At 48.6% G+C, this 141206-nt stretch overlaps 3 protein-coding genes across 5 annotated transcripts in view; 2 read left to right on the plus strand and 1 right to left on the minus strand.

Annotated features, from left to right (window-relative positions):
* The first annotated feature begins 1827 nt into the window (after positions 1 to 1827).
* Positions 1828 to 15288, plus strand: GLTP (glycolipid transfer protein). Its single transcript, XM_001364000.4, has 5 exons — positions 1828 to 2166; positions 8083 to 8141; positions 10015 to 10148; positions 13631 to 13781; positions 14190 to 15288. Exons 1-5 carry the CDS (start codon positions 2064 to 2066, stop codon positions 14370 to 14372), a joined length of 630 nt encoding a protein of 209 aa, XP_001364037.1. The 5' UTR covers positions 1828 to 2063; the 3' UTR covers positions 14373 to 15288.
* Positions 15289 to 47533: 32245 nt separating this feature from the next.
* On the plus strand, positions 47534 to 115762 carry TRPV4 (transient receptor potential cation channel subfamily V member 4). The gene is made up of 16 exons (XM_056821593.1): positions 47534 to 47653; positions 78007 to 78427; positions 94419 to 94591; positions 95072 to 95224; positions 98549 to 98689; positions 98797 to 99095; positions 102640 to 102819; positions 104578 to 104736; positions 105049 to 105141; positions 107193 to 107266; positions 108232 to 108397; positions 108690 to 108756; positions 109420 to 109736; positions 112592 to 112719; positions 113353 to 113474; positions 114420 to 115762. The coding sequence occupies exons 2-16, from the start codon at positions 78042 to 78044 to the stop codon at positions 114581 to 114583; spliced, it is 2622 nt and encodes an 873-aa protein (XP_056677571.1). The 5' UTR covers positions 47534 to 47653; positions 78007 to 78041; the 3' UTR covers positions 114584 to 115762.
* An 18234-nt stretch (positions 115763 to 133996) lies between these two features.
* The window catches only part of FAM222A (family with sequence similarity 222 member A), a 71524-nt gene continuing 64314 nt past the window's right edge, over positions 133997 to 141206 (minus strand). For all 3 annotated transcript variants that reach the window (XM_007490422.3, XM_056821594.1, XM_056821595.1), the window contains one exon: positions 133997 to 136719. In XM_007490422.3, the coding sequence (XP_007490484.2) occupies positions 135320 to 136719 (1400 nt within the window). In that variant the 3' untranslated portion in view covers positions 133997 to 135319. The remainder of the gene's footprint in view (positions 136720 to 141206) is intronic.

Genomic DNA, 141206 nt, shown 5'->3' on the forward strand with positions numbered 1-141206 from the left:
AGTCATTTTCAATCCTAAGAAGGGCTTGAGAGTTGAAAAACTGTTTTCAGCCCAAGTCACATAGTAGATTGGATCGTGTCAGAGGCAGTTTCAACAAGGTGAAGTTAAGCGATTTGCTCAGGGTCACAAAGTTATAGGTAGAAGTTGGATTTGAACTCAGAGCTCTCCTAATCCCCCTCTTCCCCAATCAATGTGCTTTCTATTTATTACTTCATTTAAAAGGTTAAGTTTTGCTGTCCTCGACTTCAGGCAGAGGGCCACAGGTGGGGAATTACTAGATGAATTTTTACCTGGGCTTTGTGAATAAAAGATAATAAATACATGGACTTGATGGAGCAAACTGTCCCAGTGATCTCTGGGTGGTCTGGCACCCCAGAAAGCTACTGGGATTTTAGAGTGCCTAGAGAGATATATAGGGGCAGACCCAGCCAGTGCTGCCTTCCTCTGCCCAGCTGGGAACACAACAGCTGTGAATTTATATCTGAGGGCTATAGATTAGGAAGGGCTTTGATAAGCTGGGCTGAAGGACCTGGGGATGGATGGGCAGAGCCCTCCTAGCACAGTAAGGAGTTGGCAGCTAATAAATGTAGGTTTTTTTGTAGATGTATTTTAAAAATTGTCCGTGGCAATACAACTTTTAATAATCATTTTCTGACATTTTCCCAGCCATGTTCTCTCTCCCTCCCACCTGGCAGCTAATAAATGTTGCTGATTGAGTGAGCAGATGAAAGGTTTAGGCAGGGCGAGGAAGATCTTCAGGGATGGGTCTTTTGCAAAGCAGAATGGGACTTGTTGGGCAGAATTGATGTTATCTTTGTATCCCCAGGGCCCTGCTAATTAATAGATGTAGGTTGAATCATGGATTAAATTTGTTTTTCTAATACTTTACCACCTATGTTATTACCTATTAATTATTGGGAATTTTCATCTATCTATATAGATTTCACATGTAATCATGCATATATGTTTATATATAAAAAATAAAATAAAAAGACAGACGGATGGATGGATAAGTAGATAGATATCTTGGGAGAGGTCTGCATGGTGAAATGCGATCCCTGGACTTGGAGTCAGAACATTCATTTAAGGCTAGTTGTGTGACCCTAGGTAAGTCATTTAACCTTTGCCTGCCTCAGTTTTCTCATCTGTAAAATGGGGATACTAGCACCTACCTCCCAGGGCTATTGTAAGGATCAAAAGAGAAAATACTTCTATCGCCCTGGGCAAATCACATCGCACGGTGGAAATACAAATAATTCCTACGACTGTTTGCAAGTTGCCCCCCCACATTAGACTGCAAGGTCTTGGGGGGGGAGCGCAGAAACCTGTGTTTTTGTCTTTGTATCCCCAGGACGTAGCACACAGTAGCGGGTTGAGTAACAACTAGTGGAATCAGTTGCTTTATTGAGTGATGGCAGTAGCCAAACAGAAGCTGGACCACTGGCGCGCAAGTGGGGGATTAATAAATGTAGATTGGCTGGTTGTTGCTGGAGAGCGCAGAGCACGGTGCTTGGCACTCAGTAGGTGCTTCATAAGTGCAGGTCGACTGGCAGTAGATGGAGAGGATCGGGGGAGCGAGGCTGGACAGGTTCCAGTTGGGCGAGGTGCACCGGCGTTCTCTAGCCCCGAGAGGTGGGGCCAAGAGGGGCGGGGCCAACGCCCGTGGGCGGGGGCGGGACTCGCTCGAGCCCGATCCCAGCCAATGGGAACTCAGGCTGCGGCGAGGGGGCGTCTCCAGGGCGTCTCCACGGGCGGGCCGGGCGGAGAGCGGCGGCGCCATTGGCGGCGCCTGGCGGGGGGGTGGGGCGGGCCGGATAGCTTAGGCCCAGCCAAGGCCTGCGGGCGGCGCTGCGGCTCGGCGGGAGGCTGAGCTCCGCGGCTGGGCTCCAGGCAGCGTCGCGGTGGCGGAGACTGGCAGCTGCAGCGATGGCGGCGAAGACGCCGCCGCCACGGCGGGCGGGGGAGGAAGCAGCGCAGGCGCAGGCGCAGGCCTTGGCGCCGCTGGGGGGCGCGACCCGGCGGCCGCTGCCGCCTTCCTGCTGGGCCCGAACGCCGACTCGGACATGGCGCTACTGGCCGAACACCTGCTGAAGCCGTTGCCGGCCGACAAGCAGATCGAGACGAGGCCCTTCCTGGACGCCGTGGCCCACCTGCCGCCCTTCTTCGGTGAGTGTGCGCCCGTCCCCGCCGCTGCCAGGCAGCCCTCCGGATTGCACGCCCCTCCCCCAGCCAGCCCGCCTGGGAAGGGAGAGAGACAGGGATCCCCCTCCCTTTTAGAACCCCCACTACCCCCAGAAAGAGATATCTTCCATCCCTGGAAAGAGACAACCCACCTCCTTTAAGAAATCCCCTTCCCCTAGAGATAGCTTTCTCCGACGAGACATCCTCGCCTCTTTAAGAAGCCCCCTCCCCTGGAAAGAGACCCCCCCTTAAAAGGCTCCTTTCTCCTTAAAAGACCCCCCTCTTTTCAAAGACCCCCCCAGAGAGACCACCCCCTGTGGAAGGGCCCCTCCCCCCTCTCAATCCACTAACACAAAAAACCAAAAATAAAGCTAGGTGACTGAGAAGATGTCCTGGAGTGCTTTTCTAAGTCAGCGGAAGATGACACCGGGAGGTGTTTGGGGTCCCTGCGAGCCGCCGGCCTCCGGGCCCCCTTTTCCCTCCGAACGTTTCAGAAGGGTCCACTGTGGGACTCTTGCGGGTCCCGTTGCTTCTTCCTCTCCCAGCTCCCCTCTCCTCTCTACGCTTCCCCTTGGGGGGAGGCCCGGCCCTTTAAGGGGGGCCCCCTTGGAGCCGAAGCTTAGCCGCCCTTCCTGAGTCAGGGGGTCTCAGGAGGAGCTTTAGAGCTGGGGGGCCTCCTGGTCAGCAGCAGGTGGGGCGAGCCCGCGGGGTGCCCAGGTGGCATCTGGTTTGGTGGTGACATTGTTTGGGGAAGTTTTCTTGTTTGGGGCCAAGCAGGTTAGTCTTCTGTCAGCAAGTCTGAAGCCGGGCTCAGGGACCCCCTCCTACGGGGAGCCTTTCCTGATTGCCGGGCCTCCCCCTTGTCCCCCCTGGGGAGACCCTTCCCTCGGGGGCTGCGCCTCCCCCGCCCCTGCCCTGGCACGGCCGCTACGGGGACTGTTCTTTGCTCTCTGGATGCCCAGCTCTTGGCTGGAACTGAGAGGCCAGAGTAAGAGTCCCAGAGCCCCAGCTGTTGTGGGGGAGTCGGGGTGTCTCCTTGGCCTTGGGCCCAGGACGAGGGAAGGACCGGTGTAGATGGCTTCGCCTGCTGCCTCTCCCATGGCCTCTGTCTTTGGAGTTGATAAGCACTGGCGGGAGGCAGGCAGGGAGAGAGCTGGGTTCAAGTCCCGCCCCGATCCTAGCTGGTGGCAGGTGGCAGGCCCTCGCCAGAGGCTCTGAGGCACAGGAAGGCTTTGGGAGGGCCCCAGAGCGCAGGCGGCCAGCCCGGGTTGTACAGAGGAGGCGACCGAGGCCGCTGGACATCCGGCCCTTTGGTTCAGGACCTCAGATGAGAGCAGGAAGGAGGCGCCGAGGGGGCCGAACCCTGGCACTGTAGAGGAGAAAACGGGCCCCGAGGCTGGCGTCGAACCCAGGGCCTGGGATGGCAGTCCGGCCCGCTGTGCCCCTCGGGGCCTTCCTGACTCGGACCCTGACCGCTGGCGAATCCTCCTCTGTGCAACGGGCCAGGCCTGTCCTCGCTCTGGGTCAGCCCGAGAGGCCCTGCACGGTGCTGGGCGCCCTAAACCCGAGGGAACTGCTGGGGGGGCCGTGAGGCCGTGCCCCCCCCCGCCCCGCCTCTCTTGGCTCCTCGTGGGCTCCCGCCATCCTGCGTCACGAGTCTGGTCAGAGCAAAGCTCGGCCCTCTTGGCCGGAACGGTAGCCCGTCCTCCGGTCTCATCCTCTGAGGGCTCCTTGGGCTGGGCCTAGAGACCGGGGAGAGCCCCGCCTTGAAGTGGGTCCTGGGTTCTAGTCTGGCCTCCGACACACCCCAGCCGGGTGACCCTGGGCGAGTCACAGCACCCCTTGCCCAGCCCGGCCTGAGGCGGGGGGCAGGGCTAGAGAGTGGACAAAGGCTGCCTAGCTGAAGGCCTGCAGCCCAGACAGCTCGCTCCCTGGGGGTTCCCCGCCTGGATAAAAGTCCCCCAGCTGGTCCTAAACCAAAGCACAGCCCACTTTTTGGATGGCCCTTTTCTGCCTGTTCTTCCTCTGAGCTCCGGCCTGGGAAAGGATTGGGGGCCTCATTGGGATGGGGGGCCAGTGGGCAGCCCCCCTTCATGGCGTCCTCCTGAGGGCCGAGGCGGGGCTCAGGGAGGGCCTTCAGGTCCTGAGAAGGCGCCTGCGCCGGGCACCCCCTCCCCGAACCTTGGTGAGGCTCCCCACGTGCCGTCCCTCCAGACCCAGGCAAGGGCCGAACTGCTCTCTGGGGTCGAGAGCGGCTGGGGGAGCGCTGGAGGCAGCCCCTTCCCCGTTTTGTGGATGCAGAACGGGGGCCACGCTGCTCCGGCCCCCTCCAGCTCGGGCCCCACCTCCTTGGGGATCCCCTGGGGGGCCCCCTCGCTGCTGCTCGGGTCTGCGACAGCCTCCTTTCTGGGCCCGCTTCTCCCCTTCAGAACTTCCTTCTGACCCTCCGGCCCCCCCAGCCTCCCGCTGCAAGCAAGGCCCAGCCCTGTCCGTCCTGTGTGGCCGGGCGCCCCCCACCTGTCTGTACCTGCCCCCTCCCCTGCGGAGCCCCCCCAGACCCCTGGCCAGCCCCTCCCCCACAGAGGGCCGCCGCCTGCTCCAGCACGTGGGCCTCCGGGAGGTCTCCTGAGGCCGGCGTGGAGATCCTCCTGTCTGCCTCCTCCTCCCGCCATCTCCCTTCTTGGCTCCCGGCCCTCCCCTCGGGCCTGGGGAGAGCCAGCGCTGGGCGGGGCCTTCTGGAGCAGGTGGGGGGTCTCCTGGGAGCCTGTGAGAGGCCCACTGTGTGCCTCGGCCCGGCCGGACGGGATGACCTTCGGGGTCCTGAGTCTGAACTTGGGAACCTGGATTCAGCCCCGCCCTTGTGCCCAAGGTCTGAGTTCAAATCCAGGCCCCTGGACGCTGGGGGCCCGCATGAGTCGCGTCACCTCCGCTTACCTCGATTCCCTGCGGGAGGAGACGGCAAACCGCCCCGGATCCCAGGCCCGGGAGTACAACAGCCCGTCTGAGGGGCAGCTGGGGGGCTCGGGGTGGAGAGCCGGGCCCTGAGTGCGAATGTGGCCTCCGACGCTTCCCAGCGCGGTGACCCTGGGCCGGTCCCTTAACCCCATTGCCCGGCCCGAGGCTAAGAAGGCGAGGCGTCCCCACCCCCACCCCAAGGCCTTGGGCTCAGAGCAGAGCACAGATGAGGAGACTGAGGCCCGGAGAGGGAAGGTGTCCGAGGGGCTGCCGTCCCCGGGGTCCCAGGACGTCGCTGTTAAGGAACCATCCTACAGGCGAGGAAACTGAGTCAGAGAGGCAGGGAGCTGCAGTGATTAGGCCCCCACGAGGCTGACTGTCACCCGGAATTTGGCCTGTCTGTGAATGGAGGGAGACCAGACGGGACCTGAGTCGCCCCTTCAAGGAGGCGTTCCCAGGGGGAGGCACGGCCAGGCTAAAGGCCTGGTGATGGGAGGTCTAGGAAGAACAGTTTGGGTGGACGGCAGAGAGTCACAAGACTGGGAAGACCAAGGCTGGATGCACAGGGCCGAAGGCCAGCGGGCTCAAGCTCTTGCCCTCGGTCAGTCTGAGCCGCTCTGCAGACATTGCCCTGAGCAGGAGTGTCCGCCCTCCCCCTGGGGAAGCCGCCCACTGGGCCAGGGCCAGAGCCTCCGCCTGGATCCGCCCGATCCATGGGCCCCTCACTGACCCGCCCTCCCAGAACCGGTCCAGGCAGTCCTGGCGGGGTGACTCACTGCTCGGCTCCTCCCGGCACCCCTTGTTGCTCCCTGTCTGGAATCCGGGCCGCCCCCTCCCCCCGGGGGCCCTGGCCCGCCCCCCCCCCAGCTGCAGGCCCCCCCCCCCCCCCCGCAGGAGCCCACTAAGGTCACATCCAACTGGGGCTGAGCCGCCACCCACGGCCCCTCCGCCCGGGTGTGCTTCTGTCTGTAACTTGGGGCGCATCCGCCTGTTCCTTGGGTCTCTGCCCCCACAGTGCAGTGGGGGGCGCCGAGGGCAGACCCGGGGGCAGCCCAGCTGCTTCCGGCCTTTGCTGGCTCTTCCCGCCCAGTCGATGGGCCTGTGCAAGCCCCGTCTGGGTCTTCCCCTCCTGCCGTGGCTCAAACCAAGAAAGGGGCCCTCAGGAGGAGCCGATAGAGGAAAGGAGGCCGGAGGGGGAGGGACCCTCAGTGGGGCTCACAACACCCCCAAACAACCCCCCCCCAGCTCTCCTTGACCCACGTGGAGCCCTTCAGCATCAGAGAGCAGATCAGGTCACAGAGTCCCCCATTGCCCTGGACAATGCTCTCCCTCCCCCTCCCTCCTTCCCCCCCCTCCTCTGTCTGTCTGTCTGTCTCTCTCTGTCTCTCTGTCTCTGTCTCTGTCTCTGTCTCTCCTTTTCCTTTCTATGTCACACACCAGGTCTCATAAAGAAAACTGAGGCAAAAATACCGATGAGAAAACTGAGGGTTTAAGCAACTTGCCTAGAGTCACACAGCTAGTAAGTGACTGAGGCTGGATTTGAACTTAGGTCTTCCTGACTATCCACTATGGCGCCATCTGGTGGTCCCGTCACATAGGAGGTGGAGCTCAATGGGATGAGTGCAGGAGGCAGCATGAGACAGCCCAAATGTGGGGGAAGTTTCTCCCACATAGGAAACTAGTGATGTAGCAGCTAGAGGGACCAGACTTGGAGTCAGGATGACCTGAGTTTGGATTCTGCCTCTGTTACTTGCTAGCTGTTTGATCCTGGAAAGTGGATTAATTCCTGTAGCCTTCAGTTTCCTTATCTATAAAACGGGGATAATAATTCCAGGGTTGCTGTTTCATAGGAGACTTTTTGTTAACCCTTAATGTCTGTCTTGGTATTAAACATAAGACAGAAGAACCTCAAGGGCTACGTAATTGAGGTTAAGCGACTTGCCCTCCTTAGACTGGAAACTCCTCGAGGGCAGGCGCTGCCTTTTGTCTTTCTGCATTTCCAGACTTGTCGGGGCCCAGGCTGGGCCCTTCTGGTTTGGGGTTTGAGGCTTTCCTAGAATTTCTGGGCCACTAGAGCTCCCGAGACCTTGGCTGAGGAATCAGATCTCCATGTTTAAATTTAATTATTTACATTTTAATGGCTTGGTTCCAGCACCACAGACCCTTCCCTGGCCCGGGCCCTTTATTTCGGCTAATCCCCTCGCCCTTCCATTTTAGAATGAATACTAGATATCGAAAGCACGGCCGAGGAGCGGTCAGGGCTAGGCAGTGGGCTAAGTGACTTGCCTTGTGGCCAAAGTGTGTGTGCCAAGAACCAACAAAGGGAAAGGGAGCCTCGAAGCCAAAGAGCAGGAGAGTTATTGAGAGGCGGCTCCGGGCTCACAGCAAAGCCGGACTCTGGTCAAGACCAAAGACCCCGCCCACAGGGGCGGCTCCTCAGTCAAGTGAGAGAGCTGGGGGGGGGTTTGGGCCGTAATTTCATAAAGAAAAGTTCCATCAGTATGGGAAGTGTTGGCGGCCGGAGCACTCTCAGCGTGCCAGTGGCGGCGAGCCAGTGCGATGGCAAGAGTGGGGGCCAGCCAGGGACTTCCACTGACGCGCAGCTCGGGTAAATCTAAGCATTCACCTTAAGCTCACATTTGTTCAGCTTGGCTAGAACTGCATCCTGACAGGCAGGGGTAGAGCTGCCTCTGCTAACGTCACAGACATTCACTCCCTGGCAGCTAGCAAGTGTCCAAGGTCACATCTGAACCCAGGACCTCCTGTCTCCTGGCCTGGCTTTCTGTCCCCTCAGCCACCTCCCCCCCTTCTACATTTTTTTTCTGTGTTTTTTGTCCACTAGTTAATGGGTTCAGAGAATGTTGGAGGCAGCAGGGAGCCCAGCCCCCTCCCAGTGCTACCCTCTTTGTCATGGCCCTAAAATCTTGCCTCTTCTCTGTGCCCCAGATTGCTTTGGCTCGCCCATCTTCACGCCCATCAAAGCGGACATCAGCGGGAACATCAAGGTATGTGGACAGGCTTCCAGGTGCTCCTGGCAGGCGCCATTCATCCAAGCTTGGGGGAGTCGTGGGTACTTGGGCCCCGAGGATGGCCGTCCCCACCGCGGTGAAGAGATGACAGAAAATGGAGTCGCTTCTTGGCACCGTTCAGGGCAAGCTGGACGGCCTGGAGTCTGAGCAGCTCTTGTTTCTCTTCCTACCCCGCCGTCCAGGACCAGGGGAACACTGCACCAAACGAGTGTTAGCCTTTCCGTGGCGGGGAGCAGCTGTCTCCCTAGCACTTAGCACGGGGCCTTGCCTAGGAGATACTTAATAAGGCTGTGAGTATGGGCCCTCTGGCTTCTCTTAAAGGCAAAATCTACCTTTAAAAAAGGAGCATATAACCAGGGGAAATACTTAAACATTTAATGAAAGAAGTATCTAGATGGTGCAGTGGATAGAGCACTGCGCCTGGAGTCAGCAAGATTCATCTTCTTGGGTTCAAATCTGGCCTCAGATACTTACTAACTGGGTGACCCTGGACAAGCCACTTAGCCCTGTTTGCCTCAGTTTCCTCATCTGTCATATGAGCTGGAGAAGAGAATGGCCAACCACCTCTGTATCATTGCCAAGAGAATTCTAAATAGTCACAAAGTGCTGGGCATGACTGAAATGACTGAACTTCAACATCTAAAAAAATGGATTCTGTTTATAAAGTAGCTTCTGTTTCCCATTAGACTAAAAATGGGCTGTATTCATTTCATTTGTAATATATAACTTTGAAAGAAAAGGCAGAAGGCCAGCCTTAATAATTCAGTAGCCACTGATTATGTACCTACTATGTGCAAAAAGGAAACACCAATCAATGTCCATGAGTCTGTACCCATACACAATATGTATATCTATGTCCATTCTTGTTTTTAAGCCCTTACCTACTGTCTTCATATCAGCTCTAAGGCAGAAGTGGCAAGGCCTAGGCAGTTGAAGTGAAGTGACTTGCTCAAGGTCACATAGCTAGGAAGTATTTGAGGTCCGATTTGAACCCAGGACTTCCCAACTCCAAGCCTGGCTCTCCATCCATTATGCTCCCTACCTGCCCCTATCAATCCTTTCTTGTGTGTGCATGTACACACCTATACAGATACAATTGTGTATGTATTGTATGTGTGTTTGCATAGACATACAGAAGAAGGGATTGATAGTCTATAAATGTGCATAAAAACATGGTGTTTGTGGTTGATCCTCACGTGTAGCTTAGGCGAGGGAATCACTTGCTAGTATACCATCTTCTTGATTTGTTTCCTTATTAATTACTCAGATTGCAAAATCTCAAATGAATTAGCTCTGAGCCCCCACTCTGGTTAAGTGCTATTTAATAAGCTGAAGAAACCTCCCTTCCCTCAGGCCTTTGCTCATGTCACTGATCTCGTAGGTGTAAATCAGCGTCCAGGCCATTGGCCCGCTGCTTATTGACAGCCCAAGCCGTGAGAAAGCCGTTCGATCCTTCCCACCCTCTGCTCCCCACACAAACACACATCAAAGTGTGTGGGACGTGGGCCATTGTTATCACCCCATTTGGTGGATGACGTGGTTGAGGTTCAGAGGGGGGTGTCAGGCGTCTCTTGGGCATACCCTGACCATGTGGAGAGTCAGGCTGGCCCCCGAGCTGTCTGCTCACGTGGGAACCGTCTGATGGTTTTTCCCGAGATCCTATTTTTGGAGTCCCTGTGGAGGCAGGGGGAAGTCGGGGATCCCCGGGATGGCGTGGAGGGAGGTGCTCGCGGCTCCCATCCCTCCTCCCCTTCTTTTGGGGTGACGTAGTGGCCTTTTGGGCAGTCCTTGCTGTGGATGAGGCTGCCCAGGCTGGAAACAAACTGGCTTCTCCCTTGTCTGGCTTCAGACAATCCGGGCCGTCTACGACACAGACCCCACCAAGTTCCGGACCCTGCAGAACATCCTGGAGGCAGAGAAGGAGATGTACGGGGCCGAGTGGCCCAAGGTTGGGGCCACGCTGGCCCTCATGTGGTTGAAAAGGTGAGAGGAGGTGGGAGTCTGTGTGTGTGTGCGTGCACGGTGTGCATGCGTGTGTGTGCGTGTGCATGCATGTGTGTGCATGCATGGTGTGTGTGTATGTGTGCATGGTGTACGTGCATGTGTGCGTGCGTGTGTGTGTGTGTGCGTGTGTGTGCATGCATATGTGTGCGTGCGTATGTGTGCATGGTGTGTGTGCGTGCATGGTGTGCGTGCGTGTGTGTGCGTGCATGGTGTGCGTGCGTGTGTGTGCGTGTGTGCGTGTGTGTGCGTGCGTATGTGTGCATGGGCGCTTTAAACAAAAGTCCTTTCCTTCTATCTTCCTATCAATTCTAAGAGCATCGAGGATTAGGTGATTGGAGGTCAGTGACGTGTGGCCAATACATGTCTGAGGTTAGATTTACACTCAGTTCTTCCCTCAGACACTGCCTGTGTCACCCTGGACAAGTCACTTCATCCTGCCTGCCTCAGTTTCCTCATCTGTAAAATGAGCTGGAGCAGGAAATGGCAAAATCATCCCGAGGCCTTTGCCAAGAAAACCACAAAAGGGGTCAGAGAGAGTCGAAGTGACGGAAACCACCAAACCAAAAAGGTCTCAGAAGGAGCTTTCTTTAGCGCGTGTCTCCTTCACCCTCTTGGCCTGGGGGTGCTTTTCTTGGTTTCCTAACAGCCCGTGGAGGTTGTGGCCATTCTACAGAGGAGGAAACTGAGGCCCTGAAAAGAGATGGCAGGGGAAGAGGCAGGATTTGAATCCAGGCCAGGCACTCTGCTTCCACACATGCCTCCCTGGGCTGAAACTCTCTGTCGAGGTCTTCTCCTGCCCTCTGCCCAGAACCCAGATCCAGGCACAGGGGGAGCTTTGGAAATGGTTACTGAGTGCTCAGGGGGAGCTTTGGAAATGGTTACTGAGTGCTGGGTAGCGCGTCTGAGAGGCTCCGTGGCTAATCCTAACTCTGGGGAGACAAATGGAGGAAGCAGCTCCCATCCCCCCGGTCTGAGCTCATGGCCACACGGGAGACCAAGGAAAGGGGGACAGCAGGGACCCCCCAGGAGGCAGGAGCCAAGCCTGCAAGCACAGCTGGGGAAGCAGGTGTGCATGGCCTGCCTGGGCTCCCATTTGCATGCGTGCTCACTTTCCCTCTGTCCCTGTCTCTCTGTCTCTGTCTCTGTCTCTCTCTCTGTCTCTGTATCTCTCTGTCTCTGTCTTTGTCTCTGTCTTTCTCTGTCTCTCTCTCCCTCCCTCTCTCTCTCTCTCTCTTTCTCTCTCTCTCTCTCTCTCTCTCTCTCTCTCTCTCTGTCTCTGTCTCTGTCTCTCTCTCTCTGTCTCTGTCTCTCTCTCTCTCTCTCTCTCTGTCTCTGTCTCCCTGGGTGACCCTGGGTGAGTCACTCCCCACAGTTGCCTGGCCCTTAACGCTCTCCTGCCCTGGTACCCACACGCTGTTGCTTTTAGGACAGAATGGAATAGTTAAAAGATAGGAATGTGAGCCTCGAAGTTAGGAGGACCTGGGTACGAATTCTACCTGACACTTTGTCACACCACAAAGAAGTTGCCTTAGTTTTCTCCTCTGTAAAAAGCTGTCCCACTGTCCTTATGGAGCTGTTGTTGGGAAAGGGCCTTGCAAACCTCAGCACTGCTCTCAGGCCTGTCTGCCTCGGTTTACTCCCTTATAAAATGGGTCTAAGAATCCTGGCTCCGGGAAGCTCCTGAGGTGGTTTTCACCTTTAGATATGTGAGCTGCTGTGCCAGAGGGGGTGGAGCGGTGCTTGCAGGTGAGTGGGTCTAGACAGCCTCCTGAGCCCCTGGCATTATAGACGCACCCACACCCAGGCTTGTTCTACCCTGTGGGTAGGGAAGGTGGGATGTAAGGAAGACTTGTGAACCAGGAGAGTTCCTCCCAAACACCCAGTCTCCTTACAGACGTAGTGAGTTGCCCATCAGAGGGGAGATTAGAGCTGGAAGGGGCTTCAGAGGTCTTCTAGGCTGTTTCCTGAGTGGGAGGAAGAGCTGAGCAGAGTCACGTGGGCAGAAGGGACAAGACCAGTGTGACAAGGAAATCACTTTAAAAGACTGATATATATTAATTTAAGGTCGCCAAGGAATTCAGCTATGTAATTCCTAAATGAAAACTCAAGTCAGCCGTCGGCCTTTTATAGAGTTTAATTACAAACAGGAGGAAGAAAGGAATTAGAGATAGAGAGAGAGAGGGAGAGAGAAAGGGGAGAGAAGGGAATAGGGCTTAAATACCCCCTCTGTTTAGGCTGGGCCAAAAGGCCCAAGCCCTTAGATAGCTGGGGCAAAGAAAGGAGATCAGTCCCTATTACTCACGTGACCAAAATGGAGAAACAGTCTCCGGGGCCTCCACCTCCAGCTTCCTTCAGAGCAAGCTTCTCAGAGCACCTCTCCAACCACTCAGAGCCAAAACTCTCCAACCACCCCCTCAGTCCTCAGACCCCTCTATCTTTAAGGAAACCATCCAAGTTCCCTCCCCTCAGTTCTCACATCTACCAATCACTGTCCATCATTTTCCCTGTGCCAATGGTGGCTCTAGCTTAACCCAGGACCGCCCAGAGGTCTGCCCCCTTTGCACATGTCTGTTGAAGGTCATTTTCTCAAATAATTAAATCTTTGATCCTTTGCTACAGCCCTTCCTAAATCCTGTTAGGACTGAGTAGGGTGGAGATTGTAAGTTCCAAGACCTGGTTCTGTCATTCCAAGTATCTCCATTGTATCAATTCTAAAATCAATCATGACTCAAAGAAATTCCTGTTCTATGCTTAAGCATAGGTCAAAGTCCTTTCCATTGTTCAGCAAAAGGTTTCTGTCCTAAAGTAATCTTAAGAAGGGAGGAGGAGGAACCTCCCATGCCAATGGGGTTCACATTCCAATAGACTATCACTAAGAAATTTTCCAAGTATGAAATTTCCCAATGGTGAAATTTCCAACATTTATAAGTCTAAGAAATTTTAAGGTTTACACCAGCATTTGAATCCAGGCCGCGGGATCCTGTCTGGCCTCTGGACATGTCCAGGGATTATGACCTGCAGGTCAGAGGTCATCGGGTATCTGTCCTCATGATGCCCGAGGTCAGTTTGCTGATGGACCCAGGGGGGGGCCCTCCCAGCATCCTCCCGTCCTCCCCACTTGTCTGTGGCTTCACCTTGTTTGTGGATGGGGAGCTGTTCAGCCTCCTTTATCTCTCCAGCTAAGCAAGACCCTGAAGGCCGGCCCTGGGGCTTCCCTCTTGGGGTAGGGAAGGCCTGAGTTCAAATCCTGCCTCAGACACTTACTCGTTAAGTGACCCTGAGCAAGTCACTTCCCCTCTGCCCACCTCAGTTTTCTCCTCTGTGAAACGGAGGTCATTGCCGGCTCCTGGGCTCATCTCGCGGTGCAAAGGAGAAGGCAGGCCATGCCTCCTCCCCAGGCTGGCCCCTTGTCTGAGGGTGCGAGGGTCCTCATGGGCCTCGGGCTCTTCTCTGCCCTGCAGGGGCCTGAGGTTCATCCAGGTGCTGCTCCAGAGCATCTGTGACGGAGAGCGTGACGAGAACCGCCCCAACCTCATCCGTGTCAACGTGACCAAAGCCTACGAGATGGCCCTCAAGAAGTACCACGGCTGGCTGGTGCAGAAGATCTTTCAGGTGAGCCGGCCTCAATTTCTTCATCTGTAAGAGGAGGGCGTTGGGGTCTCCCTCCAGGACTTCCTGCCGCCAGTCCATCCCCCACCGTCCCCATTCCCTAATAACCTCGATGCCGCCCGTCTGTCTCCAACCTTCTCTGGCTCCCTAGTGCTTCCCCTCCCTCTCTCTCTGCCTGGCTGAGCCGAAGGAGCCAGGAAGACGCAGGGGGCAAATACGGGGAGCTTTAGCGTTCTGTCCTTCCTTTCCTCCTCTGTCCTGGTCTGGCCTGCGGGATGGGCCGGCCTTTTTGCTGCTCCCCAGAGTACGCGGGGCAGATCCCTTTGGGCTCATTTCATGGGTGTCCCATGGCCTCTGTCCGTCCTGTCTCTGTCTGTCTGCCCACTGACCGGGCCTCGCTGTCACCTGCAGGGAGCGCTGTATGCCGCCCCATACAAGTCGGACTTCCTGAAGGCTCTCTCCAAAGGGCAGGACATCCCGGAGGAGGAGTGCCTGGAGAAGATCCGCCTCTTTCTGGTCAATTTCACGGCCACCATCGACGTCATTTATGAAATGTACACCAAGATGAACGCCGAGCTCAACTACAAGGTGTAGCCGCCGGCGCCGGCCTGCTGCCTCCAGAGTACCCGAATCACTGTGAAAAGAATTCCTCCTCCACAGCTCCGGAGCCCGCGCCAGCGGCCCGTTTTTAATAGAGAGGGACCTGTTATGTTCAGGTCTAGATAGCATTTTAAGCGTTTTCTATCCGAACAGAGCAATAAGATTTAACGAGCCCATCTCCACTTTGCCTTAGAGTTTCACGGGGGCCCGTGAACACCGTCTTCAGAGCTCCTCTGACTGGGGTTTAGTGATTAACTTTTCTAATCAATCAAGTCCTGAGTCGTTTTGGTTTGATTTTGCCGTTATGACCTGCAGAGTGCGTGACTTTGGAGAAACGGCGCACGCGTGCAGTGGGGGAAGGAACCGCGCAGCCCGCGGGCTCCCTCCCACGCATTTTAGCTACAATAATGAAGTGTGATTTGAGGTGATGTGGGACTTTCTGACGGGTGTGGGGTCCCTCTTGTCCTGGCGTCTGCTGCTGCTGCTGCTGCCTTTCTGCTCACTTCTGGCCAGATGTTTTTAAGGCTCCAGCGAAGCCCGGAAGCCTGACTCTCACCCAGGACACTCTTTGATACTGGCTCCGACTGTCCCAGAGGGCCATGCTCAGCTTCCTCTGGATTGGCTCTTCCCTTCAGGGACAGCGTTTCCAGCTTGCTCTTGTGACCTGTATTATCCCAGAGGGAGTTGGGGGGAGACCTCTGGTGCTGCGGAGACCGAGCCCCCCCGTCAGCCCCCATTTTGCCTTAATCGTGACTCTTGGGAGCTGCTAAGCTGTGATCGAGAATTGTTTTGGTCTCGAGTTGAGTAGCTGTATTGCTCTTGGGGGAAAAGTACGGGGGACTGTGATGCAAAAACCCCAAGAAACAGAAAACAAACCTGAATAACCCTTATTAAAACTATTTTCAAACTACCTTTGGCCTCCTGCTTGGTTTGTTAAAAATCTCAGCTCAGCTTTTCCATCCTTGTCCTCCCGGGCTTGGAGTTCTGATCTCTGGCTAGGTGGGGCCCTGCCCTTCCCTCCCTCCCTCCCCCGAGACCCAGGCCTCTGCGTCCCCTTATCTCACCCGAGTGCTGAGATTTGCTCTGTGGACTGGTGCTTGGTGAGTGGACAGAAAACAGGGTGGACACAACACTGCGAATCGCTGATGACCATCCTGCCGTGAGACCCAGAGAAATCCCAGTTGGGAACCTCCCGCAATGCCAGCGTCCGTGTCATGAATGCTTGGGGAGCCTGTAAAGTACTTGATTGCACAGAATCCCCTGAGCTAGGTACCACAAGTTTTTATTGATTTTCCTTTTCAGTAACTCGCCTTGGGGCAAACTTTTTAAGTATGTGAGGCTGGATTTGAACTCGGGTGTTCCTGACTAGTGCTGTACACTGTGGTGCCTTCTGGAATGGGCCCGTGAGGGGAAGTGAGGGCTCTGTGTATTGTGTTCCCCAACACTGAACCTCCTTGTCCTGGAAAATCAGAGCTAGGAGGGGCCTTTGAGTAATTGCATTCAATACCCCCCCATTCTAATGGCGAAACAGGCAGAAGGGGGGTGACTCCCCCAGGGCGCCTGCGGTGGGGGGGGCAGAGCCCAGACTTTAGAAAGCCAGCATTCTTTTCCTCCCAAGCTACAAAGAAGAACTGGCCGACTCAGTGTGCCCAGCAGGTGGCCTTGTCCACCCTGGCTATGTCAGCTGCCTTTGGGCCCCTTTCAGGATTCTGAGCTAAAAAGGACCTTCATGCTCATCCAGGGCCAACCCACCCCTCAGGGATGAGGAAATGGCTCTAGAGAAGGAGGGGAGGACATAGGGTGCCTTCTTGGCAGAAAGGCAGGGGACTGTGGGTGCAAGAGGGTGCATACATTGCCATGGATGGTTTTCATGGGATCATGGATTTAGAGATCCAAGAGACCTCAGAGATTGCCTCATCCAATTCTGTCACTATACAGATGAGAAGAATAGTGAGGGTCGGACTAAGAATGAGGGACTTGTAAAAGGTTGCATATGATTAGTAACAGAATGAGAATTTGAACCCAAGTCCTCTGACTCCTAGCCTGGTGCACTGTCCATTCCACTGAGTTCCTTAACAGGGCTTTAATTTCTTTGTTGTTAAAAGATGAGACTATGAGTGTGTGTGTGTGCATGAGTGTGTGAAAGATTCAGATACATAGAAGAGAACAAGAGATAAAGGGAGAAATGAGAAGAAAAAAGATGAGAGGAGAGAGAGGGAGGAAGAGAGATGAGGGAAAGAGGAGGGCAAAGGGAGATGGGAGAGAAAGTCAGAGACAGGCACAGAGGAAAAGAGATGGGAGAGAAAAGGGAGGAAAGTGGGGAGAGGGGAAAAGAGAAGAAAAAGAAAAGGGAAGCAAAGACAATGAGACAGTGATCTGGAAATTATATAAAAGTAAAAGATATAAATAAAATTTACTAAGTTGGTAAAACAAAACAAAAACTTCCAAACAGGAAGGAAGAAGCTGATAGGGTGTAAAGAGCCCTGGTCTGGGACTTCAGAAACCTGGGTTTCGTTCCTGTCTCTGCCATCCCTTTTATATTTAGCATCAGGCAAATCATTTTCTTGGCCTCAATTTCCCCTTCTGTTAAATGGGGGTATTGGGCTAGAAGATCCCAAAGGACCCTGCCAGCTCTAGCTGTCTGGATGTGTGATTAAAACAGACTTTTCTTCCTTCCCTTCCCTTCCCTTCCCTTCCCTTCCCTTCCCTTCCCTTCCCTTCCCTTCCCTTCCCTTCCCTTCCCTTCCCTTCCCTTCCCTTCCCTTCCCTTCCCTTCCCTTCCCTTCCCTTCCCTTCCCTTCCCTTCTTCCCTTCCCTTCCCTTCCCTTCTTCCCTTCCCTTCCCTTCCCTTCTTCCCTTCCCTTCCCTTCCCTTCCCTTCCCTTCCCTTCCCTTCCCTTCCCTTCCCTTCCCTTCCCTTCCCTTCCCTTCCCTTCCCTTCCCTTCCCTTCCCTTCCCTTCCCTTCCCTTCTTCCTTCCCTTCCCTTCCCTTCCCTTCCCTTCCCTTCCCTTCCCTTCCCTTCCCTTCCCTTCCCTTCCCTTCCCTTCCCTTCCCTTCCCTTCCCTTCCCTTCCCTTCCCTTCCCTTCCCTTCCCTTCCCTTCCCTTCCCCCTTCCCTTCCCCCTTCCTCCTTCCCTTCCCTTCCCTTCCCCCCTTCCCCCCTTCCTCCCTTCCTTCCTTCTTTCTCTCCCTTTCCTTCTCTCTCTCTCCCTCCCTCTCTCCCTCCCTCCCTCCCTCTCTCTCTCTGTGTCTCTCTCCCTTTCCTTCTCTCTCTCTCTCTCTGTCTCTCTGTCTTTAAGCTTCCAGAGAGTAGGAATTGTTTTCATCTTTGTACTCCTAACCTTAGAGCCTAGCACTGGCCTTGGAACATGATAGGCTCAATAAATTTTATTGACTGACTGTGACAAAATAAAGCAGTCTGTACTCTCCTGAGGCTTATGATCTATATCAAAGAAAATATGAGCGCACTAGTAAATACAGAAGAGTCACAAAACAATTTCCAGGGAGAGGGCACATGTCTGAAGGAAGGACAGTTTGTTAACAATAGAACAGGAGCTTCAGGGGCACCAGGGAAGGGTAAGAAGGAGCTGGAAGGGGTACCTGACTGGGTATGGACTCCACACCATCCTGAAGGATCAGGGTGGGGATCCCGCCTAAGCTTCAGAATCACTGGGATTCCTGGTGAAACTATTGGACAATGGGTTCCCATGCCTTTCATTGTGGTGAAGGCCATGTTGATTGGATGATCAATCACTCTTCTCTGGGACTCAGTTTCTTTCTTGGTAAATTAATGAGGATTAAGGGGCAGCTAGGTGGCTCAGTGGAGAGAGCTCTGGGCTTGGAATCAGGAAGACCTGAGTTCAAATGCGCCTTAGGTATCCAAGCTGTAGGTATCTTAACCTGTGCCACTGAAGAAGGAAATGGCAAACCACTCCTGGATCTTTCCAAAAAAATGTCTTATGTTTCTGGCCATGCCATGAGGAGTTGGATATGCCTGAAACAACCCAATAACAACAAAATCACGAGGAACTGGACCAGATCTGGCCATTTGGAATGTTCCTTCTTGCTTTGAATCTTGGGATTCCAGAGTGTCATTTGAGGTCAGCAAACACCTTTTTGGTTTAAGAAAGAAAGAAAGAAAGAAAGAAAGAAAGAAAGAAAGAAAGAAAGAAAGAAAGGAAGGGAGGGAGGAAGGGAGGAAGGAAGAAAGAAAGAAAGAAAGAAAGAAAGAAAGAAAGAAAGAAAGAAAGAAAGAAAGAAAGAAAGAAAGAAAGGGAGGAAGGGAGGAAGGGAGGAAGGGAGGAAGGGAGGAAGGGAGGAAGGAAGGAAGGAAGACAGAAAGAAAGAAAGAAAGAGAAAGAAAGAAAAGAAAGGGAGGGAGGAAGAAAGAAAGAGAGAAAGAAGGAAAGAAAGAAAAGAAAGGGAGGGAGGAAGAAATAAAGAGAAAGAAAGAAAAGAAAGGGAGGGAGGAAGAAAGAAAGAGAAAGAGAGAAGGAGAGAAAGAGAGAAGGAGAGAAAGAGAGAAAGAAAGGAAGGAAAGAAAGAAAGAAAGAGAGAAAGAAAGAAAGAAAGAAAGAGAGAAAGAAAGGAAGGAAAGAGAGAAAGAAAGAGAGAAAGAAAGAAAGAGAGAAAGAAAGAAAAAGAAAGAAAGAAAGAGAGAGAGAGAGAGAGAGAGAGAAAGAAAGAAAGAAAGAAAGGAAGGAAGGAAGGAAGGAAGGAAGGAAGGAAGGAAGGAAGGAAGGAAGGAAGGAAGGAAGGAAGGAAGGAAGGAAGGAAGGAAGGAAGGAAAGAAAGAAAGAAAGAAAGAAAGAAAGAAAGAAAGAAAGAAAGAAAGAAAGAAAGAAAGAAAGAAATTTTCAGCGAAATGGGCCCAGGGGAGGTGGAGAAGGAGAATGACTTTGTCCCTAGTCGACGCTTGACCTGGCCTGTGGAAACTGTGCTGGAGTGGCCCAAGTTCCCATCCCCAGGCCCAGCAGCTGCCAAAGGGAACTTGATCCCCCTGGAGTCTGGAAAGTCGCTGTGTCCATGGAAACCAGCCTTGGAGGGCTTTAGTACCTGAGCTGGACTGCAGCCACCCCTGAGCATTCCTCAACAGTCCACTGAAGCCATTTCAAAGGGAAGCTGGAAGGGTGAGGCCTCCCTCCTGGCCCCCCAAACAAAGACCAGCACAGAGAGGGGACCCAGCTGAGTCAGCAGACAAACAAGTGTTTATTGTTTTAGCTCTTTTCCCATCCCCCAGTGTAGGGAGCAGCATGAAGCCAGGGAGACAATGGATGGGAATTCTCTAGCATTACTGCCTAGTTCTGGCTAGTTGGGGGCAAAATTGACCATGTGGGCCACTCACCATCTCTCAGCCTCAGTTTCTCCATCTGTAATATGGAAGGATTGGACTAGATGAAGTCTAACATCCCTTCCTTGCTGTGATACCCTGCTAGGGGAGGATTTCTTTTCTTTTTAATATTCAAAGATTATTTTATTTTCCCAATGGCATAGAATAACAATTTTCAGTATTTTTCTGAAATCATGAAATCCAAATTGTCCTCCTCCCTCCCTTCCTTCCCCCCTCTGGGGGATGGGAAGCAATTTAATCTGGGACACTCATGTATTTGAAGGACCAGCCCTGGAGCCTATTTTTTCCTTGACCCCGTTGCCCCTAAAGCCCCTGCAGTCAAGTTAATGAAGAAGCAGTTACCATACCCTAGAATGTCCTAGAACTGCTAACACCCCAGCCCCAGGAGTTCCTGTCACCCCCCCCCCCCCACTTCCAGGAACTGGTAACGACCCTTAACCCTAAGGACCTAACCCTATCCAGTATTCCGATAAGATATCGTCTTCTGCAACTCAAACCTACCCTATATAATCCTTCTCCCCCCTTCGTTCGGAGTCTCATCTGCCTTGGAGGCGGTGGGACCCAAGCTCGAGTTTGTAATAAAGCAGTATCGCTTGCTTTTACATTATCCGGAGTGCCTCCTAATTTGGGAAACCAGAACCGGGTTGAACATTTGGGGGCTCGTCCAGGATTTCCTTATTGGACTGCGCATGGATAGAGGTACTGGTTCGGAGGGTGAAAGGGTCAGAGAACGTGTGTGTGATGTGTGACTGATGGGGAACCGATCACAGGATTAGAGCATACGACTAAGTGGCCCGGCTAGTCCCACCGACTCCGGGGATTATACGGAGAGGGCCTATTGTTAAGTTCAATCCCAATAAGTGATTCGGTTCTGCCTGTTTCTGAGTGTGGACCGGCCTAATACGCGTTTCTCAGACTTTGCGAGAAGTTGAGTTGGAACAGCCGGGAAGCATTTGGTTATTGAGAAAAAGTGGAAGTGAATTGACCCTTTCAACCATCTGAGTGGAAAAGACTCACTTCGAGGGGTTGGAGGCCCTTCGCCCAGAGTCCTGGGGACCTGGGATACAGACTAGGTCTCTGCAGCAGAGGTTAGTGTCCTCTGAGGCCATGGGGCTTAAAAGGTAGCACTGGCGGAAACACCAAGGGATTTCCAAGAGTGGAAATCGAGATATTCACTCTTTGGGAACTTGGGGGGAGGATGTGTTATATTGTCCTTTGGAAATGCTGTAAAGAATAGTTTTTGTGCCTTTGTGTCGTTACTGTCCAGTCCTGTTCGAATTTTTGTTTGTGCCTTTGTCCTATTGTGGGTATTGTTATTTTTTATTAGGGCCTCTGATTTCTTGACATTTCTGTTTGGAAACCATGGGGCAGACAGAGTCTACTCCATTGACTCGTATTCTCTCCCACTTCCAAATTTTCAAGGCCTGTGCTCACAGTCTCTCTTTGCAAGTGATCTTCTGTGACTCTGAGTGAGGGGCCCACTTTCAATATCTGGTGACCTAAGGGTGCTACCCTCTGCCGAGACATTATTTCCAAAGTCTGGACCAAAATCCTTGACCCCAGCCCAGAGGGCCATCCTGATCAAGTCCCTTATATTAATTTTCTCCCTGCAAATATTTTTTAAAGAATGTATCCTAAAACACTGTTTTTTTCCTTTCAAAGCATGCTTGTCACAAAGTTGTATGTTTCTGTTTACCTTTGTCTTTGTCACAGTCTTGTCTCTATGTATTCTTAAAGTGGACACTCACAAAAAGGAATATGGGGAGTTGCAAGATTGAACTTCCCACAAACCAAAATCCTCAGCAGAGGACAAGGGCAAATATATGTTCAATGATTTCTTCCTCTTTCTTCCTTTGGATGGGCCCCCAAAGGAGAGAAAAAGAGAAAAATTCAGAGCAGAAAAGGGAGATTTTCACTTCACAGTTAGAGGCACTTTTCACTTAAGATTAATTCTAAGGGTTGATGCATGCAACTTGGGAGGATTGCTAATGATTTTGATATGGTACAGATGTAATTTCATGTATTGTGGTAACTGTTTGTCAGTTAAATGTGAAATGTTAGCCAGATTTTATTGAGCACAACAAAACTCATGGTTAGAAGTTTGTTTTGTTAGATCTTGCAATGCATGATGGTTTCAGTGAATTTGAGAATTGTCTCAATGTGATTGATAGCCAGCCTGACACAGAGAGGGAATGTTTTATTCTATAAGGACAGAAATTGTACTGGTGACTTTATAGATGTAAAAGTAATCTAGAAAAGTTATGTTGTTGAGAAGAACTTATTTAAACTTGGTATTTCTTCAAATCAGATGTTATTTTAATGTATGTGCGGTCAGAACTAGCAACAAGAAATCATATGACACAAGAAGTTTTTAAAGTGGCTAATCTGTGCATGGGATTTAATAATACAAGTACTAAGAATTTGGTATTTCCAAACGGCGTTGTCTTTGACTTAGTTTTATGAATTGGTTTAAAAATGTGCACAATGTATAGGAAGGAATTTGTGATCTAGAGATGAACATGTATTCAGATACAAATTGCTGGAAAGTAACGATGAGTGAATACAAAATATGTATGCATTTGTACTATGAAAAGAATTAAGTTTTCCACCTAAATAGGTTAAGGGTATATGCTATGCAAACTGTATGTCCTTAACAAGACAAATTTGACCAGCCCTGAAATCAAGAAGGGCTTATCATGAGGATTAAATACAATCCAGTCTAGTACCTTTCCTCTACTTACAATAATGGTAAAGAGGAGAAGCCAGAAGAAATAAGAGTAATGGTACTAGTTGATACTATGAATGAAATAGATACAACAAATTATAAATTGGAATAATGTTGATGGAATTTAATCAGGTATGTAGCAATGTTTTGAGGTAAGAGGAAACTAAATTGGAGGTTCTATTCTACTTTAGACAGAGGTTTGAGAGGAGTACAGGGAAATGCTTTGCACTTCAGCTTGGTTACACACTGAAACATTGCTAAAGGACTTAATCAAAGTTATTTGGGAGTTGTGGGGTTCAAACTGAAATCCATTGAGAGTAAATTATTATGAAGGCTTTGATACATTCAAAATTTTAAATTGTAGTAAGCTCCTTTGTTAAAGAAGGATGGGACAAGGATGCTAAGTAATAAAACCTAAATCAAGCCAAGCAGCCTTAGGATCAATTGCTCATAAGATATTAACCCCTTCCTTGCTCACAGGAAGGAGAAAGAGGTTCTTATAATTGTTCCGCACTGATACTTAAGGAACTGAAATAGGGACTACAAAGAGTTGATGACCACCGTGTGATAGAACTTAAAGATGAGTGCATTTTAATTGTACATTTCGGAGGTTTTAAGGTGCTCCAGCCAGCGAACATTGCCAGCCCTGTGGGACCAAGAAGCTTGTTTGAAGCCGTGGAATCTTAATGCAAACACTCCAGGTCCAGAATGATAAAATGAGTTGAGTGATATGTAATTGATAAGTTACCTCACACGAACTTTGGGAATATGTTGGTTGATATTTTGATTACATTTTGATCTGTATAGAGATATATGGCCAAGGAGTGGGTAGGATGTTAAAAATGGCATATATGTGAAAAATGCTTAGAATTTTACGATTGTTATGTGACTTGCTGCTAAAATGATCAAAAACTTATAATTGATGAGCACTATGCTAAAGATGCAGTGGCTCAATGATGTAATCCTTTAACTTAGAATTCTTTTGGGTTACCGATTAGTAATTGAAGTGATACCAACAGAATGTTTGTTTGACTTAAGCAAGTCAGAGAAGGTGGGAAGGTATGTTGGATTTGAATTCAGAAGAAAGGGACTTTGATCTAAAGTCCATAAAGCTTGAGTATGCGGATTTGTGAAGGAAGAAGGGCAGTCTTGCTCTGCTTTTTAAGCATAGGGTTTTGAAGGAAGAGAGAGAGAGAGAGACAGACAGACAGACAGACAGATAGACAGAGAGACAGAGAGAGAGAGAGAGGAGAGACAGACAGACAGAGAGCGACAGAGAGACACAGAGAGAGAGAGAGAGAGAGAGAGAGAGAGAGAGAGAGAGAGAGAGAGAGAGAGAGAGAGAGAGAGAAGAGAGACAGAGAGAGAGGAGAGAGAGACATAGAGAGAGAGGGAGAGAGAGAAGAGAGATAGAGACAGAGAGAGAGAGGGAGAGAGAGAAAAGAGAGAGAGACAGAGACAGAGAGAGAGAGGGAGAGAAAGAGAAGAGAGAGACACAGAGAGACAGAGAGAGAGGGAGAGAGGAGAGAGATAGAGACAGACAGACAGAGAGCAACAGAGAGAGAGAGAGAGAGGGAGAGAGAAGAGAGACAGAGAGAGACAGAGAGAGAGGAGAGAGAGACATAGAGAGAGAGGGAGAGAGAGGAGAGAGATAGAGAGAGACAGAGAGAGAGGGAGAGAGAGAAAAGAGAGAGACACAGAGAGAGAGAGAGGGAGAGAAAGAGAAGAGAGAGACACAGAGAGAGAGACACAGAGAGACAGAGAGAGGGAGAGAGAGAGAGGAGAGAGATAGAGACAGACAGACAGAGAGTGACAGAGAGAGACAGAGAGAGAGAGAGAGAGAGAGAGAGAGAGAGAGAGAGAGAGAGAGAGAGAGAGAGAGAGAGGGAGAGAGAGGGAGAGAGAGGGAGAGAGAAGAGAGACAGAGAGAGACGGAGAGAGAGGAGAGAGAGACATAGAGAGAGAGGGAGAGAGAGAGGAGAGAGATAGAGAGAGACAGAGAGAGAGGGAGAGAGAGAAAAGAGAGAGACAGAGACAGAGAGAGAGAGGGAGAGAAAGAGAAGAGAGAGACACAGAGAGAGAGACACAGAGAGACAGAGAGAGAGGGAGAGAGAGAGGAGAGAGATAGAGAGACAGAGAGAGAGAGGGAGAGAGAGAAAAGAGAGAGAGACACAGAGAGAGGGAGAGAAAGAGAAGAGAGAGACACAGAGAGAGAGACAGAGAGAGAGGGAGAGAGGGAGAGAGAGAGGAGAGAGACAGAGAGAGAGGGAGGGAGAGGGAGAGGGAGAAGGAGACACATAGGGAGGTGAAAGAGAACAGATATATGTTCTACTCTTATAATTGAATCCCTGACCTAGGGATAATTTCTAAAATTAATGTATGTGTTGTTGGAAAATCACATATGATTCTCTAATTTCTCTGGACAGTTACCCTGAAGTGATTCATGTATGGTCTTGTCTTAGTCCTTCAGATTGCCTAGGTTGAAGAGATGATACCACCCTGATTCATATTACTATGGAGCTACTCAATTCAGCACACATGTTCTTTATTTCAGTTTTGTGACTAAAGTGTGATATGTAAATTATTGCCAAAATATGTAAGAATAACTGCTATAATGTAGAATCATAGGCTTTAAGGAATCCTTAGAGAGGATAAATGGTCAGAAAAGCTTGTTTGAGGCATATGGAAATTCTTATTTACTGATAAGCAGAACTTTCAGCTGAAGTGGGTAAGACTTGTCTTTTAAGGCAAAAAGGCTTCTGGGATCCAATGGGCGATGAAGCACTCTAAGGAGAGAGAAAGTCCTAGGATGGTTGGAGAAGGCAACCCAAAGCACACCATGGACTGGACTTTCCTGACCATCTAGGCTGTTAATCCTTGAGTGAAACAATAATGGCATGAGCCAGTGACAGCCTTGGCTTGTACATGAAGCCACTCACTGTGTCCATTGGGACATGAGGGAATATTTTCCCTGTCTGCCTTTTCCTTTGTGACAAATTCCCATAATTAGCACATAATGCAAATTGTAAAATTAAAGTTTCCATTTCCTCAAACAACCTATTAGGTTAATAATTGAAAATTCTTAAATAGTTAGGGAACATACTTTGAGAAGTAGGTGAAGTTTATTAATAGATGGCTTGTATTTGTAGCCTTAATTTACCACATTTGAAGTCTGGATCCTGAGCTTGGAAATAAAGCTCAAAGCTTTCTTGAATTTCCCCCAGAATCTGGGGTAAAGAAATTCATCTGTAAAATATTGTTACTCAAGTGTTTATAGATGTTTATAGTTAATGTGCACTTTGCAAAAGGATATTCTTTAACAGAAACATCACATACCAACTCTGTAAACAACTCGGGAATCCAATTTCCTAAAGGAATCTATTCCTGTCAGAAGATGATTTCTGAAGAAGTCTTTTAGCTAAGATACCCAAACTCAAATGTGTAATATCAATTATTATTGTACTAATTTTCTCTGTTTCTATCTGGTGTTCTAGTTTTTTTCCCCAGGCCTGGTTTCTACACTTCTAACTTAGGGGTTGACTCTTCCCCTTGTGACCTGTCTGCCAATGGGGGAAGCAGTCACTGGACATCCTTCAGATCTCCAAGCAGGTCCCCAGCTACATAGGACCCAGGCATTCACTGAGGAAATGCCCCTAAAAACCCAGTGTCTGCAGCCTTTCCCTCCCTGTTCAAGTTTTGGCTACTCCCCTGTGGGATATGTGGACCTTGCATTTGTAACCTTGTCACTTCTCTAGTTGCTTCAAGGGTAAAAGCACTCCTGGGAGTCACCCAGATGCCACTGTAACCTCTGCAACCATCCCAGCCTGAAGCCCTGGACATTGCCTACAGTCAATACCTCTCTCCTGACAATAGGCAGGGACAGCTCTGCAACCATTCTCAGCTCTGAAGAAGCTACAGAATACTGAGACCATTGCCCCTTTTCCATTAGATATTTGGAGATGGGGGAGATGACATGGGCATTGCACCCCCAGAAACTTGGGCAAACTATTGTCAAAGGGGTTCCTTTGCTCCCTTACACCCTTGTGACTCCTAGCCTAAAACATCTAATGACCCCTATAGACCCCGAGATGATTGTGCTCCTTTGATCCTCCTTTAGATTTAAGATGGACAGAGAGATGTATCTCCAGACTACACCTTGATTCTATCAGGCTATATCTCACACATCTGTCTGTTCCCTAAAACCAAAGAATCTTTTATGAGGGTCATTCCCTATGTCTCCAGGCAGACCCCAGTCAGATGACCAAACCCCTGACCAAATGCCTGAGGGTTTACTACTGTAGGTATAGGAAGGGGAACCTCTAGCCTCACTGGAAAGGACCCTATGTTTTTCTTTGCGTTTATGCTGATCATACAGGGCTATGTCCATGCATTCTTAATCACCTAGTAGCCTTTGTCAAGGATCACATTAATACTGTCCAGCTATGGTCCTTCACCAGCAATATCAAACTTTGACTCCTACCAAATCCCCTTATGAGGATATGGTAGCATTAGGACAATTCTTCATGTACAGCAGAAGAAGTAGGGAATGAAGGACCAGCCCTGGAGCCCATTTTTTTCCCCTGACCCCGTTGCCCCTAGAGCTCCTGCAGTCAAGTTAATGAAGAACCAGTTATCATACCCTAGAATGTGCTAGGAACTGATAAGGACCCCAACCCCAGGAGTTCCTGTCACACCCATCTTCCAGGAACTGATAATGACCCTTAACCCTAAGGACCTAACCCTATCCAGTATTCTGATAAGATATTCTCTTCTGCAACTCAAACCTACCCTATATAATCCTTTCCCCTTCATTCAGGGTCCCATCTGCCTTGGAGGTGGTGGGACCCAAGCTTGAGCTTGTAATAAAGCAATACCTCTTGCTTTTACATTACCTGGTGTGCCTCCTAATTTCAGAAACCAGAACCAGGTAGAACATATTACCAAGCAAAACTCACTTCCATATTGGTCAAAAACCCTAAAATAAAACTGTAAATAAACTAATGTGATGATCTCCATCTTGTTCCACCAGTTCTTCTTCAGAGATAGATAGCATTCCTTGCCATAAGTTCTTCAGAGGGGGCAGCTAGTTGGCTCAGTGAATGGAGATGGGAGATCCTGCATTCAAATCTGACCCCAGACACTTTCTAGTTGAGTGACCCTGGGCAAGTCACCTATTTCATCCCCCCACCCCCCATCTCCTAACCCTTACTGCTCTTCTCTCTTGGAACCAGTACAAAGTATTGACTGTAGGACAGAATCTGGTGTTTTTTTTTTTTTAAGTTCTTTGGAATAATCCTGGATTGTTGTATTGCTGAGAATAGCTAAGTCTTTCACAGTTGATCATCCCACAGTATTGCTGTTACTGTGTACAATGTTCTCCTGGTTCTGCTTATTTCACTCTGCATCAGTTCATGGAGGTCTTTCCAGCTTTTCTTGAAATCCTCCTGCTCAGCTGAGTTCATTACAGCACAATAGTATTCCATCACCAACATGTATACCACAGTTTGTTCTGCCATTCCCCAGTTGATGGGCATCCCCTCACTTTCCAATTGTTTGTCACCCCAAAAAGATTTTTGTACAAGTAGGTCTTTTCTAAGGGAGGATTTCATTGATTTAAGAACCTTCCTGGTGAGGAAACTCCATCAGTGCAGAAGCACACCTTTGTCCATGATGTCTATTCTTTGAGGGAGTCCTAGAGTGATAAGTAGTTAAATCACTTGTCCAGGGCCACAGGGCCAGGCTGTTAGAGGTGGGACTTGAACTCAGGCTAACCTTGTAGCCCCTTTTTCATGTTGCCACCTATTCCTAATGATAAAAAGGATAAACTTCAAGAATCCAGAGAAGCTCAGGGAGACATGAGGTCCGATGTGGAATGAAGCAAGTGGATCTAGGAACAGTCAGCATCCAGGAGGTCTCCAAAAATACCCACCCCAAAGACTTTGTCTACAATGATTGTAACAGTCCAAAGAAGAAGGGGAGAAAATACAACACAAAGTAAATGTTGTGGAACTGTATCAACCAAACTTGGAGCAGCAAGAGAACTGAGAAAATTCACCTCCTTCCTGTTGGGTCAAAGGGGGGGGGTCTCTGGGTGCAGAATACTGTATGCACTCTTAGATCCTGTCAAAGTGTGGGTTGGTTTTCATAAAATGATTCTTTTCTCTGTCTCTGTAACTCTGTTACAATGGAAGACTCACTAGTGAGTAGAGGAGGGGAGAATGTATTCAGAAATAAAGGTGATAGTAAAAAAGAAGAGAGCCCAAACAAGTAGGACCAAGGGAACATTCTGCATGGTAATAGCAGTATTGTTGGATGAATAACTGAATGTCTACCTCCAGAGGAAGTACTGATAAATAGAAGGATGCATGACATGGTTTTACATACACATATATTCTTTTGTCAAATGATGCTTTCTCCAGTGTGGATCGTGGAGGGAAGGAGGGAGATGCTTTGGAACTTTAGAGGAAAAACAGCAACAAATATATACATCTATAATGTGTCCATAGGTGTGTGTATTAAATGTTTATTATTATATTATATAGAATTTATAATATATATAATATATTGTATATGTAGCAATGTATATGTGATATATAATTTATCTGTAATATGTATACAATATATAATGCATACGTAATATAGAATATGTATATAATATATACTGTGTATAATATATAATATATCTGTAACATTGTATATCTAACATATGTGTGCAATATATAACGCATATGTAATATATACTATATATGTATTGTGTGTATAATATATAAAGTGTATGTCATAGTGTATCAAATATGTGTGTAATATATAATATATATAATCTTGTATAGACAATATATGTATTATAGAATGTATCGAATATAATGTGTGTAATATATAATGCATGTGTAATATAGAATGTTTATGTAATATGTATAATATATTGTATGTATAATACATAATGTGTATGTAAAATGTATCTAATATAATGTGTATGATATATAATTTATATGTAACACTGTAGATATAATATATAATATAATGTGTGAAATATATAATGTATATGTAATATATGCCATGTGTGTAATATAGAATGCAAGTATAACATTTTATAGAAAATATATGTAATGTATAATGTATCTAATATAATGTGTGTAATATATAATTTAGATGTAACATGGTATATCTAATATGTAATATAATGTGTGAAATATAGAAGGCATATGTAATATATGCTGTATATGTAATGTGTATAAAATAAAATGTGTATGTACCATATAATATATCAAATATGTGTAATACAAAATGTATAGATCACATTGTATAGGTAATAAATGTAATATAATGTATCTAATATAATGTGTAATATATAATATATATGTAATATAGAATGTACGTATAACATTGTATAGATAATGTTTGTAATATATGATGTATCTAATAGATAATGCATATGTAATCTATAATGCGTATGTAATGTATATGATATTTTTATATGTATATGTAAATCAGAAATGAACCGAAAACTCAAGACAAAACAATGATTCTAAAATGAGATCCGGCTAGCTCTGGTGTCCTGGACCCCTTTGGCCTTCTGGGAAAGGCTCGTTTTGTTGCCTCCACCCTATGAGAGATCAGTGGAAATAAAGATGTCATTTGTTTTCCCATCTAAATTCATGAAGTCCGCCTGGGGATTAGAGGCGAAGGGGCCCTTCTGACTCTGAAATCCTGGAAGGTGGAGAGGGAAAAAGTGGCGGGGGTGCCAGCAATAATGACGACAACCACTGGGTGGCGCCAGTGACACAGGGCACTGACCCAGTCAACATCACAGAGTCGGGAGAAGGGATGAAGGCAATTGGGAGAGAGAACTAGAAGAGACCTGGAGAAGGTGGATGGCCTCATAGGGAGGAAGGGAATGTGATTTCATGAGTACTGTATAACAGAACTCCAGGGTGTGGAAACTCCCTTTACCAATACAAGTTGCATCTTCTCTGCCATTTAAAATCTTACAAGAGTTGCCTTAGAGCAGTGAGAGATTAAGTGACTCACCCACACAGTCAATACATGTCAGCGGCTGGATTTGAACTCAGGTCTTCATAGCTCTTTAGCCAATGTTCCATATTATTAGAGAATCTTGGCTCAAAATTTGCACCAGCCGCTTCCTGACTGGGTGAGACTGTGGGCAATTCACAACCTCTCCAGACCTCAGTTTCCTCTTCTGTAAAATGGACATCAGAACATTCCTATTGTCCCTAACTTTACAGGTTGCTGGGAGACTCAAATGAGATAACAGTTTAGACCTTCAGGCATTCTACAAATTTTGGTTTTATTTTCATTATCAATCCCAGCTCCTGACATTTCCTGTGTGATTTTAGCAGCCTCAATTTTCCTATCTATAAAGTGGGAATATTAATACTTACTAATATTTCCTGCCTCCAAGACTTGTTTTGAGGATCAAAAAAGCTAATGAAAGTATCACAAATATTGAGCTGCAAGAGACCTCAGGGGGTGTCTAGTGCAAGCCCCTCATTTTAGAAGTGAAGAAACTGAGGTACGAGGGGGAATCCAAGTGGAAATGGACTTTGTGGCAGCTAGTTCAAGCCCTTTGAGCATAGGGAGGCTAAAATGACTTAACCAAAGTCACTCAGCTATAAAATTTGAGAACTGGGATTCTAATCCAGATCCTTTGGCTCCAATTCCTTCCATGATTACAACACTGCTTCCCTAGTATATTTAAATCAAGTGCCTGTCCTGGAAATATCTGCCCTTTTGTAACCATTCCTATTTATACAAGGCTTTCCAAAAGCTTTGACAGCTCAAAAATATAGATAACACTTTCCAATTGGGAAGCGCTTTGCATAAATTATCTCATTTGATCCTTATACTACCTTCGTAAAGTTGTTCAGTTGTGTCAGACTCTCTGTGACCCCATTTGGGTTTTCTTGGCAAAGATGCTGAAGTGGTTTGTCATTTTCTTTTGAATCTCATTTGAAATATGGGGAAACTGAGTCAAACAGGGTCAAATGACTTGCCCAGGGTAACACAGCTGATAAGCATTTGAGGTCAGATTTGAACTTGGGAAGATGAGTCTTCCTGACTCCAGGGCAAGGGCTCTATACACTACCACCCAGCTGCTCACCTTTGTAAAGTGTTGTAGAAATGATCACCCTTATACAGATGAAGAAACTGAGATTCAGTTAATGTTGGGTGACTTTCTTGTGGTCACACAGACCCCCCCAAGTTCAGCCATCTCTCAATTATGTCTAGGATTCTTCTCTAGCATTGGCATTAGAAAGCCCCACCATGATGCCTATTGACTGGGGAATGGCTGAACCAGTTGTATATAGGATTTTGATGGGATACTCTTGTGCTGTAAGAAGTGAAGAGCAGGATGACTTCAGAATAACTGGAGAAGACTTACATGAACTGATGCAAAGTGAAATGAACAGAACCAGGAGAACATTGTACACAGAAACTGTAATATTGTATGATTTGTGATGTGAATAACAGCTATTCCCAGCTATACAGCGATCTAAAACAATGCCAAAAGACATGATGAAAAACACTATCCACCCCCAGAGAAAGAACTGATGGAGTCAGAATGCAGATTGAAGCATATTTTTTCCTTTCCTTTCCTTTCCTTTCCTTTCCTTTCCTTTCCTCTCCTCTCCTCTCCTTTCCTCTCCTCTCCTCTCCTCTCCTCTCCTCTCCTCTCCTCTCCTCTCCTCTCCTCTCCTCTCCTCTCCTCTCCTCTCCTCTCCTCTCCTCTCCTCTCCTCTCCTCTCCTCTCCTCTCCTCTCCTCTCCTCTCCTCTCCTCTCCTCTCCTCTCCTCTCCTCTCCTCTCCTCTCCTCTCCTCTCCTCTCCTCTCCTCCTTTCCCTCTCTTCTCTTCTCTTTTCTTCTCTGTTTATATCTGTGTATTTAAAAACCACATACACACAGCTTTTACCATCTGTCTTAGAATCAGTACTCTGCATTGATTCCAAGGCAGAAGAGTGGCAAGGGCAAGCAATGGGGTTAAGTGACATGTCCAGTGTCATGCAGCCAGAAAGTGACTGAGGTCATATTTGAACCCAGGACCTTACATCTCTGGGACCAGCTTTCAATCCACTCATAAAAGCCACCTTGTTGCTCCCATTAATTCTTTTGCAACATGACTGATATAGAAAAATGTTTATCATGACTGGATATTGTAATAAATAATAATAAGGGACTATATTGATTGCTAATTGATAACTAACAGATCAGGCAGTTATCCTATTTCTTCTGTCTTTCCCTCCTCCTTTCTTCCTCCTTTCCTCCCTCTTCTTCCCTTGAGCCTCTCTCCCCCTTCCTTCTTCTTTCTTCTAAATCACTCAGGGTGAGTTTATGATGTTTCACATGAAATACTCTTTTTCTTCTTTATCTTAAGTAAAGAGTTTGTTTGGGGAAGACAGGAAAGAATAAAGAATGGAGGTAAGAGGGTTGGGGATTTCCCTAATACTACAGTGAGTCTTAGGTTGGAGGATGTTGGAATTGTTGGGATGTTCAAATGAGAGAAATGACTGATAGGTCTGGAAGTTCAGTCATCATCATCAACAGAGCAAGTCAGAGAGATATCTGGACTATTGTCCTTCTTTCTTCTGCCTTCAAAGTCACCAGAGACCACCACTCCTTTTGGTCTCCAAGGTTAAAAGACAACCCTTCTGTTGGTCTGTTCCTTTCCTTCCAACTGCTCCTCCCGGTAACATTGCAAATAGAACCTCTAATTTGACTGACAGGTCACCACTCAGCCACTGCTTCTGCCTCTTTCCATGCTTTCCCAATTTTTCTCTTCCCCAATATGTATGATCTATATAAAATTGCTTGCCTTTTCAAGAAGGGGGAAGGAAGGGAGAGAATTTGGAATTCAATATTTAAAAATATTAAATTAAATTTTAATTCATTTTTAAAATATTGTTTTCATGTGTAATTAGAAAAAAGCAAAAGAAAAATTAAAAAGGAAAAGAACAAAGTGCCAGCAATGGCAGCCAAGTATTTTTTTTCTTCTGGGATGAAATATCAGAGGAAGTTTTATTTTTAAACTCCTTAATGCTTGTTTATCTGAGTAAGATGGGTCCCAGAGCAGCCATCCTGCCACCTCTCTGTGAAAATTGAATTCTACTTAATAGGAGGATTCTGGGCACTGAAAAGAGGGGGCAAAGATAGGGGGAAAGCCCTGTATTTGAAGGGGGGAAATTTTAGAATTCTGGGCCTCAGTTTCACACTCTATAAAATGAGGTTCCTTCTGGCTCTAAATCTGTGGCCCTGTATACTGGCTTTAATTCTAGCTCTGCTATTTAAAAAATGTAAGCAAATCATTTTATCTCTTCCAACCTCAAGTTCCTCATCTATAAAACGAGAGAGATTGGATTAGGTGGCTCCTAGGGTCTTTTACAGCTCCAAATCTATCTAAATCTAGATCTTAATTTCAGTTCTGCTTTTTTTTTTAAAACTGCAAATGAGTCATTGCATTGCTTGGGCCTCAATTTCCTCTTATGTAGAATGAGAGGGAAGACTCTGAATCAGGGCCTTTTCCAGTTCTAGATTTATGAGCCAGTGAGTTATTTCCTGTGTGTCCTACCTGATGTAGAAGAGCAGTGTGGTTTCTCTGTATCCCCAGCACTTTCCACATAGTTGTAGCCTGGTACATAGTTGGCCCTTAAATAGTTTTTTGACTGACTTACTGTACCATCCATCAACTTTTATTAAATACCTACTATGTTCTAGACACTGTGCTAAACTCTGCGTACAGTGGAAAGTGATTCAGAAGGGAGGCAGCTGGGTAGTTCAGTGGATTGAGAGCCAGGCCTGGAGACATGAGGTTCTAAGTAAAAATCTGGTCTCAGCCACTTCCTAGCTGTGTGGCCCTGGGCAAGTTGCTAACCCTCCATTGCCTAGCCTTTACTGCTTCTCTGCCTTGGAACCAATATACAGTATTGATTCTAATATGGAAGGGTTTTTTTTTTTTTTTAAAAGAGAAAGCGATTCAGAAGATCTCATTGGGGAAGTTCCCTGAGCCTCAATTTTTTCATCTATAAAATGGGGAAGGGGAAGTGGTGTAGAAGTGAAATAGATGGCCTCCAAAGAGTCAGCTGGGTGTCAGAGTACTAGGAGACAGGGAAACTTGAGGTCAAATATGGCCTCAGACACTTGCTAGCTGTGTGACCCTGGACAAGTCATAGAACCTCTGTTTGTCTCAGTTTCTTCTCCATAATAGTATCTATCTCCTAGGGGTGTTTTGACGATCCAGTGAGATAATATTTGTAAAAGAGCTTAGCACCATGCTGCTTATTCCTTTCCCTTCTAAGGAAAGAAATAAGAATTTCAGCTCTAAATTTATGACGTAGATTTTAATCCCAGATTTTCTATTTACTCCCTGTGAACAAGTCCCTCCCTTCTCTGGGTCTGTTTCCTCTGTAAAATGAAGGGGATAGGTCAAATAAGAATCTAGTGAGCATTTCAAGGTTTGGAAGTATTTCATAGACATTCTTTCATTTGATAACTGAGAGGTAGGTGCCATTACTATCCCCTTTTTTACAGAGAAGGAAACTGAGGCAAAGTGATTCCTTTAGGGTCTCACAGTTGATAGTGGCTGAGGCAGGATTTAAACTCAGTTCTTCCTGACTCCATCGCCAGCACTCTAACCACTGTACCACCTAGATGCCTCTTTTTATCAACTAAAAAAATGTAGATAAATTAGGTAGCTAGATGGCTTAGAATCAGCAAGATCTGAGTTTGAATCCTGCCTTAGACACTTAGTGACACTAACCTCATGTGACCCTGTTCAAGTCACTTAATCAGGTAGTCTCAGTTTCTTTATCTGTAAAATGGGAATAATAATAGTACCTACCTCACAGATAACTTATGTAAAGAGCATTATAAACCTTCGATTGTTCACAGCTGTGCCAAGCTCTCTACCTGTGTGACTTTGGGCAAGTCTCTTCTTGTTGATGTTCAATCATTTTTCAGTCATATCTGACTCTCTGTGGCCCCTGGTCACAAATTTGGACTTTTCTTGGAAGAGATCCTGGAGTGGTTTGCCATTTCCTTCTCCAGCTCATTTTCCAGATGAGGAAACTGAGCCATACAGGGTGAAATGACTTGGCCAGAGTCATGCAGCTAAGATCCTGGAGTGGTTTGCCATTTCCTGCTTTAGTTAATTTTATAGATGAAGAAACTGAGGCAACAGGGTTAAATGACTTGCACAGGGTCACACATCTAGTCGATGTCTGAGACTGGATATGAACTCAGGTCTTCCTGATTCTAGGCCCTGTATTTTGCTCTTGTAAACCTTCAAGTATTATAGGAATGCTAGTTATTATTTTCAAACCTAAAATACTATATTTTAAATGTTGTCTATTAAACACTATTGGGCCAGACTTATCAGTGGAGAGTTTGAAGGGACGTAGGAGGCCATCTTGCCTCCCCCCAAGGCCAGTCTGGAGCCCAGGCCTCTGACTCACAATCCAGCCCTTTCCTGAGGCTTGCTGAGCTCCAAATCGACGATGCTGAGAATCTGAGAAATGCAGCTGCAACTCCCCTTGGGCCGTGCCCATATTTGTTCAATGAGGTCCTTCATGCTAGTGTCAAGATTTCAGTGGGGTGTGTCTGCGTGTGTCTGTTCATGTGTGTTTATATGTCTCCACATGCCAGCTCACGTGTGTTTGTATGTTTCTACGCACCAGTTCCTGTGTGTTTGTGTGTCACTCGGTGTGCCTGTTCATGTGTGTTTGTGTGTCACCCAGTGTGCTTGTTCACGTGTTTGTAGGTCTCATGTGTTGGTTCATATGTGTTTGCATGTCTCTGTCTGTTCATGTGTGTTTGTATGTATCTCTGTATATGCACGTGTATTTGTATGCCTCTGTGTGTTTGTTCATGCATGTTTGCATGTCTCTCTGTATATGTCCATGTATGTTTGTATGTTGTGGTGTATGTGCATGTGTGTATGTGTGTCTCTCTGCATGTACATGTGTGTTTATATGTCTCTGTGTGGATGTTCATGTGTGTTTGTATGTCTCTCTGTATAGGTATGTGTATTTGTATGCCTCTGTGTGTCTGTTCATGTGTGTATGTCTCTGTGTTCATGTGTGTATGTCTTTGTGTCTGTCCATGTGTGTTGGTGTGTTTCTCTGCATGTGTGTTTGTATGTCTACATGTGTCTGTTCATGTGTGAGCTTTCCTTAAGAGATACCCATCTTCTCTTAGGTAGTGGCATTCAATGCCTTGATCTTTGCTTGGCACAGGGCAGAACTATTGACATCAGAGAAGTGTGGCTCTCTAGGGATGGCTGCCTCAGTCAAGGGCAAAACATAGCATTTTTGCAGGCCTGGACCTCGAGCTGGCCAGGACCCCAGAGGCCATCAAATCCCCCCTCCGTATTTTATAGATGAGGAAACTGAGGCCAACAGGAACTAGTGACTTGCTGAGGGTCACACAGGGGGTAGGAGGCAGCTTTCAGATTCAAACTCAGAGAGGGCAACAATGGAGTCAAGCTCAAACAGAGCCAGACATAGAGGATTCCTGAAGCTGCATATTGACTCAAAAACCACATATTAACATCATCTATGTTCTGTTGCATTTCGTTTTAAAATATTCCCGATTTTACCTTACATATATGAAACTTACATAGCATCCATAACCAAAACATACATAAACCTTCCATCTTAAAACAGATTCTAAGAATCCATTTGAAGAAGAGAGGTAAGGACTGGACAATGAGAGTTAAGTGACTTGCTCAAGGTCACACAGCTAGAAAGTGACTGAGGCCAAATTTGAATCCTGGATCTCCCTACTCCAGATCTGGTTCTCTATCCATTGAGTCACCTAGCTGCATGCCCCACCCCTATTTTATTTTATTTTATTTGCTTCATTACATAGTAAACTGATTTCTCAGTCACTTCTGGGAACAGAGTATTCGATTTGGAGAAAGGAAGATCTGGGCCCAAATCCTGGCTTTGACATTTACTACCTGTGTGACCCTGGGCAAGTCATTTTTCTTCTCTTTAGGATTGTTTTCCTCATCTATACAAATGAGCAGATTGCACTCGATGGTTCTTAAGGTCCTCTCAAACTTTAATTGATGCCATCCGGGGCTCTTTCCATTGGGTGGGCATGGGAGAATAGTGTCTTCTCTCTTCTCTCTGCCTTCTCTGAGCCTGGCGCTGTGTGCCTAACCCATAGTTGTTGTTCTATCATTTTTCAGTTGTGTCTGACTCTTTGTGACCCCATTTGGAGTTTTCTTGGCAGAGATATTGGAATGGTTGGCCATTTCCTTCTCCAGCTCATTGAACAGATGAGGAAACTGAGGCCAACAGGGGCAAGTGACTCACCCAGGGTCACACGGCTAGGAAGTGTCTGAGGCCAGATTTGAACTCAAGAAGACGAGTCTTCCTGCCTCTACGCCTGGTGCTCTCTCCACGGTGCCCCCTAGCTGCCCCTGCCCCACGGCGGGTGGGCGGCTTGGCTTGCTTGGAGAACGACAGCCGCGGGCACCTTCCCTCACGTTGCTGGTACTCTCTCCCTTGTCTCTAGTCCAGGAAATGTCCTGGGGCAGCTGGAGAAATCTGTTGGAGGAATGTGAAAACGCTAAACAAATAACCCTTCTCTGCCAGAAATCCCACACCAGGGCTTCTGGGAGGCAGCCTGGATCTCAAGAGGTGAGGCCGGGCCAGGGTTCGCTTTTCTAGGGAACTTCAGGCCTCCTTCAGGGCTGGCTGGCCCCTGGCTGTCCCGACCTGGGACCCCTGGGCCCTCTTTCAGGTGGAACCAGAGCCAGGGCCCTTTTCTGGTTAAAAATGAAACTCCCCAATTCCGGGCTCCTGGAAATGTCAGCTGTGTGTCTCCCCTTAAGTTCTGGACATTTTATAAGGGGCTGACAAGAATAGCAGTCAGGTAATCAGTAAGCATTTCTTGGGCACCTACTATGGGCCAGGTACTGACCCAGGCAGTAGCTAGGTGGCACCATAGTGCACAGAGTGCCAGGCTTGGGGTCAGGGAGAGGAGTCTTCCTGAGTTCAAATCCAGCTTCAGACACTTACTAGCTGTGTTGGGCAAGTCACTTAAATCTGTTGGCCTCAGTTTCCTCCTTTGTCAAATGAGCTGGAGAAGGAAATGGCAAACTAGCTGTGTGACTCTGGGCAAGTTCCTTTACTCTGTTTGCCTCAGTTTCCTCCTCTGTCAAATGAGCTGGAGAAGGAAATGGCAAACTAGCTGTGTGACTCTGGACAAGTTCCTTCACCCTATTTGCCTCAGTTTCCTCCTCTGTCAAATGAAGAGAAGGAAATTACAAACTAGCTATGTGACTCTGGAAAAGCCACTTCATCCTGTTTTCCTCAATTTCTTCATCCATCAAATGAGCTGGAGAAAGAAATGGAAAACTAGTTTTATGACTCTGGGCAAGTACCTTCACCCTGTTTGCCTCAGTTTCCTCCTCTGTCAAATGAAGAGAAGGAAATGGCAAACCAGCTGTGTGACCCTGGGCAAATGATTTAACCTCTGGCTGCCTCAGTTTCCTCATCTGTCAAATGAACTGGAGAAGGAAATGGCAAACCATGCTATTATCTTTGCCAAGAAAACCCCAAATGGGATACAAACCGCAGGCTAGGACTGAAACTACTGAATAGTAACAATAAGTGTGCCGGGTACTGTGCTAAGCTCTGGGGGTACAAAGAAAGGTAAAAGATAAAGAAAGGGCAGCAAAGTAGCATGGAACAGCCAGGCCTGGGATCAGGTGGACCTGGGTTCAAATCTGGCCTTAGATCCTTCCTAGCTAAGTGACCTTGGATGAGTCACTTAACCTTCATTGCCCAGGCCTTACTGGTCTTCTGCCATCAATTGTAAGATGGACGATAAGGGTACACATTTTTTACAAAGGAATTCAGCATCTAATGGGCTCCTGGAAGCTGTAGATAATCCCCAGAAGGGAGGAAGGAAGGTTATCAGCAGGGCATTAAAGGGCTCTGGAAAGGCTTCCTGAACAAGGCACAGTTTCAGCTGAAATGTGATGGGAACTGCGAGGTGGAGCCAAGAAAGGACCACATTCTAGCCAGTGAAGACACTCAGGGGCCAGAGATGGAGGGCCTTGTGGGAGGAGCAGGGGAGATGCCCCTGTCCCTGGATCACCAAGAGGGTACAAGAGGCCTGGGAGGGAGGAGGTGGGGAGGTCAGGGAGGATTTTAAACAGCAAAGAGAAGACTTTATAGATGATTCTGGCAGTGATAGGGAGCCACTGATGGTTATTGGGTGGGGACAGTGATGTGGGCAGACCTGAGCTTCGGGAAAATTGCTTCAGTGGCTGAATAGAGGATGGAGAGACCTGAGGCTGGCAGAGGAGCCAGGTGAGGTGATGAGGGCCTGCCCCAGGGATGGCAGAATAGAGAAGTGGGCATATTGTGGCAAAATTGGCAGGACTTGGCAATAGATTAGATTTGGGGAGGGGGTGAGAGAGAATGGGGGAGCCGAGTGTGGGAAAACAGGGCCAGCTGGGTGGCTCAGTGGATAGAGTGCCAGGCCTTGAGTCAGAAGGACTTGGGTTCAAAAATGGCCTTGGATACTTCCTAGCTGTGTGATTCTGGGCCAGTCACTTACCCCCATTGCCTAGCCCTTGCCCTTCTGCCTTAGAGTTATTATCAAGATAATGAGGGCTTAAAATAAAATAGAAAGTCTTCTATATCCTTAAAGCATCATAGGATTTAAAGCTAATCATGACCTCTTGGGCCACCTCTAACCTCTGACATCTACTGGCTGTGTGACCTTAGGCAAGTCACTTACCCCCCATTGCCTATCTCTTGCCCTTCTGTCTTAGAGTTATTATCAAGATAATAAGGGCTTAAAATAAAATAGAAAGTCTTCTATATCTTTAAAGCATCATAGGATTTAAAGCTAATCATGACCTCTTGGGCCACTTCTCACCTCTGACACCGATTGGCTGTGTGACCTTGGGTAAGTCACTTCTCAGTGTTCTAGGAAACCCTCTAAGACTTTAAGTTACAGAGAAGGTGCTAACCTGTAGTGTTAGAGAGCTTTTCCTCATAGGGGAGTTCCTTATATCTAGTCCCTATAATTCTAAGCCCTCCCCCTCCCAGCTCTGACGCTGTTGTAGAGTCCTCCCCAACTCAGCTGTCATTCACGCTTTATTAAGTCATGTCTGACTCCTCATGACTCCATCTGGGGTTTTCTTGGCAAAGATCCTGGGGTGGTTTGCCATGTACTTCTCTAGCTCATTTGACAGATGAGGAAACTGAGGCAGACAGAGGTTAAATGACTTGCCCAGGGTCACACAATTAGTATATGAGGCTGGATTTCAAATCAGGTCTTCCTAAGCCCAAGTCCAATGCTCCATCCACTGTACTACCCTTCCCAGCTCTAATCCTTCACATTTGTGACCATTTGACCTAATATGCCTAAAAGGCTTCAGTGCATTATTATATAAATAAAGTCAGTCAATCAGTCAGCAAGCACTTATTAAGTGCCTACTGCATACAAGTACCATACTAAGGGCTGGAGATGCAAAGGCAAATATTGTCCCCTCCTCAAGGAATTCATATTGTAACAAGGGAAGCAACAGATAAAGCACGGTATATGCCAGCTCTCTGTAGAGTAGGAAGGCAATCGCAGGAGGGAAGGGTCTAGCACTTGAAGGAAAAAGGTAGAAAGTGGCAGTTGAGCCAAGTCTTAAGTAAGGGAAGTCAGGGAAACTAAGAGGTGGAGGGCAGGAGAAAGTGCATTCTAGGCATGGTTCACAGTCTGTACAAAGGCATGGAGGTGGGAGATGGACACCACATTTGAGGAATGCTCTATGGACGAGTGTAGCTGAATTCTAGGATGCATGGAAGGATGGAATGATGGGAAAATGGGAAAGGCAGTAAAAGGCCAGCTTTGGCTGCCAAACTTTATATTTGATCCTGAGGGAATAGAGAACCACTGGAATTTATTGTGTTGGGTGGGAGGGTGGCATGCGCAGACCTGCGCTTTAGGAAAGCCACTTTGGCAGCTTTGTCCAGCATGGCTGGGAGGGTGGAGGGGTTTGAACTAGGGAGACTCCCCAGCAGTTATTGCCATAGTCTGGGTGAGAGGTGATGAGGGGAGGGAGAAGAGTATGAGTGGAGAAAAGAGCGCAAGGTTGGGAGTAAGAAGACCTACATTCAAACACTGCATGACCAGGCAAGTCACTGCTCTCTCTGGGCAACAGCCTCTCCCTTTGTAAGATAAGCAAGTTGGAGGAGATGGTTTCTAAAGCCCTGTCCAGCTCTAAATTCCATCGATCCTATTGGACAGATGAGGGAATTGGGATCCACATGGGAGAAATGACTTGGCCAGGACCACCATTATACCATCATTCTTTCCTCTTTCCTATATTAGGAATAACTCTAGCCACATCTGGGGTTCTGCCATTAGAGCCATTCCTTTTGGTGGAGAAAGCATTGGGGTGTAAGTGTCCCTGAGCCTGCTAATAACTTAATCTTGTTTCTAGCCACCCACCAAAGTCATCAATTCGTCTATGGGTCTACCCTTGCCCTTGCCTTTCCCCTTCACTCTCAGAACCACTGAACCTTTTCAGGCTTTATTCTCCTGTACTTGGCATTGGAACTCCCACCCTGGGGTCCATTGGTCTTGATTGGGTGACTACAACTCACAGCCAGATCCAATCCAGCCCTCCATCCACATTATCTTCTGGCCATCTGCCCTGGGCCTGTGATAAACATCTATCCCTCTCCTCTGTGCTCTCTGCCTCCTAACTAATAAAATCAATCCACAGCCATAGAAGAAACCAATGGAGTCTGACCGCATATTGAGCCTGCCATTCTTTACTTTATTTCCTCCATGAATTTTTCTCTGGTACAAGTGACATGTGTCTTCTTTCACAACATGACAAACATGGAAATATGTAGTGTATGACAGCATATGGACAACTGATATCATGTGATCTGCCATCTTGGTAAAGGGCGAGAAGGAGGGAAAGAGCATGAATCACAAAATGGCAGAAAATTATTATTAAAAATTATATCTACACGCGATTGGAAGAAATCTATAAAATTTTTAAAAATTAAAAAAAGAAAGTTTGTGTCAATCTGCTTCCCACTGACTTCTCACCAAATGCCTGGACCAGAACCCCTTCTCTGACCATCACTTTTCCAACTATGGATGCTGTCATTAAAATAGAAGAGATCCTTGAAGGCAAAGACCCTCTGCCTTTTGTGTTTATTATCCCCAGGGCTTAGACTAGGGCTGAGCTTAAATGCTTTTCTTTCTTTCATAGGGCAACTTTCCTACTGAGACTGAGACATTGAGTCCCTCTGAGACATAGCATAAATGTGTTTAGGAGTGTAGAACTCCAGCAAAACTAGTCAAGTCACTCCTCTGCTCAAGAGCCATTGAGGGTTCCCTATTTCTTTCTTTTTTTTTTGTCATGTAAAACTCACTTCCATGTTGGTCACTGTTGTAAGTGCACACTCATACATAGCCCAACCTAAAGCACTCTACAGTTAGCTAAGTTAGCTGCTATGTATCTCTGGGCAGTGGGCTTTCTGGAGACCAAGGAGATGGAGAGCCTGGGGCCCGCCAGGGGATTAGCAGTGATGGATGGGTTGTTTAACCACATGGAACCATTTGAAAACTGAATCCCTGCCCTTTAGAGAGAGAAAGCCAGAGAGGATTCCAGAGAAACGTGCTGGAGGCGGGCAGCTGGCCAGAGACTTTGGGGAGACCACCCTCTCGCTGAGGGCTACAAAAATGCCCTGGAGCCCAGGTTACTGCCCTGGGGAGGTGGAGAGAGGGAGGCTGGCACCACCTCCCACCTCTCACCTTCAAGACCAAAATGTTTGGGACCTGGAGGGGGGAGCCCTTGCCAATGACATTCCAGGACAGTCTGGGGAACTCCAGGGCAGAAGATGGGCCAAGCCTGGGTGGCGATGAGGGGGGAGAGGAGCCTGCAGTTCTTGCTAACTGTCATTGGAGGCCCATTTTGTTGGTTTTTCCAGCAGGAAAGAGACCATTGAATCTATATGTGAATGAGTAATCTTTGGGGATCAAATGAGAAGTTGGATAATAGACAGGAATCTTATTTATTGGTTTTTAGTTTTTAAATTTTATTTAATTAATTAATTTAGGGTATTTTTCCATAGTTACATGAATCATGTTCTTTCCCTCCCCTCCTCCCCCCTCTCTTGGAGCCAACCCACAATTCCACTGGGTTTTACATGTATCATTATTGATAATTGAATTAGGGTGATGGTTTAGAGTCTGCATCCCCAATCATACCCCCATCAAATTTAGTAAGAGCATTCTAAGTCATTTGCTAAAGTGGGTAACAACTCAATCAGTCAGGAAATTGTGAATCCTTTTGGTAAGAGTTTACACCTCCAGAGGATGAGAAGTGGATCCCACAAGACACTGCCCCCGTGGATGGTGCTCGATAGTTTGAAAGCTGTGATTGGCCCCTGTGAAGAGAGGAAGGGTTAAGAAGTCACTATAAAAGCCCTAAATTTTTGGGGCTAGAGGTCAGCTTCAGGAGTTGTCCTTAACAGATCATTATCTTCAGCTCAAACTGCCTCTTGGAGGGAACTTGGGTGAGTGAATAGCTGGCTTTCCTTTCCTGACTTCTGGAGAGAGATTAATTCTGGTTGAGGGTTAACAAGTTGTGCCAGGCTGAGTCAAGCACTGGAGCAATATTTAGTGTGATAGGCTAAATATCTTCCCTACCCTCTTGTTGTTTTTCTCAACTTTCACTCTCTCCAACTATTTTGTAAATAAAAACTATTGAAAGTAATTTTGACTTGAGCTATAATATTTTAAATCAGTGGCCGCCATATTATTTATAATTTTCATATATTTTAGTCAAAACCTTAATTTTAATTCCTTGCATTAGAAAGTGTCTAAGGTCAGATTTGAACCCAGGCCCTCCTGTCTCTAGGCCTGACTCTCCATCCACTGAGCCACCCAGCTAACGTTTATTCCAGGAGTTTTTAACTGAGGGTCACCGAACCTATTTGCCATATACTTTAATAATTTTACTCTGTATTTGATATACAATATAACAGCAATGGTTATTAATATAATATAATAATTAATATATTTAATATATTAGTATGATTGTAATGAATTATAATAGAATTATAAGTCTATGTTTTTTATTTTATGCATTTAAAATATTATTCTATAAAGGGGTCCAGAGGTTTCACCAGATTGCCAAAGGTGTCTGGAGTGCAAAAAAAGGTTGAGGATCCTTGGTCTAGTCTAGTTCCCTCATTTTCCAGATGAGGAAGGAACCTTAAACAAATCCTAGGCTATAGACTGTCAGAGCTGGAACATGAAGATGTGACATGAGTTTTCAGGCTGGTGTCAGAGTCAGGAAGAGCTGAGTTCAAGTCTCTTCTCAGAGACTCACTGTGTGGCCCTAAGTAGCTCACCTAACCTTCTTGGGCCTCATCTCCGGTCTCCCTGCCTTTGTACTGGCTGTTTCCCCAGCCTAGAATGTCCTCCTTCCTTGCTTCCACCTTGGAGACCATCTTTCCCTTTAAGGCTCAGCTTAGATATGATCTTCTGCATGAAACTTTTCTAAATTGCCCTCCACTGCTGAGGGCCTCCCTCCCTCCCATTAGTTTATATTTAACTGTTTTGAGTATACAGGTACTAATTAACTTCCTACTTATGCTTCTAGGGGCAGTTCATCTCCAGTGCCTACCACAGTGTCTGGCACATGGTAGGGACTTAATAGCTCATCTGTAAAGGGAAGGGGTTGAACTCTGCAACCTCTAAGGTCCCTTCTGGCTCTAAATCTATGATCCCTTAGACCAGGGTCACTTAGTCAGTCAATAAGCTTTCATTAAGGGGCAGCTGGGTGGCTCAGTGGATGGAGAGCCAGGCTTAGAAGACAGGAGGTCCTGAGTTCAAATCTGACCTCAGACACTTCCCATCTGTATGACCCTGGGCAAGTCACTTAACCCCTATTGCCTAGCCCTGTGAATCTTAAAAACTGCTCAGTTTTCGTGTTTACAGCCCTTACTACTCTTTTTTGCCTTGGAACCAATACACAGTATTGATTTTAAGACAGTAGATAAGGGTTTAAAAAAAAAGAATTTATGTTAAGACAGAAGGTAAGGTTTTAAAAAATAGCATACTGTGTGACCCTGGGCAAGTCACTTGACCCCCATTGCCTAGTCCTTACCACTCTTCTGCCTTGGAGCCAATACACAGTTTTGATTCTAAGACAGAAGGTAAGGGTTTAAAAAAAAAAAGAATTTATGCTAAGACAGAAGGTAAGGTTTTAAAAAATAGCATACTGTGTGACCCTGGGCCAGTCACTTGACCCCCATTGCCTAGCCCTTACCACTCTTCTGCCTTGGAGCCAATACACAGTATTGATTCTAAGACAGAAGGTGAGAAGGTTAAACAAATTTTAAAAAGCTTTCATCAAAGACTAAGTTTGTGTTGTAAAGAGCAAAAGATGCAATGACTGAGGAAGCAAAGGTTCCATCTTCTGAGCAAATATATGCATTTGTTAAGCAATGTCAGTCATTTAACAAATCGGGAACCAGTCCTTTCTTCAGTTTAGGGCTGGACCCCAAACTCCAGGGGAGACAGACTTTTTTGTACCCAAGTAAATAAGACCAAGTAATTAAAAGGAAACACTGTAACAGGAGCTTATCTGATTTCTAATTGGATGAAAGATTAGGGATTTTCCAAGTTTGGGAGGGGGGAAGTGAACAGGTGCAGCTCCCTGAGTTTGGGAAGAGAGAGAGAGCGGTCCCACTCCTCTCCAAGTGTCTGTGAACAGTCCAAGGGACAGGAAGCAAGAAGAGACTGGATCAGCAAGGGGCCCATTGTACTAGAGATGTACACTGATGAGCAAACCCCTTCCATCAGGCTCAGGATCTGACTGCATTTCTGGGCCACCTGGCCTGGGGCCCTGGTTAAGGGTCTCTAAGTGGCAGGCGCAGGGGGGCCAGTTTCCCAGCCACACAGGATCAGTTCAAACAATGCAATAAGCTCTCCTCCCAATCCCCCAAATAGAATAGACAGAATTTGGACAGAGCCCATCATTGAATAGAAAGGGATCTAAGAGAGCTCCAGAATTAAGTCACAAGATGGAGCCAGTGGGGTTCACTCACTTCTCCCAGTTAACCCCTTGCTGTCCTAATTTCCTCAATTCCTCACAGTATTAAGGGTGCCCCACAGCAGTTCAGAAATGACAGCCCCGATTCCCAAGGAGCTCCTGTTCTAAGGGAGAGACTGCCAGGTATTCTGGTATAAGCAGGGCTGGGTAGATCCCCCCCCCCCCACTCCCTGGTCCCTCTTTCCTCCCTGGACCCAGGCAGGAGAGCCTCAAAGGGGGCCGCTGGGGGATTCTCATCTTCCTCTCTACTCTCCATCAAAGGCTGGATTGTGTGGCCTCTCCGGATCCAGGCAGTTTCCAGGAGGCTGGAAGCCCGGGTTTTAGGCTCAGTGAACAGGAGCAGTCATTTGGCTAAGGTGCCCCCACTTCTTGGGGAGCAGAAGACCTGGCTTTTCTCCTGCTCCCTCCCCTGTCCTGGCCTGGGACCCTGGCCACCGCCTCTGGGACGCAGGTCAGCTCCTCCTGGGGATCACCGAGGGGAAGGGGGCTCACACATAGAGTAGTCCAAACAAGAGTCTTCCAAGGTACACTGGCCCTTCTAGACGGGAGCTAGAACTCCCCCAGGCAGCCCACTGCACGTAGCGGGCCCTTTTAACGGTTAGGAACCGCCTTCCCCCACCCCAAATCTCTTAAACTTAAATCTGCCTCATTCCCGACTTTCGCCCGCGGCTCCCAGTTTTCTTGGGACCAAACCCGACAAAGCTAATCCCAATTCCACATGACAGCCCTTCCCGAAGAAGAAATAGGTCTCCCCTCCCTGTGCCAAACGTGCCTCAGTTTCCCTCCAGTCAGAGGAGCGGGAGATGGGAGCCGGGAAGGAGGAAAGGAGAAGGGGGAGAGGGCGAGGAGGAGCCACGACTTCCTGGTCAGGAAGGAAAAGCTGGGGGAACCTGGCAGGCGGAGCCCACCCCTACTCGGGCGGGGCGGGGCTGCGGCTGCTGCTGGAACCCGAGCCTAGGAGGGAGGGAGCGCGGGTGGGAGGGCCAAACTGGGAGCCCCGCGGCTCCGAAGCTACCGGAGGCACTCTGCGCGCTCCCAGTCGGAAGGGACCGTCCAGTGCTAGCGGGGCTACGCAAAGGACTCCAGAGGGTGAGTGCCTGGAGGGAGGAGGAGGAGGAGCAGGAGGGAGGAGGGAAGGACAAATGGAGAGCGGACCATCAGAGCTGGAAGGGACTCTAGAGAGATCTTTTAGAATGAGTTTTCTTTTACGAAGACGAGATAGGTCCAGAGAGGGCAAGTCACTGGCCCAAGGTCACACGGCGAGTAAGAAGCAGAGAGGACTCTTGCTCGGGAGGTGGCCTCTGCTGCCCTGGCACAGCCAGCCTTTACCCCCCCCCCCTTTTTTCTCCCCCTTCCCCTCCTTCCCCTCCTCCGGGCTTCCTGGGTGTCCTGGCCCTCCAGACTGGGGCTGGGTTCTCGGCTCCGCCCTTCGAGAAGGGATGGAGTGGGGGTCGCCAGTTCTACGAGAGGAGGCGAGGAGGGAGGCAGCGCCCGCAGACCAGGGCCGGGAGGAAAGTTTCCGCGCGGCGGGGGCAGGGCAATGGGCGGGCCCGAGGGCGGGCCCTGGGCTGGACAAGGCGGAGCTGCCGCCCCCCAGCCAGGGCCCAGAGGGCCCTCAGTCCCGGGAACCGAGCAGGTAAGGGTTCCAGGGGTGGCCTCGTGGCGTAGAGAGAACCTGAGATTTGGAGTTCAAGGGTTTGGGTTCTAAAGCCTCCTCTGCTCTGCTTACCAGCTATGTGACTAAGGTCAAAGCCTTGCTGCCCCTCTCTGGCCTCAGTCTCCCCATCTGCAGAGAACTGGGCCTGCGCTCCCTAAGACGGAGTTTGGGTCACGAGTGTTCACTTCACCGAACAACCTTTCCCTCATCCCTAAGGCTGCCCAGCGTGGCCTGACGGGCCAGAGGCCAGTTGGGTAAACCTTTGGTCCTCATTGCCAATGGGACGGCTCTTCCGCCACTCATCCGTTCCTGGGTGCCGGAAAAGTCAGTGAGTAGCACGGGCGGGTGGGCGGAGAGAGCTCAGACCCCGGAGGGACTTCTCCGAGTCATCCCGGCAGCTTTATTTGCTGGGAGAAAGGACTTTGGGACGGCCCTATCTTTCCACATCTTCTGGGAAGGAAGCAAACACTGACCAGAGCGCCTCGGGACAGACAGAGCGGGAAATGCTGGGTTTGAATTTGGATTTAGAGTCCGGCTTCTGCCACTGCTCCTTGGGTGACCCTGACCAAGTCCCTTTCCCTCTCTCATCCTCAAGTTCCTCCTCTGTAAAATGGGTAGAGGGTCTTGAAAGTCCTTCCCGATAGGAATCTAGGAACCCTGGAGTAGGTCTGGCCACCCTGGGTCCCTGATTTAGTAGCTGCAAACCCGCTGGACCCCGGCACGCTCACCCCTATCTCTTGGAATCGGTTGTGTTCCTCCCATGCCTTCTGTGGCTGGAGGCTTTCCCTGCGACCCCCAGCTGCTAGAGCCTTCCCTCTGATAGTTACCGTGTAGCCTCGCTGTTACATTGTATCTGCTCGCCACAGGGCCCAGTTACATTGTATCTGCTCTAGCGGAGGGGTCACTTATGCTACACTGTATCCGCCCTGCTCGGGGCGGTCACTTGGTATCCACTCCACAGTATCCTTTCTGTTACATTGTATCCACACTGGCCAATTGTGGCCCTTCTGTTAGTTACATTGTATCCACTTTGTCAGGGTGTATCCCTTCTGTTACACTGTAGAGACCTTTCTGTGTGCCTTTCGAGTTTCACTTTGCCCCTTGCCTGGCTCACACTAGTAAGTGCTTAATAATCCTTCCTTGCCTTGCCCAAATGCTTGCGCCTCAGTTGTCCCATCTCTAAAATGGGAGTCCCTTTCCCAGGATCCTGATGAGGAAGGGTCTCTGGAAATGTTTAAGCCTGTGGAGATGAGCAGTGTTTATATGAGCTCTTCAGATTTCCCAGGCTCCCTCGTGTTCCCTTTCCCTGTGGCCTCTCCCTAGTTCTTAGCCACAGGCATCCCTTGGTGGCCTGGGCGCCTTTTCTTAGACTTCTTTTCTATTGCTCTGGGGCAGGGCACCTCCCCTGAGGTTTGGCAGGGCCTCGAGGGGGCAGAAAAGCCCAGATACCAGCCGGGAAAGGGAAAGATCCTGGAACTCCTAGAGAGGGGCAGCTCTTTGACTGGTCAGAGCCCCTGCTGGGTGAAATGGGCGGGGTGGGGGGGGTGGGGGTGGGGGTGGGAGGGAAGTTGGGGGATGGTCAGAGAGCTGGGCTCTGAACCTTTGATCCTGGATCTGCCAAGGCCTCGCGGCGCCATAGTTAGTGACCTGGAAAGATTACTGATCTGGAAGCAGGGGGCCTGGGATCACCTCCACTCCCTTCTCCTTCCTTATTAGCCATTTGGCCTAGTTTTGAATCCACTGGGATCTGGAGAAAAGAACACTGAATATAGAGCCAGGATCTGGGTTCAAATCTAATCAGCATTGTGACTTTGGGCAAGCCATTTTACTGAGCCTCAGTTTTCTCCTTGATTAAACGAGGAGAAAATGAAGTTGCTATTTGCATCATCTTGGGCAAGATATTTAACATCCCTCCTCAGTTTCTTCATCTGTGAAATGAGAGGGTTGGACTAGACTTTCCAGCTCTAAATCTATGAGCCTTTAGTCCTCTTCCATCTTAGATCCTAGCCCAGGAGGCTTCCAAAAGGCTATGCAAGAGCAAGAACAGCTTAATAAAGAAATGCTTTCGTTTCATTTTATTTTTACAAATGCTTTTAGATGGGGAAAATTATGTCCTCAGTTGAGGGAGAGATTACAGTAAAACCCCTCTGGAGATGGTGGGGTGCTGTTGGGGGGCCTGTGATGGGGAGACATGGAGGTGTGGGGTAAAGCCTGTTGGCTGTTGACTTGAGGTTAGAAGACCAAGAATTGGGAGTGGAGCCAAGATGGGGGCTTTGTAGCAGGGGAAGCTGAAACGGATCTGACAAGCCTCTCAAACAAGTCTTTAAAAAGTGCCTCAAAATGTCAGGAGTCAGAAGACCCAGGATCCAGGCCCACTTAGCTGGGTGAGGGTGGGCAAGTCATTTCCTCCACTGTCAAAAGAGGGCAGGGGACTGCTTGCCTCCTAAAGCCCCTCCTTCCTCCCGAGGATCCCAAAGGTCCCCTCCACCTCTAGACCTCATGACTGGCTGGGAGGGAAGGAAACTGGCAATTCTCTCTGCTAATTCTGTTGACAAAGATAATCCATATTTGAATAATGATAGGAAATTGGAGTCACCAAGCCTGCCTGCCTTTCACTGTCTCTTGGGGAATTAGGGACCCACAGAACAAAGAAAAAGCCGAGTGAGAGGAAGAAATACACCGAAAAGCTCACCAACACCAGCTCAGGCTTCTTAGTAATCGTCCTCTTAGAAAACTGGGATGTTTCTTGAATGGTCTTCTATAAAAATGGAATTTCCTCCCAGAGAATTCTGGGAAGGGCAAGGTTCTTGAGATGGGCAAGTCCTTTCTCTCCTCTCTGGGGCCTCGGTTAATGCTGCAAGCTCCCTCCTTTATGGGCTTTCAGGCTTGCAAGCACTGGCCCAAAAGTACCCGAGAGAGGATGAGGGGTGAGTTTTATTGTCCCTATCTTTTGAGAGAAACTGGTTGGATTGGAAAAATTCTAAGGAGTATCTTGGCTCTGACATCCCCTGTTCTAAGCCCCCTCCCAGCTCTGACATTCCCTGTTCTAAGCCCCTTCCCAGCTCTGACATTCTCTGTTCTAAGGTTCCTTCCAGCTCTGACATTCCCTGTTCTAAGGTTCCTTCCAGCTCTGACATTCCTTGTTCTAATCCCTCCTCCCAGTTCTGACATTCCCTGTTCTAAGGCTCCTTCCAGCTCTGACATTCCCTGTTCTAAGGTTCCTTCCAGCTCTGACATTCCCTGTTCTAAGCCCCTTCCCAGCTCTGACATTCCCTGTTCTAAGGTTCCTTCCAGCTCTGACATTCCCTGTTTTAAGGTTCCTTCCAGCTCTGACATTCCTTGTTCTAAGCCCTCCTCCCAGTTCTGATATTCCCTGTTCTAAGGCTCCTTCCAGCTCTGACATTCCCTGTTCTAAAGTTCCTTCCAGCTCTGACATTCCCTGTTCTAAGCCCCTTCCCAGTTCTGACATTCCCTGTTCTAAGGTTCCTTCCAGCTCTGACATTCCCTGTTCTAAGGTTCCTTCCAGCTCTGACATTCCTTGTTCTAAGCCCTCCTCCCAGTTCTGACATTCCCTGTTCTAAGGCTCCTTCCAGCTCTGACATTCCCTGTTCTAAGGTTCCTTCCAGCTCTGACATTCCCTGTTCTAAGCCCCTTCCCAGCTCTGACATTCCCTGTTCTAAGCCCCCTCCCAGCTCTGACTTTCCCTGTTCTAAAGTTCCTTCCAGCTCTGACATTCCCTGTTCTAAGGTTCCTTCCAGCTCTGACATTCCCTGTTCTAAGGTTCCTTCCAGCTCTGACATTCCTTGTTCTAAGCCCTCCTCCCAGTTCTGACATTCCCTGTTCTAAGCCCCCTCCCAGCTCTGACTTTCCCTGTTCTAAGGCTGATCCAAGCTTCCACAGTATTATGAGTTATAAATCCAATATGGTGGTAATTTCCAAAGGCAAAGTGTAAAGGAAGGTGCCGGTCCCCTCCCTCAGTGTGAGGAATCCGAGGGAAACATGCACCCATGCTGTATAGGAAGAACCTCCATCTCCTTACTCTCAACCCCACCCACCCCGTTGACCAATCAGGTGTTACCTTTGGTCTTAGTACCAATTCTAAGCATCTTAGTATCACTTCTAAGACAAGGATAGAAAGGGCTTGGCAATCAGGGTTAAGTGACTTGCCCAGGGAAGCTAGACAGCGAGGAAGTATCTGAAGTCAGATTTGAACCAGGATCTCTAGACTGTAGACCAAGTGCCCTGGCCACTGTACTACCCAGCTGCCCCTAGTATATGCTTCAAGATAGCTTTTCTAACAGTGGGGGTGGGTTTTTAAACCCTCACTTTCTGTCTTGGAGTCAAGACTGTGTATTGGCTCCAAGGCAGAAGATCGGTAAGGGCTAGGCAATGGGGGTCAAGTGACTTGCCCAGGGTCACACAGCTGGGAAGTGTCTAAGGCCAAATTTGAACCCAGGACCTCCTGTCTCTAAGCCTGGCTCTCAATCCACTGAGATACCCAGCTGCCCCCTGGAGGTGGGTTTGAACTGAGCCATCCCCTCTCTCTCACTGGGCCTAGAGGGAAGCATTTATGAAATGGCTGGCCAGGATCAGGGCCCTGACCAAAAACCAGAGAAGCCAGCGTGTCTACAGTGGCTTCCCTTCACTGGTACTTGGCCCTAACCATGAAGTCAACAGCTAGGATCAAGCCTAAACAAATCCAGGAAAGAGTCCGTGCCCTGGGGAAACGGAACTCATTTCAGGGCAATTTAACAAGCATTTAGTAAGCACTTAACTAGGCACCAGCTACTGTGCTGAGTGCAGCTGATCCAGACAAAGATGAAACAATAAACCTGAACTTTCTACTGTGGAACGAAATGAGTACAGATATCCATCCATCCATCCATCCATCCATCCATCCATCCATCCATCCGTCCATCCGTCCATCCGTCCATCCATCCATCCATCCGTCCGTCCTTCCGTCTGTCCGTCCGTCCATCCATCCATCCATCCATCCATCCATCCATCCATCCATCCGTCCATCTGTCCATCCATCCATCCCTCCCTCCCTCCATCCATCCATCCGTCCATCCATCCATCCATCCGTCCGTCCGTCCATCCGTCCATCCATCCATCCATCCGTCCATCCATCCATCCATCCATCCATTCATCCGTCCATCCATCCATCCATCCATCCATCCATTCATCCATCCATCTGTCCATCCATCCATCCATCCGTCCATCCATTCATCCGTCCATCCATCCATCCATCCATCCATCCATCCATCCATCCATCCATCCATTCATCCATCCATCTGTCCATCCATCCATCCATCCGTCCATCCGTCCATCCCTCCCTCCCTCCGTCCATCCATCCGTCCGTCTATCCATCCATCCGTCCATCCCTCCCTCCCTCCGTCCATCCATCTGTCTGTACATCCGTCCATCTATCTATCTATCTATCTATCTATCTATCTATCTATCTATCTATCTATCTATCTATCTATCCATCTATCCATCCATCCATCTCTCTGTCCATCCGTCCATCCATCTGTCTGTCCATCCGTCTCTCCGTCTGTCCGTCCATCTATCTACCCATCTATCTATCTACCCATCTATCTATCTATCTATCTATCTATCTATCTATCTATCTATCTATCTATCTATCTATCCATCTACCCATCTATCTATCTATCTATCTATCTATCTATCTATCTATCTATCTATCTATCTATCTATCTATCTATCCATCTATCTATCTACCCATCTATCTATCTATCTATCTATCTATCTATCTATCTATCTATCTATCTATCTATCTATCCATCCATCCATCCATCCATCCATCCATCCATCTATCTATCTATCTATCTATCTATCTATCTATCTATCTATCTATCTATCTATCTATCTATCTATCTATCTATCCATCTATCTATCTATCTATCTATCTATCTATCTATCTATCTATCTATCTATCCATCTATCCATCTCTCTCTCTCTCTCTCTCTCTCTCTCTCTCTCTCTCTCTCTCTCTCTCTCTCTCTCTCTCTCTCCCCCTCCCCGTCTGTCTGTTTTTCTGTCTGTCTGTCTCTGTCTCTCAAACATGTATAGGGAGCAGACAGGCAGCTACCTGGTGCAGTGTATAGAGAGCTCCTGGTTTAGAAGTCCTAAATTTAAGTCCTACCTCCTGAGAGAGCCTGGCTGTGTGACCCTGGGCAAGTCACTTACCTCTGAGTGCTGCAGGCATCTCACAAGAAACCTATTGCATTTGTCAGTGGTGATAGTGAGACTCATCCCACAGAAAGACCAAATGAAGCCTGCCTTGCCCTAAAGGAATTTCCATTCTGGCCAGGGAGACAACATGCGCATTTATGGGTAAAGAGTGAAGAAACTCTCTGAGGTGGGGAATATTTATTTCCTGTTTGCCTTCCTATTCCCTGGGCCCAACACAGAGCCTGGCACACAGTAGGAGTTGAAATAGATTGAGGCCAAGGGAGGAGGAGAGTGAACAGAAAACCAGGGGCTGAAAGGAGTGGAAAAGTAAGACCCTCTCTTGCCCTGGAGTCGAAGGACCTGGGTTCAAATCCAACCTCTGATGATTCTGACCCATGTGATCTTGGACAATTTCCCAAGTTGTCTTCTGTAGTGAGCTGATTGGACTAGACAGTCTTCGAGGTTCCTTCTGGGTTGAGATCTATGAGCCTGTGTGTGACCTTGGGCAAGTGTCTTCCCCTCCCTGGATCTCAGTTTCCTCCTCTGGAAAATGAAGGGCTTTTGAGGTCTCTCCGCAGGCTCCAGGTATTCTGGCCCAAAGCTGGATGCTGGTTCCTTTTGGCCCAGGGCCTGCTCTCTGGAGCTCCCAGCTGCCCCGTTTATCCTCATCAGTGAGCACGCACACACACACACACACACACACACACACACACACACACAACACGGGAGGAGCCAGAGTCCATTGGCCCGGGATTCTAAGGTGAACTGGGATGAGACAGTCAGACAAAAGATCCTGTAGAAAGAGTTCTGGAGGCGGGTTCAAATCCTGTTTTAAAAAAAAAATAACCCTCACCTTCCTTCTTAGAATCAATACAGTGTGTTGGTTCCAAGGCAGAAGAGCAGTAAGGGCTAGGCAATGACAGTTAAATGACTTACCCAGGGTCACACAGTTGGAAAGTGTCTGAGGCAAAATTTGAACCCAGGACCTCCCTTTTCTGGGCCTGACTCTCAATCCACTGAGTCACCCAGCTGCCCTCCTGAAATCCTCCCCTTGATGGCTCCTACTTTTGGGGTAGTCACATAGCTTCCCAGGCCTCAGTTTCCTCAAGGTAAAATGAAGGCCATTGATCTGGATGGCCCGAGGTCCCTTCTAGCTCCGAATCCATGATTCTCCTCTTGTCCATATCCTTCAGGGTAGTGGAAAGCAAAGGCTTTAGAGCTGGGAAGAATCAAATTAGAATCCTTGCTCGAAGGGCAGCACAGCAGATAGAGTGCCAGTCCTGGAGTTAGGGGATATGGGTTCAAATCTGGCCTTTAATACTTCTTAGTTGTATGACCTTGGGCAAGTCATTCACCCTTGCTCTTCAGTCTTAGAATTGATACTGAGACAGAAAGTAAGGGTTTAAAAGGGGGGGAAAAGAATCCTTGCTTGGACATCTTTACTCTGAGATCCTTGGGAAATCTCATGAGCACTCTGAGCCTCAGTTTCACCTGCACAATGGGGACAATAATACCTGCTTGACAGGCTAAAATCTATTTAAGGTGATTTGTAAGCTTCAAAGCCCCATACAAATGCCAGGAGTTCTGCTCGGCTCTCCTCAGACGAGGCAGAAATGGACCCCCGAGTCACTCCTGGTCTTGTCCTGATTTCTTGCCATCAGCCAGCCTTGAGACAGGTGTATCCTCAACGGCAGCTGGCCCCACCTGTCCTCTCCAGGCTGGAGAGATAAGCATGGAGGACAGCTTGTAGGAGGAAGCTGGGGACCTAAGGAGGCCCAGTGTGTTTGTGTCTGGGGGTGAGTGGGGAGGAGTTCATCGGCTCTGAACTAAGAACCACAGAGGGTTCCTGGAATGAGGAGCAGAGCTGGAACCCGAGTCCTGAGAAGTGCTGGCCAATGGCAGCCTCTGACAGGCCCAGCAGCATTCCAGGAGCCCGGCCTCTGCTGTTTGTCTTGTGGGAGCAAATTACCTGGCTTCAGGCCGCTGGTCTGGATGTCTCCAAAGTGTCTTGGAAGCTCAGTAGCCAGGAGGGGAGCCAGGGAGCAGCAGAAGGAGGACTGGGCTTGGAGTCAGAGGCCCCAGGTTCGAATCCCAGCTCTCTGCTACTTAGGACCAGTGGGCCTTTTGGCAAGCCACTACCTTTCTCTTGACCTCAGTTTCCTTTGTAAAGTGGGGATGGGGGTTCTCAATAAGGTGATATCTAAGTTCCCTCTCAGCCCTGACATTCCCTATTCCAAGTTCCCTCCCAAAAAGGGCATTTCCTGTTCCTCCTCCTAGCTGACATCCCCTGTTCTAAGCTCCCTCCCAGCCCTGCCATTCCCTGTTCTAAGCTCCCTCCCAGCCCTGCCATTCCCTGTTCTAAGCTCCCTCCCAGCTCTGACATCCCCTGTTCTAAACTTCCTCCCAGCCCTGCCATTCCCTGTTCTAAGCTCCCTCCCAGCCCTGCCATTCCCTGTTCTAAGCTCCCTCCCAGCTCAGACATTCCCTGTCCAAGCCCCCCTCCCTCACCCGCAGCTCTGACAGTCTCTATCCTAAGAGCCTTCCTACTTCTGACATTCCAGTTCTGAACCTCCTCCTAGCTCTGATGGGCTTCCTTCTAGAGCCCCTCCCCCTAGCTTAGAATATTCTAAGGCCAGTTAGCTACTCTCATCCTGAGATCTGATACATCAGCTGAGGAACCACTTTCCTAGGAAGGGGCCAAGTCCAGTCTCCGGCAGTGATGGGCAACCTTTTGAGCTTTTGCCAAAAAACCACGCATAACTCAGATGGTGTGTCACTTTGAGAAAAAAAGCGACCTTCTCGGCATGCAGCCCCATACTTCTCTGTATGCAGCTGCATGTCATTGAAAATGGCTAGGTGACATGTGTGCAATAGGTTCACCATCATGGCCCCAAGGCTTGACATAGGAGGGCCTCATATGCCACTTTTGCTACCATTGACTCAGGGACTGGCTAGCACCTTTGCCCTCAGGAGCCCAGAACATGTAGTATCCTGTGTCTAATAAATGACCTTATTTCCCCCGTACACCAGCTATATGAAATAGCCAGCACAGGCATTTATTTCCCCATTTTAAAGATGAAGAAGCTGAGATGAAGGATTCATATAGAGTCCTGTGGCTTCTAAGTATCCGAGGCAAGATTTGAACCTAGATCTTCATGACTCCAGGTTCAGAGGTCTTCCTTTAGCCTAGGAGGAATCATAAAGATCACTTCCTTTTATAGATGAACAAACTGAGGCTCAAAGAAGGGAAGCATTGGTAGTAAATGGGAGAGGCAAGATTTGAACACAGGTCCTCTGAATCCAGATTAAAAAAATAAATAGCCTTTATTAAGCACCTTGTCTGTGCCAAGCGCTATGCTACAGGCTGCACCACCCTCCCTCCAGTCATGCAAGGTCATGATGATGTCATGGGTAGGGGAGAGACTGAGCTGGGCTCATCTTCAAGATGGGGATGTGGCTTATAGTTCCACTGTGAATCCGGGGCACAGCCCAGTTAGGGACCCCAGCTTCCCCTTGGCTCCTTCTGTCCTGTCTCTTTATGGACTGAGTTCTGCTTTTTTGGGAAGGTCCTGAGAGTAGGCTGGGTGGGTTTGAAATTATTCTAGGAGGTGATTTCCTGAAAGGAAATAGAGTCAAGGTTCATTGTAGGTCATGGAAGCTTGAAAGCAATGCCTTCTGGGGCCAGGATGAACACACCATTTTATTTATATTTCCTTGAACTAAGCCTAATGGCAGTCCAGCCATTTGCTCATTAATGAACTGCTTGTTAGGACTCTGGGGCATGAGTAACGGGAACTGCCCTTTCCTTCCAGGCTACCTGGGGACAAAGGGTTCCTGTCTCCCCAGTGGTGGTGGGTGTATGCCTCACACAGGGTGGAGTGGACAGAACGGTTGGTGTTCACTGACCACAGACAGACCTTTCTCCAGCCAGGGGTCGGTGATGTCACTGCCTAGCTTTGTTCCAAACTGTTAGACTGACTAGTGTGAGGATGGGTCGAATGCGGCAGTCATAACTTCAGGAAGCATGATTATAATTAATAGTAATAATAATTGGCATTCATTTATAGATTATTCCAGTCCAATGAGACTCAACCAATCCAATCTCCTCCAACCTAACCCAACCCTAGGTGGCTCAATACTACCCCAACCATTCTAACCAAACCCAATCTGGTCTACTCTAACCCAACCCAGCCAGTTCTAATCTAGCCCTGATCCAATACAACTCAGTCAAATCCAGCCCAACCTAGTCCAGTGGATCCCAAACCAACCAATTCTGCCCCATCCATTCCAACCAAACCCAATCTGATCTACTCTAACCCAACCCAGCCAGTTCTAATCTAGCCCTGATCCAATACGACTCAATCGAATCTAACCCAACCTAGTCCAGTGGACACCAAACCAACCATTCCAACATAACCCAATCCAATCCAATCCAATCCAATCCAACTCATCCTAGCTCAATCTCATTCACTCTCATCTGGCTGGACCAAATCGACCTTGGCTATTCCAACCCAACTCACCAATCCAATCCAAACTCATCCAAAGGGATTCAGCCCAACTCAATCCAACCTGATCTCATCCAACCTATCCCAATCCAACTGAAACCTATCAGTTCTAGCCCACTTCTGGGCTAGAAAAAATTTAAAAATATTTATTTATTTTTACATATTTTCATTTATTTGTGTTATATTTTAACTGAATTTTAATTGTTTAACAAAAGAATGGATAGACTGTGATTTTATTGCTTGAGGGAGAATCTGTATTGATACCCATTCTTCAAAATATTGAAGTAATGGGGGCATCTGGGTGGCTCAGTGGATAGTTGGGCCTAGAGACAGAAGGTCCTGGGTTCAAATCTGGCCTCAGATACTTCCCAGCTGTGTGACCCTGGGCAAGTCACTTGACCCCCATTGCCTAGTCCTTACCACTCTTCTGCCTTGGAACCAATACACAGTATTGATTCCAAGATGGAAGGGAAGGGCTTAAAAATATTAAAGTACTGTACAGATAAAAGAATAAGAACAATAAAATGCCTTTGAAAAGTTGGTTTTTGAATTAAGTTTGTTTGGTATTTCAGGCCCAATCCAATATTATTCTACCCAGCCTAACAGTCTATCCACTCTCCCGTGACTCAGCCGGGCCCAAGTCAACACATCTTTATTAAATGCTCGCCTTGTGGAAGGCACTGGGGACCAAGGATGAAAAAGGAAAACAGTCCCTTGCCCTCAAGGCTCTCAGAGTCTGTCGCAGGAAGACATCACCTACATGCAAGATAGATCTTTAATAACTAAGTGAATTGGGAAGGAGTCCCCAGACGAAACTGGAGCCCAAGTGGAACTCTGAAGAGAATGAGAGGTTGCAAGGGGGAGTACATTCCAGGCCGAGGGGAAAGCGAGTGGAAAAGCTGGAGGCCCCAAATGGGAGTTGGGAAGCCAGTGTGACTGGAACAGAGGTCAAATACTAGGTGTCCCGGCCAAATGCATCCTGCTACCCTCCCCTGAGCATTCTGAACCAGATTAGATTGCAGCTGGGAAATATTTAACAGGATCAATCAAAATACAACAACACAGAGATAATGCGAATCTGTGGTTTTCTAAGTCAATATGCGGCCCACAGGGATAAGCCTCTATTTGAGTCTGACACCACTGAACTGGAACCAAGGAAAGGTAGACCAGAGGCAAGTGGTGGAGGATTTTTAAGACGACAAACAGGAGTTTGTATTTTCTCCTAGAATGCAAGAGTTGATGTTTCTTGAACAAGGAACTGGCAGGGTTAGATCTGAGCTTTAGGAAGATTATTTTGGCAGCTGGGATGGAGGATGGATTGGAGAGGGGGCAGAGGAGGAAGCCAGAAGTACATTTAGGAGATGTGCAATAGTTCAGGCAAGAGATGAGGAGGCCCCGAGCTCAGGGGGATGGCTGTGCGAATGGAGAAAAGGGGGGATGGCTGTGCGAATGGAGAAAAGGGGGGATGGCTGTGCGAATGGAGAAAAGGGGGGATGGCTGTGAGAATGGAGAAAAGGGGGGATGGCTGTGAGAATGGAGAAAAGGGGGGATGGCTGTGCAAATGGAGAAAAGGGGGGATGGCTGTGAGAATGGAGAAAAGGGGGGATGGCTGTGCAAATGGAGAAAAGGAGGGATGGCTGTGCGAATGGAGAAAAGGGGGGATGGCTGTGCGAATGGAGAAAAGGGGGGATGGCTGTGCGAATGGAGAAAAGGGGGGATGGCTGTGCGAATGGAGAAAAGGGGGGATGGCTGTGCGAATGGAGAAAAGGGGGGATGGCTGTGCAAATGGAGAAAAGGAGGGATGGCTGTGCGAATGGAGAAAAGGGGGGATGGCTGTGCGAATGGAGAAAAGGGGGGATGGCTGTGCGAATGGAGAAAAGGGGGGATGGCTGTGTGAATGGAGAAAAGGGGGGATGGCTGTGCAAATGGAGAAAAGGGGGGATGGCTGTGAGAATGGAGAAAAGGGGGGATGGCTGTGCAAATGGAGAAAAGGAGGGATGGCTGTGCGAATGGAGAAAAGGGGGGATGGCTGTGTGAATGGAGAAAAGGGGGGATGGCTGTGTGAATGGAGAAAAGGGGGGATGGCTGTGAGAATGGAGAAAAGGGGGGATGGCTGTGTGAATGGAGAAAAGGAGGGATGGCTGTGCGAATGGAGAAAAGGGGGGATGGCTGTGTGAATGGAGAAAAGTGGGGATGGCTGTGCAAATGGAGAAAAGGGGGGATGGCTGTGTGAATGGAGAAAAGGGGGGATAGCTGTGCAAATGGAGAAAAGTGGGGATGGCTGTGCAAATGGAGAAAAGGGGGGATGGCTGTGAGAATGGAGAAAAGGGGGGATAACTGTGGGAATGGGGGGCTTGGCAACTGACTGAGTATGGAGATCAAGGGTGAAGGATGAATCAAGGATGAGGATGAGATTTGAAACTGGTTGAATGGAAGGGCCATGGAGAAAATGGGGGAGAAGTGAGTTTCTTGGGGGCTCTCTGGATGGGGAGCGCATCACCAGTTGAGTTGTAGGCATCGCTGGTAGGCCACTGTTGGCAGGGGAACCCTCTTGGTGCCCATCCAGTCATGGGATGTAGGCAGCCAGCTACTTTGCCTATGCTCAAGACCATCCGAGTTTTTAGCTCATCAGGATGGATATGGAGGTGTGTGTGTGTGGGGACCTGGAACCCAATGTGGTCTGCTGTACATGGTGGTTTTCCCAAGGCACCTCTAGGTTAGGGGGTTGTGGTTATGTTTCAACCCAGCCAGGTGTGTGTAGGGCAGGTGAGACTGAGCAACCGTGGCAGAAATTGGAGCATAAAGGAAACGTGCGCATTTCTAAGTTTCTATGAAATACATGCCTAGTCATTTTTGGCTGAAAGCACCATGAACCAGAAAGACCAGGCAAGGCTTTATGTGGGAGGTGACATTTGAGCTGAGCACTGAAGGAAACTAGGGTTTCTAAGGGATAAAATGAGGCAGAAGAAAGGGCATTCCAGGCATGGGCACAGCCAATGCAAAGGCTTGTAGAAGGGAGATGGGATGTAGTGAATGAGAAACAGTAAGATCAATTTGACTGGACTGTTCAATACATGAAAAGGTGTTTAGAGGCTAGTCATGAAGGACTTTGATTGTCAAGTAGGAATATGTATTCGGTTCTAGTGGAACTAGGGAGCTACTGAAGTTTATTGAGTAAGTGAGGGCAGATAAGGTTTAAGGGAAAATCCCTGTGAAAAGGGGGAGACTAGAATCAGGGAGGCCAAATAGGAAGCTTGGTTTCCTTCTCTGTAAATTGAGAGAATTGGGTTAGAGGATCCTCTAAGACTTTTTATACAGCACTGACATTCTGTCTCAAAATTCCTTCTCCTAAGGCTCCTCCTTCATTCTGTGAGGGGCAGTGAGTGACAAGGGGCTGGGGAAAGAGGGGAATGAGTGGGAATTCAAATTTCAGAGCCCTTCTTTTTAAAAAATTTCTTCCTGGCCTCATCAGACTCCCTTTCCTCCCCATGGGAGAGATCATTCAGTGGAGGGCAGTCAGACTGGTGAAGGTATGGGGCATCTGTGCCACAGAGGAGACTCAGGGGTGCCATGATAACTTCCTGAGGGCAAGGTTGTTGTACAGAGGAGGAATGGACCCTTTTCTGGTTGGCCCCCGAGGGCAGAGCTGGGGAGCAGTGCCCAGCAATGCCACAACACAGTAATAGAGGCTTGCTGTTCAGGACAAAGGAAATCAAAAGAAGAGTGAAACTACTTCCTACATACAAATAGTTTACCAAGTTTTCTTCTTCTTTTTCTTCCTCCTTTTGCTCCTTCTCTCCGGCTTGGGGGGATTTTAAATGCATTCAGTTGAAGCTTTGTGAGTCTCCTGGCAGGCATTCTGAAATCCTTCGCCCCCTGGCCTCCTCATGGCCCCCCTCTCCTCCAGCTTTGCCCATCCTCCCTACCCTCCTGCCTCATTGGTCTCCGAAAAGCCTTCACTGCCTCCCTCGCTTGCCAGTGAGCTCAGGGCTCTCGGTGTGGCATGCATGGTATGGCTCAGATCCCGGTGAGTCACCCCCACAGAATAGCAGCATTGCTTCCCAGAGCTGGGAGCTGGGCGCCAGGCAGGGCCCTGTTTGGATTGGATGGGCACCTCTCAAAGGTGCACTCGGAGGCCGGCCCGGCCAGGCAGGGGCACACACACAGACGCTCTGTGTGGAGCAGCTGCATTTGGGGAGAGCACAGGATGTCCCAGAGCCGGGGCTGCGGGTGGGGTGAGGAGGGATCTAGGGAACGTGCAGCTCAGGACAAACAGCTCCTGTGTCTGAGCAAACAGGAAGCCTAACAGGGCGGGCAGAACCTGAGCCCCACTAGGTAAATAAGCTTGAGGGCCCAGGAAGGAAAGCAATCTGAGCTCAGGAATGGCGTGATCCTGCTACCAGCAGCCTCCTGCCCATCCCCAGAGGAGCCTCCCAGCTCTCCTCATCCCTGGCTCCCGGGCCAAGTTGGGTCCATCCTTCCAGGGGAGTCATCATCTTCCATTAACCAGCACTGGTAAAGCATCTTCTATGTGGTAAACACTGAGCTAAGCTGCTTCCTGGCCTTGCTCAGTCCTAGCCAGGCTGCCCTGGAAGTGACTATCCAAGCTCTTGGGGGGCAGCTGGTTTCCCTGGGGGGCAGCAGAGAGCCAAACTCAGGTGAGCAGCTGCCTTCTTTTTGTTTTAAACCCTCACCTTCTGTCTTAGAATCAAGACTGTATTGGATCTAAGGCAAAAAAGCAGTAAGGGGCTCAGTAATTGGGGTTAAGTGACTTGCCCAGGGTCACACAGCTAGGAAGTATCTGAGACCAGATTTGAACCCAGTTTCTCTAGACCTGATGCTTGATCCTCTGCACCATCTATTTGTTTTTCTCTGTGATCTTTCTTTTTCTTTTTTCCTCTTTACAAAAAAAAAACAACAAACCCTTTGTCTTCTGTCTTAGAATTGGTGCTCAGTATTTGTTCCAAGGAAGAAGAGCAGTAAGGGCTCAGTAATTGGGGTTAAGTGACTTGTCCAGGGTCACACAGCTAGGAAGTGTCTGAGACCAGATTTGAACCCAGTTTCTCTAGACCTGATGCTTGATCCTCTGCACCATCTATTTGTTTTTCTCTGTGATCTTTCTTTTTCTTTTTTCCTCTTTATTAAAAAAAAAAAAAAACAAACCCTTTGTCTTCTGTCTTAGAATTGGTGCTCAGTATTTGTTCCAAGGAAGAAGAGCAGTAAGGGCTCAGTAATTGGGGTTAAGTGACTTGTCCAGGGTCACACAGCTAGGAAGTGTCTGAGACCAGATTTGAACCCAGTTTCTCTAGACCTGATGCTTGATCCTCTGCACCATCTATTTGTTTTTCTCTGTGATCTTTCTTTTTCTTTTTTCCTCTTTATAAAAAAAAAAACAAGCCCTTTGTCTTCTGTCTTAGAATTGATGCTCAGTATTTGTTCTAAGGAAGAAGAGCAGTAAGGGTTTAGGAATTGGGGGTGAAGTGACTTGCCCAGGGTCACACAGCTAAGAAGTGTCTGAGACCAGATCTCAACCCAGGACCTCCTGTCTATCTCCAAGGCTGATTCTCTATCCACTGAGCCACCTATCTTTCAGAGAACACTTTTTGCCAGTTTTTCAGGAACCTGGGCTGTGCTCATTTGGAATAGCTAAGTTCAGCATGAGCTGCTCCCTTCTGTTGGGGCCCCATCTCCAGCAGTGACCCTGGCTGTACACCTGGACAAAGGTCCATGTCCTTTAGTGTAGGCCTGGCCCCAAGAGGAAGGGGCCTGAGCTCTCCAGCATCCTCTCTCGTCAGGCTGGTGGGGCTCCAGGCATGTTAGAACTTGTCCCCAATTTAAGGAGCTTTTCTCCATCACGTCATGAGGAGAGAGGGATTTCAGAAATCCCTGCCAATATTACCAGGAGATCAAGCAAAATCTGATGCTGACATGTGGAGGACAGGCAACTTCTCTGGGCCTGGAGTGGAGGCGACCCACGAAGCAGTCTCAGACCGTAGCCCCCAATCACCAATGCATGCAAAGGTACTCAGACTAATGAGAATACTAGCAAGAAGGACTCCCATGCCATGAACTCCTTCAGGCTTGCAAAACGTTTTACATACAGGATCTCTTTTGATGGTCCCAAGAACCCTGAGAGGAGGGTACCATCAGCCTCCATTTAGAGGTGAAGTGTCTGGCTGAGGACACACACAGCTGTGGTGACTAAGAAGGGACTTGGGTCCCTTTTGTTCTTCAGTTGTTTTTCAGTTGTATCTTTGTGATCTATTTGGTTGTTTTTTGGGTGTTTTTTTTTCTGCTTAAAAAATGAAATGAAATGAAAACCCCTTACCTTCTGTCTTGGAATTGATGCTAAATGTGATTCCAAGACAGAAGAGTGCTAAGGGGCTAAGCCATTAATTGGGGTCAAGTGGCTTGCTCATGGTCACACAGCTAGGAAATATCTATGGCTAGATTTGAACTCAGGACCTCGAGTCTCTAGGTCTGGCTCTCAATCTACTGAGCCACCCAGATACCCCTATTTGAGGTTTTTCTGGGCAGAGGACCTGGAGTGGTTTGCTATTTCCTTCACCAGACCATCTTACAAATGAGCAAATGGAGGCAAATATAGTAAAGTGACTTGCTCAGAGTCACACAGCTAGTAATTGTCTGAAGTCAGATTTGAACTCTGGTTTTCCTAACCAGGTCTGGTGCTCTATCCACTATACTACTACTTGGGTCATAGTAATTATAGACTTAGAGCTAGAAGGGACCCTAGTGATCAAGTCCAACTCCCTGATTTTACAGATGGGGAAATTGAGGATTAAAGAGGTTACAGGACTTGTCCTGACCTATGGAGCTCCTATGCTAGAGGCAGGATTTGAACTCAGGTCTTCCAGTTTCAAGTTCTGTGTTCTTCATGTTATACCATCTAACTGTCTGATAATAAACATAATAACTTAAGATTATGAGAGGGCTCCATACTTTATAAAGCAAATTTTATATTCTTTATCTCTCCTCAGAGTTCCAACCTTTGGGTGAGGGAGTACAAATACTGTTAGGGCCATTTGACAGGTGGGAAGACTGAGATATATGGTTGCCATGGAGTCCTTAGAGCTTGGTTAGATGTGGAAGAAGTCAACCATCACCAGCCCTCCTTCCATGGGAAGTCTTCTGATGAAATGTTCAACATTCTTGCCATTACACACCGTGTCCCATATTTACATGGGAAAACATGTCTTGTTTCTATGTAGCTGTCATGTTTTCTCTAGTACTGGACTGGGTACTTCTTGAGATCAAGGATGATCTTTTGCTCTTCCTTATATCCATTGTAACTTAGCCCAATACCTGACATGGCCATTGTCGATTCTTTGTTCCCAGAGAGGATCAGTGATATCCTGAGTGATGACTTGCTTGGTAAGTTGGATTTCAGTGAGGCAGAGTTGCCCAAAGTCATCAGCCTCAGTCTCTCTCTTCCAGAGTCACCCAAGCCCAGTGGTAGGACAAAAGTCAGGATGCTGGTGATGGCTGGCTTCTTTCACATCTAACCAAGCTCTAAGGACTCCATGGCACCTACTTTAGCTGCCTTTGTAGCTGTTGGAACAAATTGTTCTCCTCTGCCCATTTCACTGGGGGATATCTTTACATGCTTGGTGTAGACACTGAAGCCCAAAGGGTTAGGTGACTTGCTCAGGGTCTCATGACTAGCAAGTGTCTGAAGTTGGATTTGAACTCAGGAAGAGGAGTCTTCCAAATTCCAGGCCAGGCACAATCCAGTGCTCTACCTAGTTGCCCATTATTATAATTATATATAATAATAAATTAAAGCTTGTGAGGGTAGCCATTGCGTTGCAGACCCCTGGTGAACCAAGGCTTTGCTCACCCAGCATGTGAAGACTGCTTCGGCGGAACAGATGGAAGAAACCAATAAGAAGGTTCAACGGCTGAGATGGCAATGAAGCAGAGCACTGTGGAGTTCTTAGGGCGTGTTGGAGCACAAAGGACAACACAGCCACCCAATGCAGCTGAGGAAGTCTCCAGGTGTAACGACTCTTCGTGCCACTGGACCCAGGCTTCCAACGCCGAGAGAGTGGGACTGTCTCTGTGCACCGACTTTCCCACTTAAATCTCCTTAACGCACAAGTGTCTTTGTGCACATTCATCTATACACCATAGATGAAAATGCACAAAGGCAATCATCATCCTCGGTTACTGAGAGACGACTACCATAATAATAAATAGTAGTTATTGCCGATGTGACCTGGGGAAGGCTTAGCCTGAGCTGGGATCCAGACCCCTCTCCTCCAGTACCATTTCCATATGCTCACTAGGCATTTGAACCAAGGTAGTTACAGTGGAAATCTAGTCTTGGCTTTGCCACTTTTTACTTGTGTAGCTTTGGAAAAGTCACTTTCCTGGGCCTCCCTCAGTTTCCTCATTTGTAAAATGAGAAGTTTGGACCAGATGACCTCTGAGGTCCCCCATGTTGGACTCCCCAGCTTTGGGATGAGTTATGGGATGGAATAAGCTCTTTAAGTTCAAAGTAGCCTTGAGGCTGGAGTTCCTGCTTCCCTGACCCTGGTCAGCTCTTCCAGGGACTGGTTAGGCTGGTTTCTGGTCCCAGGGCATGAGTAGACTTGGTGACTAGATTTAGCAGTGAAACAGAATGGAGGAAGAGGATGCCAACAAGCAGAGGAACTGATGCAAAGGTCAGATTGGGTTTTTTCCAAGATGGTGGCTCTTAGACTTTTCCACATGATCCCCAAAGGGGACTCCTTGAAGTCTCCCACCCCATTCTGGTCATCTGATGACTTGTGTTGACATCATGCTTTAATCTATAGAGCCTTGGGTCACAGGTGGAAGGGACCTTCGAGGTCAATGAGTGCAACCCTCTCATTTTGCCAGGAGAAACTAAGGCTCAAGAGTTTCTTTTTGAACCCTTACCTTCTGTCTTGGAATCAATACTGTGTATGGGTTCCAAGGCAGAAGAGTGGTAAGGGCTGGGCAGTGGGGGTTAAGTGACTTGCCCAGGGTCACACAGATAGGGATTTGCTTTTTTTTAAAAACCCTAACCTTCCATCTTGGAATTAATACTGTGTATTGGTTCCAAGGTAGAAGAGTGGTAAGGGCTAGGCAATAGGGGTCAAGTGACTTGCCCAGGGTCATATAGCTGGGAAGTGTCTGAGGCCAGATTTGAACCCAGGACCTCCCATCTCTAGACCTGGTTCTCAATTCATGAGCTACCCAGCTGCCCCTGGGCTCAGGAGTTTTGGTAAACATTTGTCATTTGAACTTGAGAACAACCCTTCGAGATAAGAGTCATTGTCCTCATTTTATAGATGCAGACATGGAGCCTCACCGAATGACTTGCTCATGATCAAGGAATCATGGGATTGAATTTATTATTGATATTATCTAGAGCTAGAAAGTATCTTGGCCATCAAGTACAACCCATTCATTTTATAGATGAGGAAAAAGAGACCCAACTAAGACATATGACTTGCTCAGGGTTGTCCGCTGGGTCCCACTGTCTCTCACATGGCTCTTCTCTGTTGTTATTCAGTCATTTCAGCCATGTCTTACTCTTCACGACCCCATTAGGGCTTTTCTTGGTAAAGGTCCTGGAGATTTGCCATTTCCTATTCCAGCTCATTCTTTTTTTGGTTTGAAATCTTTTAATTAATTAATTAATTAATTTGGAATATTTTCCCATGGTTACAGATTCATGTTCTTCCCCTCCCCTCCTCCCATCCCCTCCCGTAGCTGATCCACAATTCCACTGGGTTTTACATGGGCCATTGATTCAGACCTATATCCATATTATTGATATTCACACTATGATGTTCATTTAGAGTCTACATCCCCAGTCATATCCCCATTGACCCATGCGATCAAGCAGTTGTTTTTCTTCTGTTTCCGCTCCCACAGTTCTTTCTCTGTATTCCAGCTCATTTTACAAATGAGGGAACTGAGGCAGACAGGGTTAGGTAACTTACTCAGGGTCACACTGCTAGTAAGTGTTCATCTCTCTATCATCTGAGCTACCTACTGTCCTGCTCTTCTCTAGTATAACATAATCGTGGGAGACATCTTTTGCTGGTCATTGGGGGAAGAGGTGATTTTCCGTGACTTATCTAGGAGATGCCTAAGAAAAGGAATAATTGATTGAGCTGGGAAGAAAAACTCAGTGAGTGCCTGGAAAAGAGTCCCCCCATGAAACTTGGACTAGGAAAGAGGTTCAAATCTCTCTACTTTCTGCAACCCCACCCTAGGGACCAAGGGACTCCCACATTCTAGTTTGAAAAAAAATTATCCTGATCTAGATCAGGAACTCATAATTCTAGACATGGACAAATATTGGTCTAGGAAGAGAACCGGTCTTCTAGATTCTAAATTCATCTGAATATGGTGAAAAATTATACAAGGTAGTCCGTGCGAGGCCTGGAATCAGGAAGATTCAAGTTCAAATTCAGCCTCAGACACTTACTAGCTATTTGAAACTGGGCAAATCACTTCACCCTGTTGGCCTCAGTTTCCTCATCTGTCAAATGAGCTGGAGAAGAAAGTGGCAAATCACTTCATCATTTTTGCCAAGAAAACCTCAAATGGGGTCATGAAGAGTCTGACACGATTAGAACAACAATCCTCGGGCATTCCTCGGAAGAATGAGGGGAGAAGTTGACTGAATTGTCAGGAAGTCATGTTATATCCCTAGTTCCACCACTAAGAGGCTGTGGGACCTCAGACAAGTCACTTCCCCTCTCTGCGAAGAAAGTCTAATTTCTTCCTCTCCAAAAAGAAGTTGAACTGAATGCTTTCTAAAGGCTCCTCCAAGCTCTGACCTTCAATACTCGTGTTCTAAGTTCTTCCCTGTGCTCTGGGCACATATGGCCACTAGTAGAACATCTCTTAGATCATAAACACTTAAAAGGCAGGTACAGAGACTTTATACAGTGACCAGCACCACCCTGCATTCAGTAGGCACTTAAAATATTGTTGGTGAGAGAGAATGGGGAATGACTTGTATAAGCTCCCAGAGCTAATAGGTGGCAAAATACAGGATTTGAACCCAGCACCTCAGGGTACAGAGTCTTTATTCTTTCCCTTCTAGCCTGAAGATTCTGTAGTTCTGTCCCTTCTCGTTGTTAATTACATGATTCTGAGCCCACGTGGGGACGACCATAATCACACTTATATATGTAAACATTCATTCATTCACGAGCTCGTGCACACACACACACACACACACACACACACACATACACACACACAGAGCTAAGCTGTCATTTGGCTCCAGTGTGGAATGTAAAATTACATGGTTGGAGGACTGATTTGAACAAGAAATAATCTGGTCCCTAACCACAGCTGACATGGCTCTGTTTGGAAGACGAGGGAGGTTTCAAGTACTCAGAGAGTTTCTGCATCAGGCCGTTGGGTTATAAATACTGATTAAGCTCCTACTATGTGCTGGGATCTGCTGTCCTAAGCTCTGGTGAGTCTTCTTCAGGACTAGCTTAGTCCCGAGAGCCCCTGGCTTTGACTTGCCTGTCTGTATTGTTGAACAGTGTAGATGGCAGTGGTAGGTGCTGTAGATGGTGGGATAGATGCCAGCCCCAACATGGGAGGGCAGCACTTTCTCATCTGGATGCCATCATTATCCCATGACTTTGACCTGTTTGGTTCTTTTGGAATGAGCTCTATTTTTCCAGAGTCAGTCCCTGAGAGAGATAAGTGAGCTTGAAGACAGAGGAGTCCTGGGTTCAAATTTAACCTTATAAACTCACCAGCTATGGAATCCTAAGAAATAATAATAATAATGTTGTTGTTCAGTCATTCTGACTGATCTGTAACTACATTTGGGGTTTTCTTAGCAGTGATATTGGAACAGTTTGTTATTTCTGTCTCAGCTCATTTTGCAGATGAGACAACTGAGGTCATCAGGGTTAAGTGACTCGCCCAGGGCCATACAACTAAGATACTGGAGTTGTTTGCCATTTCCTTCTCTGGCTCATTTTACAGATGAGGAAACTGAGGCCATCAGGGTTAAGTGACTTGCCCAGGGTCATACAGTTAGGATACTGGAGTGGTTTGCCATTTCCTTCTCCAGCTCATTTTATAGAGGAGGAAACTGAGGCAGACAGGGTTAAGTGATTTGACCAGGATCATACAGCTAGTATCTGTGGCTTAAAAAAGCTACTATGTTGGCCAATATGGCAGCAAAGGAAAGTGATAACTGTTAAAGGGAATGTAGCAAAATTAGAACACTAATACACTGCTGGTGGACTTGTGAATTGGTCCAACCATTCTGGAGGGCAATTTTGAACTATGCCCAAAGGGTGCTAAAAGACTGTCTGCTCTTTGATCCAGCCTTGGCACTGCTGGGTTTGTACATCAAAGAGTTAATATGGAAAAAGACCTGTACAAGAATATTCATAGCTGTGCTCTTTGTGGTGGCAAAAAAAAAATTGGAAACTGAGGGGGTGTTCCTCAATTGGGGAATGGCTGAACAAATTGTGGCATATGTTGGTAATGGGATACTACTATGCTCAAAGGAATAATGAACTGGAGGAATTCCATGTGAACCTCCAGGAATGGATGCAGAGTGAAAGGGGAAGAACCAGGAGAACATTGTACACAGAGATGGATATGCTGTGGCACAATTGAATGTAATGGACTTCTCTACTAGCAGCAATGCAACGACCCAGGACAATTCTGAGGGACTTATGAGAGAGATGCTATCCACAGCCAGAGAAAGAACTGTGGGAGCGGAAACACAGAAGAAAAACAACTGCTTGATCACATGAGTTGATGGGGATATGATTGGGGATGTAGACTCTAAAGGATCACCCCAGTGCAAATATTAATATGGAAATAGGTCTTGATCAGTGACACATGTAAAACCCAGTGGAATTGAGTGTTGGCTATGGGGAGGGGAATAGGGGGAGAGGAGAGAAAGAACATGAATCATGTAACCATGAAAAAAATTCTAAATAATTAATTAATTAATCAAAAAATACTACAGAAATGGGTATTTCAGATTTGCAAAGGCTTATAAGTACCTGGGGCCATATTTGAACTCAGGAGGAGGGGACTCCAGGCTGGGCACTCTCACCACTGGGTCACCTAGCTGCCCAATGATAATAATAATAGCTAACCTTTATATAGCACTTACTCTATGCCCGGCATTGTGCTAAGTGCTTTACAAATATTAACTTATTTCTCTTCCCCCAAATGACTAACCTGGAAAAATGTTTTACATGATTGCACACGTAACATCTACATCAGCTTGCTTACTGAAGCCGGGGGGAGAGCAGGGTGAGAGGGAGCAAGGGAGAGAGGTGGAGAAGGAGGGAGAGAATTTAGAACAATAAAAAAGAATGTTTAAAAACTGTTTTTATGTGTAATTATGGAAAACTAAATTGTCATTTTAAAAGATGATCTCATTTGATCCTCACAGTGACTATGAGGTAGATGCTGAGATTATCCCATTTTACAGTTGAGGAAATAGAGGCACATAGAGGTTAAATGACTTGTCCAAGGTCCCACAAGTAGTCAGTCTCTGAGGCAGATTTGAATGTAGGTCTTCCTAACTTCAGACCCAGTGCTCTATCTACTGTACCACTCAACAGTCCCTTCCAAAAGCCACAAATTCTCTGAGCTCAGAGAGTGTGGTGTAATGGTTAGAGAGCTCATTCATGTCTAGAAGGTTCTGGGTTCAGTTTTTGCCTCTGACACGTTTTGACCATGTAACCCTGGGGAAAGCAACTCTGCCTCATTTCTTAACCTTTTTTGCTGCCTCTTGGGTTGCAGTTGGGGGAAGCTTATGCCCCCTTCTCAGAATACTGTTTTAAAATGATCACCAAGGAAGCCATTTCTGCAGAAAGGCAGCTATTAAACTATGAAAGAAACTCATTCCAGTTCAGGAGTCTAACTGCAGAGAAGGTACTGACCTGTATTGGTGAAGGGAATTCCCACACTGGGGGGGGGGTTCCCCTTAGCAATGAAATGGCAGTTCCATGTACTCTCCTATCCTATAACCTTTGCAAAACTGAAATCCCCATATACATAATAACTTAAAAAAACCTTTACTTTCCATTTTAGAATCAATACTGTATATTGTTTCCAAAGTAGATCAGTAAGGGCTGGGCAGTGGGGATTAAGGGACTTGTCCAGGGTCACACAGCTAGTAAGAACCTGAGGCTGGATTTGAACTCAGAAAGATGAGTCTTCCTGACTCCAGTTCTGGGGCTCCATTTTCTATGGTGCCACCTAGGTACCCCACAAACCACAAACAAATACTGCCCTAAATACTTTGGTATAGATACACCCCTTCTTTTTACCAATCAAATTTATTATTAAACTCCTCAGAATGTATATATAGCAATGCTGTCTCTGAATCTGAGGATATCCACATTTTAGTTACTCTCTTTGCACAATTCCAATTGGTTTTCTAGAATGGTTGAATGAATCCACAACTCCACCAACCATGCACTAGTGTGCAATGGATTTTTATCATGATCGGTTCTTTTCTTGATTCTACCCCCTCTCCCATGAATTTCTGGGCTTCCGCTATTCTTCCTTCTCCCTCTGAGGTACCTACTTTCCTTGGAAGGTATGTCAACAAATTTTCTTTACTTCTTTTTCTATTTCAATACCATTTGATTAGATATTGGCAGATTCTAGGAGAATACATTCATGCAAGTTCTTGTTATGTAGATTTGGGTCTTAGTCATGAGCTGATGATCATTCCTTATTTTGATTTATGGTCCAGAGATCCAAATCTTTTTCTCTAACACAAATTCCTTTAAAAAAAAAAACCCTTACTTTCTGTCTTAGAATAATACTGTGTATTGGTTCTGAGGCAGAAGAGTAATAAGGGCTGGACAATGGGGGTTAAGTGACTTGCCCAGGGTTACACAGCTGGGAAGTATATTAGGTCAGATTTGAATTCAGGACCTCCCATCTCTAGTCTTGGTTCTCAATATACTGAGCCACCCAGTTTCCCCCTCAAACACCAATTCTTTTATTTTTTTATTTTTTAGATTTTTGGAAAATTTATTTAATAAGTTAATTCACAATATTTTCCCATGGTTACAAGATTCATGTTCTTTCCCTCCTCTCCCCTAACCTTAGGAGGGGGCAGGAGATCTCTCTTAGTGGACTACAAGGTCCTCAAGTGAATGCTGGATCTTGTAAATCATGTCCCTTCTGTCTGATATTCTGTGATTCCAACCTGACCTAGCTCAAACAAGCACTGTCACTGAGCCAAGACCCCAGATTCTCCGGTGTCAGTGTCCAGTGGGTTTTGTGTTCTGGCTGAGGACTTTGGTTGCCCCTATGGCAGAGAAGTCATTGGAGCTTTGGAGATGTGGTGGCACTGACAGGGGGAAAACAGGGATTTTGGTCTCTGGAATGGAGGCAACCAAAGTGGCTTTTCCCTCAGAAGTTATCTAGGATGATCTTAAAATCTGAACATTATCTCTGATTATATAAGTTGTATATTTTGCTTTTAAATGTAAAAAATTAATTCTTACCTTCTGTCTTAGGATTAATACCAAGTATTGGTTCCAAGACAGAGGAATGGTAAGGGCTAGGCAGTTGGGGTAAAGTGATTTGCCCAGTCACACTTCTTAGAAGTATCTGAGACCAGGTTTGAACTGGAACCTCTCTATCCACTGAGCTCCTTAGATATCTGTGTCTTGCCTTTTATATAACATGTTCTTTCTAATAATTATAAATAAGGCATATAATCATTCAAAAAAATTAGGATCAAATCAATCCACAATCTCTATTGAGTGGCTACTATGTGCAGGTGTTGTGTGAGGTAGTGGGGATGCCAAGACAAAAATTAAACAGCCCCCACCTTCTAGGAGCTTATATTCTATCAAGGAATCCATCAATCAGGAAGCTTTTATTAGTTGCCTCCTATATTAAGTGCAGCTTGGTGGTGTAGTGAATAGAGTGCTGAGCGTGGAGTCAGGTAGACTCACCTTTCTGAGTTCAAATTTGTCCTCAGACACTTCTTAGCTGCATGACCCTGGGCAAGTCACTTAATCCTGTTTGCTTTGATTTCCATTATCTATAAAATGAGCTGAAGAAAGAAAACCACTTCGATATCTTTGCCAAGGAAACCCCCAAAGGGGCCAAGGAAACCCCCAAAGGGGTCACAAAGAGTCAGATGTGACTGCAAGATGGCAGAACAATAGCAAAATGTACCAGTCACTTGGGCAGCCAAGATACAAAGCAAATTCCCTCTGACCCTCAAGAGGCTTGCATTCTAACAAGCACCAACCAAGTCATCTCTGCCAATCGATGAACATTTATCAGTCACCTACTATGTTCCAAGCGCTGGGATGGGAAACCAAAGCACATGAGCTCTCCTGCCCTCGGGGAACTTCCATTTGAATGAGGGAGACAACAAGTACATTAGCAGGGCTATGAGATATACCCACGTCATGGGCAGGGAAGTTTCTTGTGGCTGGGAATATTAATACTCTTATTATCCAGAAGGTCCAGATTGAATTCTTTCCTAGTGACTGAGGGGCTCCCGAGGGGCTGGGTGTCTGCCTAGGGCCAAGGGTTCCTCCTGGGAGTTGAGCCTTGCCCTGACTCAGAGCTCTGCTATCTAAATTATACCATGGTAGTTGGTGATCCCTGCACTGTATTCAACTTTTCACTGCCCCTTCCAGGCTCTCCCAGGCTGCCCAGGAAGTGAAGAGGCGGGGAATCAATGGGCTATTCCTGTTAATGACATGACGTCCCCATCTGCTTTTCCTGAAGCAGGATGGTTGAGTGTCAGAGATGAATTGCACAAATTTAGGGTTAGGGCTGGGGTCCAGGTCTGCTATCCTGGTAGGCAAGAAGACCCGAGTTCAAATCCATCCTAGGACACTTATTAGGTAGGTGAATCTGGGCAAGTCACTCAACTGCTGCCTTCCTCAGTTTCCTCATTGGTAAAATGGGGATAATAATAGCCCCTTTGTTGCAGGATTGGTGTGAGGATCCAATGAGATAGATACTCTTAGTTAAGCACTTAGCACAGTTCTTGGCACATAGAAGGTGCATAATAAATGCCTGTGCCTTTTCCTGTTCCCTTCCTCCTTCTGTGGGTTATCGGCTGCTTTTCTAACAGGCTCCCGTCCTGGCTGGGCCCTTCATGATCCTCCCTCTCTCCCTTCTTCCCCCTGGAGTGCACCTTGGCTCTCCAGTGACCCAGGGGCTCAGCAGTTTTCCTTCTTGGCCACCACAGGGCAAAGAAAGCCAGATGATTTATTTATGACTGTGTATGTTCGTGTGTGGACTTTTCATGGAGGAGAGTGTGACCTGGGAAATGTCTATGTGCAGAGTAAGAAAAACAAGCAGAGGATTTTCAGACGCAACCCCAAATACCGAGGAGGGGGAGGTGGCTCGAAACTCCAGGAAATTTGCACCCAGCGCCAAGCTGCCCAACCAAGAGGATGCATTCTCTCCAGGCTGTGGTCCACAGAGGGCTGCCCGCCCCTGACCTTGGCTTGGGCCCCCTCCCTGCAGGTGGGCCACGAGGGTGGCACTAGTGGTCAAGGGAGGATGTGGGCAGGTCCAAAGGTTCTAGACCTGGCTGGAGCCTTTGAGTTCACCTAGTTGATCTCCTTATTTCACAGGTGATGAAACTGAGGTCAAGTGACTTGCACAAGAAGTTTTTTTGTTTGGGGGGATGTTGGTAGTTATGGAGGGTAGGGGAAGGGGGACTGACTCCCACGATGGAAATTCCCTTCCCTGATGCAGATCAGCAACTCATTTGTAACTTCTAATCTTAGAGACTTGTCTGGAGCATTGAGGAACTGAGTGATATGTCTAGAGCTCCACAACCAGAGTCAGGCCTTGAACCCAGGTCTTTCTGACCCAGAGGATGTCCTCCGAACCATGCTCCTTGTGTCATCTCTCAGATCAGTCGTGTCTGACTCTGTGTCTCCATTTGGTGTTTTCTTGGCAGAGGAACTAGAGTGGTTTCCCATTTCTTTTTCAGCTTATTTTACAGATGAGGAAATTGAGGCAATCAGGGTGAAGTGACTTGCCCAGTCACAAAGCTATTAAGTGTCTGAGGTAAGATTTGAATCCAAGTCTTCCTGTTTCCAAGTTCAGTGCTTTATACTATATGCCAAGATACCTTTCATCTCCCTCATTTTATACCTGGAGAAACAGTCCTAGAAGCTGTAATTCACCTAAGGTTGCCAAGTTACCTTTAGAATCAATATTTGGTGAAGTGAATTGCTCAGGGTCACACAGCTAATAAGTGTCTGAGGATGAAATTGAATTCAGGTCTTCCTTCTTCCACTCAATTTACAGATGAGGAAACTGAGGCAAATGGGGCTAAGTGACTTGTCCAGGGTCACCTAGCTAGTAAGTATTTGAGGTCAGATTTGAACTCAGGTCTTCTGACTCAAAGCCACTCTATCCACTGACTCTATCCACTGAGCCACCTTGCTTCCCCAGAATCAGTATTTGAACCTGGGACAGTATGGCATGCTCTAGGTTCTCTGGCTCTGAATCTAGTGGTGTTCCCCTCTTGCCCATTCCTGACTCCCTGGCTTGTCCCCTCTCCCTAAGGCGAGCTCTGCCCTCTCCTTGTCAAGCATCCAAGTCCTGGGGGCTTTCCGCGGGGGTTCTGGGTGGGCGTGGGGGGAGCTGAGCTTTCCTGCTCTCGATGCTGGCATCCCTCGGTGTGTCCTGGCGCTTGGGCTGGGCTCCTGCAGTCACTCAGTATTTATAGGCTCTCTGAAAGAGGGGCCTGTTCTGTGCCTGCTCCCAGGGCTGGGCCAGCCCAACCACATCTGGGAGAGCCGCCTGCCCCGTCATTGAAGTCCCCTCTAATTACAAGGGTCTCTTTGAGACGGCGCTCAGCTCTTGTCCCCGTGTCTGCAGACGGGGCTGCCTGGGTGCAGGGCGGACGCTCAGCCCCTTGGCGCCCTGCTGGGGGGGGGCTGGCCTTCCCCACAGCACAGGCTCGGCAAAGCCCTGGGTGGCCCTCATCTGCCCCCCCCCCCGATGAGGAACGTTAGTTCCCCCCCCTCGAAGATGCTTTTCATCCCCCACCTCCACCTCAGCTTACCTCTCTCTCTCCTTTCTCGTAGAGGCAGCCGTCCGTGGGAGGAAGCCGGGGCCAGGCATGACGGATCCTGAAGACCCCCCCAGAGCCAGCCCCGGGGGTGCGGGTGAGCCCCCCGGGGAGGAGAGCGGACCTCCCGGAGAAACGTTCCCCCTCTCCTCCTTGGCCAACCTGTTTGAAGGGGAAGATGGTTCTCCCTCGGCAGGAGGGGAGCCGAGCCGCAGCCCACCTGCCCAGGGGGATGCCCGGCAGAACCTGCGCATGAAGTTCCATGGGGCATTCCGCAAGGGCATGCCCAACCCCATGGACCTGCTGGAGTCCACCATTTACGAGTCCTCCGTCGTTCCCGGGCCCAAGAAGGCCCCCATGGACTCTCTCTTCGACTATGGTACCTATCGCCACCACCCCAGCGACAACAACAAGTGGCGCAGAAAGAAGATCATAGAGTAAGTCTCCTCTTGCCGTCTGACCCAGAGCCCTGGCTGGCCCCTTCTTGGGATCTCTCCCCGCCATCTGGGTTACCTTGTTAGAGTCATTTGACTTCTCTTGATCTTAGCTTCTTCCCTTGTAAAACAAGGGAGCCGAGCTAGGTGGCCCTGTTATTCTCTCCACCTCTAACTCTGGGCAATTTCCTGGGCAGTGTGGGGCAAGAGACTTAAGCGACTTTGCCTCAGTTTCCTCATTTGTAAAGGCTGCTGGACAGGCTGCTTCTGAGGTTCCTTCCAGGTCTTTTCAGAGGAGCCTGTGATTTGGTAAGGGGATCAATGTTCTTCTCTGGGATCCTTCTTTGTCCCCTTTTGAAGGAAGGAAGCCAGAGAAGCCAGGAATCTGGCCCAGAGAGGTCAGATGTCTGCTCTGGGCTTCTTTTTTGCTGGTCCGTTGTCCTTTCTCTGGACACTCCTGGATGGTGACTCTGAAGGCTCCACAGAGGGGGTGGTGCAAGGAGAAGTGTCTGGAGGGGACCATGATTCAGAGCTTTGAAGGGATCTCAGAGGTCATAGAGTCCAAATGTCTTCCTTGGACAGAGGAGAGGGAAGGGCTTCCTTAGGATCACACAACTAGTAAATATATGAGGTGAGATTTGAATTCAGATCTTCCTTTCTCCAAACCCAGAGAATGTAGTCTCAACCTGGGTGACCTTGGGCAAGTCTCCCCTCTGTGGGCCTTCATTTCTCCATTCATCAAACATGAATCTAGAACTAGGCTGACTCAGTTTCTCCGTCTGTCAAATGAGAGAGTTGGATTCCATCCCTCTAAGACCATAGATAGCTTTGAAGTTCTGTGATGCTGTGGGTGTGGGCTCCCAGGAAGAGTTGGCATTTAGAGAAACAATCTGATGTCATGGAAAGAGCACGGACCCAGGGAGGAGATCTGGGTGTGATTTCTAATTCTCTTTGCCTCAGCATGTGTTTTACTTTTTTCATCTCTATAGTGGGCAGCTAGATAGTGCAGTAGATAGAGCTCTGGGCCTGAAGCTAGGAAGAACTGAGTTCAAATTCATTCTTAGTAGCTGTGTGACCCTGAACAAGTCACTTCATTCTGCTTGCCTCAGTTTCATCATCTGGAAAATGAGCTGGAGAAGGGAGTGGCAAAGCACTCCAGCATTTTTGCCAAGAAAACCTCAAATGTGTTGGCCCATTCATCTCTGCTAGAGATCACCCTATAGCTGTCCTGCCTTTGGAAGCTAAGCCCCGAGAAGCCTGCCTGCCATGGGGTCCCCAACTTCCTTTCCTCTCATCCTTCTTAACTCATGACAATGGGAAACTGAAATTGCAGCCCTTGACTCTGTTGCTTACTCCTCCCTGATGCTTTCTCCTCTCTCTAGGTTCTCAGGACATCCCTCTCTCCTGGTTCTCGTCCTACTTCTCCTCAATCTGCTCTGTGAAGGCTGCATCGCCACCCTGCGTCTTCATCCAGATCTGCCTCCTAACTGTGGGCGTCCTCCAGGGTTCTGTCCTGTGCCCTCTTCTATTCTCCCTCTATATGACTTCTCATCAGCTCCCATGGATTTCATGCTCATACTTCTCAAATCTCCTTGTCTAGCCCCAACCTCTCTGCTGCCCTCCAGTTTTGTATTTCCAGCTTCCTATTGGACAACTTGAACTGGGTGTCCTTTAGATATCTTTAAAAAAATTAGAACTCTTACTTTCCATCTTAGAATCAATCCTGTAAATTGATTCCAAAGGAGAAGAATGGTAAGAGCTAGGCAATGGGGGTTAAGTGACTTGCCCAGGGTCACACAGCTAAGAAATGTCTGAGGTCAGATTTGAAACCAGGACTTCCAATCTCTGGGCTTGGCTCTCCATCCACTGAGCGACCTAGGAGCCCTCTTCCCTAGTCATCTTAAACTCAATATATCCAAAGATGAACTTAGTATCTTTCTACCTAAACTCATCCCCACTCCCACCACTGCCTATCTTACTTATTGTAAAGAACAACATTGTCCTCATAGTTCCTCAGGCTCATAATTAGGAGTCATCCTGGACTTCAGTGACTAGAGTGCTGGAGTCAGGACCTCAGCAATAGCTATGTGCTCTTAGCACATAGTAGGCACTTAAAAAGCCTTCCTTCCTTCCTTCCTTCCTTCCTTCCTTCCTTCCTTCCTTCCTTCCTTCCTTCCTTCCTTCCTTCCTTCCTTCCTTCCTTCCTTCCTTCCTTCCTTCCTTCCTTCCTTCCTTCCTCCCTCCCTCCCTTCCTTCCTTCCTTCCTTCCTCCCTCCTTCCCTCCTTCCTTCCTTCCTTCCTTCCTTCCTTCCTTCCTTCCTTCCTTCCTTCCTTCCTTCCTTCCTTCCTTCCTTCCTTCCTTCCTTCCTTCCTTCCTTCCTTCTTTCCTTCCTTCCTTCCTTCCTTCCTTCCTTCCTTCCTTCCTTCCTTCCTTCCTTCCTTCCTTCCTTCCTTCCTTCCTTCCTTCCTTCCTTCCTTCCTTCCTTCCTTCCTTCCTTCCTTCTCTAATTAAAAAAAGACTTACTTTCTGTTTTAGAGTTGACTGAGTATTGGTTCTAAGGCAGAAGAGTGGTAAGGGGTAGTCAGTGGGAGTTAAGTGACTTTCCCAGGGTCACAGAGCTAGGAAGTGTCTGAGGTCACATTTGAATCTAGGACCTCCCAAATCCAGGCCTGACTTTCCATCCTCTGAATCACTTAGCTGCCCCTCCTAACCTTCTTGATTCTAGTCCTTTCCCTCTGTAAATGATTTCCATTTTATTTTATATATAGCTTGCCTGTATGTGGTTGTTTGAATTTTGTCTCCCCCATTGTACTGTGAGCTCCTCAAGATCCAGGACTGTCTTTTATCTATCTGGGTGCCCCTGAGCACTTAGCATGATGCCTGGCACATAGTAGGTGCTTAATAAATAAATGTTTGTTGACTGGCTGAAAAGTGGTCCTTGCTCTCAGGGAGCTCACATTCTAATGGAGGAGACAAGATGTATATAGCTTAACTACATACAAAGTAGATGGAAGGTAGAGTCTTAGAGTTCACAAGCAATGATTAAAAGCTTTCTGTATACCCTACTCTGTGCTAAATCCTAGGGAGGCAAAGAAAATGGAAACAGCCCTTGCCCACAAGGAGGTTATATTCTAATGAGGAAGGCAACATATATAGAGAGAAAGAGGATGGAAGGTGGCCTGAGAGGGAGTAGATAGGCATGAGCAATGGGAGGGCTTGGGAAGAGACAAAGACATTGTTCTCATGACTTCACAAATGAGCCTTGGCTGGGAGAGTCGCCGACCCACTGGAAGTCCCAGCTGGTCACCCGAGGCAGGACGGAGCCCCACCTTTCTGAAGGACTGAACCTAGGAAGGAGCTGACGCCCAGAGCCAGGCAGTCTGGCCCGGGGGGAAGCTAGAAGGGTAGGGCTGAGAGAGGGCCTTCTTTGTGTCCAGAGGACAGTGAAGAGTGACCTTGTTCTCTTGCTGATCCCTGGACCCACCCAGTCTTAATGCCTGGCATGTGGCTTTCGAGGGATGGCCCTCCCAATGCCCAGAACACACTTGGCTTTGTGAGCTCCCCCGGCACCTCTTGGCTGCTCCCTGCCCACCCTCTCCAGGTCCACCTTCAACCTGAATGAGACCTGTGTGCTCTGGGGGCCTGGGAGAGGCCCAAGAGGTCCAGAGGCCTCTGCCAGTCTCTGAAGCTGGCAGCTTCACAAAGACTTACAGACCTTCACAGCCAGAAGGAACTTTAGAACATATGACACAGGCTACTGGGGCTGGGAGTAGCCTCAGAATAAGGAATGTCAGAGCTGGGAGGGGGCTTAGAACAGAAAATGTCAGAGCTGGGAGGGGGCTTAGAACAGAAAATGTCAGAGCTGGGAGGGGGCTTAGAACAGAAAATGTCAGAGCTGGGAGGGGGCTTAGAACAGGGAGTGTCAGGGCTAGGAGGGGGCTTAGAACAGGGAGTGTCAGAGCTGGGAGGGGACTTAGAACAGGGAATGTCAGGGCTGGGAGGGGGCTTAGAACAGAAAGTGTCAGAGCTGGGAGGGGGCTTAGAACAGAAAGTGTCAGAGCTGGGAGGGGGCTTAGAACAGGGAGTGTCAGGGCTGGGAGGGGGCTTAGAACAGGGAGTGTCAGAGCTGGGAGGGGACTTAGAACAGGGGATGTCAGGATTGGGAGGGGGCTTAGAACAGGGAGTGTCAGAGCTGGGAGGGGACTTAGAACAGAAAATGTCAGAGCTGGGAGGGGGCTTAGAACAGAAAATGTCAGAGCTGGGAGGGGGCTTAGAACAGGGAGTGTCAGGGCTAGGAGGGGGCTTAGAACAGGGAGTGTCAGAGCTGGGAGGGGACTTAGAACAGGGAATGTCAGGGCTGGGAGGGGGCTTAGAACAGAAAGTGTCAGAGCTGGGAGGGGGCTTAGAACAGAAAGTGTCAGAGCTGGGAGGGGGCTTAGAACAGGGAGTGTCAGGGCTGGGAGGGGGCTTAGAACAGGGAGTGTCAGAGCTGGGAGGGGACTTAGAACAGGGGATGTCAGGGCTAGGAGGGGGCTTAGAACAGGGAGTGTCAGAGCTGGGAGGGGACTTAGAACAGGGAATGTCAGGGCTGGGAGGGGGCTTAGAACAGAAAGTGTCAGAGCTGGGAGGGGGCTTAGAACAGAAAGTGTCAGAGCTGGGAGGGGGCTTAGAACAGGGAGTGTCAGGGCTGGGAGGGGGCTTAGAACAGGGAGTGTCAGAGCTGGGAGGGGACTTAGAACAGGGGATGTCAGGGTTGGGAGGGGGCTTAGAACAGAAAGTGTCAGAGCTGGGAGGGGGCTTAGAACAGAAAGTGTCAGAGCTGGGAGGGGGCTTAGAACAGGGAGTGTCAGGGCTGGGAGGGGGCTTAGAACAGGGAATGTCAGAGCTGGGAGGGAGCTTAGAACAGAAATTGTCAGGGCTGGGAGGGGGCTTAGAACAGGGAGTGTCAGGGCTAGGAGGGGGCTTAGAACAGGGAGTGTCAGAGCTGGGAGGGGACTTAGAACAGGGGATGTCAGGGTTGGGAGGGGGCTTAGAACAGGGAGTGTCAGAGCTGGGAGGGGGCTTAGAACAGGGAGTGTCAGGGCAGGGAGGGGGCTTAGAACAGGGAGTGTCAGAGCTGGGAGGGGACTTAGAACAGGGGATGTCGGGGTTGGGAGGGGGCTTAGAACAGAAAGTGTCAGAGCTGGGAGGGGGCTTAGAACAGAAAGTGTCAGAGCTGGGAGGGGGCTTAGAACAGAAAGTGTCAGAGCTGGGAGGGAGCTTAGAACAGAAAGTGTCAGAGCTGGGAGGGGGCTTAGAACAGAAAGTGTCAGAACTGGGAGGGGGCTTAGAACAGGGAGTGTCAGAGCTGGGAGGGGGCTTAGAACAGGGAGTGTCAGAGCTGGGAGAGGGCTTAGAACAGAGAGTGTCAGGGCTGGGAGGGGGCTTAGAACAGGGAGTGTCAGAGCTGGGAGGGGGCTTAGAACAGGGAGTGTCAGGGCTGGGAGGGAGCTTAGAACAGGGAGTGTCAGAGCTGGGAGGGGGCTTAGAACAGGGAGTGTCAGAGCTGGGAGGGGGCTTAGAACAGAAAATGTCAGGGCTGGGAGGGGGCTTAGAACAGAAAGTGTCAGAGCTGGGAGGGAGCTTAGAACAGAAAGTGTCAGAGCTGGGAGGGGGCTTAGAACAGGGAGTGTCAGAGCTGGGAGGGGGCTTAGAACAGGGAGTGTCAGAGCTGGGAGGGGGCTTATAACAGGGAGTGTCAGAGCTGGGAGGGGGCTTAGAACAGGGAGTGTCAGGGCTGGGAGGGGGCTTAGAACAGGGAGTGTCAGGGCTGGGAGGGGGCTTAGAACAGAAAGTGTCAGAGCTGGGAGGGGACTTAGAACAGGGAGTATCAGAGCTGGGAGGGGGCTTAGAACAGGGAGTGTCAGGGCTGGGAGAGGGCTTAGAACAGGGAGTGTCAGGGCTGGGAGGGGGCTTAGAACAGGGAGTGTCAGGGCTAGGAGGGGGCTTAGAACAGGGAGTGTCTGGGCTAGGAGGGGGCTTAGAACAGGGAGTGTCAGAACTGGGAGGGGGCTTAGAACAGAAAGTGTCAGAGCTGGGAAGGGGCTTAGAACAGGGAGTGTCAGAGCTGGGAGGGGGCTTAGAACAGGGAGTGTCAGAGCTGGGAGGGAGCTTAGAACAGAAAGTGTCAGAGCTGGGAGGGGGCTTAGAACAGGGAGTGTCAGAGCTGGGAGGGGGCTTAGAACAGAAAATGTCAGGGCTGGGAGGGGGCTTAGAACAGAAAGTGTCAGAGCTGGGAGGGGGCTTAGAACAGGGAGTGTCAGGGCTGGGAGGGGGCTTAGAACAGGGAGTGTCAGAGCTGGGAGGGAGCTTAGAACAGAAAGTGTCAGAGCTGGGAGGGGGCTTAGAACAGGGAGTGTCAGGGCTGGGAGGGGGCTTAGAACAGAAAGTGTCAGAGCTGGGAGGGGGCTTAGAACAGGGAGTGTCAGAGCTGGGAGGGGGCTTAGAACAGGGAGTGTCAGGGCTGGGAGGGGGCTTAGAACAGGGAGTGTCAGAGCTGGGAGGGAGCTTAGAACAGAAAGTGTCAGAGCTGGGAGGGGACTTAGAACAGGGGATGTCAGGGTTGGGAGGGGGCTTAGAACAGGGAGTGTCAGAGCTGGGAGGGGGCTTAGAACAGGGAGTGTCAGGGCTGGGAGGGGGCTTAGAACAGGGAGTGTCAGAGCTGGGAGGGGACTTAGAACAGGGGATATCAGGGTTGGGAGGGGGCTTAGAACAGAAAGTGTCAGAGCTGGGAGGGGGCTTAGAACAGAAAGTGTCAGAGCTGGGAGGGGGCTTAGAACAGAAAGTGTCAGAGCTGGGAGGGAGCTTAGAACAGAAAGTGTCAGAGCTGGGAGGGGGCTTAGAACAGAAAGTGTCAGAACTGGGAGGGGGCTTAGAACAGGGAGTGTCAGGGCTGGGAGGGGGCTTAGAACAGAAAGTGTCAGAGCTGGGAGGGGACTTAGAACAGGGAGTATCAGAGCTGGGAGGGGGCTTAGAACAGGGAGTGTCAGGGCTGGGAGAGGGCTTAGAACAGGGAGTGTCAGGGCTGGGAGGGGGCTTAGAACAGGGAGTGTCAGGGCTAGGAGGGGGCTTAGAACAGGGAGTGTCAGAACTGGGAGGGGGCTTAGAACAGAAAGTGTCAGAGCTGGGAGGGGGCTTAGAACAGGGAGTGTCAGAGCTGGGAGGGGGCTTAGAACAGGGAGTGTCAGGGCTGGGAGGGGGCTTAGAACAGGGAGTGTCAGAGCTGGGAGGGAGCTTAGAACAGAAAGTGTCAGAGCTGGGAGGGGGCTTAGAACAGGGAGTGTCAGGGCTGGGAGGGGGCTTAGAACAGAAAGTGTCAGAGCTGGGAGGGGGCTTAGAACAGGGAGTGTCAGGGCTGGGAGGGGGCTTAGAACAGGGAGTGTCAGAGCTGGGAGGGAGCTTAGAACAGAAAGTGTCAGAAGCTGGGAGGGGGCTTAGAACAGGGAGTGTCAGAGCTGGGAGGGGGCTTAGAACAGAAAATGTCAGGGCTGGGAGGGGGCTTAGAACAGAAAGTGTCAGAGCTGGGAGGGGGCTTAGAACAGGGAGTGTCAGGGCTGGGAGGGGGCTTAGAACAGGGAGTGTCAGAGCTGGGAGGGAGCTTAGAACAGAAAGTGTCAGAGCTGGGAGGGGGCTTAGAACAGGGAGTGTCAGAGCTGGGAGGGGGCTTAGAACAGAAAATGTCAGGGCTGGGAGGGGGCTTAGAACAGGGAGTGTCAGGGCTAGGAGGGGGCTTAGAACAGGGAGTGTCAGAGCTGGGAGGGGACTTAGAACAGGGGATGTCAGGGTTGGGAGGGGGCTTAGAACAGGGAGTGTCAGAGCTGGGAGGGGGCTTAGAACAGGGAGTGTCAGGGCAGGGAGGGGGCTTAGAACAGGGAGTGTCAGAGCTGGGAGGGGACTTAGAACAGGGGATGTCGGGGTTGGGAGGGGGCTTAGAACAGAAAGTGTCAGAGCTGGGAGGGGGCTTAGAACAGAAAGTGTCAGAGCTGGGAGGGGGCTTAGAACAGAAAGTGTCAGAGCTGGGAGGGAGCTTAGAACAGAAAGTGTCAGAGCTGGGAGGGGGCTTAGAACAGAAAGTGTCAGAACTGGGAGGGGGCTTAGAACAGGGAGTGTCAGAGCTGGGAGGGGGCTTAGAACAGGGAGTGTCAGAGCTGGGAGAGGGCTTAGAACAGAGAGTGTCAGGGCTGGGAGGGGGCTTAGAACAGGGAGTGTCAGAGCTGGGAGGGGGCTTAGAACAGGGAGTGTCAGGGCTGGGAGGGAGCTTAGAACAGGGAGTGTCAGAGCTGGGAGGGGGCTTAGAACAGGGAGTGTCAGAGCTGGGAGGGGGCTTAGAACAGAAAATGTCAGGGCTGGGAGGGGGCTTAGAACAGAAAGTGTCAGAGCTGGGAGGGAGCTTAGAACAGAAAGTGTCAGAGCTGGGAGGGGGCTTAGAACAGGGAGTGTCAGAGCTGGGAGGGGGCTTAGAACAGGGAGTGTCAGAGCTGGGAGGGGGCTTATAACAGGGAGTGTCAGAGCTGGGAGGGGGCTTAGAACAGGGAGTGTCAGGGCTGGGAGGGGGCTTAGAACAGGGAGTGTCAGGGCTGGGAGGGGGCTTAGAACAGAAAGTGTCAGAGCTGGGAGGGGACTTAGAACAGGGAGTATCAGAGCTGGGAGGGGGCTTAGAACAGGGAGTGTCAGGGCTGGGAGAGGGCTTAGAACAGGGAGTGTCAGGGCTGGGAGGGGGCTTAGAACAGGGAGTGTCAGGGCTAGGAGGGGGCTTAGAACAGGGAGTGTCTGGGCTAGGAGGGGGCTTAGAACAGGGAGTGTCAGAACTGGGAGGGGGCTTAGAACAGAAAGTGTCAGAGCTGGGAAGGGGCTTAGAACAGGGAGTGTCAGAGCTGGGAGGGGGCTTAGAACAGGGAGTGTCAGAGCTGGGAGGGAGCTTAGAACAGAAAGTGTCAGAGCTGGGAGGGGACTTAGAACAGGGGATGTCAGGGTTGGGAGGGGGCTTAGAACAGGGAGTGTCAGAGCTGGGAGGGGGCTTAGAACAGGGAGTGTCAGGGCTGGGAGGGGGCTTAGAACAGGGAGTGTCAGAGCTGGGAGGGGACTTAGAACAGGGGATATCAGGGTTGGGAGGGGGCTTAGAACAGAAAGTGTCAGAGCTGGGAGGGGGCTTAGAACAGAAAGTGTCAGAGCTGGGAGGGGGCTTAGAACAGAAAGTGTCAGAGCTGGGAGGGAGCTTAGAACAGAAAGTGTCAGAGCTGGGAGGGGGCTTAGAACAGAAAGTGTCAGAACTGGGAGGGGGCTTAGAACAGGGAGTGTCAGGGCTGGGAGGGGGCTTAGAACAGAAAGTGTCAGAGCTGGGAGGGGACTTAGAACAGGGAGTATCAGAGCTGGGAGGGGGCTTAGAACAGGGAGTGTCAGGGCTGGGAGAGGGCTTAGAACAGGGAGTGTCAGGGCTGGGAGGGGGCTTAGAACAGGGAGTGTCAGGGCTAGGAGGGGGCTTAGAACAGGGAGTGTCAGAACTGGGAGGGGGCTTAGAACAGAAAGTGTCAGAGCTGGGAGGGGGCTTAGAACAGGGAGTGTCAGAGCTGGGAGGGGGCTTAGAACAGGGAGTGTCAGGGCTGGGAGGGGGCTTAGAACAGGGAGTGTCAGAGCTGGGAGGGAGCTTAGAACAGAAAGTGTCAGAGCTGGGAGGGGGCTTAGAACAGGGAGTGTCAGGGCTGGGAGGGGGCTTAGAACAGAAAGTGTCAGAGCTGGGAGGGGGCTTAGAACAGGGAGTGTCAGGGCTGGGAGGGGGCTTAGAACAGGGAGTGTCAGAGCTGGGAGGGAGCTTAGAACAGAAAGTGTCAGAAGCTGGGAGGGGGCTTAGAACAGGGAGTGTCAGAGCTGGGAGGGGGCTTAGAACAGAAAATGTCAGGGCTGGGAGGGGGCTTAGAACAGAAAGTGTCAGAGCTGGGAGGGGGCTTAGAACAGGGAGTGTCAGGGCTGGGAGGGGGCTTAGAACAGGGAGTGTCAGAGCTGGGAGGGAGCTTAGAACAGAAAGTGTCAGAGCTGGGAGGGGGCTTAGAACAGGGAGTGTCAGAGCTGGGAGGGGGCTTAGAACAGAAAATGTCAGGGCTGGGAGGGGGCTTAGAACAGGGAGTGTCAGGGCTAGGAGGGGGCTTAGAACAGGGAGTGTCAGAGCTGGGAGGGGACTTAGAACAGGGGATGTCAGGGTTGGGAGGGGGCTTAGAACAGGGAGTGTCAGAGCTGGGAGGGGGCTTAGAACAGGGAGTGTCAGGGCAGGGAGGGGGCTTAGAACAGGGAGTGTCAGAGCTGGGAGGGGACTTAGAACAGGGGATGTCGGGGTTGGGAGGGGGCTTAGAACAGAAAGTGTCAGAGCTGGGAGGGGGCTTAGAACAGAAAGTGTCAGAGCTGGGAGGGGGCTTAGAACAGAAAGTGTCAGAGCTGGGAGGGAGCTTAGAACAGAAAGTGTCAGAGCTGGGAGGGGGCTTAGAACAGAAAGTGTCAGAACTGGGAGGGGGCTTAGAACAGGGAGTGTCAGAGCTGGGAGGGGGCTTAGAACAGGGAGTGTCAGAGCTGGGAGAGGGCTTAGAACAGAGAGTGTCAGGGCTGGGAGGGGGCTTAGAACAGGGAGTGTCAGAGCTGGGAGGGGGCTTAGAACAGGGAGTGTCAGGGCTGGGAGGGAGCTTAGAACAGGGAGTGTCAGAGCTGGGAGGGGGCTTAGAACAGGGAGTGTCAGAGCTGGGAGGGGGCTTAGAACAGAAAATGTCAGGGCTGGGAGGGGGCTTAGAACAGAAAGTGTCAGAGCTGGGAGGGAGCTTAGAACAGAAAGTGTCAGAGCTGGGAGGGGGCTTAGAACAGGGAGTGTCAGAGCTGGGAGGGGGCTTAGAACAGGGAGTGTCAGAGCTGGGAGGGGGCTTATAACAGGGAGTGTCAGAGCTGGGAGGGGGCTTAGAACAGGGAGTGTCAGGGCTGGGAGGGGGCTTAGAACAGGGAGTGTCAGGGCTGGGAGGGGGCTTAGAACAGAAAGTGTCAGAGCTGGGAGGGGACTTAGAACAGGGAGTATCAGAGCTGGGAGGGGGCTTAGAACAGGGAGTGTCAGGGCTGGGAGAGGGCTTAGAACAGGGAGTGTCAGGGCTGGGAGGGGGCTTAGAACAGGGAGTGTCAGGGCTAGGAGGGGGCTTAGAACAGGGAGTGTCTGGGCTAGGAGGGGGCTTAGAACAGGGAGTGTCAGAACTGGGAGGGGGCTTAGAACAGAAAGTGTCAGAGCTGGGAAGGGGCTTAGAACAGGGAGTGTCAGAGCTGGGAGGGGGCTTAGAACAGGGAGTGTCAGAGCTGGGAGGGAGCTTAGAACAGAAAGTGTCAGAGCTGGGAGGGGGCTTAGAACAGGGAGTGTCAGAGCTGGGAGGGGGCTTAGAACAGAAAATGTCAGGGCTGGGAGGGGGCTTAGAACAGAAAGTGTCAGAGCTGGGAGGGGGCTTAGAACAGGGAGTGTCAGGGCTGGGAGGGGGCTTAGAACAGGGAGTGTCAGAGCTGGGAGGGAGCTTAGAACAGAAAGTGTCAGAGCTGGGAGGGGGCTTAGAACAGGGAGTGTCAGGGCTGGGAGGGGGCTTAGAACAGAAAGTGTCAGAGCTGGGAGGGGGCTTAGAACAGGGAGTGTCAGAGCTGGGAGGGGGCTTAGAACAGGGAGTGTCAGGGCTGGGAGGGGGCTTAGAACAGGGAGTGTCAGAGCTGGGAGGGAGCTTAGAACAGAAAGTGTCAGAGCTGGGAGGGGACTTAGAACAGGGGATGTCAGGGTTGGGAGGGGGCTTAGAACAGGGAGTGTCAGAGCTGGGAGGGGGCTTAGAACAGGGAGTGTCAGGGCTGGGAGGGGGCTTAGAACAGGGAGTGTCAGAGCTGGGAGGGGACTTAGAACAGGGGATATCAGGGTTGGGAGGGGGCTTAGAACAGAAAGTGTCAGAGCTGGGAGGGGGCTTAGAACAGAAAGTGTCAGAGCTGGGAGGGGGCTTAGAACAGAAAGTGTCAGAGCTGGGAGGGAGCTTAGAACAGAAAGTGTCAGAGCTGGGAGGGGGCTTAGAACAGAAAGTGTCAGAACTGGGAGGGGGCTTAGAACAGGGAGTGTCAGGGCTGGGAGGGGGCTTAGAACAGAAAGTGTCAGAGCTGGGAGGGGACTTAGAACAGGGAGTATCAGAGCTGGGAGGGGGCTTAGAACAGGGAGTGTCAGGGCTGGGAGAGGGCTTAGAACAGGGAGTGTCAGGGCTGGGAGGGGGCTTAGAACAGGGAGTGTCAGGGCTAGGAGGGGGCTTAGAACAGGGAGTGTCAGAACTGGGAGGGGGCTTAGAACAGAAAGTGTCAGAGCTGGGAGGGGGCTTAGAACAGGGAGTGTCAGAGCTGGGAGGGGGCTTAGAACAGGGAGTGTCAGGGCTGGGAGGGGGCTTAGAACAGGGAGTGTCAGAGCTGGGAGGGAGCTTAGAACAGAAAGTGTCAGAGCTGGGAGGGGGCTTAGAACAGGGAGTGTCAGGGCTGGGAGGGGGCTTAGAACAGAAAGTGTCAGAGCTGGGAGGGGGCTTAGAACAGGGAGTGTCAGGGCTGGGAGGGGGCTTAGAACAGGGAGTGTCAGAGCTGGGAGGGAGCTTAGAACAGAAAGTGTCAGAAGCTGGGAGGGGGCTTAGAACAGGGAGTGTCAGAGCTGGGAGGGGGCTTAGAACAGAAAATGTCAGGGCTGGGAGGGGGCTTAGAACAGAAAGTGTCAGAGCTGGGAGGGGGCTTAGAACAGGGAGTGTCAGGGCTGGGAGGGGGCTTAGAACAGGGAGTGTCAGAGCTGGGAGGGAGCTTAGAACAGAAAGTGTCAGAGCTGGGAGGGGGCTTAGAACAGGGAGTGTCAGAGCTGGGAGGGGGCTTAGAACAGAAAATGTCAGGGCTGGGAGGGGGCTTAGAACAGAAAGTGTCAGAGCTGGGAGGGGGCTTAGAACAGGGAGTGTCAGGGCTGGGAGGGGGCTTAGGATAGGGAGTGTCAGAGCTGGGAGGGAGCTTAGAACAGAAAGTGTCAGAGCTGGGAGGGGGCTTAGAACAGGGAGTGTCAGGGCTGGGAGGGGGCTTAGAACAGAAAGTGTCAGAGCTGGGAGGGGGCTTAGAACAGGGAGTGTCAGAGCTGGGAGGGGGCTTAGAACAGGGAGTGTGAGGGCTGGGAGGGGGCTTAGAACAGGGAGTGTCAGAGCTGGGAGGGAGCTTAGAACAGAAAGTGTCAGAGCTGGGAGGGGGCTTAGAACAGAAAGTGTCAGAGCTGGGAGGGGGCTTAGAACAGAAAATGTCAGGGCTGGGAGGGGGCTTAGAACAGGGAGTGTCAGAGCTGAGAGGGGGCTTAGAACAGGGAGTGTCAGGGCTGGGAGGGAGCTTAGAACAGGGAGTGTCAGAGCTGGGAGGGAGCTTAGAACAGGGAGTGTCAGAGCTGGGAGGGGGCTTAGAACAGGGAGTGTCAGAGCTGGGAGGGGACTTAGAACAGGGGATGTCAGGGTTGGGAGGGGGCTTAGAACAGAAAGTGTCAGAGCTGGGAGGGAGCTTAGAACAGGGAGTGTCAGAGCTGGGAGGGGGCTTAGAACAGGGAGTGTCAGAGCTGGGAGGGGGCTTAGAACAGGGAGTGTCAGAGCTGGGAGGGGGCTTAGAACAGAAAGTGTCAGAGCTGGGATGGAGCTTAGAACAGAAAGTGTCAGAGCTGGGAGGGGGCTTAGAACAGAAAGTGTCAGAGCTGGGAGGGGGCTTAGAACAGGGAGTGTCAGAGCTGGGAGGGGGCTTAGAACAGGGAGTGTCGGGGCTGGGAGGGGACTTAGAACAGGGGATGTCAGGGTTGGGAGGGGACTTAGAACAGGGGATGTCAGAGGCTTAGTACAGGGAACCTCAGGGGTAGGAGAAACCCTCAAATCAGGTGAGTTTTACCCAGAAGAGCTCTGCAGTTGGATCAGAGAGCTTTTCTTAGTCCAATCTTTTTATTTTTGAAATTAAAACCAAAACTACCCAAACTAAGAAGGCTTAGAGAGGAGGGCTTGTCCCAGTTCCCACCGGGAGGTGGTGACAAAGCTGGGACTAGAACCCAGGGCCCCTGACTCCTCTATCCCGGGTCTTTCAGTCCCACCAGGCTCATTTTTGGAAACTGTTGTTGACACAGACACCATTACTGCAATCTGGGGTGTCTCATTTGCATATGATTTACATATTATTTACATACTGGCAGGCATGGTACTTTGCACATGGCATGCATGGCAGTGTAGATGGCACCTGTGATTTGCAACCTTTCAAGTTCATCTTGAACCCTTCCCCCCATCCCAGCTCTTCCTCCTTTGCAGGCTGGGGGTTGGCTGGGTTCAGGAAAATAACAGGCTCCCTGTCCACCCCCACCCTGCCATGGGTGTGCTTCAGTGCTCTCCAGGAATGCCCCCTGGGGGGAGGGGCACCTGTTGCAGGCTGGCAGACCCATGGAGCGTCGCAGTGGGATTGGAGGTCACCATGTTCCTGGGTGTCATCAGATTCTGAACTGAGAGAAACCTTTGAGAGGGTCTAGTTTGTCATTTGGCAGATGAGGAAACTGAGTCCAGTGAGCGAAGCCCATTTGGCCAGGGTCATGCAGGAGCCACTCTGGGACAAGAGACCAGGAGTCCTGGCTCTTTGCCCTTAGGCTAGATGCTTTTCTCCCTGGCACTACCTCGATGGCTTCTGGGAATGAACACGCAGGTGGTTGGGGTGTTCCTGCCCATCTGACCCAAGGCTTCAACTGGACCCAGTTGGGAGAGGGTTTTCCCTCCTTCCTTCATTCCTCCCTCTCTCCCTCCTTCCTTCCTTCCTTCCTTCCTTCCTTCCTTCCTTCCTTCCTTCCTTCCTTCCTTCCTTCCTTCCTTCCTTCCTTCCTTCCTTCCTTCCTTCCTTCCTTCCTTCCTTCCTTCCTTCCTTCCTTCCTTCTCTCCCTCCTTGCTTCCTTCCTTCCCTCCCTCCCTTCCTTCTTTCCTTTTTTCTCTTCCTCATTGATCTTAGTCTAAGTCTTTCTGGCTGTTCTCTCTTCTCACTGCACACAATCACAGCATTAGAGCAGGAAGAAACCTCAGAGGCCTTTTAGTCCAACTACCTCATTTTATAGATAAGGAAACTGAGACTTAGGTGAATTTAGTTATTCATAGTGACAACATCAGTAAATGGTAGAACTGGCATTAGAAGCCGAAGCTCTTCACTCCAAGATATTATTGCTCTGATTGATTTAGGTCTCTCTCTCTCTCTCCCTCTCCCTCTCCATCTCTTTGTTTCTCTGTCTCTCTCCCCCCCTTCCTTCTCCTCTCCTCTCCTCTCCTCTCCTCTCCTCTCCTCTCCTCTCCTCTCCTCTCCTCTCCTCTCCTCTCCTCTCCTCTCCTCTCCTCTCCTCTCCTCTCCTCTCCTCTCCTCTCCTCTCCTCTCCTCTCCTCTCCTCTCCTCTCCTCTCCTCTCCTCTCCTCTCCTCTCCTCTCCTCTCCTCTCCTCTCCTCTCCTCTCCTCTCCTCTCCTCTCCTCTCCTCTCCTCTCCTCTCCTCTCCTCTCCTCTCCTCTCCTCTCCTCTCCTCTCCTCTCCTCTCCTCTCCTCTCCTCTCCTCTCCTCTCCTCTCCTCTCCTCTCCCCTCTTCCCCTCTCCCCTCCTCCCCTCTCCCCTCCTCTCCTCTTCTCTCTGTGTTTGTATGTCTCTTTAGCAGTCTTTCTCCCTCTCTCAGCTTTCATCTTTGTCTCCCGGTCTGCTCCACCCTGTCTCTATTTTCTCCTCATTTGGTTTTCTCTCTGTTTTCCCCTCCTCTCCATCATGTGTCTCTGATCCCTTCCCTTCTGGCTGTTCCCTCAGTCTGCCCCTGGGTAGACCCCCTGACATGCAGGCCAAAGTTGGTGGAGGCTTTATGAGTGGGAGCAGTGGCCTTTCCCCTCCATCTCCTCTGAAGGGGCTTAGAAAACCTCAATTTCTTTTTCTAGGAAGGAGTTACAATGCCCCAAAGCCCCAGCCCCTCATCCACCCCCCATCCTCAAAGTGTTCAACCGACCCATCCTTTTCGACATTGTTTCCCGGGGTTCCACCGCTGACCTGGATGGGCTCCTCTCCTTCCTGCTCACTCAGAAGAAGCGCCTAACAGATGAGGAGTTTCGGGGTGAGCTGTGGGAAGGGGTTCCATGATGAGAACCGGGATGATGTCCCCAGAGCTGGAGGCTGCTGCCTCTCTCCCTTCTCTGTCACTAGAAGGGTTCTTTCTGCTTTTCTAGGTTGGACCTTCGTTTCTCTCTTCTTCTTGACATCTTTGACACTTGGGTTCCCCTTACCCAGGCCTCCTTGCTCTAGTAACTCTGGGTTTTCCAAAGCACTGAATTCCCCCTTAGTAAGGTTAGTAGGGTGGGCGTCCTCAGCCTCACTGGTTAGGCGGGGCTCAAAAAGGAGGACTGTTCTACTGAAGGTCTTCCAGCCAGTGAGGGCCAGAACTGGACCTCGATTCTAGGTCTCCCTTCTCCCATCCTCCATTGGGGAGAATTCTCTTCTACTCTGCTGCCTCACCCCCAGCAGCTCTGGGGCAGCAAAGCAGGATCCTCTGGGCACCTGTTCATCTGCCTGGCCTTGGTCTCCTCTACCTTTCCAGAACCTTCCACAGGGAAGACCTGTCTGCCCAAGGCCCTGTTGAACCTGAGTGGTGGACGCAATGACACCATCCCTGTGCTCTTGGACATTGCTGAACGCACAGGCAACATGAGGGAGTTCATCAACTCCCCGTTCCGGGATGTCTACTACCGAGGTAAGGGGGGGAGGGAGGGAGGGAAGGAGGGAGGGCTTGGGGGCATCGTACCAGTTCTTTTGACCATTTATCTCCCCAGGCTTTCTGAGCCACCTGGAGACTAAGTTCTACTCCTTTCCTGGCTCTCCAAGGAGAGGAGGGAGAGAGGCTGAAAGGGCAGAGAAAGTGAATCCATCCAATTCAAAGAAGAAGTGAGGAGGACTGGAATGATTGTGTGAATGCATGAATGCATGAATGAATGGACGAGCAAGTCCTGACCTTAATTAGAAAATTAAATTGGCACCAAGCATAGTGCCAAGTGATGGAGTCTCAAAGAGAAAAGCAAAGACAGTTCTGCAAGGAGGTTGTGTTCTGGTAGAAGGAAACACCTAGATAAGGGCATGGGGCCAGAAACTTAGGGAGATTGTGATTTGTGGTCCAGAGGCCTATGGTTGAGTTCTGACTGCTGCTTACTCACCAGAGGACCATGGCAAATGACTTAACCTCTTTGGGACTCAGTTTCCACATCTGGTGAATAGACTAGCTGACCTCTGAGGTCTCTGCTAGATCCCAATCTATGATCCCACAATGTGGGTGGATGGAAGTTGGACTGTCTCTTGGGTTTGCTGCCTTGGGGACCCTGAGCTGAAGAGGAGCAGGCCAGGCCCCCCTCCCCACCCTGCTCTTGGGTTTCCCTGACATCACACACTGGGAACACCAGGAACAATGTTTTCAATGGAAAAGTGCAGGCTCTGGTAGAGGAGGGGAATTGGGCTCCTCCCAGGACCCAGGACAGCTCCTGATGTATACTAAATGCTTATGGAGACCATGAATAGCAGATGGATGAATATGCAGGGAAGCAGGTTTCTGTTCACTTTATTTTATTAAAAATTGTTAGGGGCAGCTGGGTGGTTCAGTGGGTAGAGAACCAGGCCTAGCAATGGGAGGACCTGAGGTCAAATCTGGCCTCACACACTTCCCAGTTGTGTGACCCTGGGCAAGTCACTTACCCCCAATCACCTAGTCCTTACTACTCTTCTGGCTTGGAAACATATTCAGTATCGCTTCTAAGACAGAAGGGAAGGGCTATTAAAAACCTGCTAGCTTTCTATCTTTTCTGTTCATACTGATCTTATTTCTGAACATAGTCCTCTCCCTTGTCCAAGGAATAGAGATTTTAAAAGGAAGGCAGCAGATTAGCCAACATGAAGTCAGGAGGACCTGGGCTCAAATATGACCTCAGAGGCTGTGGGACCCTGGGCAAGTCACTTCTCCCCAGTGGCCCAGCCCTCATAGCTCTTCTGTCTTAGATTTATATTGGGGAAGGTAAGAGTTTTTAAAAATGCACCAACACATTCACTGAGTCTAGCAGTATATATAGTGAGGGAATTTGCATATCTTTGCCCATCTCTATAGATATAGGACAGTATTTACTTAACAGCATATGTAATGAGGGAATATATATACCCACATATATAATGATGTATTATATTATATTATTGTTATAATAATCACATTATATATTATATATAACAACCATATAAATATATAATACATATAATAGTATACACATACATATATAATAGTACATATTATAACTATATATAATGATGTATTCTATTCTATTATTTATTATTATAACATATATATCATATATAATCATAGAAATATATAATATATACATATAATAGCTATATAATGATGTATTATATTATACTATTATTTATTATAATAATATGTTATATTGCATATTATATATAATAACCATATAAATATGTAACACATAATAATATACACATACATATATAATAGTATATATAATAACTACATATAATGATGCATTATATTATATGATTTATTATTGTAACATATCACATTATATAATATATAACCAGAAATATAATATATACATATAATAGTATATATAATAACTCTATATAATGATGTGCTATATTATATTATTCTTTATTATTATAACATATTATACATTATAATAGCCATATAAAATATAATGTATATAATAATAGATATATACATATATAACAGTATATATAAAAAGGCAACTTGTATATCTTTACTTCTCTATACACATATATAATAGGTATTTACATAACAGTATACACAATGAGGGGATTTTTATATATACACACATATAACAGTGTATAATATATACATATGTATAAAATATGTATAATATGTATAATAATATGTATAATAATATAATAGGTATACATAATGAGAGAATTTATGCATATATACATAGGTACAATCATAACAGTATATTTGAGGGAGTATATATATATATATATACACAATGCACATATGTAATAGTATATTTAATATGTATGTATAAGAGGGTAGCTGGGTAGCTCAGTGCACTGAGAGCCAGGCCTAAAGATAGGAGGTCCTGGGTTCAAATATGACCTCAGACTCTTCCCAGCTGTGTGACCCTGGGCAAGTCACTTGACCCCCATTGCCTAGCCCTTACTGCTCTTCTGCCTTGAAGCCAATGCACAATACTGATTCCAAGACAGAAGGTGAGTGTTTAAAAAAAAAGTATGTATAAGAGTATATATAATGAGGGAATATATACACATGTAACAGTATATATATATATATATATATATAATAGGTATATATAACAAGGGAATTTTTATATATACATAGACATAATTATATCTGCATATCTGAGGAAATTATACAACAGTGTATATAATGAGAAAATATATACATACATCTATAACAATATCTATAATGGGTATATATAACAGAATAATGATGGACTACACACACATATAGAACTCTATATAATAGGTATACATGAGGATATTGCTATATAATAGTCACAATTATGACAGTATATCTGAGGGAACATAAAAATATAGGCACATATAACAGTATATATAATGAAGGAATATATATAAATAACAGTATATCTATAATAAGTATTTATGAGTATATATAGTGAGGAAATTTTTGTATATACTAGTATATATACACATATATAATGGTATATATATGAAAAAAGTAGATATAACAGTAGATATAATGAGAGAATAATTTCTAAAATTTTAGAATTGTCCAAGGATACTTCAGGAGATTCTTGTGAGTAGTGAGCTTCCTGTCAGTGGAGGAGCTCAGCCCAAGGCTGGATGGCCATGTGCTATGTACAGGGTTGCCATAGCAGGGTCCTTACCTCAGGTGGGAGGTTGGACTGGACATCCAGGGTCCCCTCCTTTGGACTCTCCGGGACTCTGTTTCCCCATTGTGGCGTGGGAAGAAGGGAAGACAAGGGGATGCTGAGGGTCTTGGGTTCTTGGTGACATCCCTGCCTGTTGGTCTTAGGTCAGACTGCTCTGCATATCGCCATTGAACGTCGCTGTAAGCACTATGTGGAGCTCCTGGTGGCCCAAGGTGCTGATGTTCACGCCCAGGCCCGTGGACGCTTTTTCCAGCCCAAAGATGAGGGTGGCTACTTCTACTTTGGTAAAAGAGGGGTCTGGTTAAGGAAGGGCTGGGAGAGGGGCAAGATTGGAGGGATGCTCAGCCGCTGAGATATGTGCCACCCAGTCCAAATACAACTTCCCCATCAGGTGAGCTGCCCTTGTCCCTGGCTGCCTGTACCAACCAGCCCCACATCGTGAACTACCTCACAGAGAACCCCCACAAGAAAGCGGACATGCGGCGCCAGGACTCTCGGGGCAACACGGTGCTGCATGCTCTGGTTGCAATTGCCGATAACACGCGGGAGAACACTAAATTTGTCACCAAGATGTACGATCTCCTGCTCATTAAGTGTGCCAAACTCTTCTCTGAGAGCAACCTGGAGGCTGTGGTCAATAACGATGGCTTTTCACCCCTGATGATGGCTGCTAAGACGGGCAAGATTGGGGTGAGTGGTCATGAAGTGGGCACAGATTGTTTAAAGTTTGCAAAATGATTTAGGTACATAGCACTGGGCTCCCACCTAACACAAATATTCAGGGCATTGTTTGGATCAGCACTCACTTAAGACCCTAGTCCAGAAGCCCCCACCAATGTGTTGGATTTTGCCTGCCAACCAGAGAACATGGGAGGTCACAGCAAAGTAACTTAATAAAAAAGAATAGCAAATTAAATGACAACAAAAGATATTTTTCCATTGTGTGCATGTGGGATATACTCTCCTACAGGTTGCCATATTACCAGGAGTTGGTAGCGAACTCATGATCACATTACACAGTTTCTAGAGGGTGCAATGGATAGAGGACTAGACTTGGAGTCAGGAAGACCTGAGTTCAAATCTAGCCTCAGACATATACTATGTTTGTGACACTAAGTCAGTCATTTCACTTCTCAGCCTCAGCTTTGTTTTTCGTACAATGGGGACAATAATAACACTTACCACCCTGGGTTATTTATAAGCATAAAACGAATTTACAAAGTGCTTTGCAAACCTTCAAGCACCATATAATTGCTAGCTATTATGTCCAGAGCGCACATGTAGAGGTCGAATGAGATGATATTTGTACAGCTCTTAGCACCTGGATCATTGTAGGCACTTAATAAATGCTCATATCTTCCCCTTTCTTTTTCCTTCCAATGCTTCATAGCTGCTGGTTTTGGCTGGTGATATTATGCTGCTCCCTGCTGGCCATGATTTCTCTACTTGCCACTGGCTATTTATCTCAGATTAATGGCCACTGAGTTGTTCCTTCTCCTTTTTCATGGGTCAAGATATAGCAGCTAGAAAGTCTCTCCTGAAGAGAGAGCTAAATTTCTTTGAGAGGACTCCATTCAGCCAAGCTTCCAATAGCTGTCACCAGAATGCTCCAAAATAAATATCAATCTATTATTCCGATGACCTTACTCCTGAGATGGGCTTGAGGTCCTGAGCTTCAGACAATTATCTGACTTGAAGTTAGAAAATTCCTTCAAATTCTTGTTAAATCCTCAATGAACAGTTTTTGTCCCTAAAACCCATCTAGTGGACTTTCCCAACAAAACCCCTCAAGAGTTCTATAAGTGGGCAACAAAGCTGCATCTCTCCTTTAATGTTCCTGATTGTCATGAGAATGTTCCTTGGGACCTCTGCCTCGACTCCACAGTCTGAATTTTTTTTTTCATATTTACAGGTTACAAAATATTTTGAATTTGGTATTTCCTTTTTTAAAACCCTTACCTTCTGTCTTGGAATCAATACTGTGTATTGGCTCCAAGGCAGAAGAATGGTAAGGGCTAGGCAATGGGGGTGAGGTGACTTGCCCAGGGTCACACAGCTGGGACATGTCTGAGGCCAGATTTGAACCCAGGACCTCCCCATCTCTAGGCCTGGCTCTCCATCCACTGAGCTACCCAGCTCTCCCCTGGTACTTCCTTTCTGGTTTCCTCATTTGAGCCTCACAAAAACTCTGGCTAAGTAGCATTGGAAATATTTAGCTTGGAAATATTAATGTTTCTTTTCTTTTTATGCTCAATGCTTAGCCCAGTGCCTGGCACAGAGTAGGTGCCTGATTGATAAATGCTTGCTGATTGACTGACTGACTCATTTTTTAGATGTGGAGACTAAGGCTCAGAGAAGTGACTTGCTTGTAGTCACAGAGCTAGTTAGTGGAAGAGGAAAGATCCAAACTCAGGTCTTTTTGACTCCATATCTACCCAGCTTTTCACATGGATCCTAGCTGACTCTCTTCACTGGCCTTCTCTCTCTCCTGCCCCCAGAAAGTAAAAACAGACATTCTGCCCTCTGTCTCAGGCTCTCTCCCCAGCCATCAGTTATTGACTGAGCTCTGTGCTAGGCAACAGAGGGAAGAGAAAAATGGCCAGGATGTGGCTTCATGGCCACCCATCTCCCTGCTTCAAGGCTAGTTGCTGAGGTCTCTAAGATTTCTTTAACCTCTGAGAATTGGATGGCAGGGCAGCCCTGGCAGAGTAGAAGGGCCACTGGGTTGAGGATCTTGAAGCCCTACTCTGATCCCTGACTACCTTGGACAAGTCCCTTTTCCTCCTGGGGCCTGGGCTGCTTCTTTAAATTGGGAGAGGGGAACTAGATATGTTCTAAGCCCCTTCCAGTTCTTACATTTTGTTTTCCAAGGTTCCTCCCAGCCCTAACATTCCCTGTTCTCAGCTCCACCAAAGCTCTAACATTCTATTTTCTGAGAGCCCCCTTTCTCTGTCACTGAGTCTCACCCCAACTCTTTGAACAGCTAATACATAATGATACATTTATAGCTCTATCTATCTTCCTAAAGCTTTAGCTATACTTACTATTGAGTCTATTCAATGCTGCCACCTGCTGGCTCTTTCTGGTATTCTGAACTGCCTATTTCAACAGAGCTGTACCTAAAAGCCAACCAAAGGACTTTAATAAAAGGAAGTATATGCTTTCCCCAAAGCTTCCAGGGAGGGGGAAGGAAGGAAGGAAGGAAGGAAGGAAGGAAGGAAGGAAGGAAGGAAGGAAGGAAGGAAGGAAGGAAGGAAGGAAGGAAGGAAGGAAGGAAGGAAGGAAGGAAGGAAGGAAGGAAGGAAGGAAGGAAGGGAGGGAGGGAGGGAGGGAGGGAGGGATGGGGGAGTTAATAAAAAATGAGAGAAGGGAGGGAAGAAGGAAGAGAAGGAGGAGGGAAGGATAGAAGAAAGAAAGGAAAAAGCATTTATTAAACTCTACATGTCAAGCACTGTGCTAAGTGTCGGGGAATACAAATATTAAAGCAAGACAAGCCCCTTCCTCCAAATAACAAATATAGAGGTGGGATAGCCAAGAAGGGAATTTTAGTTTGAGAAATCATAAAAACATATCATAGGATTACAGAAGCACCCAATGGTGAAGTGGATAGAGAGTTCTGGGCCTGGAGTCAGGAAAATTCATTTTCATGAGCTCAAACCTGGCCTCCAATACTTCCTAGTTGTGTAATCTTGGATAAGTCACTTAGCCTTGTTTGCCTAAGTTTCCTCATCTGTCAAATGAGCTGGAGAAGGAAATGGCAAACTAACTGAGTGACCTTGGGTAAGTCACTTCACCCTGTTTACCTCAGTTTCCTCATCCATCAAATGAGCTGGAGAAGAAAATAGCAAAATAGTCCAATATTGTTGCCAAGAAAACTCAAATGGGGTCATGAAGAGTCTGATGTGATTGAACAACAGATCTAGAAGGGGCCTTCCAGTTGAGTTCCATTGAGTCTAACTCTTCTCTTTTATGTATCAGGAAACTGAGGCACAGGAAGGTTTGTTGTTGTTGTTTTTTTGATGACTCACCCCAAGGCCAATGCTCATATGGAAGAATCCAAGGTCCCATAATGCTCCCATCATCCCAGGCTCCGTGAATCATACAAACTCTCTTGGACCTATATGAATGGGTTTGGTGGGGATGGGAAGGGGGGAGATGAGCAGGAAGGTCACTGAACCTTCAGTCTCTCAGGTATCCCCAAGTAGATGTCTCCCCCTTCTCCCTCCGTTTCCAGATTTTCCAGCACATTATCCGCCGGGAGGTGACAGATGAGGATGCAAGGCACCTGTCCCGCAAGTTCAAGGACTGGGCGTATGGGCCTGTGTATTCATCTCTCTATGACCTGTCTTCGCTGGACACCTGTGGCGAGGAGACCTCAGTTCTTGAGATCCTTGTATATAACAGCAAGATTGAGGTGAGGTCCTGCTGACCCAATGGGGCTGCCTTGGGGTTCAGGTGGGAGAGCAAAGGCCAAGACAGCTCAGGCCTGGAAAGACAGAGCATGGGCTCTTGGATGTCATAATTTTGGGATCAAATTCTAACTTTGCCACAGTCTTGGATTTGGATTCTGTCTTTGCTGCCTATTAGCTGTGTGACCTTGAGTAAGTCCCTTCCCCTCTCCATTCCTCGGGGTTCTTATCTATAGCATCAAGATGATGTCTCTTAACTCTTTTATGACTCTAAATTCTTTGAGCCTACTTGGTTTATCAGGAGGGCCTCCTTGGATTTCAGCTCTGGTATGTTCTGGTTTAGCTAGCTGAAGCAAGGACCAGGCCAGTCCTTTTTCACTGACATGGGGCAGAAGGATGCCAGAGCATCAGTTACCTCCTCTGACCAATGAGGTTGGACCAATTGGCCATAGCATCAACATTGTAATATTATGTTACTCTAATAATAATAGTAATAACAATAATAATATCGTTAATTATTATCTATAGTTATATGATGTAGACAATAAATCATTTAATATCTAATAATAATAGTAGTAGTGGTGGTAACATTGATATTAATAACTGGCAGAGGATTGCAGGATCTTAGTTCTAGAACTGGTTGAGGCCTCAGAGTTTCTTTTAGTCATCTTCTCAGAGTTATAAGTTTTACAAAGGAGGAAACTGAGTCCCCTCAAAGTTGAGTGGCTTAGCTTAGGTCACATAGTTTGGAAGGACCAGAGCTGAGATTAGAAATCTGGTCCACTTTCCAACAACCTTTAATGAGTCCAGACCAGTGACAGCCCCCCACTGGTCATTGTTAGGAATCATTGAGGTTCAGCAGCCAAGGTAGTGGTGATGAGGTCAAGAGAAGAAGGTGGCTTTGCCAATGGACATCGTCAAATATATAGTAAATGCGTAGGTCAATGTTTCGGGTAGGACTTGGAGTCCTCAGGATATGAACTTGAGGGCTCAGGTTATTTTGCTTTTCCTCATATTCCCAGGGCTTAAAACGATAACTAGCATGTATTGTTGTCCAACATTTCATGACTTCATTTGGGGTTTTCTTGGCAAAGATGCTGGAGTGGTTTGCCATTTCCTTCTCCAGCTCATTTGACAGATGAGGAAATTGAGGCCAACAGGGTGAAGTGACTTACCCAGGGTCACCCAGCTAGTAAGTGTCTGAAGCCACATTTGAACTCAGGAAGAGGAGTTCTTTAGACTCTATCCACTGTGCCACCTACTTGCCTGTCTAGCATAGAGTAGGTGCTCAATAGATGCCTGTTGATTAATTGATGGAGGGATTCCTACTTCATGGAAAAGGTGAGACTTTGGCTTGGTCTTAAAGGATGGACAGGATTTGGAGAGAAGGAAAGGAATGGTAATTCTAGGGGTTGGGGTTAGATTAGCAAAGGAATGGAGGCAGGAAGGTCCAAGGAATGTTAGGATGTCATTGAGAATTCCAGTTTGCCTGGTGTGTCTAGTACATGTTGGGAAGAACTGGAAGATGAATGATGTTGGGCCTTCAGTGCTAGATAAGGGAGTTTAGACTTTCTTCTGACTTCCCTAATTGTCCCAACCTAGATCTCTGGAGAGCTTTAGGGAAGGAGTTGGGGAAAGTCCCTGGTTCTGAATGAGCTCAAGAATGCTGTAAGTGGCCTGGCCCTAGATGTGAGAAATGGGAGCAGCTCAGGGCCCCATCCTTTCCCTAATTCTCCTTCTATCCCTGCCCCCTCCCCCTCCAGAACCGCCATGAGATGCTGGCTGTGGAGCCTATCAATGAGCTGCTTCGGGACAAGTGGCGAAAGTTTGGGGCCGTCTCCTTCTACATCAGTGTCGTCTCCTACCTGTGTGCCATGATCATCTTTACTCTCACTGCCTACCACCAGCCCCTGGAGGGCATTGTGAGTTCAGAGGCTACCCCAGGGTCAGGGTGGGAATCCTGGTGGCCAACCAGGAGTTTTTCAGGGATTCAGGAAAACTGGAGTGGATGCCATTGGGGTTGGAAGAGTTCACTCTCATGTGGACACAACCTCTGGTCTTTTAGAACTGACCTTATCCACCTTGGCTCTGTCCGGGTAGCCAGACTGAGGCAGCTCAAGCTGAGAGATACCCAAAGGTAGCAATAATGGAAGGGAAGCTTTGGAGATCATGGGAGCTTGGGGTTGGTGGGGTAGCTGTCTTATGACAGAATGCCTTTCTCCTGCCCTCCTCAGCCCCCGTATCCATACCGAACAACAGTGGACTACTTGCGGCTTGCTGGAGAGATCATCACCCTTTCCACTGGAGTTATATTCTTCCTCTCTAGTGTGAGTGCCAAGTTTTTTCTCCTCAATCCTTTCCTCTTCCTAACTCTTCCATTATCCCCATTTCTTCTTCCCCTTTTGTCTCCTGCTTCCTTCCTGACCTTTCTCCTCTTCTCCTATTTCATGTCACCCTTCCCTCCCTCTTTTCTGTTTTTTTCTTTCATCTCTTGAACTCCTTTTATCTCTTCCTTCCCCATTCTTCCTCTCCTTCCATTTCCCTCCATTCTCCCTGCCATCCATTTCTACGCTTCTCTTCCTTTCCTTCTTCCCTTATTTCCTTCCTCATTCATCTCTCTCTGAAGGGATGATATAATAGCTCTCATCACATATTTGAAAGAAGGACCAGTTTTGTTCTGTTTGGCCCAAGAGGGAAGAGCTAGGAAAAATGGATGGAAACTTCCAAGAGACACATCTAGGCTGGATATAGGGAAGGCATACTGACAACAGGAGCAATATGGAAGAATTGACTGCCTCCAGAAATACAAGACCCCATTAGAGGTCTTCCTACAAAAACTAGATGGCCACTAATTGGGAAGGTTTTAGGGAAGAAGGATGCTTTTTCAAGTATGGGTTGAATTGGATGAACCATGAGTTTCTTTCCATTCTGGAATTTTGCAAAACATAATGGAATGAGGGGGCAGCTAGGTGACTTAGTGGATTGAGAGTCAAGCCCAGAGATGGGAGGTCATGGGTTCAAATGTGGCCTTAGACACTTCCTAGTTGTGTGACCCTGGGCAAGTCATTTAATCTCCATTGCCTAGCTCGTATCACATTTCTGCCTTAGAACCAAAACACAGTATTAATTTTAAGATGGAAGATAAGAGTTTAAGAATAAACACACACACACACACACACACACACACACACACACACACAATGGAATGAAGGGCAGCTAGGTGGCTTGGAGGATAGAAGACCTAGATTCAAATATGACCTTAGACACTTCCTAGCTGTGTGACCCTGAGCAAGTCACTTAATCCCCATTGCCTAGACCAACGGTTCTCAACCTCTCAATTTGTAGCAATGAGAATACATAATGCATATCAGGTATTTACATTCCGAATCATAACTGTAGCAAAATTACAGTTTTGAAGTAGCCACCAAAATAATTTTTTGGTTTGGGGTCACTGCAACATGAGGAACTGTATTGTGGGGTCATGGCATTAGAAAGGTTGAGAACCACTGGCCTGGACCTTACTACTCTTCTTCCTTGATACCAATATATGGTATTGATTCTAAGACAGAAAGTAATAGTTAAAAAAAATAGAATGGGTTACTCTCAATGGAGACCTTGAAGTATAGGTGGTTGACCAGTAGTCCAGGATTTTGAAGATGAAATATTCATGTATTGCTTGGATTAGATGGCCCCTAAGGTCCCTTCCATGGAGTTTTCTCCCTTTTATCTACTGTTCCTTTTCTCCTTTCTTTCTTAGCCTCCCTTCTACCTTTTCCCCCACTATACTTGAACATGGCAGAATGACTTGAAGTCAGGAAGACTTGGGTTATCTAGTCCCAGCTTAAATACTAGCTATGTGACTTGGGAAACTGAACTTGTTGACCTATGTGGCTTCACTTCCCTCATCTATAAAATGAGGGAGTTGTACTCTATGGCCTATGAAGTCCTTTCTATGACCCTAGCACTTAGCATAGTTCCTGGCACATAGTAGCACTTTTAAAAATTTATACTAACTGCTTTTATTTCTGCTAAGATCTACATATATTTCTTTGATTACCTAGATACAATATCACATTAATATTCTCTCTCTCAACATAGTAGGCTGTTAAAAAACCAAAAAATAAAAATCTCTTTACCTTCCATCTTAGAATTGAAAGTAAGTCTTGATTCCAAAGCAGAAGAGTGGTAAGAGCTAGTCAATGAGGGTTAAATGCCTTGCTCAAATTTACCCAGCTAGGAAGCATCTGAAACCAGATTTGAACCCAGGACCTCCCATCTCTAGGCTTGGCTCCCAATCCACTGAACCATCAAGCTGCCCCTCCCACCATAAAAGCTCTTAATTGATTTGTTGGCTAAGTGACTGCTCTCCCCTCCACAGATCAAAGACCTTTTCATGAAGAAATGCCCTGGGGTAAATTCTCTCTTCATTGATGGCTCCTTCCAGCTGCTCTAGTAAGTTCCAGGGCTGACATCTTTGGGAGTACAGTGATCTCTGTCTTCCAGAATAGATGGGGAATATTGGCTAATCCAATATTATGGTTGATCCCTACTGTTGTACATGTGTTCCAATTTCCAAAGAATTAGGATGAAATAGAATTCTCCTGATGTCTAGACTTAATTAGACAAAATGCCATTATTTTTGACCCAATTCAATCCAGCTAACCCTTATGAAGCATCTGCTATGCATAGGACACAGAGGATACTAAGGCAGAAAGATGCATGTGAACCAGAGTTGTAGATTAGGATCCTGCAGGGTCTGGAGACCATCCTTCTGACCATCAGTTACCCCTGAGTAGTAGGTGTGGGAACTTGTAGCCTCCAACAATAGAATGGAGGCTCTTGGAGGGTAGGAACTGCTTTTATTTTTATTTTTTTGGTCCTTGGATTCATATTTATTATCATTCAATTGTTTTCACTTATGTCTGATTCTTTTGGGGATTTCTTGGCAAAGATATTGGAGGGGTTAGCTATTTCTTTCTTTGGCTCACTTTATAGATGAGGAAAATGATGCAGACTTAAGTGACTTGTCCAGGGTCCTATAGCTACAGTGTCTGAGACTGGATTTGAACTCAGGTCTTCTTGACTCCAGGCCCACACTCTATCTACTGTGCCACCTAATTGGCTCCTGCCAAAATCCAGGATCAAAGCAGGGACTTGTAGCTCTTCAATCTAGTGCTTTTCCAGTTGAGTTATTTTAATTGCTTGAAGATTTATAGGTTGGTTTAAAGGAAGAAGTCTTGCCAGAGGACTTGGGTTTGAACCCCAGCTTTGCTTTTGAGCTAATTGTGGGACCTTATACAAATACATTCTCCTCCTTGAGCCTCAGTTTCTCCTGAAGAGGGAGTTGGGTTAAACTCTCCAGTTCTTAATCCTATGAGTGGTCCATTTCCTGGGCCTTCCCTCTGATTTCCCCACAGCTTTATTTACTCGGTGTTGGTGATTGTTTCTGCTGCTCTGTACCTGGCGGGGATTGAAGCCTACCTAGCGGTTATGGTCTTTGCCTTAGTCCTAGGCTGGATGAATGCACTCTATTTTACTCGGGGATTGAAGCTAACAGGGACCTACAGCATCATGATCCAGAAGGTGGGCTGGGACCCAAGTTTGCATGCCCATACAGCAGCTAAGTGGTGGAGTGGTTTAGGCATTTGATGGGGAGCCAAGAAAGCCCTATGGTCCTGGAGGAGTCAGTTCCCTTGTCTGAGCCTCTATTTTCCTAATCCCTAAATGGGATTGATAATAATAATTGTGGTTCTTATGATCAGTCATGGAATGGCTCATCAAATAAGGGAACACAGAGGAAGCACAGGGTTGGGGAAATGGGAGACCAAGCTCATGTCTCTTTTCTTTCCCTCTATATCCTGGCTGGAAATTGCAGATCCTGTTCAAAGACCTTTTCCGTTTCCTCCTGGTCTATCTCCTCTTCATGATTGGTTATGCTTCAGGTGAGCTTCAGGTTGCTAGATGTGGTTGGGGGAATGGGGCCAACATAGAGCCAGAGGAGAGTTCTCTGCTTTCCAGTTGGCTTGGTGTAATGGGAAGAATGCTGAATTTGGACCTGTTTTCAAATTTTTACTCTGCCCATTTACTGTCTACGTGACTCAGGGCAAATAATTTAACCTTGGTTTTCCCATCTGTAAAATGATTTATAATCTGTAACTTGGGTGTCATAGAATCATAGATTCAGAGCTATAAAGGATCTTGGCAGTCATTGAATCTAACACTCATTTTTACCGATGGGGAAACTGAAGATTAATGTCTTGTCTAAAGTCACACAGCAAATGTCTTAATCAGGATTTGAACCCATGTCTTCCTGCTTCTAACCCCAGTGTGCTATAATGTTGAGACTGAATTGAATAACCTCTAACGTCCCTTCCAGTTTTAAATCTGTAATCTTCAGGTTAGTAGTGCCCAATTATAGGTGCTATCCAGTTAAACTGTCCCTCTTGGCTGACTGAAGAGTTTTATAGATAGAAGCCAAAGGCTTGGGGTGGGTCTGCCCCACCCCCTGGGAATTCTGGGCATTTGGGAGCTCCAGGGACCCCTGGGAATGGCCCAGAAGGTCCCCTGGAACCTTAGTCACCAGTTCCTGCTCATCCCTCCCCCAGCTCTGGTCTCACTGCTGAACCCATGCCCCAGCAGCCCAGTGTGCACTGAGGACAAGGACAACTGCACAGTCCTCAGCTACCCATTCTGCCGGGACAGCCAGACCTTTAGCACCTTCCTCCTGGATCTCTTCAAGCTGACCATTGGCATGGGCGATTTAGAGATGCTAAGCAGTGCCAAGTACCCCGCAGTCTTCATCATCTTGCTGGTCACCTACATCATCCTGACCTTTGTGCTGCTACTGAACATGTTAATCGCCCTTATGGGGGAGACAGTGGGCCAGGTGTCCAAGGAGAGCAAGCATATCTGGAAGCTACAGGTGGGGAGAGCTCTCAGAGCCTGGAGCCCCAAGTCTAGAGCCCTGGGTCTTGGGAGTCATCAGGTGATCTGGATCTGAGAGTCTGGAGTCTGGGGGTCTGGAGATCTGGAACCTGGGAATCAGAAGAGATGGGCCTTTGAGAGCCCAAAGGTGTGGGCCTGGGGAGGCTGGAGATCTGGGCCTGGGGGCCTGGGGTTTGGCCTTGGGATCGTGAGAGTATCTTGCACACTGCCTGGAGTCCAGGAAAGGGAAGAGTCAGAGGACTTAGAGTCAGAGAGGACTTCAGAAATACCTTCTCCAAAGGGACATTTCCTGGGTCTTGGGAGTCAGGAGAACCTAAGATCCTAAAGCCCTGGCTTCTAGTACCACCTCAGGCACTCACTTGCTATGTCCCTTTGGACAAATCATTTTTTTTTGCCTCCAGTCCTCAGTTTTCTCATCTATCAAATGGGGAATGTTTTTTCCTGTCTGATTTGCCTCCCAGGGCTACTGTGAAGGAGCATGTGGGACAGTGGGTATGTAAGGATTTTAGAAAGTGAAAAATTAATATGATTTATAAGAAAGAAGAAGGCCAGGATAACCTAGGCTCCTGTCTATTGACACTGGCTTCAAGTCCTGCTCTAACATTACTGTATGATGTCACATAAATTACTTTCCCCCTCTGGGCTTCAATTTCCTTATCTGTAAATTGAAGGAGTTGAATTGGATGGTCTCTGAAACTCTTTAAGATCTAAATCTATGAGTCTGTGACCTCTCTGGACCTCAGTTTACCCAGGTGTTCAATGGAGGATTGGGACTACATAGATGGCCTCTAAGGCCCTTTAAGGTCTAAATCTATGAACTTGTGACTTCTCTGGGCCTCAGTTTACTCAGTTATTTAATGGTGGAGTGGGACTAGATGACCTCTGAGCTCCTTTCCAGCTGTAGATTTGTGGTTCTGTCATCCATAATCTCCAGAAGAATTCAGGATCTGAAAGCAATGCCAGCAATCACCAGAGTTGAAGTTCACTCTGGAGAGTAGTAATACTTCTCATAGTGGCCACATGCAATCCTTCATGTTCAGGGACTTCTGAGTGGATGAGGATGGTGATGACTGAGAGACTAGGTGGCCTTCCCAAGCTCAAACAAGGGTGTGCTATGAACCCCTTTAACCTTGGGACCTCCATAGAGATGACTATTGTCTTTTTACTCTAAATCCTGGATTAACCACTTCTTGGCCTGTGAATGGGTAATTTTACCCCCTCCAGGCTTCAGTTTTCTCATCTTCCAAATGGGGAGAATATTCTTTACTCTACTTATATATTCTTCATTCAGAGGCCCCTTCCAACTTTGCCATTTTAGATTGCAAGTCACCTCCCAGTTCTCTCATCTTATAATCTATAGTTTAAGAACCTTTCCAGCTCTCCCACTTACTGGTCTAAGGAATCTTCCAGTTCTCCAATTCTGTAGTCTTTGTTCTAAGGAGTCTTCTAGGTCACCCACTCTATGGTCTTTGTTCTAAGGAATTTTCTAGTTCTCTCATTCCGTATTCTTAGGAGTCCTCTAGCTCTCCCATTCTAAAGTTTATGTTCTAAGGAATCTTCCAGTTCTCCAATTCTATAGTCTTTGTTCTAAGGAGTCTTCTAGGTCACCTACTCTATGGTCTTTGTTCTAAGGAATTTTCTAGCTCTCTCATTCCATATTCTTAGGAGTCCTCTAGTTCTCCCATTCTAAGGTTTATGTTCTAAGGAATCTTCCAGTTCTCCAATTCTATAGTTTTTGTTCTAAGGAGGCTTCTGGGTCACCCACTCTATGGTCTTTGTTCTAAGGAATTTTCTAGCTTTCTCATTCCACATTCTTAGGAGTCCTCTAGCTCTCCCATTCTGAGGTTTATGTTCTAAGGATGTTTTAAGGAGGCTTCCAGCTTTCCCACTCTATGTTCTAAAGAGTCGTTGAGCTGTCCTAATCCATGGTCTATGTTCTATGGTAAGATCTACCTTAAATAAAAAGGAAGGCATATCTTCTGTCCCCAGTCAACTATTCTCCCCACAATACCCCCTACAAGTATCCTCTTCTGAGATGATCAACCAGCCCAGTATCTTTAGGTGTTTCTCTTGGTAGGTTAGAAGAAATCCCACAAAATCCAACAGTACCTGGCAGTGAATTCTAATGATTTCCATCCTGATGCAGTGGAAAGAGCTCTCTTGTTTGAAAGTAGAAGACATCATTTGAGGCAAGTCACTTTTCACCTCAGTTTCCAGGATGTAAAATGTAGGGTTTGGACCAGGTGGTCTCTAAGGGCCCTTTCAATTCTGATATCTTGACCTATGTTCTAAAGGTCTAACCTCCTGTTCTATGTTCTAAGGTCCCTATCATCTCTACTATTCAATATCTGCACTCTAGACCTCTTTGAGCTCTGCTATTCTATGTTCAAAGATCCCTTCCAACATGTTCTGTGTTCTAAGGTCCCTTCAAGTGTTAATATTCCAGGCTTATCCTAAGGCCCCTTCCAGTCCTAAAATTCAATGTTCTAAGGTCTCTTCTAGCACTAATATTCTGTCTTCTGTGTTATGCATCTCCTTCTAACTCTTTGTTCTCAAAGACCTTTGAGGTCAACATTCTCTCTGTTAAATTGTCTTAAGGTTGTAAATCCCATGATCCTTGCTCACTGGGACCATTGAGAAGGTGTGGATGTCTTCTGATACCTCGTTTTCATTTCTTTCAGGCCTGATTCATTTCTTCCAACTGTAGTGTTGGTGGTATCCGGATGGAGGGTTGGTTTAAACTAAGCATATTGAAGCTAGAGGTAATAAGAGTGGGAGAAACAATGACCTAATGGTTCCTTTTGCTTCTCTTTCTTCCTTTCCACCCCAAAGTGGGCCACCACCATCTTGGATATTGAGCGTTCTTTTCCAGTGTTTGTGAGGAAGGCATTCCGCTCTGGGGAAATGGTCACTGTGGGGAAGAGCTCAGATGGCACACCAGACCGGAGGTGGTGTTTCAGGTAACAGTTCTTCCCCACTGCTGCCCAGGGCAGTTGATGGGGGTACCTGACTGGAAAAAGATACATTGTACATGTCTGGGTCAGGTCACCATAATTGCCTACCATGATGTTTTCTATCCATTTCTACATTCTCCTGGGGAGAAGAATGAATTTGTTCTCCCCTCTGCTTCACAGACTCTAGGCTAAGCTTCAAAGTGGTAGTCTCATTCCAATGTGAACTTCTTCAATCAATAAATAAATATTTATTAAACAATCAACAAACACTTATTGGAGGCAGCTAGGTGGTACAGTAGATAGAGCATCAGGTCTGGAGTCAGGAAGACCTGAGTTCAAATCCAGCCTGACACTGACTAGCTATGTGACCCTAGGCAAGTCATAGACCTCTGTTTGCCTTAGTTTCTTCATCTGTAAAATGCAGCTAATAATAGTCCCAACCTCCCTGTTGTGAGGATTAAATGTGATATTAGTAAAGGGCTTGGCAAACCTTAAATATTATGTTAATAAGTACAAGGGAAGAATTGTCCCAGCTGGGAATTGGCTCTAAGGAGGGAAGAATTTGCTTTTGGATGGGACATGGAGAGGGGAGAAGCAAAGAGATCCTTACTCCTCCTGCATTTTGTGCTGTCCTCCTAGAGTTGATGAAGTGAACTGGTCTCACTGGAACCAAAATTTGGGCATCATTAATGAGGATCCGGGCAAGAATGAGACTTACCAGTACTATGGCTTCTCCCACACTGTGGGCCGTCTCCGAAGGGGTGAGTAGAGGGAAGATGAGGAGGAGATAGGAGAGGATGGGAGAGCAGAGGAGATATGGGGGCTGAGAAGGAAGGAGAAGGGAATCTTTTTCTGACTTGATTTCCAGATACAGGGGAATGAATCCCAAGGTTTGGCAGTCTTGCCTTACCTCTGCCACTGACTTGACAAGTCTGCACCTTCTCTCTGGTTGTCAGTTTTTTTAATCTCTAGAAAGGGTTCTAGATCAGGGGTTCTTAACTTGGAGTCCACAGATCTCCCCCTAAACAGTTCATGGGTGGATTTTGGGAAATTTGGATAGGAAAAACTCACATTATTTTCATTGACTTTTGGTTTCCTTTGTAATATTCTTTATTATATTTTAGACATTTAAAAACATGATTCTGAGAAAAGGGACATAATGGGCTTCACCACATATAGCCAAAGGAGTCTGTGACAAAAATGAGGAAGAACCCCTGGCTCTTCCAGCACTGACATTCTGTGTCCTGTAGTCCCTTTTAGATCCAACATTCCATGTTTTAACTTTCTATGTTCTAAGCCTTGACATTCTGTGTTCTAATGTACTAGCTGGCTGTAATATTTCGTGTCATATGTTCTAACCTTTCATGCTCAGAAGTTCCTTCTAGCCTTAACATTCTATGTTCTACCATTCTAAGTTCTAAGTTCCCTTCTAACTCTGATATTCTATGTTCAGGATTCTCACATTCTGTGTTCTAAGTTTATAGTCTATGTTCTATGTTTTTCTAGTTCTAACACTCTGGGAGTCTATGAACAAACAGCATTGCCTATCTCTGACATTTTGCCCAACCTTTCTCCACTCTTCTTCCCTCATCTCCCATTGAAGAAGGACCCATGACCCTCTGAAGATTCCTGAGTTTTCCTTTTTGAAGAGACCACGCACTTCTCCCCATTGTGATGAGTTCTCTCTATGTGCATTCTTCCTGCAGATCGCTGGTCCACAGTGGTGCCCAGGGTTGTTGAGCTGAACAAGAATGCCCATTCAGAGGATGTGGTGGTACCATTGGATCATTTGGGCACCTCTGCTGCCCCTGCCCCTGCTCCAAGACAGAGCTACCCTCATAACTGGAGGACAGAAGATGCCCCACTCTAAGGGGGCCCTGGGAGCCATGGGGAGGAGCCCAGTCACTGACTCAAGCATTTGCCAATGGCTGGTTGGCATGGAAAGGACAGAGGGCTTCCTTGCTGCCAGCCTAACCTGTTGGCTCCTGCCTAGCCCTAACGTTTTTACCCGGATGGCCTGCCTATTGGTACTCTCTTTGTGCCAGCCCAGGGTTTGCCAGCATATCCCAGGGGAGCTTCCATAGTGGTTTCCTGAGTTTTCTGGCCCTGAATAAGCCTTTTGTTGACTCCAAAGATGCCCAGAGCAAGAGAGGTCCAGCAATGTCTTGGATTAGACGGAGGGCGTATGTCAGAGTGTTGAATAGTATTATCTCTGGCACAGTCAGCCAGGGCTGTGTGGAAAGTCAGACCATGGCACAATGGAAAGAAAGTTGGGATTTGTGGTGGGAGCTTCTGGGTATGTTCCTGGGCTCTGATATTTTCTAGCTGTTCTTGGATAAGTCAGTTCCCATCATTGGGTCCCAGGTTCCTTCTCTGTAAAATAAGATGACCTCTGCAGTCTCTTCCAGATGTAAACCTTATCAGCCTATGACCCTCTCTTGCTCACTTGTAACCCCTGATCCATGTTTGAACACACTCCCACAAGACTCTTGGTATGGCAGCTAAGGACAGACAAGGAAAAGAAGGTAAATGGTTTTAAGTGGAAGACAGATGAAAGGCTCCCAGCCCCTTTGGCCCTGGAAGAGACCTACCTCTCTCAGGCTCCTCTTACTCCCATGGAGTTATATAGGTCAGTATGGTGTAGCCAGTGGAGAAGGGACACTATTCCCAAGTCAGCTACAGGGAGACATTCAATCCCCCCAACCCCACTACCCCTGCCCCTGCCCCATATCTGATCAGACTCTCATTACATTATTTATTTGTTCTTCTCTAGCTCAGGAAGGAAGTTCATGGCTAAAGGGCAGGGTGACTATGCTCTCCATGGAGGCTCTGAAAATATTCCCAGTCCCAGGGCCAAGTCTGACCCCCCTGGTACCAATCCCACATTCCAGCATCCATCTGCCAACATGGTATGAGCACAACCAATGGCTTTGCTTAAGAGATAGGGAACTTCAGAGGGCAAAGACCATGTCCTCTGTATGTTCTTGATGATGCCTTGGACAATGTGGGCAGGTATTCAATAAATATTAGTTTATGATGTTGGTAATAATGATGGTGATGATGGTGGTGGGATAAAAGGGATTGGAGTAATAGTGGTAGGGATGATGGTTGGGATGGATATGGTAAGGGTGATGATATGGGTGGAACTGGGGATGGGAAAATGGGATGATGGAAATGGAAATTGGAATAATAGTGATGTCGGTGATGGAAATGAGGATGGGAACTGAGATGATGGGCATAAGAATGGGAATGGGGATGATGATGAGGATGATAAGGGATAATGAGATGGGGATGGAAACTGATATGATGGGAGTGAGCATTTGGAAAGGAACTAGGACAATAAGGATAAGAAATGGAATGATGGGTGATGGGAAGGGGGATAACAACTGGAATAAACACGATGGTAGGGATGGAGATGAGCATGCTAAGTGGGATAATTGAGTGGGAGTGGGAACTGGGAATATGATATTGGAGATGGAAATGGAATGATGGACGTGAAGACAAGAGTGGGAACTGGCATGACATGACATACACAAAAGTAATGATTTGGGTGAGGATGCTAATTGGAACAATGGAGTAGTAGATGGGAACTAGGATGTTGGTGGATGCATGCCGGTGGTCTCTAAAACCCTTAGGGATCCAGGTAATTAAGATTCTAAGCTAAAGATTTGCTTTGGGAGAGGGTGTTTCCTCACTGGGAGTTCTCTTTGTTGAAATCACAACTCTGGAACACCACCCTCTCCCTTAAAAAATGTAGGGCATATTGGATTTAGATCCATAAGGAACATCAACTCAACTATCTAACACTTCATTTTATAATGAGGAAACTGAAACTATAGGACAGGAAGTGGAAGGGTTAGGATTTGATTCCAGGGCTTCTGACTCCAATTTTTTCCACTGTACCAGATTGACTTTCCATACTTACTGTATTGTGTGTCTGTATGTACAAATAATAATACATAGATGAGATGTATATCTGTGTATATGGGTATATAAGTATATATATATATACATATATATGTATCTGTCCTTGTGTCTCTAAATTTGTTTGTGAATACATATGCCTATATATGTGACATTTATGTATCTCTCTGTCTACCTACCTACATACCTATCATCTATCTATCATCTATCTATCTATCTATCTAACCCATCTATCTATCTAACCCATCTATCTATCTAACCCATCTATCTATCTATCTATCTATCTATCTATCTATCTATCTATCTATCTATCTATCTATCTGTCTATCTATCTATCTACTTATCTCTGTTTCTCTTTGTTTCTGTCTCATTTTTCCTCCCTCTCTCCCTCCCTTCTTCCCCCCTTTCCCTCTCTGAAAGAAGAGTTCAGTAATATCCATCCTGCAGCTGCTAGTGGTCAGATTCTCCCCTTTCCCACATGTGGATGACTCCTTCAACTCCCTCTGCAGATCCCACCTCTTGAGGCTCCCTAAGGCCATTTCTGATTATTCCTAAGAGTTGCCCAATTGGCTAAATCATCCAGATTTTCTTGGGTTCTGCTTTTGGGGCCTGATTTTCTAATCTAGTTCCTAGGGAAATGACTTGAAGTCTTTTCCCTAATGCATGGGTTGAGGTCTGGATGGAGACTAAATGGGCATATTTTCCTGATGAGTATAGAAGCATTTCCCTGATGAGAACCTCATTATCCACATAGGAAAAACCAGCAGATGAAGAATGCTGAGTGTCCAGATTATAGTGTGTATTTGGAAGGACAAACCGCAGAGCTTGTCTATCCATCAGTCTGTGGATCTTGGGCAAATGATGGTGCAGATGGAGAATGAGCCAGGCTGAGTGAATAGGAAAAGGAAACTACAGTGATGTTAATGACTCTGAGCCCCTAAAAACCATGGCCCATTTTAAAAATTGTTTTTGTTATTATTTTTTGCTTTTATATTGCCTTAATTTCTAAATATATCTTGTCCCACTCCTGCCTCTGATCCTTATAATGAAGAAAAACATTTGGAAACAAAAAAAGCAGTTCAGCAAAACCAGTCACCAATCAACTGATGAGCATTTATTAAGCCCCTAGTGCATATTAGACACTATGCTAAGTGTTGGGGATATGAAGAGAGGCAAACAGTCTAAACCCTCAAGGAACTCACAGTCTAATGGAAGAGACAACATAGAAACAATTAGGACAAATAGAATAGAGACGCTCTGTTGTTGTTCTGCTAAGCCACAGAAAGAAGGCACAAGATTTAAGGGGGATCAGGAAGGAACTATGGAGGTGAGATTTGAACTGGGTCTTGAAGGAAGTTTAGAAGAGAATTCCAGGCATGAGGAATAGCCTGGGTGAATGGGAGATGCAATGTCTTCTGTAAGAACAATGAGGAGGCTGGTGGCACTAGATCACAGGTTAAATGTAAGAATAGAGATATAAGACTGGAAAGGGAGGAAGGGGCTAGGTTATGAGAGACTAATATGCAGTAGGGGCTTAATAAATGCTCATCGGTTGATTGGTGACTGGTTTTTCTTCTTAGACTCTTGCCTTCTGCCTTGGTATCAGTTCCAAGGCAGAAAAGGAGTAAGGGCTGGATAATTGGGGTTAAGTGACTTGCTCAGGATCACAGAGTTAGGAAGTATTTAAGGCAAGATTTGAACCCAGATCCTCTAGGCCTGGAACTGTATTAATTGAGCTATATAGTTGCCCTCATTCCATTAACTTTTGTAAAAAGTTAAAATGCTTGTCTGCCATTTTAGAATCAATATTAAGTATTGGTTGCAAGGCAGAAGAGTGGTAAAGACAAGGCAGTGGGGATTAAATGACTTGCCCAGGGTCTCATAGCTAGAAAATGTGGCCAGACTTGAATCAATGTCTCCAGACTTCAGGCTTGACACTCTAGCCTTTGTGCTAGATAGCTTCCCCTTTCAAGAGACCTTTGAGAGATTTTATATTTGATCCTGGAGGTAAGGTTTATTGAATTGGAAGGTGACATGGCAAGTGATGGACTGGAGTAAGGAGAAACTTGAAGGAAGGCAGGCAGACTAACCAAAGTCCAAAGGGATTATTTTGAAATAAACCAGATATGGGGTAATAAGGACCTGCATTAGGGTAGTGGCTGCATGAGTGGAGAGAAGGCAACATATATGAAAGATGCTGTGAAAGTAGAAACAAGACTTGTCACCACAGATTTGATGGGAAAGGGGAGCTTGGGCATGAGAGACAGATGTCAAGGATGATACCCAGTTTTTAAGCCTGTGTGACTAGCAAAAAAATGGTAGTGCCCTTCACAGGGCTGGGAAATTCAGGAGAAGGGAATGTTTTAGGGGAATTATAATGATCCCAGCTTTGGACATGCAGAATTTGAGATGCTTATGGGATTTCCATTTTGAGATGCCCAAAAAGCAGTTGGCAATGCAAGGCTGGAGCTCAAGAGAGAGTTTAGGGCTTGATATACAGGTTTTGGAGACATAATAGAAATGATAATCAGGGAGCTGAATGAGGTGGTGTAGAGGGAGAAGAGAAGAGGGTCCCACAGACAGAATTTGCAGTGTTACATATCGAGTTTCCCATCTCAGCAAAGAAGAAGTAAGACTCATCCTTTCATGCCAGCATATTCTGGTGATGGTATGTGACTTCAAGTCATGGAATACTAGAGTATCTGAAAAGTTCAGGTTGAAGTTCACTCAAAAGATAGTGTAGAAACACATGGTAGGTAGGAACAATCTGCAACCCATTCCCAATCAATAATGGTGCCAGAAAAGCACAGTGGATGCCGTCTAAGTCAATCTCTACAGCCATTCTTTCAAAGAAGATCCTGGACAGACTGAGAGGAAAGCATCCAGTATCATTTCTTATTTAGCTCATTTTTATTACTATTATTTTTTAAACCCGTTACTTCCTGTCTTAGTATCAATTCTAAGTCAGAAAAGGGTCAAGGGCTAGGCCAGTGGGATTTAGTAATTTGGTCAGTCCCATAGCTAGGAAGATGAGGCCAAATTTGAATCCAGGTCCTCACAACTCTAGGCCTGGTACTCCATCACTGAGCCACCTAGGTGCCTCCTGTTTATGTTTAAATAAAATGTTTAACTCATTTTACAGAAAAGGAAGCTGATGGCCAGGAAAGTTAACTTGTCAAGGCCAAGCAGCAGAGCAAGGATGCAGGTTCAAGTTCCATTCTGCCATTTTTACTGGCTCTGTGACCCTACTGGAATTACTGAACCTCTAAGGGCCTCAGCTCTCCTTACCTGGAGTTCCCTAAACTGATGAAATCACAGATTTTATAACAAAAAATCTTATAACAAAAATACTCAAACCTCCTGGGAGGTGTAGTATAGTTGACAGAGAAACAGTCACAAAATCAAGAAAATCTGAGTTCAATTCCTGCCTTTGATGGGTCCTGGCCAAGGGAGGTGAGCAAGTTGCTTCTGTTGTCTCTTACTCCAGGCAGCTCTCCAAGGTTCTGAAGTCGAAGAACTGCCATTCTGCTTTATTATTATTTTTTAAACCCCTACCTTCCATCTTAGAATCAATACTGGGTATTGGTTCAAAGGCAGAAGAGTGGTAAGGGTTAGGCAATGGGGGTGAAGTGACTTGCCCAGAGTCATACTGCTGGGAAGTGTCTGAGGCCAGATTTGAATCCAGGAGCTCCTGGGCCCGACTCTCAATCCACTGAGCCACCCAGCTGCCCCCTCACTCTGCTTTAATAGAGGGCATTTCTCCCCCCATGACGTCACAAATCTTCAACACATCCTCCTTCAGCCTTGCAAACTCAGTGTTAAGCTCTGTTATTTCTTTGCTGATAAAGGATAAAGAGCATTGTACAAGTTGTGGATTCAAATCTTGCTTCTGGCACTTATTCCCTATGTACTCATCTATAAAATAAGTAGGGGATGGGGTTAACCTAGATAATCTCCAAAGTCCCTTCAGATCCTTTATCCTAGGAAAATATCATCAATGCCTCCTTTACGTTTCAGTGCCCAGAGGACAAAGCTCCATTCCTGGAACCTTAGTTCCAGCTCTGTTGAGAGGTCCCAGCTGGCGCCTGGCTGCCAGATGATTTGAGAAGTGGGCACTCAGGGTCTCTGGAGGGGACCTGCACTTGACCTTTTAGGGGGGTGGGCAGGCAGGGACCTACAGAAATGAGGAGGAAAGACAGTTTCTTTGAGGGAGACTGACTCCCTCACCTGATCCTTCTCCAGTTGAAAGGGCCAACAGAGAGACTGGCAGCTTCCATTCACAGTCTCCCTGCTTTGATCATACCCTTACCTTTATTTCAGCAGATTTTTTTGTATGAGAGAGAGAGAGAGAGAGAGAGAGAGAGAGAGAGAGAGAGAGAGAGAGAGAGAGAGAGAGAGCATTTAATAATGATAAAGCCGTCGGATGTCATATTTGACAAGAGGGTTTTTTCTCCCCCTCTCCCCAACTTTAAAGCACAAGAGGGGAGTAATTAGTGTTACCCAAGTCAAAAAACAAAGAGAGTGCATCAGAAGAGACAGCCTTAAGAAACTCTCCCGTCCTAATTGAACAATTGCCTCTTATGGCCGTGAATAACTCATTATTACCACTCCTGTTATTATTAGCTGTTATTATTGTTTTAGATGAATGCCTGAGATTTTTTTTGATCAAAAGCCATTTTAAACCAAGCTGCTAATCTCCCCCAAATGCTTTCCCCCACATTCAGAGAGCCATAATGTCTCCTCTCCTCTCAAAACCATTCTGTGCCTGTTGCCGGGATAATAAGTGGGATTCTAATCATTTCTGTTGTTCTGTTCTTCGGGTTAAATGCCTGAGGTCTTCTCTCTTCCTTTCATTTGAAGCTCCTTCCTTGGATTATTATTATGATTATTTTTGACTTCCCGGTGTCACAAATTGCACTGAATAGACAAAATTTGGCTTTTTTCCTCCCCCTTCTCTCCGCCTCCTTAAAAAAATATAGCCAAGTTTTTTGGGGGCAAACAGGAAAAAACTGCTTTGTTCCACCAAGCTCTAAATCAGGGAAGACAAAGGAGGAATAGAAGAGCTGGAGGAGGAGAGGTGGGCTCTGGGGGTACAGGGAAGGCTGGGCTGCTCAGCCGGAAGTCAGTTTGGGAAGCAGAAATAGATTTGGGGGTCACAGCTGGGAGGGAGCTTAGAACAGGGAATGTCTGGGCTGGGAGGGAGCTTAGAACAGGGAATATCAAAGTGGGGGGATTAGAACAGGGAATATCAGGACTGGGATGGAATTTAGAAGAGGGAATGTCAGGACTGGGAGAGGCCATAGAACAGGGAATGTCAGGGATGGGAGGGGGGAACTTAGAACAGGGAATGTCCAGGCTAGGAGGGATCTTAGAACAGGGAATATCAAAGTTGGGGGGCTTAGAACAGGGAATGGAGGGGGCTTAGAACAGGAAACATCAAAGCTGGGGGGCTTAGAACAGGGAATATCAAAGCTGGGGGGGCTTAGAACAGGGAATATCAAAGCTGGGGGGCTTAGAACAGGGAATATCAAAGCTGGGGGGGCTTAGAACAGGGAATATCAAAGCTGGGGGCTTAGAAAGGAATATCAGGGATGGGAGGGGGCTTAGAATGTAAAATGGCAGAGGCAGAGGCAATCTTGGAATGGAGGGTGCTAGTACTGGATGAAACCTTAGAGAGTCTTTAGTTCAAGTATTCCTAACCTTGTCTTGGGTTAGAGATCCCTTCAGCAGGCTGGAGAAGGCTACGAATGCTTCCTCCAAATAATGGTTTGTTTCCTCAATTCACAAGGAAACACTAAACAGATAAGCAAAAATAAAGATAAACTTTTTTCTCCTGCAAGTTCATGAACCCCCTGAAATCTACCCACAGACCCCCGGGTGTCCAAGGGGTCCCAGACTGAGAACTCCTGATTTAGGCCAATCTATAGGAAACTGGCCTAGAGAAAAAACTAGGTTTCAGTCTGAGAAGAATAATCCTGATGGACAGCTAGGTGGCATAGTGGATATAGATAGCAAGGAAGACATTCACATCCAGCCTCACAGTTACTAGCTGGGTGACCCTGGGCAAGTCATTTAACCCTATTTATCTCAGTTTCCTCATCTGTAAAATGAGCTGGAGAAGGAAATGGCAAACCACTCTAGTATCTTGGCCAAGAAAACCTCAAAAAGGGGTAACGAAGATCAGATGTGACTGAAAAATGACTGAACAACAAGATCGAGAAAAGGGTAAAAAGGCTTCTTTATGAATAAAGAGCCCAGAATTAGGACTTGGACTTGATTATAGTTCGGCCATTTACTCTTGGCTCTCTGGGCCTCAGTTTTTTCACCTGGCAAATGGGCATAATCCTCTTATCCACCGTACTGCACAAGGCTAGTGAATCTCAAAAGTGTTAAATGTCAGGTCTGATCTCCCACAACTCAAAACACCTTTGCAGCATCAAGAAATAATAATAATAGTGTGAGTGTCTATATAATGCTTTAAGGTTTTAAAAGTTCTTTATAATCCTAGAACCCTAGAAAGGAGATACTATCATTATCCCCATTTTATAGATGAGGAAATTGAGGCAAGCAGGTTAAGCAACTTGCCCAGGGTAACACAGCTAGCAAGTGTCTGAGGCTAGATTTGAACTCGGGGATTCCTGACTCCAGAAGATCAGGGGTTATGACACAGAGTGGCTTGTCACTTCCTTTTCCAGCTCATTTTACAGATGAAGAAACTGAGGCACACAAGGTTAAGTGACTTGCCAAGGGTCACACAACTAGTAAGTTTCTGAGGTCACATTTGAACTCGGGTCTTCCTGACTTCAGGCCTGATGCTCTGTCCACTGCAAACTTAGAGCAGGGTCTCTACCTTAGAGATCCTCCATCCAGAGGCCCCTCAGCATCCCCCAGGCTTTGGCCTGGAACCTTCATGGGTCAGGATATAGAGCCGGGTTCTTCCATATCCAGAAATCTGGGACATTCTCGATGTTGACCACCAGGTGTCGCTGTGGCCACATACAGTTATCATCCCAAGGATTTAGAGATGCTCATTCTGTCTAACCTCTTCATTTTACAGACAGGGACACTGAGTCTCATAGAGGGGAGATGGTTTGCCCTAAATCATTCAGGTAGTTAGAGGGATTGAGCCCAGGTCCTCTCACTCCAAGACCAGTGAAAGCCTTTCATAGACTGGTGGGAATCCAGGAAAAGGGCTAAAATAGCTGGATGATCGTCTCAGTTTTCTCATCTGTTAAATGGAGTAATTGGACTTGATTGGTTTCTAAGGGTCCTTCTAGCTTTCAATCTATGTTTCTGGGACCTCTTTGGGCCTCAATTTCTTCATCTGTAAAACGAGGGGGTTGTGCCTGATGATTTCTAAACTCTTTCATAGTTAAGGTTCCTCAATCCATGATCCCAGGGTCTTCCCCATATTGATTGTGAATTCCTAGTGGGCAGTGGACTGTCTTGCCCCAGCCCTGTCTCTGTCCTATGCCATGTACAGTGGATGGCTGTTGGATTGGTAGGCTGGGGGGCGATCCCCTCTCCCTGGGCAGTTTCACAAGAGCAGGAATAGTGAAAAGAGATCAGACATCACCAGCAGGGAGTCCTGGCTGGGAATCAGGAAACCTGGGTTTGAATTCTGGCTCTGACACATTTAGGGTGATCCCAAGGAAGTCGAACAGCCCCTGGAGATCCTTGACTTTAGCTATTTGTCCTAGATTTTGAGCTAGAATCGACCTTTCATTGTGGTTCCGTCCTTTTCAGTTCTGTCTGACTCTACTTGACTCCAGTTGAGGTTTTCTTGGCACAGTTCCTAGAGCAGTTTGTTATTTCCTCCTCCAGATAATTTTACAGGTGAGGAAACTGAGGCAAACAGTAAAATGGCTGGTCCTCACTGCTCTTCTGTCTTGGAATTGGTATTGATTTTGCTGAGAAGGTAAAGGAGAAAGAAAGAGAAGAAGGTTATACACTTAGGTCTGAGGCTGGATTTGAACCCAGGTCTTCCTGACTTCTTGCCCGGCACTCTATCCACTGTGCCACCTAGCTGCCCAGAAAAACCCTTAGGGACCATCTATATCCAGCCCTCCCTGTATTCTGTCCTAGGGAAACTGAGGTTTAAAAACTTTTCCCAAGGCTACACAGGCCAGTAGTGTCCAGTCTAGAGATAAGACCCCTCCCCCCAGGCCATGGGCCTCCCTCCCCCTTCCTTCCTTCCTTCCTTCCTTCCTTCCTTCCTTCCTTCCTTCCTTCCTTCCTTCCTTCCTTCCTTCCTCCCTCCCTCCCCTTCCTTCCTTCCTTCCTTCCTTCCTTCCTTCCTTCCTCCCTCCCCTTCCTTCCTCCCTCCCTCCCTCCCTCCCTCCCCTTCCTTCCTTCCTTCCTCCCTTCCTTCCTTCCTCCCTCCCTCCCCTTCCTTCCTCCCTCCCTCCCTCCCCTTCCTTCCTTCCTTCCTTCCTTCCTTCCTTCCTTCCTTCCTTCCTTCCCTCCTCCCTCCCTTCCTTCCTTCCCTCCTCCCTCCCTCCCTCCCTTCCCTCCTCCCTCCCTCCCTCCCTCCCTTCCTTCCTTCCTTCCTTCCTTCCTTCCTTCCTTCCTTCCTTCCTTCCTTCCTTCCTTCCTTCCTTCCTTCCTTCCTTCCTTCCTTCCTTCCTTCCTTCCTTCCTTCCTTCCTTCCTTCCTCCCTCCCTCCCTCCCTCCCTCCCTCCCTCCTTCTCTCCCCCTCCCCCCCTCTCTCTGTCTCTCCTTTACCTTCTCCTCAGAATCAATATTGGTTCCGAGTCAGAAGAGCAGTAAGAGCCAGACAATTGAGGTTAAGTGACTTGCCCAGGCTCACACAGCTAGGACTGTGTAGTGCTTTCAAAGTACTCGATAACAGTTCTATCCTCCCTACAAGGATGGGGGATCAGTGCTATTATTATCTTCATTTTACAGATAAGGAAACTAAGGCAGCCAGAGGGTTAAGAAATTATTTGCTCAGGGTTACACATCCAGGAAAGGTCTGAGGCAGGATTTGAACTCAGGTCCTCTTAACCTAGGTCCAGTGCCCTATCCACCTCTTAACTTGCCGTGGAAACGGGAAAGAAAGAAAGGCTTTGCCTAACGTCCCAAAGGCAGTACTACTAGTAGAGGAGGTATTCGAACCAGTCCCGGAGGGGAGGGGGCGCCTCTCTCTTCTCCCAGGCCTCCCTCAACCTCCCCGCGGAAGCTGCGATCTAGCAGAGGGCGGGGGGCGCCTGTCACAGGAGGGAGCGCCTGGAGAGGAGCGGAGAGGAGTAGCATTTATTTTTAGACAAATTTAAAGCCTAATTTGTGAGGCTAATATCAATCAAACTGAGTGATGGCGCGGCCTCCCACCTCCCCTCCCCTCCCCGGCCTGCCTCTCTTGCTCTCGCTTCTCCCTGCGCAGCGGCACAATTCCTCCCTCCCGGCTGGGCGCTTCGCCGTGCCTCCCCCCTCACTCCCAGTTCCCCCGCGTCCGCGTCCCGGCCGGGGGCGCCCGGCTCTCTACCCTCCTCCTCCAGGGCCTTGGGCTTCATTATCCCAACGCCAAAAGGCGTTTGCTGGGCGTTCGGCACAGTTCCTTTGAGAGCTTTGCCCCGGGCCACCGGGGTCCGTTCGAATCCCGGCCGCTGCCTGGGGGAAGCGGCAGAGGGCTCTAACCTCCCTTCCCAGCCGGCGCGGCGGGCCTCCGGACCTTCATCTGCCCGGGCTCCACCCGCTCCTCTGCCCCTCTCAAGCCCGGGCCAGCTCTTTGGAGAACTCGGAAGCTCCCGGACGCGCTTGGTCAAGGGGACTCCCTCCCCTCCCCTCCCCTCCCCATACCTCTCCTCAGTTTCCCCTCCCCCATCCTCCCCCCCCCCCCAGCCGCTTGGAGAGGCAGGAAGGGGGGAACAGCCCCGCCCCGCTCCTCCCCGCTCTGGGGGCGCCAGCCGAAGCCCGGGACGCAGAGTGGGGGCGGCTGCTTCACTCGGGAGCGCCCTAGGGCGGGGGGCAGAGTCTTCCCCTTCACCCCCGGGAAGGGCAGGCAACACCTCCCGCCTCCCCGCCTTCCCAGCGGCGCCCCCGTCTCCCTTCGGAGCCCCAGTTAAGCGAGGCCCAGATTTCCCTGCTTGGAGACCGCTGGGAGCCTCCAGAAACCACATTGTTCCCCCGCCCAGCTGAAAGGCTTTCCAGCACCCACCGGGACCGTTAGCCGGTGGGATGGGAGAGGAAGCGAAGTAGGCTGGGCCGGGGAGAGCCCTGGGCTGGGCTGGAGGCCAGAGACCGGGGAGGAAGCTATTAGCATCACGGGCGGGGCTCTCCCCTCCCTTACCCCGCCCTTCACCTGTGCCCGCTTTCCTCGGGGCCAGCCCCTCCCCCTTCTCTCCTCTCCTCCCAAATGATATTGGGGGGGGGGGGGGCGGGGGACCAGATAGGGTTTTTTCCCCCCTAGATGTCCCAGCCACCATCTGGGCAGGCTGGATACTGATTCGGGAGGCAGCCTTGTTGGAGGCTGGGCCAGGGGGCAGGGGCTCAATGAGGGCCAGAGGGCCTAATTCTTTGGAGACTTTAAGAGTCATGGTTGGGGGCAGCTGGATGGCTCAATGGATAGAGAGCCAGGTCTAGAGATGGGACGTCATGGGTTCAAATCTGACCTCAGACACTTCCTAGCTGGGTGACACCTGGGCAAGTCACTTGATCCTCATTGCCTGGTCCTTAGTACTCTTCTGCCTTAGAACCAACACATAGCATTGATTCTAAGGTCTAAGATGGGAGGTAGGATTTTAAAAAATGAGGAAACTAAGGCAAACAGGGTCAAGTGACTTTCACACAGTTAGTAAATATAGTGGCCAAGATACAGGAACAGTTTGCTATTTCCTTCTCTAGTTCATTTTGCAGATAAGGAAACTGAGGCCAACAGAGTGAAATGACTTACCCAGGACCATACTGCTAGGAAGTATTTGAGGCCAGATTTGAAGTCAGGGAAATGATGCTCTATCCTTTTTGTCATCTAGCTGCCCACAGTCATCATAGGGTCATAGATTCAGAGCTGGAAGGGAGGGACCCTAGATGCCATGGTCCAGCTTCATTTTAAAGAGAAAGAAGGGGCTAAATGACTCACTCAGGGTCACAGGAGGATTCAGTGTCTCAAGTGTGGTTTGAACCCAGATCAATCAATCAATAAATAAATACTTATTAAGAACCTATTATGTGCCAGGCACATGCTGGTAATACAAAAAGAGGCAAAAGTGGGGGCAGCTGGGTAGCTCAGTGGATTGAGAGCCAGGCTTAGAGACAGGAGGTCCTGGGTTCAAATCTGACCTCAGATACCTCCTAGCTGTGTGACCCTGGGCAAGTCACTTCACCCCCATTGCCTAGCCTTTACCACTCTTCTGCCTTGGAACCAATACACAGTATTGATTCTAAGACGAAGGTGAGGATTAAAAAAAAATAAAAGAGGCAAAAGTCAGGCATGCCCTTAAGGAAATCTCAATCTAATGGGAGAGACAACAATGGATGAAGAAGCCTGGGTATCTACAGGTTAGACAGGGGGGAAAGCCCGGGAATTAAGAGGGTTTGGGGAAGGCTTCCTGTAAAAGGTGGGACTTAAAGGAAGCCAGAGGAGGGAGAAGCCAGAGAGAATGCCTGGAGCAGAGATGGAGGCTCTTGTTGGGGGAGCACCTAGGAGGCCAGTGTCACTGGATCCAAGAGGATGCTGGGTAATAAGGTGTAAGCAGACTGAAAAGGGGGGCCAGGTGAGGAAGGGCTTTGAATGCCAAACCAAGCATTTTCTACGTGCTCCTGGAGGTGAGTGGGAGCAATGGCATTACTGAGTAAGGGAGGGCATGGTCAACCCTGGGCTTCAGGAAAATCACTTTAGTGGCTCAGTGGAGGATGGATGGGAGTGGGGACGACTGAGGCAGGTAGACCCCCCAGCAGCTACTGCCTCAAGGCGGTGGCAGTGTCAGAGGTCAGTTTGGATGGGGCAGGGGTGGGGGGGGTGAGAGAGTCAGAAGTCTGGGCTAAGTCCTAGGTGGGAGCCTGGTGGTGCTCTCTACAGTAACGGAGAGGATGGTGGAGGTGGGGGGAGAAGACAATGAGTTCTGGTTTGGACATCCTGAGCTGGACAGCCAATCGGAGCCTCCAGGAAGGCAGTCAGAGAGGCAGACAGGATGGGTAGAGTGAAATGAGATCCCCAGGAGCTGCTGAGATCAGTAAGGAAAGGAGTGGATGACCAGGAGAGAAGAGGGGCCAGCCAGAGCCTGCTGGGATCCCCAGGCTTAGCAGGTGGGACCTGGAGGAGAAGCCAACAAAAGAGATGGAGAGGGAGTGGCCAGAGAGGTAGAGGCCAGCCAGAGGGGGTTGGGGGTCCTGGAAACCCAGAGAGAAGAGCACATCCCGTTGGAGAAAGTGTGTGAAAGGCTGCCAAGAGGTCAAGGAGAAGAAGAGAGTCCTGCCAAGGATTGACCCCCCCCTCCCCGCCTCATAAGCAGAGCCTCTTCCCTGCCCCAGCCCTGACACTCACTAGCTGTGTAATCAGTCACTCAGCCCTCTGCTTCCCCATCTGTAAAATGGGGTTAATGCCGCCAGCAGCGCATGCCTCAGAGGGCTATTGTGAAGCCGAAATGAATGAGGGTATTATGAATGTCAGCTGTTATCCTCCTCATCCATCGTCCCTGTGCCCATCAGCTGTTCCCTACCCTCTGCATCTCCTCCAGCCCAGATTGGCTGGGAGGGGAACGTTCCAGGCTCTTTCCCAGCCTCTCCCCGGCCGGCCCCACCTCCCCATTGCTCCCAAATGGCATTAACCTCAGTGAAATTTTTCTTTTGTCCTAATTTTTCTTTGTTGGTTTGATTGTCAGGCAGTAACCAAGTGCGTAGACAGAGAGTTATTCTCATGGCAAGCCATAAATATCCCCGGAAACAGACTGCCTGCGGGTTTTGTTGTTCAGGGTGGGGTGGCGGAAAAGCTGGGCGAGGGGGTGGGCAGGGGGGAAGACAAATGCGCCTGCTGGACTCTTGGAGGAGCACTCTCTCCTGCCCGGTGTGGACCACAAAGCTGGAACTAGCAGGAGACAATTGGGGCTTGGCCCCAGGGGGCGAGTCCTCCTTTGGGCTAATTACAGTAAAGGGGCCAATAGCCTGGGGGAGACTCTTCCTGGCGATGGTGGTCTCAGGGAACGGAAGCTGCTTCAGGGGCCCCTTTGGAGGGGTGGCGTCCCCACTTTCCAGGGGACCGACACTGCCGCCCAGGGAGGGGAGGGGTCTTACGCAAGGTCACAGAGCTGGGGAAGGAAAAGGATCTGCCCTTGGTGGAAGCCAGATGCCCAGAGGGAGAGTTTGGAGAGAATGAAATCAATGACAACCACCCTATCTATCAATCAGTCTCTATTTTCCAGCGTGGCTTTGCTGGGTCCTTCAGAGAATCCTACCCAGAGTGTTGTGCCTGGAAAAGTCCTTTGAGATCATCGAGTCCAGTCTCTTAATTTTATTTTAAAAAATATTTTATTGATGCCTTTTGTCTTTGCATCGCAGTCATTTCGACACCCTCCACCTCCCCCATTCCTGAAGACAAACAAAACCTTACCTTCCATCTTAGAAAAGATACTGGGTATTGGTTCTGAGGACTAGGCAATTAGGGTTTAAGTGACTTGCCCAGGGTCACACAGCTCCCCCAGTCCATTTTAGAGAGCAGGAGAAGGAGGCTGGGAAAGGTAAGAGCGCTCAACCACAGCCACATGACTGGTGAATGAATAGAACCCAGGACTCTAGCCTCCCCTTCTCCTACTTTTTTTTTTTTAACTCTGTCCCGTGACTACCACCTAAACATAAACAGCCATCTCATTCCAGACCAACTCCAGTGTGCAGTCATGAGGACATGGCCCAGAGGGGGATGGGGGGAGAACCAGTGACCTCATTTCAAAGCCAAATATCAATTCTTTGGGGATCCTCTCTGGTCTGGTGTTAGCCTGTGTTACCTCCTTCCTGATAAGACGAGAGTTCCCTGGGCGGTCAGCACCAAGGTTAGCTCTGGGCCCCCTGGAAGGAACAAGCAAATTTGCTTCCTCCAGGAGGCTCAAGTGCCTTTTGGGAATATCTCGTTTTCTTCCTATAACCCTTATTGAAGTGGGCAGAGGAGGGATGGTTATCCCTGCTAGACGGATGGGAAGTTGTGCGGGGCGGGGAGGGCACAGAGAAGTTGAGTGACTTGCCCAAGGTCACTGAGGGAAGTGAGAGGAGATTCTACATTGGATTCCACAGCCAGTGCTAATTCCCTGAAATTCCAGCTGTGTTAGGGCCCTGAGCACCTGGGGGAAAGGGGATGCTTAGACACGATGAGAGCTTTAGGGAAGGCTCTTGAGTCCAAATTCTTCATTTTACAGATGAGGAAATTGGTCAGAGGTGAAGGACTTGTCCAAGGTGGTGGAGTGGTTTAGCCACACTAATGGATGCTCCTTCCTCACTTTTTTGCCTCTGTAGGGGGATTCCATGCTAGCCCAGAAGGAATCCCCATCCTGACTTGAAGGGGCAGTTGGGCCACGAAGCTGAGAGAGCCCTCCTTGGCTGCCCCCTTCCTGAAAGGCTTTGAACCAGAACCTGGGCCCTTTCCCTGGCCCAGAATAGGCTGCCTAGCTCAGTGAGTGAACGCCTGGCCTTGGGGATCAGCTTGAATCTTCCTGAGGATTCTCAGGTACAGGCTGGCAGGTCATGCACCAGGGATGGACTAGATGGGCCACTCTCTGGTTCAGGCAGGCTACAGATGAGACAGCCGGCCTCTGAGGTCCCTTACCCCCCATCTTCCCTCCCCCAGGGCCACATGGGGAGGGGGCGGCCATTCATCCATCACTTCTCCAAAAGCAGGGATAAGTAGATGCTGCCGCCGGAGCCCTCCTCTCCTCAACATCCTCCAGACAACGTTTGGTTAAGCCCCCGGCCTCACAATAGTGCACCATATGGCCGTGGCCCTGGGGAGCAGGCCAGGGCCCCTATGGAATGTGAGGCCATTATCTTCTTCTCCCTCCCGCCTGGCCTGGCAGCATTGTCAGGGCCCAGGGGGAGTGGGGGCAGCCTGGAATGGAGGGGAGGCTTATTTTGGATTAAGGGCTGGAGACCAAGTGGGGGCAGTCAAGCGAGAGACAGACAGAGACTGAGACTGAGAGGAGATAGAGAAGAGACCCCAAGAAGAAAGGAGAGGAGAAGGGAGAGAGAATGAGAAGGGAGGAGGAGAGAAAGAGAGGCAGAAAGGGGAAGAGAGGGAGACAGGGAGAGAAAGGGGAAAGGAAAGCGAGACAGAGAGAAAGAGCCAGAGCCAGAAATGCAGGAATACAGGGAGATGGGAGGGGAGTCTGATAAAAGAAGGAATACTCTCCCCAACCCTCCTTCCCTCAGACTCTAGGAGGAGAAAGGCTGATAGGTGAAGTCTCAGCACCTATAGGACCTCAGCATCCTACTCCCTGACCTTGTGGTCCAGATTTGTCTCCCCAGTTGTGAGAGGTGGAAGGTGGGAGTGCTTCTGAGGAGGGAGGATGCTATCTCCCAGCTTCCTGGCACTCTAGCCAGTGCCCATTATGGCATTTGAAGACCAGCCATGAGCAGTGACATGTAAGGCACCAAGGCTTTGGAGAAGAGGGTGGTGGTGGTGGTGGTAGTGGTATCTCTCTTCTCCTGGTCCCATTTTGCTGGAAGTGTGCCTGCCCCCAGAAGCTGCCTTGAAATTTGTCCAGGTCTTTATTTCCCCTGCCAGAAGCCTCCCCCCTACCTACCCTCTACAACTGCATCTGCTGAAGAAAAATGGATTTCAGGTGCCTTTTTCCCCGCCCACCTCAGCACAGAACAGTTCCTTTATGATTCAGACCCCAGTCCCTCAGTCTTCCTCCAGGCTCTTGTCTGGCTTGCTCACAGTTCCAGATCTCTTGCTTTGCTAGGTTCCAGAGACCTGGCCCTGGTTATGGTGCCATGTGGGGAGCCACTGCTAAAAACCTGTATCTGGGATGCTGCGGGCATCAGGGTGCTCAGAGCCTCTTGGTTTGTAGTGTATGATGGGGAATTCCATGGACATTCAACACCTGACTCCAGCCATCAGAGATGGAGTAGATAGCATTCTTACAAAGGGCTATGTGAGGAGTTTGGTCTGGTGGTTAACAGGGACCCCTTCCTACAAGCAGACCTCCTTGACCACACCTAGACTATCTCTCTGATCTTCTCCAGCTGTTTCCCAGTCAAAGCAGTCACCAGGGCTGGGCAACTGGAGCATTGGCCTAGGCTGTGAAAATTTAGAAAGTGCTGGGATTACTTATACTCCTTGAATAAGTAGAAACAACTGGGCTTAACATTTTTGTTAGCAATAATTGGGATAGGCATGGGACCTGTCATAAAGACTGCCTTGACCAAAGATAGTCAACATAATGAATTAATATATTTTTTTCTTGTTTGTTTTGTTTTACCCTGACCGAAGTGCTGGTTCCAAAACAGAAGAGTGATGAGATCTGGGCAATGGGGTTTAAGTGACTTGCTCAAGGTCACACAGTTAGGGAGGGTCGGAGGCCAGATTTGAACCCAGGACCTCCCATCTCCAGGTCTGACTCTTATTCACTGAGATGCCCAGAGAATGAGTTAAAATAGGAAGCTATCCCTCCAGAGTATCTCCGTAGCCCAAATCCAGGTAGCATCCCTGCAAGTATTTAGCTGGGAGCATCAGTCTCAAAAATGTCCAAGGACTTTGTTTTCCCTGCCGCTTAGGGGTCCTTCCGCTAAGACTTGGCCACCACTGATTGAATATTGAACCAGTCAGTATAAGTTCATTTTGGCCTCCTTTCTCAGTGGTCACCCTAGGACCAGAATTACTGTCTGTGACTCCAGCCCTCCCCTAGTTTCTTCCTTCTTCCCTTCTTCTCTGTCTCTCTCTCCCTCCTGCTCCTCCTCTCTCTCCTTCCTTCCTTCCTTCCTTCCTTCCTTCCTTCCTTCCTTCCTTCCTTCCTTCCTTCCTTCCTTCCTTCCTTCCTTCCTTTCTTCCCTCCTACCTTCTTCTGTCTTGGTATCCATATCAGTTCCAAGACAGAAGAGCAGTAAGGGCTAGACTATGGGGGTTAAGTGACTTGCCCAGGGTCACATAGCTGAGAAGTGCCTGATTTGAACCCAAGATTTCCTGAGTTCTCCAGGCCTGGCTCTCCCCACTGAGCCACCTAGTTGCCTACTCCTCTAGCTTCTGGTCAGATGTCTGACTCACTGGGTTGACTCACAGCCCCCCAACCTAGCAGGATCCTGGGTCCGCAGTCCTGAGGGACCCAGGGGCAGGGCAAGACCAGGTGAGGGGGGCACTGAACAGAGCAGAGAGGTTCAGGAGGCTCGAGGCAGATCATCCTTTTTGGGGTGGGCTGGGGGAAGTAAAGACAATCCAACAGCAGAGACACATCCGCATTTTCTTTGTTGTTTTTTTTCTCTTTTTAAAACAATATAGTGCAGACAGCACTTCTCACAGTAGAATATAATGGTCAATTTTAGTACAAAAAACATTCTCAGAGATTTGTAAATGCACTTAGTGCTTGCACAGGCCTTGCAGAAAGAACGCTTTCTGTCTGAGCACGACTGTAGAGCGAGAGGGGAAGAAGAGAGGAAGAGCTTGGGGCCTGAGGGGACAGGAGGTAGGGCAAGGAGAGGGGTGTTCTCGAACGCAGCCCCCCTGGGATTCTAGGCTCCCCACTCTACCGACAGACATGGGGAATGGACTGCGGGTGGGGTGGGGCGTTCCAAGAAAATGGAAAATAAATACCCAAGGACCAGGAAATAAAGCCACAAACTTGGTTGGTGGCATGGGGGGTGGTGGAGGGGAAGGCAGGGCAGGGGGGCTTTTTTTTTAAATTTCAGAAAAACAAAAATCTGAGGGAGGAAATCAAGATGACCAACAGGACAGGGAGGATGGATCCTGGGCTTCGAAAATCTAATGTGTCTCTAATTCCTACTGGGTGAGGGGGGAGGAGGAGGAGGATGGCCAATGGGCAGAAGGGCCTGGAGACTGAGCAAAGGCTCCGGTGACCCTGGCTGAGATGCCTCAGAAGGGAGGCCCCGGGGCCAGGGGGAAGATGTCATGGCTCGCCCAGGGGAGGAAGAGGGAGGGGTAGGAACAGGACAGTCGTGGGGCCTCTTCTGGTGGCTCTTTCATTTCTGCCAAGAAGGCTGGGGGATGGGGAATGGCATCCGGAGAGGACTGTGGGGGGAGGGCCAGGGAGTCAAGGAGGTGGCAAAGATGGCACAGTCTGGCCCCTCCCCCGCCCCCACCCTTCCAGTTTCCCACCGATCCAGTCTAGGATTGGATGAAGACCATCCCGGTAGCAGCCCGACACCAAAGTGGGCAGGAGGGGCCACACAGAGCCGGCGCCAGCCATGTTTTCCAAGTGGTTTCTTTTGCTTTCTCTAGACGGTTCCCAATTTTTTTGCAAAGCAGTGCAAGTGAGAGATTGGACCATGGCGGAGGCCTGGCAGCGCCCGGGGGGCTCTGGAACCTCCTGCCTGGCCTCCTCCTCCAAGAAGCCCCCCAGTCATTGACCAGCCCCTGGGCTCTCCCCTTCTGAATGCTCAGGCGGCCCGGCCCTCCCGGCTGGCCTCTCGGGGTCTCCCAGGGCCCGGGAGAAGCCTGGACCGGTGGCCCGCGGGGGCGGAGGGGGTGAGGAGGGCCCTCTCCCCCGGCTCCCGCCCTCCTGGTCTGTCCGTGTGGCCCGGGCCGCGGCCCTTATCTGTAGACGGGCAGGCGGATGTGGGCGTGCTGGTGGTCCAGGAGCCGGGGGACGGACACCGTCTCGTAGCCCTTGCCCAGCATCTGCTCCTTGATGCAGGGCGGGTGGATGTCGTTGATGAGATACTCGAGCGACTGGAGGCTACTGCTGAGGATGGACGTGTTGCAGACCGTCTTGCTGGGGAGGCCGGCCAGCCCGTCGGCGGCGGCGGGGTGCACGGCCAGCTCCCGGGGCCCGGGGCCCAGCTCGGGGCCCGGGTTGTAACAGTCGCTGTTGGGGGTGACCAGGATGCTGTTCCAGGGGGGCGCGAAGTAGGGCCCCACCGCGAAGTTGCCGTGCATGCCCACGCAGTTCAAGGGGGAGGAGCTCACCTTGTCCCCCGCCCCGCCCAGCGCGTAGGGGCGGGGGGCGGCCCCGCACGCCTCGGGGGACTTGCTCACGGCGCCGCCCCCGCCGCTGCCCCCGCTGTACATGCGCAGCTGCTGCTGTTGCTGCTGCTGCTGCTGCTGCTGCTGCTGCTGTTGCTGTTGCTGCTGCTGCTGCTTCTGCTGCCACAGCAAATAGTCCAGGCCGGCCCCGCCGCCGCCGCCGCCGGCGTCCGGGTACCCGGCGGCCTTGAGGCCCCCCAGCGCCATGGCCGGCGTGGCCCCTACGACTAGCTCGGCCCCCTTGCGACAGTCGGGCAGCATGGCGCTGGCGTAGGCCAGCGCGGAGCCGGCCATGCCGGAGAAGCCGGCGGGGGTGGCCGCCGTGGGGCGCTTGGCCGGGCTGGGGTGAGTGACCGCGACCCCCTGGCAGGCCGGCTGGGAGCCCTGGGCCTGGCACTGCTGGTTGACCTGGTAGATGATACTCTGAATGGAGGGCAGGTTGGAGGGCGGCAGCGCCAGCCCGCGCCCGGCCAGGGGGATGACCGAAGCCGCCACCGTGACGTTGGGGGGCGGGGCGGGCCCCTCCAACGGCTTCTGCCCGCCGTGGTAGCCCAGGGGGGCGGCGCTGGGCCCTAAAGTGCTCGACACGGGGTAGGGCGCGATGCCCACCTGCACGGCCGCAGGGGACAGCTTCGTCCGCTTGCCCTCCACGCTCTTGACCACCCCTTTGCCGGAGGAGGAGGCGGCGCCGGCGGCAGCCGGGGCAGAGCCGGAGCCGGAGGACACGGCTGCCTTCACGATGGCCAGCAGGCCTTGGTAGCCGCTGGCGTGCAGCGGGTAGGGGCTATAGCGCTGGCCCGTCGTGTCGTACCCATTGACGGTGCGGCTGAGGTGTTTGTGCTGCGGAACGCGGATGTTGGTGGGGAAGATCTTGATGCTGAGAGGGCTGTTGGCCACCTTCTGGGCGTAGGCGTCCAACTCGGCCGGGCTCGGGTACCGCGGGGAATGCATGGAGCTCACCGGCTCACCTAGGACAGACACACGGCAAGAGTTAGAGCTCTTTCTGGGCTGGGGCCTGGCTGCCCCAGGCTCCATGGGCCCCCCTTCTCCCTGAAATCTCATCAGGTCCTTTTCCAGGACACTGGCTCTAACAGTGCCCCATGGCACCCTGGGTCCTCTCCTGGGCATTAGCACCAGCTGCCCTACCCTGATCCCTTGCTGCCTTTCCTGGGTTCCGATCCCTCTGCTCTCTTCCAGCCCCTTGTTTTCACATCCTCTCATCGGGCCTCCCCCTTTGGCCCAGGCTTCTAGACCCACCATCTTCATGACTTCCATAACTAAGCACCTTTAGGCCCTGGCACCCACCCTTGGGATTTCCATACCCTCCTGGGAGGATTTCTTTTCTGTGATGACTGTCCCAATGAGAGTGAAGACTCCTGAAGAGGAGCAGGGACAAGGGGTAGGAGGGTGGCTCGATAGATTGAGAGCTGAGCCTGGAGACAGGAAGTCCTGGGTTCCAGTGTGGCCTTAGACACTTCCCAGCTGGGTGACCCTGAGCAAGTCAACTAACCCTCATTGCCTCGCCCTTATGGCTCTTCGTGCTGGAATCAATATTTAGTATTGATTATGAGATGGAAGGGAAGGGTTTAAAAACTAAAAAGGAACGGTGGGGATGGCTCGTGTTCTCCACTGGTGTCCCCAGCCATTAGCACAGCGCTCGGGACACAGTAGGCCCTTCGTTAATGCCTTTTCATTCAATCATTTGTTCATTCATTCACCCAGTCATCCATTCAATCTCTCCCCAAAGCCAGCTAAAAGTGATTACAAATGACTCTTAATTAGAAGCAGCGTGCTACTCCTAACAGAAAGGGTTTGGAGTCAGAGGGCCGGGCACGAATGCCAGCACCGCTGCCTACCAGAGGAGGCCCAGAAGACCCTGCAGGTCCTGTCGGCTTCGAACTGCTGACCTTTTTTTTTAATCCTTCCCTTCTGGTCTTAGAATCCATACTTTGTATCTGGCCCAAGACAGAAGAGTGGAAAGGGCTAGGGGATGGGGGTGAAGTAACTGGCCCAGGGTCACCCAGCTGGGAAGTGTCTGAGGCCAAATTTGAACCCAGGACTTCCTGTCCTGGCTTCAGCCCAGCTGCCCCCTACGCCGGTGGCCTTTACTAGAGAAGGCTGGGGGAGACTCTGGGGTGAGGAGGCCGAGGGGCAGCAGTAAGTAGGCTGCTTTTATTAGCGTGTAAGGAGAGATGAAGGGGAGAAATGCGCCGTCCGCCCGAGAGGGTGGCTGGAGCCAGATGGCGGAGGGTTTTGGAAGCCAGGCAGAAAGGCTGTTGGAAGGGTTTTCTGAAGGTGGGGGGGCTGGTAAGAAGGAAAAAAATAGATTTTTGTTCATTTAAAAAATGTCTATTTTAAAAAATCCAGGTGGAGGAAGAGCCTCTGACGCTGCTTGGGCAAGCCTTGTCTGCCTGGAAGCTCCCTGCAGGCAGGGGCTGGTTTTGTCCTGTCCAAAGCTCCGGCCTCGGCCCTGGCACATGGAGGGGGCTCAGTCAGGACTTCCTCGTCCCCCACTTGTTTTTGCTGTCAGTCTGGCTAATGAGGCCGGCTCCTGGGCTTCTCTCCCGAGGAGCATCCTCTGGCATCGGCACGCCACGGTGCCCCCTTCCCAGGCTGGCCTTGGAACTCGGGGCGGCTGGCAGCCTGCGCCCCTCTCGGCTTCTCCCAGCGCCCCTGGGACCCTGCCCGCCTGCCTGCCCGCCTTCCTCCCTCACCCTGTCTCTGGCTTTGACAGCAGGCTGAGCCCGGTGGCCGAGCCTTATTTATGAACTGTCAGGCACGGGCTGAAGAGTGTAATTTACATGACACATTAAATGTCCGAGCTGTTAGCCAAAACAAACAGCCGTCAACAGGCAGGGCGCCCCGAGACCTTCCTTCGGGGGCTCCTCCTGGCCTCCAGCCCCCTCCGAGGCCGGGGCGCACCCTGCGCCGTCTGAGGAGGAGCCCAGACGCCTGACTCCGGGTGGCTCACCCTCCCGAGGCACGGGGATCAGAGCTGCAGCCCAGGGCACCGAAGAGACTGATCCAGGGTCCCACAGCTCCCAAGCACCGGAGGAGGGATCCGATCCTGGCTTTCCTGGATCTCCTCTCCTTTGTCTGGACATCCAGCCCAGGACCAGAAGGCTCTAGAATTAGATCTGGAAGTAACCTTGGAAGAGATCAGGAGCACCCTCTTCATTTTACAGATAAGGAAACTGAGGGCCAGAGAGGGGAAGGAGCTTGATCAGGGGGATTAAAACCCAGGACCTCTCTCTCTCTCTTGTTCCCTGCTGTCTCTCACTCTCTGTCTCTTTCTCTATCCCTCCCTCTCTTTCCCTCCTCCCTCTCTCCATTCTTTTTCTGTCGGTCTGTCCATCTCTCTGCCTCTCCCTCTCTTTCCCCCTCTCTCTCTCCATCTCTTTCCCTCTCTTTCCCTCCTCCCTCTCTCCACTGTCTCTCTCCATTCTTTTCTCTGTCGGTCTGTCCATCTCTCTGCCTCTCTCTCTCCATCTCTTTCCCTCCCTTTCTCTCTCCCTCTCTCCACTGTCTCTCTCCATTCTTTTCTGTCTCTGTCTCTTTCCCTCTGTCCCTCTCTGTTTCTGATTCTGTCTCTCCCTTCTCTCCCCTCTCTTTCTCTCCCTCTGTCTCTTGCCTTTTCTCTTTGTCTCTGTCTCTGTTTCTCACAGGTTCAAATTCTGCCTTAGATGCTGAGAAGAGGCCAGCCTTCTTGATAGCCGTTTCCACAGGCGAGAGTTCCTTATATCAAGGAAATGACAGGTGTAGCCCTGAGCTCCCCATTAGAAGTATAAACCCTTGCCTTCTGTCTTATAATCAATATTGCGTATTGGTTCCAAGCAGTAAGGGCTAGGCAATGGAGGTTAAGTGACTTCCCCAGGGTCACACAGCTGGAACGTGTCTGAGGCCAGCTTTGAACCCAGGACCTCCCATTTCTAGATGTGACTCTCAATCCACTGAGCCACCCAGCTGCCCCATCATATATATATATAAAATAACCCTGACCTTCTGTTTTAGAATCAATATTAAGTGTCAGTTCTAAGGCAGAAGAGCAGTAAGGGCTAGACAAGGGGGTTTAAGTGACTTGCCCAGGGTCACACAGCTGGAACGTGTCTGAGACCCGAATTGAATTGAGCCCTTCATTTTATAGGAGACAAAATATAATGTAGGGCAGAGAGGGGGGACCTGGGTTCAGATTCAGTCTCTCTATCCAGGATAAGTCATTTAACCCCTAAAGGGCTCTGACAACTGGGTAAGACTGAATCACAGGACAGTTGGGGCATAAGCCTCAGTACAAGAAGTTTCCTCCTTGGGAAGTGCTTAAAAAAACAAAGAAAAGCCCATCTATTTCTCTGGGTACACTTTGCTTTTTCCTCCATAGAACATGTTCTGGGCAGGAGCCGTTTTGTCAACGAGGTGCAGTGGATGGAGGGCTAAAGTCAGGAAAACTTGAGTGTGGATCCTCAGCGTTCTCATCTGTAAAATGGGCATCATGACAGCCCCGAGGCTCCAGTGGGATGGTACACACAGAGCGCTCGGCTAACCTGCAAAGGCCTAAGGACCGTCAGCTGAGTGCCTGGGCCAGATGGAGGACTGGGCAGAGGCTTGCCGGCCAGATTCCTGCCCAGAAGGCGGCGGGGAGCGTGTTCTGGGCCGGTTCCTCCCCTCTGCTCGGGCTCCAACACTCCCTTCTCCGCCTGGCCCTGGGCCGGTTCTGCCCAGGCTCTACCCGGGGCAAGGCGCTCGGCGCTCTGACCTGCCCCTGTTCCTGGACAGAACTCTTCCTAAGTGGCCTAAGAGAAAGTCGGTGTGGAGAATGGAAATGTCACTCGGGCCAAGGGGGGAATCTTTCTCTGAGATTGGATTTAAACTACATTATACAAGCAATTTCATGGGTGCTTAGCGCCACTCCAGAGTCCCAGAAAAAGGAGGAAAGCTTTCCATTTACCCGCTATAAATCAGCCGCAGCCATAATGAGCACAAAAATGTCACTTTTATGCAATTTTACAGATGAACAAAACTGGGGAAATTAACTGTAGTAACCTACTGGAGTCAGCAAAAGTAGCTGCAGACAAAAAATTATATCTGTATATATTTTCGTGCCCCTCCAACCCTCTCTCAGGCAAGTTTCTGCCATTCTGGAGTGAAAACTCATTTGTCCTTCCCATTATAGTTTCATTTGGAGTTTATCTTGAGTATCCAATGAGCCACCAGCTGTGAAAATGATTAAATCTACAAAATCTATCTAATGGATGGAATAAATTAGGTGTTTAAAACCTCAAGGGGGGAAATGGGGGAACGCCTGGCCTGGAGTCATCCAGAAGAGGGGGTCCCCTGAGGCCTCCCCGACCCCCGTTAGCCCTTCTGCTTCCCTCTTGTCCCTCCCAGACTTTCTGACCGGGACTGTGGGCAGCCGGACAGTCAGGGGATGGACCTAGCATGTGGTGCGTAACCCGGGGCA

This window comes from Monodelphis domestica, chromosome 3 (genome assembly GCF_027887165.1).
Source record: "Monodelphis domestica isolate mMonDom1 chromosome 3, mMonDom1.pri, whole genome shotgun sequence".
In the NCBI taxonomy this organism is placed as follows: Eukaryota; Metazoa; Chordata; class Mammalia; order Didelphimorphia; family Didelphidae; genus Monodelphis; species Monodelphis domestica.

Coding starts and splice junctions, on each gene's coding strand:
- GLTP (XM_001364000.4), top strand. CDS start 2,064: ATGGCGCTACTGGCCGAACACCTGCTGAAGCCGTTGCCGGCCGACAAG. Junction 2,167..8,082: donor CCACCTGCCGCCCTTCTTCG/GTGAGTGTGCGC, acceptor TCTGTGCCCCAG/ATTGCTTTGGCTCGCCCATC. Junction 10,149..13,630: donor GCCCTCATGTGGTTGAAAAG/GTGAGAGGAGGT, acceptor TCTGCCCTGCAG/GGGCCTGAGGTTCATCCAGG.
- TRPV4 (XM_056821593.1), top strand. CDS start 78,042: ATGACGGATCCTGAAGACCCCCCCAGAGCCAGCCCCGGGGGTGCGGGT. Junction 99,096..102,639: donor CTAAGACGGGCAAGATTGGG/GTGAGTGGTCAT, acceptor CTCCGTTTCCAG/ATTTTCCAGCACATTATCCG. Junction 105,142..107,192: donor TTATATTCTTCCTCTCTAGT/GTGAGTGCCAAG, acceptor TCCCCTCCACAG/ATCAAAGACCTTTTCATGAA.